Source organism: Heterocephalus glaber, unplaced genomic scaffold (assembly GCF_053883595.1).
Source record: "Heterocephalus glaber isolate CG9 unplaced genomic scaffold, H.glaber_assembly_v1.0 deba00000347, whole genome shotgun sequence".
NCBI classification, from domain to species: Eukaryota; Metazoa; Chordata; class Mammalia; order Rodentia; family Bathyergidae; genus Heterocephalus; species Heterocephalus glaber.
Genome location: NW_028258143.1, coordinates 37,530,835 through 37,675,013, shown reverse-complemented (window position 1 = coordinate 37,675,013; position 144,179 = coordinate 37,530,835). Strand labels below are relative to the sequence as shown.

The window sequence follows — 144,179 nt, the reverse complement described above, 5'->3', positions numbered from 1 at the left end:
TAACATCTATATTTGATTCAAAAGTCAAAAAGTTCATGTAAGTGTTTAGCAAAAAATAAGTTTCCCTTCACTCCTATTTCCCAGCCACTCAGTTTCCTTCTTGGTAAAAGAATCTTTTCAGAGATTTTCTATGAGTGTATTTATGTATGTCATTTCTACCAAATATATTATCATAACAAATACCATCCCCTGTACCTAACTCTTTAACTTAATATAGATCAGTTTGCATAAGTTATTTATTTTCTTGATTATGAGGAATTCCCTTATATAGTTAGAGTCTAACGTTTTGTGTGTGTGTGTGTGGTGCTGAGGATTGGACCCAGGATCTGTACATTCTGGGTGTACATGCTTTACCACTGAGTTACACTTGTAGCCCATAGTATGATTTATTTAATTTATTAAACATTAATCTCTTATTAAGTTGTTTCCTGTTTTTGCTATCAAAATAAAGTGCATATCTTTATAATACACTATTTCAAGGTGATGTGTAGCATCATTTTTATTTTACTTTTTTTCATTAAGTTTATTGGTACATTTTAGGTATACAATACAGTTACATTCATCATTGGGATCTTGTACCTTTATATGATGTATCTTGGTTCTTATTTTTTCCCCATTCCCCTGCCCTCCCTTCACCCCACCACTCTTCCCTATTTACAAAGACTTTGTTTCCATTTTTTCTTTTCCCTTCTTTCCTTTCCCCTACCTCTCCCACTTCCCCTACCCCTTTAGACCTTTTCTACCTATTTCACATTATCAATTATACATTTCAATCCTTATTTACATGTTTAATTTCTCACACCAAAGAAACTATTTGGTATTTACACGTGTGTCCTATTTATTTCACTTAAGAGTATCGCCTCAATGTGCATCCATTTAGTTATAAATGTCTCTAGTTTCTCATTCTTTATGGCTGAGTAGTACTCCATTTTATAAAAAAACAAACAAACACATCTTTATGCAGTCTCCAGTTGATGGGCAATTGGGCTGTTTCCAAGTTTTAGCTATTACAAATTCTGCCGCAATAAAGATGGGTGCACATATATTACTATGGTATGATTCTTTTAATTCTTTTGGGAAGAAGAGGTCAAATGGGACCTCTAATCTTAGTTTTTTTAGGTATCTCCATATTGATTTCCACAGTGGTTACACCAGTCTGCACTCCCACAAACAAGGAAGAAGGGTTCCTTTTTCCCCACCACCCCACCAGCATTTGTTATTGGTTCATTTCTTGATAACAGTCATTCTTTCTGGGGTGAGGTGGAATCTCAGCATTGTTTTCATCTGCGTCTCTCAAATGACCAATGATGTTGAAGGTTTTTTCATATATTTATTTGCTGCTTTTATTTCCTTGTCTGAAAAATGTTCGTTTCAGATGCCCATTTTTGAATTGGGTCTTTAAATTTGGGGGATCTGATTTTTTGAGTTCTTTACATATTCTACAAAGTAGACCTTTGTCTGAGGAACAGTCGACAAAATTTTATTTCCACATTGTAGGTTGTCTCTTAGCTCTGTTGATGGTTTCTCTTGCAGTGCAGAAGCTTTTTAATAAAATGAGATCCCAATTGTTGATTCTTTGTGCTAGTTCCCATGTAGCATCATTTTAAAATGTGGACTTTCTTGATCAAAATGTGAAATTTTATTTTGGAAAATTTCAAGTTTTAAACCTCTTGCAAAAGGGAGATTATAGCAATACATTCTCCTATCACCAATGACTACATGTATAAGGGAATATTTTCCCTCCCTCCAATTATATAACAGTTTCTCTCTCCCCCTCATTTCTCTCCCTCTTCCTCCTTTTCTCTCTTAATACAGCCAAACTGGTATGTGAGGAGGAGGGTACTTCATTCTGATTTTGCTTTCATATTTTTAAATTATCAATGAGACTGAACAATAGTTTGTGAACCATCTGTGTTACATTTTCTACTCATATTTATCTTCCATTTCTTTCAATTTAATTCTTGGTCTTTACTTACTAAGCTAGGTGTACTTTTCACATGTAAAGTTGCCTGAGTTTTACTAATAATATTAGTTACAAATCCACCCCCTGGCCAAAATTTGTCACTTGGATATTTGGTCATATATACAAAGAAAATTTTAAATTTTTGTGTAAAATCTGTTAACTATATTTAGTAGTTGATGAGTTTTATTTGTTCTTGTTTTAAATCACTTGATCTTCTTATTTCTTCTATGGCTTATTTTCTCTTCACATCTAAATCTCATATTGATCTAAAAGTTACTTCATTTATTTTTCTATATAATGTTTCAAATTTATTTATTTGCTTTAACATTCAAATTATGACAGAAACCCCTAACATCCTAGATTTGAGGACATCAGCCATTCTATTACTCTCCTTCAAACAAACTTTGGATTCTGCTATTTATAGCTGTCGTACTTCAGAAAATGTCAGTGGATGCTGGAGGCCCTGATGGTGGTAATGCCTTCATGGTAAGGTTGCTGTGAGGATTAAATAATTTGACATATTTCAAGTGGGTAATGTTAGCTGTCATCATAATCATCATTATCATGATTAATATTATTATTGTTGTTATTGCTAAAGCCAGTAGATTGACATTAAGATAGCATCCTCTGTTGATCTGGAGAGGAACCCAATGAAGCCAGCTGTGCACTTAATGGGAATGTCATTGTCTAACATGTTATCTTTAGGCATGTTATACTCCCAAAGTCACAAAATTCTAGTCTGGATTATGTTAAAGTGGGCCTAGGATCTATTCTCCATTTGTGCACTGTACATTGTCATTTGGCCCTGATGATTCCTGTTTATGCTGTGTCCACTAAACTTTTTGAGAAGCTTGCAGACTCATGTTATCTAATTATGGGATTCAAATCCAGGACAGCAGGGCTGGTATAGAAAGTAAAGTGAGAGTATATTTATAATCCTGAATTGGGTTATACCTTCCTAGGAAGTCATAGAATTTAGAAGTCATAAAGGAAAGTATCAATACATTATAATATTTATTATTTATTTATTTATTTATTTATTTATTTATTTTTTGTTACTAGGGATGGAACTCAGGACCTTGTGCTTGTGAGGCAGGTGGTGGCACCACTGAGCTAAAGCCCCTGGCCAGATTGTAATATTTAAAAGATCAGAATTTCTGTGTATTAGATGTCAAAAAACAAAGTTAAAGGGTCATTGTTAATCTGGTAAAAAACTTTTGTAATGTATGGACATAAAAGATAATCTTGATATCTAAAGATTTCATGAAATTTAAGAAGGAAAAGACAACCTAGTAGAAATTTAAAGAATTACAAATAGCTAGTGAAAACGTGAAAAATGTCCAAATGCAAATTGAAAGATATATTTTTGGTTAAATAAGCAAAAATTTATAACAACTAAGAGCATGGAAAGTTGGGTATTCATTTACACTGTAAGTAGAATAAAATTGGGAGTATAGTAAAAATTATAACATCTATATATACAATTTGAACTGGTAAATACTATTTCTAGATATTTCTTCTACATATTGACATGTGTACACTAAGCTATATGGTTAAGGGAATTAATGGCAATGGCATAAAGAAATGGAAGCAATCTAAGTATTCATGAATAGAGTAGTGGTTTTTATGGAATATTTTATAGTGGTTACAAATCATGTGGTAAATTCATTTCCAAAACATATTATTATATGAAAAAGTAAGCTACAGACCAAAACTCATAGTGTGATTTTATAAGTGATGAAAAATTCTCTAGACAAAAGCAACTATTGTTTACATAACTATGGATAATAGTGTCTGGAAAAATGTGTACCTAAGTGTTAATATAGAGTGCTTCTGATGGGGGACCCATAGGGGAAAGAGGGCAGGCAGCAGGGAGGTAAAAGAGAGAGCATGAGAGACTTTCACTTTTTTCTCTGCATCTCTTTGTTGTTTAAAATGTTTATAGTTAGAATGTATTCATGTGAACTTATGTAACTAAAACTTGAAAAGAAAACCCACAGTAACATGGTTATCCTTACATAATGCTACTTGCTGTGCAGTGTAATGGAGTGATTATTTCTAAAGTCCTGCCTGAGATAATTCAGTTTTTCAAAATACAATTGGAGAACCACAACATATTTGTGATCACAAATATCTGAGGCATAAAAGAGGATTGTTCACAAACCACCACATATAAGAACAGCCCCGCTATAGCACATATTTTAGATAATGCCTAGGTCCTCATTAGAGTAGGAGCAGGTAATAGTGAGGTGCTTTTGCTGACAAACTGCTAGCTCCTTCATACTAAATTCTGTAGCACACCAAAGTTTGTCATGTTTTGGGGTAGACTTTCCTTCTCTGCTGAAATCCTATTGAACTTTTGCCCTTTAACATATAAGGAAAGCAGGGGCAAAATGAAGCCTCTCTGGCTTCATTAATTGTGAAACTGACTTATAGTTGTGTGGCAAAGCTGTTGCACAAAGACATCATTAATCTTCTTTCTTGAAATTTCATGAGAAAGAGATTAATACTTCAGTATCACTGAATTTTCTTCCTTTAAGACTGGCCTTTTCAGTCTGTCATTTGTTTTTCTGCTTTTGACAACTATTGTATAGCAAAACAACACTGAAAACACAATGGTAAACATTAGTGAAATTAATCTGCAGTGTTAGGGAGGCACCAGGGAATGGGAAAGACTGTGACAAGAGTGCATGCCCATCCAAAGAAGGTGGTTCTGTTTAGCTCCAGCTGATTGCTACCATGTTGGAAGGGAGGCCCAGTATTGTAAGTTTTCAAATGTTTCAAGAGGAGCAAAATTCCAGTTTTATGTGATTTTTCCTTTCAATTTTTAAATATTGGGAAATATAAATATAAATATAAAATATAAGCATCACTTAGGCAATTCTATAAAATTTGTGTAACAGCCATATTTAGCATATAGCTATTTGTATTTTATGTCAATTTTTTGGTCCCAAATGCTCTGTCTTGTATATTCTGAAAGCTAGCAGTGCCTAAGATCAACCTATAGAAGTTAATAACAATATAAACTATTAGGTCTTAGTCATATGTAATAAATTGAAAACTATATTTTATAAGCTCCTCCACTGACTGTATACAGTTAATTCAACAACAGCTTCTGGCTAGCTGCCAATTAGCTATAATTGGAATGGCAGATGCAATCTGTCTTAAATGCAAATTCTAATCCATTAATGGTGGCTGCCTGGAACACTGATTTGAGGATTGTCAGACTGTGACTAGGTTTTGTGGGAAATGATTGGAAATCTCTTTGTGATGCATATTTTGGCTATAGGAAAATGGAGACGTGGTACATGTACAGTTTCTTTTTTGATAAGCTATGCTTTAAAAAATAATATTTACAAAGACTTTGTTTCCATTTTTCCTATACATAAAATGTTTCAATAAACTTTATGAATAAAAAAGTAATAATATTTAAATCCTTCTATGATACGGCCCTACCTTCTCCCCTAAGAAATTTATGTGCTTTTTTTGGAGAGAGAGGTGCAGGGGGGGAGAGAGAAAGAGAGAGGTATTAGGGAGAGAGAGAGAGAGAGAAAGAAAGAAGTATGTGAGTATGTTTGGAATCAGGACTCAGAACTATTAGTTCTAGGCTTCTAAGCTTTATTTCTAGAAAGTCTTTAAGAATTGATTAACTTTTTTTCAGTAGACACTGGTCTAATTTAAGTCTTTGGCTAGAAAGCACAATACTTTCTCTGGGCTATCTATTCTATTCCTAAGAAGTCCTATTTATTCTGATCCATCCACTGGCTATTCTACATCCCTTATTCAGGCTCTCTTGTTGGTCACAACTTTGGGGAGGATTGGCATGTGTGTGGAGAGCTAGTTGAAAATAGGTCACTATTACTTACAACAGCTACAATGATTTTGGTGGAAAGTAAGCAGTTTAAATCATATAATCATATGTTCTCATTATCAGGAAAACAGAAGTAAGCAGTCTCCATGTTGGTTTGGATCAACATTGTCATAAAGAACCAAAGTTCTTCTCTTCCTTTTGCTCTACCATACTCAGTGGATCAACAGTGTCATTTCTTATGGTTTCAGATGACTTCTCAGCTCCACCCATGACATCTCACTTGAGAGTTTCCTAGCAAGAGGGGAGAGAGTAAGGGAAAGGGAAACCTTTCTCCTTGAGTATTGTTCTCATATCAGAGAGGACTATTTTCCAAAGTTCCAGATGCTTTCTTTGTATTTCATTGGGAAGAACTGACATAAGCCCATCACTAGACCAATCATTGGTAGAGGAGAATGACCTAACCATGGCAATTTATCTCACTGGGCTAGATACATTGCAATCAGCAAATCAGAAAGATGATGGTACTGAGTGATGGGGAAGTAACCAAAATCATGTGCTGTATCATGTGCTAGAAATCAATACAAAGAACAAGTTTCAGTGCTAGAATAATGAGTGCCACCTCACATCAAGGATAGCATTACTAAGGATGACAGATTCATGTTCATGAATAACTTGGAGTATTGGTAGTGTGTACACACAATAACTATGCATTTAGTGTAGTGATAAGAAGTGTTCTCTTTAAAGACTACTCTAATATCTGCACCCAGATAAAATGCATTTTGGAAAACTTCCATTATTTCAAGCCAGTAACTGGTGTTAGTTAATAAAGAGGTTTTAGTTAAATAAATAGGGTGGGCATTATACCAAGATAATTTCTAGTTGATCTCAAATCTATGATTCTGAATCATGTAGGCTTTAAAAATTTCAAGGGCCTTTGGGAAAGATGAAGAGTATTGATGTAAAAAATGAAATGAGGAAAAAAAATGAAATGGGCCAGATATTTGTAATTTGAATGATTAAAAAGCTTAGAAACATTTTAGTGACCTATAGATCTTAGAGTAACAATGTATAAAATCAACATACCTGCCCTGAGAACAGTATTCTTATGGTGAGTGAGGTATAGTCAGATGTGAATAGAAACCTTGATTTTAAAAAAATGGAGCAAAGCAACTTGTATTTGCCTCTATCCAGTGATTTTTAACCTTCTGGGCTTAAGGGCCTCATTGAGAATCTGAACAAGGTTATGGAATTCTTCCCAGAGAGGCACATTTGCATATTCACATGATGTTTTGAATATTAATAACTCCACTGTAATGTTCTTGGTCCTATTAGAAAAACTAAAGCAGCATAACTAATAAGTAACAATAGACATCATTAATTGAGTCCTCATCAGTTTTCCAGGTTCCATTGAGATCTACTAAACTAGAAGCTTCAGGGGCTCAAAAATACACTATTTTATAAAGTTTCTTCATTGTTTCTGATGAAAGTAATTGGGTCCTTCCTGACTAACCAGAGAAGCAACTGCTTCAGAGTCAGACAAATGAGTTAAAACTCAAAACTCACTAAATAACATTCAGTGAACAACAGCAAGTCATTTAAACCTCTAAGCCTTAGTTTACATCCTCTGTAAATCGGCAAGGGTAAATGTCCTCCCAAGAGTGCAGCAGAGATTAAAGAACATAATGTATGATTGCATCAGAGCATGTCCCAGCACATAGTATGCCCTATAAATATTTATTCTTTTTTGTAGGTACTCATATGGGGCTGGTTTACTTGCAGTGGGAATATTGTTTAAATATGAAATAATTACTTGAACTAAGAAATTCTTGGTTGTAAAATTTACATTAAATGTTAAAAGCAGAAATTATGATGTGGAAACAAAGAGAAAATAGCAATGATATGATCTGTAGATTGGTTTTGTTTGAGCCACATATTGCACAAACACATTAGCAAACCAAACTTCAGAAACAAAGCTTACTAACCCTAGATTCATCTTCTCTCTAACCCTAATTTTACAAGGTTTTTGGAAGATTTCCAATTCCTAAAGCTTTTAAACTTTCATGTCAATACAGTAGATTTTTGGTTGTATGAAAAGAGGTTCTTTTAAGTACCCAAAGTGATTCTGAATTGGGTAAAGAAGAAATCATGTTGTATGTCTAGCAACAAACAAAAAAGAATCTTTGAACATGATGCAATAAACACTGTAGGGATAAGTAAATATTTGCTCTGATTGGTCAACCCAAAAGAATATCCTTATTGCAAATACCAAACTTTAAAGGACAAAAGGGGGTGTATGAGTTAGGGAAAAGAAAAGAGACTAGAGGCACAGGTTAACATAACTCAAGGAATAGAAAAGAGAGTAGCCAAAAACGGGAAGCAGAGGTGACTGTCAACATTTTAAAAATATTTTTTGGTAGCTTAGTAGCTTTCCTGGGAGTTTTCTATCATTTCTACTGTTCCTATATTTTTGACTCTATCAAGAATCTTTGGGGTGAGTCAGGAGCATTAAAGTCAACAGTGGATAGAACAGAAATAGAATCAGGTCAATAAAATCTTGGTGACATTTTATTATCCAGGAGATAACTATTTTTTTTATAGAAACAACCTAAAAAATAAATATGTACTCTGAGCTCACCAATGTCCTATCCAAAGTGAGAGCAAGGAGCCGTGGCTGTGAGCCAACACCTTCGTAAAGTGCAGAGCAAATTTATGTTTGTCTCTTTCCCATGGTCTTTACATTTTTGTTCTTGGAAATTATCTTCCTAGAGGAATGGCTTATATTTACATACAAACGCAGTGTTTTGTGGATTGATCACCCTTTCTTTAACATGCTTTGTCATGTGCAGAAATGCAAATGACACAAGTAATAGCTAGCCAAGCTAGCTTCTATGAATTATTAATTAATTAACCCACTAAGTAATAGCTTCTATTCAGTCCTTACTGCATTAAAGACATTGTGATAAGGCCCTTCATCTTCATTAATTTAATCCTTACTTCTACCTTATGAGGTCTACAATGTTACCAACTTCATTTATACATAAGAAAACTAGAGGTTAGTGAAGGTAAATTGCTTTACCATAGCTGTAAAAGTACTAAGTGGAAGAGCCAGAAATCAAACTGAGGTCTGTTTGAAGCCAGACCATAAATGCTTTTAAGCAGTCTCTTGGAATATTACTCTTATACTGCTAATGTTTTTAAGAAATCTACACTTAAGATCTCATATTCCAACCGGGGTTTAAAAGGCTTTGTGCACCACCTGCATTTTTATACTATGGTGTGCATAAGTGTGTGCATGTGTGTGTGTGCGTGCATGTGTGTGCATGCAATGGCTGTGTTCTTTTTTGGGGGGCATAGCTTTCCAGATTCCCTTAGAAGTTTCCAAATGAAACCTTAAACAGCTACTCCACATTTTAGCTCTGGATTAAGTTACGCCATCACAGAGACACATTCTTTGGTCACTCCATCTTCCTTTCACTTTTCTTATCTAGCAGAATTTCTGTTATTAAGCTGTTTTTTGGAATTAAATTTAAATTTTGAACTAAGAAATACTACTAGAAATAGTCATGCAAAATCTACTACTGCTTTTACTTTAGGGACATGTTTGAGAATATTTTCTAATATATATTTTAAATATACTCTAAACAAGATCCTAAGCAATAACTTACTCTTAAATAAAAGAAAATATTTTCCTTATGTATAGTAAAGAATATAATGGTGCTTCAGTTTATTTAACTGCAGTAATTTCAGACTCAAATCTGCAGTCCAACTTTAGTACTTATGTAGGAGTCTTTGGCCTACATATTCACTTTTTAACTTTCCCCTCACTAATAGCTCTCTACTCCAATGTATTTTCCTTCATTCCGAATATATATTGAGAAATATCATTTCATGCATTTTTATAGGCATCTCAAATACTTTGTGAAACAAAGAAGAATATAAGTTAAAATTTAACTGGTTCTCCTTCTTCTACCACTCCATGCTTTAAAAGAGATAGAGCTTTGAATCTTAGCAGAGGTTTGTGTAACTTCTTACCTTTCAAAGATACAAGAAAATGATCCCAAGTTAGGGCTGTGAGTAGAATAAAATAGCATTGAAATCTTCAATGACAAACACTTGTCTTATTGACTATTTAGTTTAACAAAGGATGATACCTGTCTTCTTTCTCCATTCACAAATGATTATCTCAGACAAAAATGGATTTCTCACATCCATGGCTGGATTTTCTAGGAAGTAGCTGTATTGTGGAGATTTTGTGTTGAGCATTAGAATGAAAGCCATGCGGCTTAATCTTCAGATTTTTTTAATTGATTAAGTTTATTGGTACATTTTAGATATATATATAATGATCACATTCATCATAGAAAATGAACTTAATGAAAGAAATAAAAGATGTGTACTCTGAAAATTACAGCAGTTTGAAAAAAGAGATTGAAGAAGATATCAGAAAATGCCCTGCTCCTGGGCAGGAAGAACCAATATAGTGAAAATGGCCATGCTTCCAAAACTGCTATATAGATTCAAAGAAATCCCAATTAAATTCCAACAGCACTTCACAGACCTTGAGAAAACAATCCAAAAATCATTTGGAACCAGAAGAGACCTAGAATAGCAAAAGCAATTCTAGGCAACAAAGACAAGGTAGGAGGTATCTCAATCCCCAACTTGAAAGCATACTACAAAGCTACTGTGATAAAAACAGCTTGGTACTGGCAAAGAAACAGACCTGAGGATTAGTGGTACCAATTAGAAGATGCAGAAACAACTCCAGGTATACTCAGCCACTTCTTCTTTGACAAAGGAGCCAAACACCATCACTAGAGGAAAGATAACCTCTTTAATAAATGATGCTGGAAAAACTGGATTTCAACCTGCCAAAGCTTAAAACTAGACCTATACCTCTCACCATGCACTAAAGTAAAATCAAAGTGAATTAAAGATCTAAATATGTTTTTCCACTAAGTTTATTGATACATTTTAGGTGTGCAATACAGTTACATCCATCACTGGGATGTTGTACCTTTACATGATGTATCATGGCTCTTATTTTTTCGCCATTCCCCTGCCCTCCCTTAACCCCCTCCACCCTTCCAGAGTTTGTTTCCATTTTTTCCTTTTCTCATATTTTTTCTTTTCCCATCTTTCCTTTCCCCTACCCCTCCCAGTTCCCCTAAGGCCTTAAGAGTATGGCCTCTATGTGTATAAAGATCTAAGTATTAAAAAGAAACAATACATGCACGCGCGCACACACACACACACACACGAAACACTAAGCTGGCTGGAAGACAGTTTAGGCAGAACTCTTGAAGACATTGGCATAGGAAAAGATTTTCATGAACAAAACCTCAGTTGCATGTGAACTAGCACAAAGAATCAACAACTGGGATCTCATCTTATTGAAAAGTTCTGCACTTCAAGAGAAACCACCAACAGAGCTAAGAGACAACCCACAATGTGGAAAAAAGGTTTACCAGCTGTTCCTCAGACAAAGGTCTACTATCTAGAATATATAAAGAACTTAAAAAAATCATATCCCCTAAATTCAAAAGACCAAATTAAAAATGGGCATCTGAAATGAACAGACATTTCTCATGCAAAGAAGTGGAAATGGCAAATAAACATATGAAAAAATGTTCAACATCACTGATCATTCCAGAGATGCACATTAAAACAAAGGTGAGATTTCACTTCACCCCAGAAAAAATGGCTGGTATCAAGAAATCAACCAATAACAAATACTGGTGGGGTTGTGGGGAAAAAGAACCCTTCTCCATTGTTGGTGGGAATGCAGACTGGTGCAGCTACTGTGGAAATCAATATGGAGATAAGTGGAAAAACTAGGAGTAGAGGTTCTGTCTGACCTAGCTATTCCCCTGCTGAGTATTTTCCCAAAAGAATTAAAAGGATCATACCACAGCCATATATGTGCACTCATGTTCATAGCATAGCAGCATGGTTTGTAATAGCTTAAACATGGAAACAGCCCAATTAGCCATCAACTGGAGACTGGATAAAGAAAATGAGGTATTTAAGAAAATAAAATGGAGTACTACTCAGCCATAAAGAAGAAGAAACTAGAGACATTTGTAGCTAAATGGATGCACATTGAGGCGATACTCTTAAGTGAAATAAATAGGACACACATGTAAATACTGAACAGTTTGTCTGGTGTGAGAAACTGAAAGTGTAAATAGAGATAAAAATGTATAATAAATAATGTGAAGTAGGAAGAAAAGGTCCAAAGGGGAAGGTGAAGCAGGAGGGGTAGGGGAAGGAAAGAAGAGAAAGGAATAAATATGAGAAAAGGCAAAAATAGAAACAAAGTCTTTGTATATAGGGACGAATGAAGGGGTTGAAGGGATGCCAGGGGAATGGGGAAAAAAAGAACCAAGATACATCATGTAAAGGTACAAATTCCCAATAGTGAATGTCTGCATATTGTATACCTAAAATGTGCCAATAAAATTAATGAATCTATTAATTGTTTACCTATTCATTGTTTGATGAACATTTGGGGTGTTTCCAAGATTTAAGGTGTGCATGGGTGTGCATATATCACTGTGGTAAGATGCTTTTAATTCTTTCAAGAAGATACCAAGAAGGGGAATAGCTGGGTCACATGGAATCTCTAGTTTTAGTTTTTTGAGGAATCTCCACACAGATTTCCATGGTAGTTTACCAGACTACACTCCTACCAACAGTGGAGAAGAGTTCCTTTTCCCCCACAGCATTTGTTATTGGTTGATTTCTTGATAATAGCCAGTTTTTCTAGAGTGAGAAGAAATCTCAGCACTGTTTTAATTTGCATCTCTCGAATGACCAGTGATATTGAATATTTTTTCTTATATTTATTTGCAATTTGTATGTCTTCATCTGAGAAGTGTGTATTCATTTCAGTTGCCCATTTTTGGACTGGGTCTTTGGTTGTATGATTTTTTGAGTTCTTCATATATTCCAGAGATTAGTCCTTTGTCTGACAAACAGCTGACAATTTTTTTTCCACTCTGTGGGTTGTCTCTTCACCCTGTTGTTGATTTCTTCTGCTGCTAAAAAACTTTTTAATATGATGAAATCCAAGTTGTTGATTCTTTGCAATATTTCTTGTGTGATTGGGGTTTTGTTCATAAAGTCTTTGCTTATACCTATGCCTTCAAGAGTTCTACCCATTCTCTTTTCCAGCAGATTTAGTATTTCTGTTTTAATATTTAGACAATTGGTCCATTTTGATTTTAGTTTAGTGCATGGTATGAGCCACTGGTCTTTTTAGTCTTCAGCATATGGAAATCCAGTTTTTCCAGCACCATTTATTAAAGAGGCTATCTTTCTTCCAGTGAAGGTGTTTGGCCCCTTTGTCAAAGATAAGATGACTTAGAGTGTTTGGAGTTGTTTCTGCATCTTCTAATCTGTTCCATTGATTTTCAGACCACTCCTTTTCAATATAGATCTGGAAACATTAGCCAGAGCAATTATTCAAGAGAAAGAAATACAAGGAAGAAAGTTAGGAAAGGAAGAAATTAAATTATCATTATTTGCAAATGATATGTTACTCTACATTGAAGACCCCTAAAACTCACCAAGACTTCTAGATTTAATAATCCAATTCAGTCATGTAGCTGGATAGAAAGTCAACACTCAAAAAATCAATAGCATTCCTGTACACAAATCACAAACTTACTGAGAGAGAAATTAAGCAAATCACAACAGCATAAAAAAAGAAATACTTAGAAGTCAATCTATCAAAGAAAGTAAAAAGATCATTACATTGACAACTACAGTACTATGAAAAAGGAGATTAAAGAGGATCTCAGAAAATGGAAAGATATCCCTTGCTCTTAGGTAGGAAGAACCAAGGTAGTGGAAATGGTCATATTCCCAAAGTTGTTATACAGATTTAATGCAATTCTGATCAAGATACCAATAGCGTATCTCACAGAATTAGAGAAAACAATGCTAAAATTCATTTGGAACCAGAAGAGACCTAGAATAGCAAAAACAATTCTGAGGAACAAAGGCAAAGCAGGGGGTATCACAGTCCCTGACTTGAAATTATACTACAAAGCTACTGTGATAAAAACTGCATGGTCCTAGCAAAACATTTCTAGGTTTGATAGGACAAAATTTGAATGAATTTAAAGTCCATTTCAGCTAAAAGATTGACATATGATCACAAATTCTGGCCAACATAGTGGTATCTACACATGGAATCAACATTTTTCTCAGGAAATAACCTTGGACTTTCTTAGGTAGTTACATTAAGTAATCAGTGAAGAGTGTAAAGCTTGGTACCATATATGAGTCTTCAAAATATTGTTAAGTCATGTTAAACTAATGACTGGGAGACTAAAAAATGTCAAAGAAAGGCATAACACAGTTTAATTGAATGTTTGGTCTCAAAACACAAAGCCAGAAAATCTTACCCATAGTTTTGGCTCTGCCTCCCTTATATAAGATATTTCTCAAACATTTGCTTTCTGCCAATGCTGATCCTCTCACCTTAGACCTATACATGCAACTGCTGAATCCTTAGTTCTACTTGAGTAACCACAGCCCTTTCAAATTCAGGATCCACAGTGGAACTGGTACGCATCCAACATGACCTTTCTCAGTGTTTCCACTGTGAGTCAATGGCAGCTTTGTCCACCAAATATAGATATCAGAACCCTGTGGGATACCATGAATCTTCCATTCCATTCCCTCCTCCTGCCTCAATACAATACTCTTGCCTGTCTTTGCCAAAACCAGTGCCTACCAGCATCCTTTTTACCCAGCACATTTCTCCCAGCTAGTGTTCAAGATTTCACTCTTGCTTGGACACAGCCCATTCTCCACACTAGAAGCTATAGTGGCAATTTAATATTTTTATCTAATTACAGCATTGCTTTGCTTGAAATTCTTCAATGTTTCTATTACTTTAACCGTACTAGAAACCAAATTCTTAATGTGGTTGTAAAGGCATCTTCTTCAGAGTAATCTCTAAAGCTTTCTATATCTTGCAACACTGGTCTTACTCAGCTGCTTATAAAATTAGCTACCTTTTTGAGTCCTACACACACACACACACACACATATGCATGCACATGCACACACACACTTAACCAATTTATGTTGTAGTCTTTAGTTTTACTTAACACTTTCTAAGAAAAACCTTCCTTGTCAACTCTAACAGATTAATTTTATTATAATTTTTATATTACCGTACATTGACCCTTTTAAAGCTTATCATAACTTAATTAATTGTGTAACTACTTGTTTAAGACCTTTCTCTTTGGTTTGACATGAAATGACATGAATAGTGAATGGTGTCTTTTTTTTCACCTTCTATACCAAGTATTTGGCATTGTGTGTTGCACATATTAGGTGTTGAATGAATTAACAAATGAATTACTTAACAAGTGATAAGCCATCTGAATAGGTTAGAAAATTAGATTGTAAATAGATATATGGTTTTACGTTGTGGATTTATTAAAAATCAATTTTACTAACTATTCTAATTTAATATTGGGAAAATCCGTTGTAACCACAAATTATAGTAAAAACTAGGAAACAGTATGGGCACTTAAATTTATTTAATGCTTGCAATGTAAAATGCCTTTAAATCATTCAAGTAAAATTAATTCTAATGTACAAGGGGTAATCAAGATATATGGTGAATGTTAAATTAAAAATATTTATTATAATAAAATACACATTGCCATTAACCTTCCTCAAAATACTCCCCCTTGTTTCAAACACAATTATCCTAGTGGTCTTGCCATTTCCTGAAGTGGTTCTAGAAATCCTCTTTTGTGAGTGTCTTTATATGATGTGATCAACAATATGGTGAATGCTGCTACCAAGTACCATTCAAGGGAAGGCAGGCTCATAAAAAACATTACAGCATGTCCTCATCCACTTATTCACTGGATTGGGCATCATGAAATTTCTGACTCTTTCCCATAGTCAACATGTCCATGAAGAGTAAATGTTTTGAATGGATTCAGTACAGGGAGGCAGCTATGACAGCTCAACTAAAGATGTGAAAGAAGACTTCCAGAACTGCTTCAGAAAGTGGAAATAATGATGAGGTAAGTGTGTTTGAAACAATGGGGGCTATTTTGAATGGGAATAATGTCGATGTAACTTTTAGTGTAATAAAATTTTAAAAATTTATTATTCACTGTATTTTTCAGTATACATCATAAATCTCTCAATTACCCAGTGGAATGGAGAGAGAGCCAAGGATTCATTTGGCCACTCAATAGTTATCACATTGTAGAGATAGTAATAATTCAATGGTTTTAGAAAAATAGGTTCCTCTCTTTTCAAAGGCAAAATTTATCTTCTTGCATATTATAGAGCTATAACCTGTCCAAATGGTAGCATTTAACAAACATTTCTGAAGAATGATGTTCATTTACTCAGTTTTTTTTTTTAACAAAAGAAGATGCTAGGACCTAATTTGTTTGATCCACGTGTCAAGAAATCATTCTCACAACATAGTGATGTTTCTCCATTTATGGAATAAATAAAGAAAAGAAAGATATTAGCACTAGTGCTTTGATATACTCTGAAGATGTATTAATAGCCTTGAAAAACTTACAACTTATGTAAGCTTGGGGGGCTCTGTGGAATTGTCTTGGTGAAATCAAGGTAGGAAGTAGCAAATTTTCCACGTATTTCTATATGATGAACTGTAAGATAGTTGCTTCTCTGAGGTTTATGAAAGAGTATGAAGAATCCTCATTCTCAATTCTTTTTTCCTAAGGACATATGAACTTAGCTGATGTGCCTGTGCCCTAGCATGACCTTGAAGAAGCAAATGACAATGGCTTATCTTCTTCTTTGCTCCACCTTATTTGCTGGACTTAGCCTCTGAGGAGACCAGTGCAGCAGGACAATGGAGCAGGTCACTCTGTAGGAGAAACTTATAGACTTTCCTTTCGGTCATTTGCAGAGTGATAAATCTGGTGCTGCAATGAAATGTGGGGAGCTGAGGCGTGTTTGTGTGTGTATGAGGGGGTGTGGACCTGTGCCTCCTTTTGTGTTTTTTCCCTTGTATTCTGATTTTCCTGTGAAGTGGTTAGGGTGGGTGGGAGAAAGGAAAGAGCTATCTATTCCTGGAGTCAGTCATGTGCTGGAGAGAATTCTTAGAAAAGATGAAGATTTAGAAAGTGGGCTTTCAAAAGGCAAGAGGAGGTGCCTGCCTCTCTCTGGTGTCAGCCTCCCCACCTGTTAGGAAAATGGGCCTGGAGTTAGGGGGAGGAAGTGCCTCTTTAGGAGAATACAAGGTAAAATATGAGAAAATTATGTTTAATGACCAATATTGCCTGGTTTTATGTTCCTTTCTTGTTTTGGTTTCCTTTTTATTATCTCCAAGGTTTAGATAGTATTTGTTTAAATGTCTCAGCACTGTGCCATCACCACACTGGGAATTTAGAGAACAGATGTGCTCCATATCTGAATTATTAGAGACGAACATTTTCTTTTTTTCATTTTTCATTTTCTTTTATTTGTGGTCCTTCATGGCCCCACTGTCTAGGCCTATGTGATAATAGGAGAATTGATTACTGAGAAATGTATCCATCCATTTGTACTCCATGGGACAGTGTGTCCTCCACTAAAACTTCAGAAGAATTTAGCCTTGATTAAGGCAATGCCAGTCTCCTTGTAGGAATACCTATAGCATTCTTGACAGTGAAATTTCAAACTTCTCCATAGTCTTCAAATTTCTCTCTAATGAGATTGTTGTTTTCTGAAATTCTTTTGAGACCAAATTTTCTTCCTTCAAAAGTTCACAGATGCAAATACAAATACTTGAGTATAGTATTAACCCAATAGACTCTTGCTCATTCTGAAATACAACTGGTCAAAAATAAACATACAATTTCAGAGCCTTTCTTATTTGAAAAGGAGTAGTAGGTGGAAGACTAGAAAGTAGATAAAAGTAGGAGAAAAGAGAGGCTGCAAATACCAAAGATAAGCTAGGACTACTTAACTTTTTTCCTTTGGGCAAAGTATATTGCCTTTCAACTGAATGTGGGCCAGTGAGCTCTGTTCCAAATCCTTTGGCCCCATGCAACTCAGGGATGGGTGTGGGGTGTGGGAATAAACTATGAGCCAACTTGGCTTTGAGTGATAGTACGAGCTTTGGGTGATGTTTTCCTCAAACTGCAGCAGAGTTTCGTAAGGATATGACTCCCAGAGAATTTCTAACTTGAGGTAGCATTGTATTTTACTTCTCTACACAATAAAAAGAAAGGGAGTAACAAGAAAATAATATATCATATCTTCCAAAACTTCCTAGATTGCTGTATAGTTAATAAAATTATTGCAAGAGTCCCCTAAAAGGAAATGGGCAGTTTGACAATGAATATGATGAATCACTAAGAGCAGAACCACATTTTAGGGCCCTTATTAGATAAAAAAAAGTACCATACTTTGTAGCGGAATAGAAAAAACTACAATATTGGGTTGCATGCACTCTCAAAAAATAACTGACTTTAGATTTTGAGATCTCTCAGCATCTTTCCTATCATTCTCAAATTTGCACCTCTGCAAGCTCAGGCAGTAGTGTTTACTGTCAAGATTCTTTTCTTTTCCATTTCTTTTTCTGCTAGATTCCAGAAGAACCACTGATTCCCAAGTTTTGAGACAAATTTGCTGTCTTGGAGGGGACAGAAACTGATATTTTTGACAAATATTTTAAGGTTATTTATCACTTGTAATCTTCTATATTTTTAATATTTTGTTTTGAAAAATATGCACAATGAAACCCCTACCAGACTCTGGCATCCCAATAAGAAGGCAAGTAAAAGAACAAATGTTATCATATGATCTATCAATGTGTTGCTCATGGAAACTTGTACTTGTACATAAACAAACTTCACTTATCACGTGATGGTTCATTCATGTCCCCCAAATTTCATGTGATGGAATCTGAATCCTTAATGGTATGTGAAAGGTGTCATGATGTTCTTGGTTGTGTTATTTCCAAGTCTGGCTCTCAAGCCATTCAATTTGAGGAAAATCCATTGCCATAGAAATCCCCAGCTCTGTCTGAGCTATGGAGAAGCTATGGTCTACTTAATAGCTTTCAATAAATTTAATTTGTTTTAACTCATGAAGGTGGTTTTATTTGTTTGCAACTAAAAATCTTGAGTGATGCAGAACAAATTTTTTTAAACAGGATAACTTAACCCCCAAGACTGATAATTCCTTTAATGGATGATATCTGGTCACTTTTGAGGTGTTTTTCACTGTTGGCTTCACTATTCTCTCTCACTTTTTGTCCGTCTTTACCAAAATTTGTAACTCAAGTTTGGCAGTGTGGATACAGAGTAAATCTTTAGCTATAAAAATGCTTCTGTTGTTGAGTTTACTTATTTATTCAACACATATAGCATTGATGTGTAATGAGTGAAAGTTTGTGCCAATATGGGTAATGGTCCTAAATGTCATTTACTCATTCATTCAACAAATATTTATCAAGTACTTATTATGTGTGGCATTTGTTCATCTTTTGTTGCTGTAACAAAATATTTGAACCTGACTACTTTAAAAAGAAAAAAATATTTATTGAGCTCATAGTTTTGGAGGCTGAAAGTCCAAAATCAGGCAGTTTCATTGGTAAATGCTGAATGGTGGATGGCATCACAGCGGCCAGAGTGCACATGATGGGGAGAGATCACTTGGTAAGTCAGAGAGCAGGCTAGCTCTTTTATAAAAAACTCACTCTCTCAAGGACTAAGTCAAAATTCCATGAGAATCATGTTAATCCCTTCTGAAGACAGTGCCCCTGATAATCTAGTCATCTTGCAATGTGTCCTACCTCTTATAAGTGCTACTGACTCACAAAATTATCACACTGAGGGTCAAGCTTCTAACCCATGAGCCCTTAGTGAACAAATCATATCCAAACCATGGCATGAGTCAACTGATTTCAGATGCCAAAAAAAGAAAATGAAGAAGACATAATTCCAGACTGGAGGCTTATGGACTAAGGAGGGTGACAAGTGAAGAGACAGGGTTGTAATACATTGTGACAAGTGACATAATCGACACTACAGGAAGGAGCACGTAACTCAAAATTTTTTGAGGAGGCATGAAAAGAGGGTAAATTTCTTGAGATAGTGGCTTCTATGCTGAAAACTGATGTTTCCTGGCCAGTAATTCACCAAAAAAGGCTCAGAATTTAACCTGAAGGTAAGGTCAAGCCACGGAGAGTTTTTAAATTGGTGTACAGTGGCATTGAGATTATAAACATCACCCTCATAATCTAACACACTAATGTTTATTGATGCTTACTGTGTTCCAGACAGTCCTTGGTATTTCTGTGCTAATGTCATTTAATACAGCAAGTAGGAGAGAGAATTATAAATATTACCTTCACTTGTCAGATAAGGTAACTGGAATTTGAAGAAGTTGAATGATAAATAACTCCAGTGTTAGATCTAGCATTATGCCTTAGGTAAATTTTAGTGACAATGATCACAGTGCAATAACAACTCTCCTGTGGTTAATGGAGTCCAGAATGGATAAGGAGGTAGTGAGTCTCCAAAAAGGGAAATCAATTACGAGGCTTTTATTACATTTCAAATACAATAAGGTAGTGATATGAGTGAAGCTGGTGGCAGTTCATTGGAAAGAAGGGAACAAATTGGTGAGTTCTTTAAAAATAAAATTAGATTCCATAGAAATTGCTGGTAAACTAGATATGAAGGATGGAAAAGAGGAAAGAGATGAGGCACAACAACAACAACAGCAACAACAACAAACATCAAGGACTCTGGCTTGAGTGGTGATAGTTACTGAGACAAGGGAACCAAGAGGACAAGCAAGCTTGGAAGGAATATTCTGTTTTATGTTGGCTTTGGCTACCTTTGGCATATGTAGGTAGAGATGGCAGTAAATTATACAAACTTTGACTTCAGAAATGCAATAAGGGCTACAGACATATTTGGGAAACTTGAGAACTGAAGGAAGCCCTGGGGTTGCTCAGGAACTTTTCTGATCCACAAGAGAAAATTACTTCTACAAATAATACAAACATGTTATTTGCCTCTTGTATTCTCAGTCTCACACAAGTGTACACTAGTTTTTCAAAGGTTGTAAGATGTGTAATGATGTCATTTCTCTGAAGGTTGATGGAATGTGTCCTTGCAGATTCTTGTGCTTGGAGAATTTCTCAATTTTGATTTCCTATGTAGTAAATATTGACAGATATAACTTATTGGGGTCCTCAAAATTTTTGAAGAATGTAAAAGGGTCATGGTATGAAAAATTTTGAGAGCCTTCATGCTGGAGAATTTAGCTTTGATTCTTTATGCAAGGTGGTCAGTGAAGATTGGAGGTGAAGGGAGAACAAAATTAGACACATGCTAACAGGAAGCTGCTTTGATAGCAGCCTTGAGGATGCATTAAGATGTGGAAACATAAAGTTACAGGGATGATTTAATTGGTAATTATGACAACTCAGGTATGAAATTATTAGGGACTCAGATTATAGAAATAACAGCTGGGATGAAAATGGACAAAGCAAAAGAAACATAAATGTGACTTGATTATTGACTAAATATGTATTACTATTGAAGGATGAAAGAAGTGAAAGATAACTGGAGTTGGAAGAAGGTGACTGCAAGGAAGGTCTTGCTTTTTCTATATTTCCAGCATAGGGAAAGTGACCTTTGATAGCCAACATCCTAGAGAATTTAGCCTTGACTGCTTAGGCAAGGGTGGTCACTGAAGATTTGAGGACAGAGGAGAACAAAATCAGTCATGTTAATAGGATGCTCCTCTGATTGCAGCCTTGGGGATGCATTAACAGGGGGATAACATAAAGTTAATGTTATTCATTAATGTTGTTCATTAATGTTCATCTTATGAATATTGATTGGATCCAGTATTATCCAGTTGAAATATGAGGACCACAAATGTTTAATATTTTTTAGTTAGCTGTATTAAGAAGTAAAAATGTGAAACTAGTTTTAATAATATATTTAATCTAGTATATAAAACAATTATCATTTCAACATGTAATTAATATAAAATTATTAGATACTTTAAAAATCCTTTTATTTATTTGTTTGTTTTTTGATGTTAGATCTCTAAAATCTGGTGTATATTTCACATATAAAGTACACATCAAATCTGAGCAGTTACATTTTTTTTTTGGTACCAGGGATCGAACTTGGGCCTTTGGGATTGTGCAGCAGGTGGTGAAGCCACTGAGCTAAATCCCTGGCCCTTGAGCAGTTACATTTTAAGTACTTAGTAGCCACAAGTGGCTAGTGGCTGCCACATTTTTAAATGAGCAGTTTTAACTACTCATTTACTTTAGCCAAAATAATCAGAATTCTAATGCTTCTGTCCAGAGTTTTAAATAATTCTGTCATTTTTGATCTATTTTCCAGGAAGTGATGGGTCTGTCCTGAGTCATCTAAGTCTCTTACCATTTGTGGCCTCACTCAAGTAGGATGTAATTATTGGTCCATCCTAAGGAAATGATCGGGCTGGTGTTGGCTTGCTTAACCGTAACTGCCTCTCTGACCTGCCTGTTCTAGGGCTGTACTGAATGTACCTAATCACCCAGCACATTGATGCTGTTCAGAGAAAGGGAAAACAAAGCTTGAACTGTATGAAAAGACTATATCAATAGTATTAAAAGGATAGGAACTTCAGTGAAGGAGTATAGCCATTTTACCACTTAGGGAAAACAGAAAATGTAAGCTCTGAAAATAAACTTGAAGCTCATGGCAGTTGAACTGTTTGACATCCCCCTCATTCTCCATGACCATAGAGGGATTGGTCATTATTTTTCTTCTTCATGAAACCTGTACTGTCCCAGGAGGTAGATTTACTGAGGGTACAAGTTGTAGAAGCTCAGTAAGTTCCTAAAACACATGGATATTTTTAGGAAATGTAAATTAATAATAAAAAGAAGAAGTAGAAGTGAAACCAAGTTTTCCCAATGGAAAGATTTCTGGGAATCAAGAGATGGAAGGAGTGAAGATGAGTAAAGGGACGATGTGAGTTTAGAGAAAGAAAAGTGCAGTAAAACAAGAGAAGATTCAATCTTGGTAGTGCTGAGCAAATTATTGTAGTATGCCTCCTCACCATATGCTCATTCCAAGATGAAATGAGAAATTAAGATGCAGAACACTGGGGCTTCTCAAAGGGATAATAGAAAAGAAATCTGTATCATAAAAATTCTTGAACAACTACATCCAACAAATAGTCTTTATCAAAGTTCAGTTATTACACACATTTATCTGCCTTATTTATTTGGAATGATTGTCTTCAAATGTATCAAATCTTTACAGTTTAATATCCTTACACTTGCTTCTCTTGCTTACGTAAGGTTTACTTGCACAAAGTCTGTTTTGCTGAGGGGTTATGAATGCCTCGGATTATTTGTTGTCGTTTTCTTTTGGCTATGAGAATCTAAGAATCATGATGTAGTGTTGCGATGTAATGCATATATACAACTAGATCATTAAGAAGAGGATGTTAAATCTTGAGACACACATTTGGATGTAAATTTTTTTCTAGTGAAATTAAAAAATTTGCATGTAATTTTTTTTTATGTACAAAAGTGTGAAATACATGTTATATCACAGTTTGAGTGATGTATTTGTATGTTTATATTGAATAACAGGAGCAGCTTAATATGTTACAAAGAGTATTTTCTTAATAATAGCCATAGATTCAGACTGGATTCATTTCTATAAAGGTGTGTGTATGTGTGTGTGTGTGTGTGTGTGTGTGCATGTGTGTGGGTCAATCAAGTTTACACTGAGACATATTATTAAGAGAAAGTTATTAAAAGGAAGAGTGCCACGAAGGTGACATTAAAGACTGAAGTATATAACAGATATTTATAATTGCCAAATTCATAATTTGCTAGTTTGGGGGATTTAGTACATTGTGAGTGTTTAATGCCTTACTTTAAAAATGTTCACAGTATTGACATTAGAACATGCACAATTACATGAGGAATATGGCATGTGAAGACCTCATTTAAAACACTCTCACAAATAAAAAACTTAATTTTTGACATATTAGCTTCTTTGTTTTGTCTCAAAATTTTGCAACAAGAATTTGAAAGATACTGGTTCCTTCCTTGGCTGACCATATATTGATGGCAAGGCACCTACTACTTTCTTTTTATTAGTACCTGTGTGTAGTACATAATGTTTACATTCTTTGCAGGGAGTTGGTACATGTGCATAACACATATTAATTCTTTTTCAAAATCTCTTTCCCTCCCCTCCTTCCATCTCTTGATCCCTTTCCTCTTTGAAAATAATCTCTGTCTCTACTTTCTCTTCTCTATTTTTTATTTTGCTATATTCTGGGTTTCTCATGAGAAATCATGTGATATTTAAACTCATGTATCTGCTTTATTTCATTATACTCTCATTTATTTAACATTATGCTCTCAAGATGCAGTGATTTTCCTCCAAATGACTCCAGTTTATCTTTTTTTAATGGCAGACTTGTACTTCATTGTGTGTAAATACCATATTTTTTTTAACCATTTATCTGTTTATAGACATATAAGTGACTTCCAGGATTTAGCTGTTATGAATTGTGCTGGTATAAAAATGGGTAGGTATGTGTCATTGTAATATAATGTCTTTAACTCTTTGTATCTTTGTATATTTTGTGTCTCTATCTCTTTCTATCTCTATTCTGTAAGTTTTTGATTTTTACAATTTGTTTGTTCTACTTTTCAAAGATTTTTATTAAAAATTAAGGTACAAGGCGTACACAGGGTCATGATCATCAGTGTCACTGTCCTCCACCTCCAGATCTTGTTCCTCTGGGAGGTCCTCAGGGGCAACAACAGGTATGCAGCTGTCATCTTCCAAGATAACAGTGCTGCCTTCTGAAATTCCGCTTGACCTGGCTGAAGCTGCTTAACAGTTAACCTATGTAGTACACTTTAAAGATAAAAAGTGTAATACAGTAAATGCTGCATAGCCAGTAACAGTTGTTTATCATTATCTAGTATTATGAACTGTACATAACTGTGTGTGCTACACTTTTATATGACTGGCAATGAAGCAGGTTTGTTTACACTAGCTTTACCATAAATATCATGAATAATGTGTTGTGCTATAATTTTATGATGGCTATGCTGTTACTAGGCAATAGGAATTTTGCAGCTCCATTATAATCATATAGGATCACTGTTTTATATGAAGACCATTATAGAGACATCACACAACTGTACTTTGTTTAATCTAATCTGTCTCAAATATTATCACTTCAACTTTTGAGTAATGTAAAAGTTATTAATAATGTATTGTACATTATTGTTTTTGTACTAAGCATTTTGTAAATCTAGCAGGTATTTTATATCTACAATACATGTCAGTTTGGTCTGGGCACATTTCAAGCGCTCAATATCCACATGTGGTTAATGGATACCATATTGACAATGTGCCATTAGACTAAGAGGAAAGTATTGTTTGTTTAGAATATTGAAGTTATTCAACGTTAGACTTCTTGGGATAGTAACCTTATTTCATTAGAAAAATAAGAGTTTTACAATTTGGAAGAGATGTTGTTTACTGTATTTGAGATAAAATAAATATTCAGAGAGGAGATTCCTGACAGTAGCTTAGTGACTATGGTTTAACAGTGCTTCTCACACACTACATTTTTTGAGCCAGTTGTAGTGATAAGAAATAGGAATTAAGTTCCATTTATTTTTAAGGAAGCAGAACCACAGAATATACTAAATTCTGCAAAAGCTCAAGCTCCCTTCTCATGATCCACCTGCTGATTCCAATCCAAGGTACAGTTACCAAATAATGAGCAAGCCAAATCAGACAAAATATAATGTGTCCCCGCATTTTCTTGCCTTTTTAAAGCATCTGTTTTGTGGGTGTCTGGAAGGGCTCAGTCTTGTCCCACATCTCTATTTTTTTTGTTTGTTTGGATCCAGGATAAAATGGGACCAAACTTTTTATACATAAGAATATTTTGATTCATCCAAGGTTATGGAGGAAGACAGCCTGGGGCTGTCACCTTCATGCCTCAGAGCCTAACAACCATCCTGCCTCAAATATTGTGATCCATTGACAGGATGGTAATTTATACACACCATCTTACAATAGGCCTTTCACAGACCGCGGAAAGAACTCCCTCCTCATGTAGTGCTGAGCTAGATGAAGAAGTGTGTGGTCCTTTTCTCTAAAGCAATTACTAATCATCTTTCAGGGACTCAGTCATCTTCCAGGGAATCTTCTAACTGCAGTCATAGCACTAGTTTCGTGTTCTGTTTTTTTTTTTCTTTAATGTTGTTCAGGTGAAAATAACACCATTCACTCTTATGCCCTTATGTTTTGAATTACTAGGCAATATAGACGGGAACCATGCCGACTTGAAAATAAGCTTGTAGAGATTCAGACGATACTTAAGCAAGTTTCTAATATATTATTTAGTTAAAACGATTCTTCCCCTTCCCTTAATCATACCCTGTGAGCCCCTCCATCCATCCTCCTATTGCTGAAATTGTAACAACCTTCGAGAGATCACTCAGAGGTCAGATCTTTTAACTCCTTTACACACTGCAGATGGCCACATCACCTGGTGCAGGTAGACCAGTCTTGGCCGCCATTCTTGGAACAGAGGTTTCTAGGAGGCATCAGAGATCAAGTTTGTTGCCCCAAAACTGTAGGTGCCAAAGGCAGTTGGACAATCGGTCATTTCCAGGGATGGACAGAGAGGGCGCACTTCCACAGACCCTTGCTGAGCCTGGATGTGGCGGTGGGACGAGTCCGCGGGAATGCGGGAGCTATTCTCACTGCACAGCCCGGTTAGATGTAGGGACACTGGATGAATAAAGGAACATCAAGAGACCGAAGGGTTGATGTTCTGGAGGACACTGTAGAGCAGATCCCCAGAAAGCAACTGCGGCAGAGTTTGAAGTTTCCCTAAAGTCTCAGGGGGGCTTTCCCTTCCCTCCAGACCCGAGTATCTCCGCCTGCGGGCTCCGAGCCGCCCGACCCGGCGATCGCCGGCCCCGCAGCCCGGCCGGGCGGCCCAGAGGGCGGCGGGCGGAGACTGCAAGGCGGGCTCCGCGGGCTCCCCCGCCCCCTCCCCGCGGCTGCGGGGCCAGTGGCAGGAGCGAGGCTCCCGGCGCGGGGGGCGTGGGATGGGGAGGCGGAGAGCGGGGCGCCCGCTGACTAGAGCCGGCGCTCCCTTCCGCAGGGTGTCGGGCTGCGCGCCTCCCGCGCCCCGGGAACTTCAAAGCGGCCCGTGCCGTCGGGGTCCCGGCCCGGCGCCCGCCTGGTGGCCATGGCCCCCGCGCTCCGCCCGGCGCTGCTGCTGCTGGCCGTGGGCGCCGAGCTCTCGGCAGGTACGGGGTGGGAGCGGGGAGCGGTGCGGGTAAGAGGGCGTCCCGAGGCACGGCCGTCTGCAGGACGCGGGGAAAGCGCAGGTGGGCCGAGGGGCGCGGGCTGAGGCGCGCGTGGGCACCCGACGTCTGGCAGCCCGGGGTAGACAGGTGCGACGTGGACGGAGCCCGGGCCGGAGGGAGAAAGAGGAGCGTGGGGTGTGGGTAGCAGCGGAGGGTGGCTGACTGAGCTGGGGGCAGTTGGCCCCGGAGGGAGTAGGCGAGTCTTGGGCGGTGCGTGCCTGCCTGGCAGCGGGGTGGCACCGTGAGCTGACTCCCGGAGGCTCGCGGGGCTGCAGGTACGCTCCGGGGCGCTGGGTGCCGAGCCGAGCTGGGCTAGAATGGTGGCGCGGTGGTGGTGGGATGGCGATTTAGGGTGAGTTCTAGTGCGTGAAGGATAGCCCAGGAGCCTCTTGTGCCAGGCTAGGGAGGCAGGAGTACGAGCTTAAATCTGCGTGGGTTGCAACGCATATTGCTTTCGAGGTACGATTTTTCCTCAGAGTTTCAGGGGAAAAAATTCTGACAGGCGCCCTAGCGTTTATAACAGACAGGTCTGTGCCTTGATAGGTTAAATAGAGCCCCTGACCCAAGCTAGAATCCTGACGTTTCTTCACAGGGTTTACTAGAAAGTGGGGCACATGCATGTTTGGTAAAATCAGTCAGCTGTGACCAAAGACCTTTCGTCTCGGAAACTATTTTCATTACATTGTTCTGGATTTTATAGACCGGGAACAGATTCCCTGCTAACTCGTTCTTTAAACATTTCAATCAGAGATTAAAGACATTTGCACATAAAAACCTGGTGTTTTTCCATAGAGCTGTACTTTGTCCGAAGCTGATTTTAATTCATTTTTGTTTTCCCAAATGACAATCTGTTTGACATTAATAACTGGGTAGTTTTCCTCATAGTGACATGTGCAGGAGAATGTTTTGAATAGTATGATTGCTGTCATGTAGAAGATTTTAGTGTTTCATATGGCCTGGGAGAAGCACTAAATACAACATCCATGTAAAAAATTGATCACTAGAAAGGACTAATTGATGATATCTGAGAATTAAAGCATTCTAGTTGTCTTTTAGGAAATCAGAATTAACCTTGAGCTTGTCAGGAACACTGTGGGACAGGGAGGCATACGTGCATTTCGAGTTAGGAAGAAAAGTGACCACGGGAAAGCCTGTATAAGAAACGGGTGAAAACGCTATCTTGAGAGTCTGAATGTGCTCTTGACTAACAGAATTTACCCCCCAAACCACAAAAACCCAAACACAGTCTTTCAGTTATCACACCTTTGACTGGGCACATATGAAATTACTCCTATAGACTGACTTTTTATGTACAGGAGCTAATCACTGGGCTACAGGCATTTTAAAAAACAGAACCAGTTGTTTTTTTAAATCTAGACTGGAAATGTGTATTTTGTTGTGTGACAGAATCTACAGAAAGTTTCAGAGACCCTGAGAATACTGTACCAACATAATAACATGCCTTATTATGTTCTTGACAAGGCATGGAAACTTTTGACATTGAAATGTGGAAAAATGAAAAAATATAGATCTTCCATTCATGTTTGATTGTTTCCTCAAAATTGGAAATCTAAGAGAAAATGTTCAATACAGAGCTAATGTGTCAATATAGTAGACAAGTAGCTATTAAAGTTGAACCTTACAACAACCTTTCCTCTACAATGCAGTTGTTCTTAAATTATTTTAGGAAACTTTTACTTCTTTTGTGTCCCACATAAATAATGTCTATTGTTATCTACATTATTAATTCTAAATTTTCAGAAAAGTCTGGTTATATGGTAAAGGAATTCATGGTAGCTTTAAAAAAAATAATCTTTTAAATTGGTTTTCTTATATGGTTGCCTCCCTCACTTTTGACCTGGCCACTTTTATAAATTACAGTGTTAATCATACTGGCCATTTAGGAACATGTATTCGCCAGTGGTGGAATTTATATGAGCAGCTGTTCTTGACATGATGACACAGTAACACTTTGAAACAGAAACCTCCAACTTCATTTTGACCCGGCTGAGCATACAGTCTAAGACTGTAAATATCTGAAAACATGATAACCAAGAAACTTTTTTGTGTTGGCTGCTCTTCCCTAGTCTCTGTCCCTTTAAAGGTGCCATGTTGAGAATCATAGAGGGTAAAAGCTTGGTAGAAATTTACAGACTATTTATTGGTCTGGACTAGATTTAAAAAAAAAAAACTAGGTTACTCTGCTTATCTAGGTTTTAGATTCCTTGAAGTTTGATAAGAGTGACCTGGAATCACCTCACAATAATCATTATTTGTACCAAACAAAGAATTGGTAAAAGTGTCCAGGAGATCTAGACCTTGAAGTTGTAATGTGGATATGATGTGGATTTACTCTTTGTGCACACTCTTCCAATTTCAGGAAACTTCTTTATTGTCTGGTGAGGAAAGATTTTTTGGGAGTCTACAGAGCTATTTGTTGGAAAAAAAGTGGAAAGATAGGTGTTCCCTTTTATAACCTGGGTAGAAGTAGGGTTTTCAGTTGGTGGTGAGTAAGCTCCTACTCCAAACAACAATTAGCAGTTGTCACAAAAAATTGTCAGTAATGTTTCTGGAAGTGAAAGTGAAAGTCCAGGGCCGAGTTTATAAGTGCAGAAGATATTGGTACCTTTGCCCTTCTTTTAGCACAGTTATTTATGGGTTGATTGGCATAAATGTGGCAGGGGACTCCCTAGGAAGAAATGGGCAGATGGCCCTTGGGGCTGATTTTACATTGACCATACTGCCTAAGCCCATTATTCTGCTACAGACTTATAGGCATGGAAAGTAAAGAGTTCCTTTGCATTGCTAAAATCACGCAAAAAGTGAAGGATTTAAGGTGGGAGAAACTTTTTCACTTTGAAGAACTAAGGATACTATTACATTTTTGACCCAAGCAATAGAAGAATGGATTCTTAACGGGGGGTGGGGGTTGTTGTGGGGAGAGAAAGGGGCTGGCGACAGATAGTAGGGGATCAGTTGGGAATATGTTGTAGGTAAAATGCTGTTAGACTCTGAAGCAGATCCAGGTAAGCAATTTTGTGGCTCCAGAGTTCAGGAGATATGTCTGGAATAAAGGTAAAGAATTTTGAGCCAAGATCATTTACAGATAATTTTGGAAAATGTGTTAATAGGCTCTCAGATTTAGCAAAAACAGCCCAGAACACCCAGTTAAATTGAATTTCAGATAAAGAGTGATTTTTAAAAATATAAATGAGTCATGGGGCATATGTATATTAGAAACTAATAGCTGTTTATATTCCAGATTAACTGGGTAGTCTGTTCTTTTATCTGGCAACTTAACATGAAATAATACTGTGATGAGATGAATTGTTCCTGATGCATATAACTCCTGGCTTTTTCATTAAAAAAGAGAGAAAGGCAGACCTATTTTCTCTATTTTGTCTCTGAGAACTTGTCTTCTAGCTCTGCTAATGTCCCCATGTGTATGTCAGGATGTGTCACTCCCAGCTCTTTGAATTCAAGTGTTACTGCTTCTTTGTGAACTGGAGGAGTACTTAGCCCTTCCAGTTGGACATAATTATCTCAACATGGAGGTTTGTGTGGAAGAGATAAGGATAACTCTCTAGACTGTCTGGAAGTGATTGTTATATAAAAAGAGTTGGTTTTTCCCAAATTTTCTGTCTTTTGAAAGTGATTGTTATTTACAGATGCACTTTTAGAGCATATTGCTTTTCAGCAAACTTTCATGTGTTTCTTTTTTAGGGAAAATGCTTGCCAGGAGTAAAAATCTAATTGGTTATACTTTTTCTTGGTATGTTTGCATCTCATTATAAATAAGAAAGTCAAGAGTAGAGGAAACTGGACAGAGTTGGGGTTAGGGAGGCTATACAATTTGTGGTTGTTTTGGAGCCTGTTTTTAAAAAAGTGATTTCAAGTCCTTACGGAAAGGGGCCAGGATGCATAAATACCAGCCAAAGGCTGTTGAGTTCCTGCCAAGTCTCCACCTGCAACTATAACTGCCAACTGATTAGTATTGTCCTTATTTTAAGGTTTGTAGTTTAGAGTGACCTACAAATGAACAACTGTAAGCATAGACAACTTTAACAAATATGTTTACATGTATATAAAGTTTATTTTAATAAATGATAAGAGAATCGATTTCCAAATATAAATAATAAACAGAAAGGAAAAATTCTAAGCACAAGGAATGTGTATCTTAGTATATGTGCTGTTGAAGGTAGCACATGTATGATATATCTTCTTTTATCATTTACATCTGGATTTTCCATTGCTTTGACCTTCTAGATTTTGAATTTTTCATTGTCAATAGTCACAATCTTGAAATTTATCATTACATTATTTAAGAATCTAGGAAATCTTCATGATATAGAAATGACACTTTTACTAGACGAACCTTAGAATACCTGTATTGTCTTGACTTAGGTGCATCCCCTCAGTCAAGAGGGGATATCTAGAAAACATGGTAAAGCAAGGCTGTTGTCCCCTTGTGCTTTGGCCCCTAATTACATGAGAGAACTCCAATACATTCCTTTTTTCAAAACTCTTAGCAACTAAGTAGTCTAAGGATAAAGAAAGAGGGATTGTCATAAATCAGAACCTTAGATCCTGACACTATGATTCCATCTTTTTTTTTATTTTTAAATTTTTTTCCCCATTAACTTTATTGGTACATTTTAGGTATAAAATATAGTTACATTCATCATTGAGATCTTGTACCATTACATGAGTCTCTTGGTTCTTATTTTTTTTCCCCTTCCCTTGCCCTCCCTTCACCCCTCCACCCTTCCCTATTTGCAAAGACCTTGTTTCCATTTCTTTCCTCTTCTCATATTTTTTCCTCTCCCTTTTTTCCCCTTCCCTACCCCTCCCAATTTCCCTGCTCTTTTAGACCTTTTCTTCCTGTTACACAATATGAGTTATACATTTTAAAATTACAATATTAAGATCTAAGAGACATTACCACAGATTTTACAGAATTTAAAAGGATATAGAAAGCATATTACAAAAATCTTTTTTGAAATAAATTTGACAACTTCTAAGAAGCAACTTGGAAGACAAATTAATGAAACTAACTCTGGAGGAAATATAAAATTTGAATAGCACCTATTAAAGAAAGTCTATTCCTAGCTTGAAAACCTACCTATATGACAACAGCAGGCTCATAAACATTTTAACTGATAAATTATATCAAATATTTAAAGCAGAAAAAAGAAGGAACACTTCTCCCCTCATTTTAGGAACTCAACATTGTGCTAATCCTAAAACTGGATAAAGACAATAGAAGAAAAATGTATGAACATAGATAGAAATTTGTTTAACAAAACAAACTCTTAGAAGTCAGATCTGACAGGAAGTAGAAAGTGGTTTTATTATAGGGATGACAGTGTTGGTTCAGCATTGGAAGATCTACCCCCAAAAGTCATCATTTTAACAGAGGAAAGGAGAAAGCCATATGATCCTGTCACTAGTTGGAGAAAGAGTATTGGACTAAATTCTACAGCTGTTCATGGTCAAAACTATCAGGAGACTAGAAGTAGAACAGAACCTTCTCAACAGATTAAAGACATGTACTCCATACTTCCAGCAAAAACCCCTTATGTGAATGGAGAAGATACAATGCTTTCTCCTTAAGGTGGGGAACAAGGGCAGATATGCTTACTCTTTATCTGTCCATTAAACTTTGAAACCTAGTCCCCACCAAAATAGTCTGGGAATAAAATGACACAACTAGGATAGGACTGGCATGGCAGAAGCAAAATCTTTATATGTAGATGAAATGATCATCTACAGAGAAAATACTAAGAAATCTCTAGGAGCCCCTAGAACTTGTACTTGAATTTAGCAGGGTTAGAAAACACAAGGTATATATAAAAATTCAGGTCTGTACATACCTGCTATAAATGAAGAACTGGATATTGAAATTTAAAAGTTATGTAGGAGTACAAAGAACCTAGAAAAGTTAAAAACAAAAACAAAAACAAAAACAGTGTTGGAAGACGTTTAGTACCTAATTTTAAGACTTCTTCTAAAGCTACAGTAATCAAGGCAGTGTTGGTGTAAGGAAAGACACATAGATCATTGGAATAAAACAGAGAATCTAGAAATAGAACCACACATATATAGTCCACTGAGTTTTGAAAGATTATTTAACATTAGCATTTTATAGAATATAAACTCAATTCAAGAGCCGAGGAAGAGATAGTGTTTTCAACAAATGGCACTAGAACACCTCGTATCCGTATATAAAAAATTAACCTCAACTCTTTTTTTCCATACATGAAAATAACTTGAAGGGATCTATGAAGCTAAATAAGAAAGCCTAAAAGTATAAAACTTGAAGAAGAAATTATAAGGGAAAATATTTATGAATTCAGGGTAGGCAAGAACTACCTAGGACACAAAAACCATGATGTATAAAAGAAAAAAATTGATAAATGAGATTCCATCAAAATTTAGAACTTTAAATGACATTATTAAAATAAAAAGTAGTTCTTAAACAGACCATATTTACAATGCATATAACCTATGAGCAGAATATGTAAAGAATTCTTAGAGCTCATTAATAGACAGCCCAATTAAAATGTAGACATAAGAAGATGATAAATAGCCAGTATAGCACAAGGAATGGTGTGCAACTCTAGAATCAGAAAAATACTAATCAGTACAATAATAGGATTGAATTATACACTCATTAGGAAGATGAAGTTCAAAGTTTTAAAAGCCTTGTCATGACTTTTTCTTTTTGTTGGATTCTCCCCCTTTGGGTTTAATTTTTCACGCCCAATGGATTCATTCTGCTGGGTTTCCTGGGGTTGTGATCCTCATTGTCTTTTCCTAGGGTATTGTCTAAAATTTTTGGAGTGCTGGTTTGGTATTCATGAAGTTCCTGAGGTACTCTTTATCATCAAAGCATCTTATTTTTCCATCAATTTTGAAAGATAGTTTTGCAGGGCACATCAATCTGGGTTGGAGGCTGTTTTCCTTTAGGGCTTGAAATACATCACTCCAAGCTCTTCTTGTCTTGAGGGTTTGCATTGAGAAGTCAGTCTGCTGTGATTCTGATGGGCTTTCCTTTGTATGTGATTTGTTTCTTTTCTCTCACTGCTTGTAGAATTTTGTTCTTCTGTTGGATTTCTGGAATCCTAACTATTATATGCCTATGTGTAGATTTTTTTTGATTAAGGCTAGCTGGAGTCCTATGTGCCTCACTTATCTTTATGTCAAGTTCTTTTCCCCTCCTTGGGAAGTTTTCTGCCATCACTTCTGTGAAGAGATTTTTATGTCATCTGCACACTCTCTCCTCTTTCTTCATTGACTCCAGTCAGTCTTATGTTATTCTTCTTTGCATCATCTAGCAGCTGCTGGATTGATTTCTCATGTTCCCTTACAATTTTGAAGCAACTTTTCTTTTCCTGGTCACTAATTGCAATCTTATGTTCTATATCTGAAATTCTATCCTCACATTGGTTCATTCTGCTGTGCAGACTTTCAATGGAGCTTTTAATCTCTTGGAAATCTGTTTGTATCTGTTTTATGGATTCCATTTGTTTCTTATGTTGGGATTCCATCATGTTCCTCAGAGCCTCTATTTTTTTATCTGTGTCCTCTCTAGATTTATTAATCATGTCTTGCACCATGAGCACAATTTTTGCTGTTATCTGAGTAATTATTTCTGATTTCATTTTTCCCAGATCCTCTTTTGTTGCCAGTTCAGAGAGTCCAGGTGGTTGAGTACCAGAGTTTTCCATCTCGTTTCCCTTTGGGGTTGCTGTAGGTGATCTGGAAGTCTGTTTTTGAGGCTTGTTTATGTGTTTTCTCATTTCCACGGCGGGTGGGGGGGGTGCTTCTGGTACCCACACAACTCAGCTTCTCTGTCCTAGGAGCTTGGGATGTCAGCGGGGGAGCTTTCTTCCGGGTTCTGGGACCAGCTCAGCTTCTCTGCCTTAGGAGCTTGGGATGGTAGTGGGGGAGCTTCCTTCTGGGTGCTGGGACTGGCTGAGCTTCTCTGCCCTATGATTCCATCTTGAAAGACCATCCAATGTGTGACAAAATGGAGTGAGAGAGGTGGCAGAACTAAAGATCTGTACTTCCAGCATCTCACATCAGTCCAGTTCTTGTGGAAACTCTGGTAGGATTCCAGGCAGTAATATCAGGTGACTGAGTGAGGACAAGGCAGAGCCTGTGGAGAGAAGTGCCTGGGTCTCTCACACGATGAAGCAGATCTTACCTTCTCACATTTACTGTGAAACAAAGGGAGAAGGCAAGGTCATTACCAAGAACCTCCTGCATTTCTTGTTCTTTGAAAGCTAAAGTATGTGAAACATTTGATCCCCTGAAATCTGAACATTATACATCATTATTCCTTTCACTTAAGGATCCAGTGCTAAGTAAAAGGAAGGGGTGAGTAGGAGTGTGAAACAGACAAGGAAATCTTTATTTCCACAGGAGCCAACACTTTGAAATTCACTTGCTGTGATTTGGCCAGCCAGGCTAACATGGTTCAGCTCTGTTCTGATTCTTCACTTTTTTGTCTCCAGAATAACTTCCTTTTTCTGTTGTTCTCATCTATTCTTTAGAGGGTAGGCATGTGAAGATACTGCTTCTTTGGAACTGTTTTAAATTAATTCCCTCAAGAATGCAGAGGTGAATCATTCAGTATGACTCAAGAGCTTGCTTATTATTTTTTTGAACAATTTAAATTTGCAATGACTTAAACATCCCAAATTAGATCAATCTACTTTTTCATTAAACTTTTCACTTCAAGAAAATCATTAGGATGCTCAAAATTTGAAAGTAAAACATGCATTTTTTTCCCCAATCTATTTTGTCATCCTTACCGCATGATAAGGTACAAGGACAGTAATAGATGCCACATAGATTCATTATAATTTTTTTGTGTGAAACTTTTTGATTGACTGAAATAAAGACTGGTCAAAACTGCATTACAAAAATCCAGTTTGAACCTGAACAATGATAATTTTTTTTTTGTATTAAATTCTTTTATTGGTACATTGTAGGTATACAACACAATTACATTTCTCATTGGGAATTGTACCTTTATATAATGCATCTTGGTTCTTATTTTTTCCCCATTCCTAGCCCTCCCTTCACCCCCTCCACCCTTCCCGATTTACAAAGACTTTATTTCCATTTTTTCCATTTCTCATCATTTTTTCCTTTCCCTTCTTTCCTTTCCCCTGTGCCTCCCACTACCCCCACCCTTTTGGACCTTTTATTCCTATTTTACATTATTGATTATTCAGTCTAATAATTGGTACATTTTAGGTATACAATATAATGACATTCATCATTGGAAATTTGCACCTTTACATAGTCTCTCTTGGTTGTTTTTCACCCTTGCCCAGCCCTCCCTTCAACCCCTCCAGCCCTCCCTATTTACAAAGATTTTGTTCCTATTTTTCCATTTTCTCATATTAATCCCATTCCCTTCTATCCTTTCCCTTAGCCCTCCTACTTCCTTCCCCTTTGCCCCTTTTCTTCCTATTTCACATGACCTATTATACATTTAGTCCTTATTTACACTTTCAGTTTCTCACACCAGAGAAACTATTAGGAATTTACACATGTGTGTCCTATTTATTTCACTTAAGAGTATTGCCTCAATGTGTATCCACTTAGCTATAAATGTCTCTAATTTCTCATTTTTTATGTCTGAGTAGTACTCCATTTTATAAAAAAACCACATTTTCGTTATCCAGTCTCCACTCGATGGGCATTTGGGCTGTTTCCAAGTTTTAGCTATGACAAACTTTGCTGCTATGAACATGGGTGCACATATATCACTGGGGTATGTTTCTTTTAATTCTTTGGGGAAGATCCCCAGCAGTGGAATAGCGGGGTCAAATGGGATTTCCAGTCCTAGTTCTTTGAGGTATCTCCATACTGATTTCCATAGTGGTTGCACCAGTCTACACTCCCACCAGCAGTGGAGCAGGGTTCCTCTTTCCCCACAGCCCGGCCAGCATTTGTTATTGGTTGATTTCATGATAGCAGCCATTCTTTCTGGAGTGAAGTGGAATCTCAGTGTTGTTTTCATTTGCATCCCTCGAATGACCAGTGATGTTGAACATTTTTTCATGTATTTATTTGCTATTTCTACTTCTTTGTCTGAGAAATGTCTGTTCATTTCAGATGCCCATTTTTGGATTGGGTCTTTAAATTTGGGAGGTCTGATCTTTTTAAGTTCTTTATAGATTCGAGATAGTAGACCTTTGTCTGAGGAAGAGCAGGTGAAGACTTTTTCCCACGTTGTGGATTATCTCTTCACACTGCTGGTGGTTTCTCTTTCTGTGCAGAAGCTTTTTAATAAGAAGGATCCCATTTGTTGATTGTTTGTGCTAGTTCATGGGCAACTGAGGTTTTGTTCATAAAATCTTTTCCTACACCAATGTCTTCAAGGGTTCTATCTAACCTCTGTTCCAACTGGTTCAGAGTTTCTATTTTAATATTTAAGTCTTTAATTCATTTTGATTTTAGTTTAGTGCATGGTGAGAGATACAGGTCTAGTTTTAATCTTTGGCAAGTTGAAGCCCAATTTTTCCAGCACTATTTATTAAAGAGGCTATCTTTCCTCCAGTGAGGGTGTTTGGCTCCTTTGTCAAAGATGAGATGGCTAAGTGTGTCTGGCATTGTTTCTGCATCTTCTAATCTGTTCCACTGGTCCTCAAGTCTGTTTCTTTGCCAGTACTATGCTATGTTTATCACAGTAGCTTTGTAGTATAGTTTCAGGTTGGGGATTGTGATACCCCCTGCCATGTCTCTGTTACCTAGAATTGCTTTTGCTATTCTGGGTCTCTTCTTGCTCCAAATGAATTTTTGGATTTTTTTCTTGAGGTCTATGAAGTATGCTGCTGGGATCTCAATTGGAATTGCATTAAATCTATATAGCAGTTTTGGAAGTATGGCCATTTTCACTATATTAATCCTTCCTACCCAGGAGCAGGGGATGTCTGTCCATTTTCTGATATCATCTTCAATCTCTCTTTTCAGAGTGTCATAGTTTTCAGAGAAGAGGTCTTTGATTTCATTTGTTAGGATGATTCCTAGGTATTTCAGTTTTTTGATGCTATTGTGAAAGGAATTATTTGCCCTATTTCTCTCTCAGTGAGTCTGTCATTGGTGTAGAGGAAAGCTATTGATTTTTGTGTGTTGACCTTGTAACCAGCTACTTGACTGAATTTGGTTATTAAGTCTAGAAGACTTTTGGTGGGTTCTTGGGGTCTTCTATATAGAGTATCATGTCATCTGCAAATAATGACAATTTGACTTCTTCATTTCCTATCTTTATTCCTTTTATTTCTTTCTCTTGTCTAATTGCCATGGCTAATGTTTCCAAAACTATATTGAACAAGAGTGGAGGTAGTGGACATCCTTGTCTTGTTCCTGATTTGAGTGTGAAGGATTTCAGTTTTTGACCATTTAGTATGATATTGGCTGTTGGTTTTTCATAGATGGCTTCTATCAGTTTGAGGTAGAGACCATCTATTCCAATTTTTTGTAGGGTTTTTATCATAAATGCATGTTGGATTTTGTCAAATGCTTTTTCTGATTCTATGGAGATAATCAAATGGTTTTTGTCCTTGGCTCTATTGATATAGTGTATTACATTAATTGATTTTCGTATATTGAACCATCCCTGCATCCCTGGGATGAATCCCACTTGATCAGAGTGTATGATCTTCTTGATGATCTTCTGCATTCTGTTTGCCAGTATCTTATTAAGGATTTTTACATCTATGTTCATGAGTGAGATTGGCCTATAGTTCTTTTATTCAGTTGAGTCTTTCTCTGCTTTGGGGATCAAGGTGATGCTTGCTTCCAGGAATGAATTTGGGAGTACTGCTTCCCTTTCAATTTCATTGAAGAGTTTAAACAGTAGTGGCAGCAGTTCCTCTCTAAATGTCTTGTAGAATTCAGCAGTGAAGCCATCAGGGCCTGGAATTTTCTTAGGTGATAAGTTTTTAATTACATTTTCAATTTTGTTGGTTGATATTGGGTTGTTCAGAATTTTTAGGTCTTCTTCATTCAACTTTGGTAATTCATATGTATCTAGGAATCTGTCCATTTCTTCTGTGTTGTCCATCTTATTGGCGTATAGGTTCTGGAAGTAGGTATTGATGATCATCTCAATTTCTGCTGGGTCTGTTGTAGTTTCACCCTTTTCATTCCTAATTGCATGGATTTGGGCCTTTTCTTTCCTTTTTCTGATGAGGTTGGCTAAAGGTTTATCAATTTTATTGATTCTTTCAAAGAACCAACTCTTGGCTTCATTGATTTTTTGTATCATTCTCTTAGTTTCCATTGCATTGATTTCTCCTCTGATCTTTATAATTTCTTCCCTTGTATGAGCTTTGGGGTTGTCCTGCTCTTCTTTTTCTAGAAGCTTGAGGTTCAGCATCAGGTTGTTTAATTGGGCTTGTTCTGTTTTCCTAATATGCATATTCACTGCTATGAATTTCCCTCATAAGACTGCTTTCATTGTGTCCCATAGATTCTGATATGTTGTATTGTCATTGTCATTTAATTGAAGGGACTGTCTGATTTCTTCTTTAATTTCCTCTGTGACCCATTGGTTATTCAGAAGTGTGTTGTTCAATTTCCACGTGTTTATGAAATTTTTTGAGTTTCTGTTGCTATGGATCTCCCAATTTCATCGCACTATGGTCTGATAATATACAGGGGATAACTTCAGTTCCTTTGCACTTACTTAAACATGTTCTATGTGTGAGTATGTGGTCTCTTTTTGAGAATGACCCATGTACAGCTGAGAAGAATGTGTATTCTGATTTTGTGGAGTGGAAGACTCTGTAAACATCTGTTCAGTTCATTTGTTCAAGAGTTCGACTGAGTTCTAGTATTTCATTACTTATTTTTTGTCTAGTTGATCTATCTATTTGTGACAGTGGGGTGTTGAGGTCCCCCACTACAATTGTATTAGTGCATATATGGCTTTCCATGTCCGTTAGTATTTGTTTTATATAGTTGGGTGCACTAGTGTTTGGTGCATAGATATTTATGATTGTCATCTCTTCCTCTTGGATTGTTCCCTTTAGAAGAATGTAGTGTCCTTCTTCATCTCTCTTCATTAGTTTTGGTTTGAAATCTACTTGATCTGCCAAGAGGATAGCTACTCCTGCTTTTTTTCAGGTTCCTGTCACATGCAGTATTGTTTTCCACCCTTTAATTTCCAGTCTATGAGTTTCCTTTTGAATTAAGTGTGTTTCTTGTATGCAGCATATTGTTGGATTTTGCTTCTTGACCCATTCTGCCAGTCTATTTCTTTTGATTGGTGAATTGAGACCATTAACATGGATGGTTATAACTGAAATGTATTGACTTGTCATTGCCATGACTTTTTCTTTTTGTTGGCTTCTCCCCCTTTACATTTAATTTCTTGTGGTGCCAGATGGGTTCATTCTGCTTTGCTTCCTGGGGTTGTGATCCTCAATATCTGTTCCTAGGATATTGTGTAAAATTCTTTGGAGTGCTGGTTTGGTATTCACGAAGTTCCTAATGTGCTCTTTGTCATGAAAGTATCTTATTTCTCCATCCATTTTGAAAGATAGTTTTGCAGGGTACATCAATCTGGGTTGGAGGCTGTTTTCTTTTAGGGCTTGGAATATGTCACTCCAAGCTCTTCTTGCCTTGTTGGTTTGTGTTGAGAAGTCTGCTGTGATTCTGATGGGCTTTCCTTTGTATGTGATTTGTTTCTTTTCTCTGACTGCTTGGAGAACTTTGTTCTTCTGTTGTCTTTCTGAAATCTTAACAATTATATGCCTATGTGTAGATTTTTTTTGATCAAGGCTATTTGGAATCCTATATGCCTCACTTATCTGTATGTCCAGCTCTTCTCCCCTGCTTAGGAAGTTTTCTGCCATTATTTCTGGGAAGAGATTTTTTATGTCATCTGCACTCTCTCCTGTTTCTTCATTGAGCCCAACCAGTCTTATGTTATTCTTTTTTGCATCATCTAGCAGCTGCTGGATTGATTTCTCATGTTCCCTTATAATTTTGAAGCAATTTTTCTTTTCCTGGTCACTAATTGCAATCTTATCTTCTATATGTGAAATTCTGTCCTCACATTGGCTCATTCTGTTGTGTAGACTTTCAATGGAGTTTTTCATGTCCTGGAAATCTATTTACATCTGTTTTATGGATTCCATTTGTTTCTTCTGTTGGGATTCCATCATGTTCTTCAGGTCCTCTCTAGATTTATTAATCCTGTCTTGCACTAAGGGCACAATTTCTCCTGTTATCTGAGAAATTATTTCTGATTTCATTTTTTCCAGATCCCCTTTTGTTGCCAGTTCAGTGGGTCCGGGTGGCTGAGTGTCAGAGTGTTCCATCTCATTTCCCTTTGGGGTTGCTGTAGGTGATCTCGAAGTCTGGTTTTGAGACTTATTTATGTGTTTTCTCATTTCGACTGGGGTGGGGGGCTGTCAGTGCCTGCATGGTTTACCTCCTCTGAGCTGGGTGAGGTGGGACGGGCGGTGAGCAGCGGTAGGGATGGTGAGCCAAAAGCCCTTTCCTGTGGGCTCGGAGCAGCGGGAGGGATGGTGGCCGGGAAACCCCTTCCTCTGGACCAGGAACAGTGGGATGCTGGCCCCAAAGCCCTTTCTTCTGGGCTGGGAGCAGCGGTAGGGATGGTGACCAGGAAGCCCCTTCCTCTGGACCAGGAGCAGTGGGACGACAGCTCAGAAGCCCCTACCTCTGGGCCGGGAACAGTGGGACTCAGTACCTTGGTCTGGTGGTCCGGTGTCCTCTGCACCTTGGTAATGTGGAATCAGGTGGCTGCCTGTCTGCAGTGGGGTGATTCGGTGTCTTCCGCGTGACTCAGGACCTCGGTAGGGCATGCACAGACCTGCCTGTCTGCAGCGGGCTGATTCGGCGTCTTTTGCGTGACTCAGGACCTCGGTAGGGCGTGCACAGACCTGCCTGTCTGCCCAATGATAATTTTAATACATGCATGCTTATCTAAAAGGTCTTAACTCATCAGAGAGTGGTAATCCAGATTAACACATGCTTTAAAGAAAGCGTTTGTTTTAGAACAGAGCCAGAATAAATGAAGGAATATTAATTCATCACACATCACAATTTTACCTGATGACATTATTCTGGCTTGTTCTCCTAGAAGTGCATGATTTTTTCTTTTCTACCATTCCATTATTGCTCTCCAAGAGTGAAAATTCTACTCTGTGAACATTTGCCTGCTCTGATAGTCATAGTGAGGTTGCAGTCTCGCTTAAATTCCACATAGAGTCTGCAGTGTGTATTTCCAGGAAATAGACAACAAACTAAACTTGAAAGGCTGACTGAAGAATAATTACAATTAGCAGAAGTTTCATTACAGAATAATAAATGTGTAATTGAATGAAACTCTCTTTTTAAAAACCTTTCTTTTTTTTTTACAACTGTTCTCTAGGTAAATCATATTAAAAGAGATTGCTTTTTGTTCAGTGAAGAAAGTTGGCTTTAAAAGGACTGAGAGTTTTGCCAAATCAAGATGGAGATGCTCTTATACAATTCCTTTTACTAAATTGTCCTTTTGGAAATTGCCATTACCATTGAGTTTTTTATATTTCTTTGCTTTTATAAAATATTTATAGGGTTTGTAGTGATGTCCCAATTATGTTTCTGACATGGGGAATTTGAATTTTCACTCTTTTTACTTTGATCATTCTAATTAGAGGTTTATTAATTTTTTTTCCTTTCAAATAAATAGCTATTGGCTTTATTGACTTGTTTTTGCTTATTTTCTACCTTTTCATTATTTTATTTACTTACTTTGGGTTTAATTTATTCATATTTGTTCTGTCTTTTTAGATTTGGTGTTTGCAATGCTTCCCTAAAGGATATAATAGTATATGTTTTAGGTTGGATGGTCATACAGTCTTTGTTGCAACTACTTAATTCTGCTTTTGTAGTGTGAAAGCAGCCATAGGCAATATACAAACAGATAGGTGTTGCTACATTTCATTAAAACTATTTACAAATTGCCCAGCCAATGGGCCATAGTTTGCTGACCTTTTCTTAAATTGTTCATTTAAGACCTTTATTCTTTTTTAATATAAGCATTTAAAATTCTAAATTTTCCTCTGGGTAACTGCTTTTGTTCATCCATACATTGAGATTTATTGTTTTTTATTTTCACTGAGTTTAAAATATTTTCAAATTTTCTTGCTATTTAGATGTCTGTTGTTTACTAAATATTGTAAAAAATTTCTGATTTGTTATTCGATTCTAAATTAAATTCATTAGTGGTGAAGTAATATAATCTGTACAATTTCAGTCCTTTTGAATTCATTGTATTTGTTTTATAGACTAGCATGTATCTGAAGTAGCGAATTGAATACGTGGAAAATAGTGTGTATTCTACTTCTGAAGGTGTAGTTAGTATTCTATAAATCTCAGGTCAAGTTGCTTAACAGTGTTATTCAAATCTTACATATCTTTATTGATTTTGTCTTCTTTTATCCATTAATGAAGGAGAACTGTTGTCATCTCTAACTTGTGAATTTGTCTAGTATCTTTTTAACTTTTCCAATTTTTCTTTATGTATTGAAAATTTTGTTATTGGGTACATATACATATAGGATTGTTACATCCTCTCATTACTTTTTTTTTTTTTTGGTACCGAGGATTGAACGTGGGACCTTGTGCTTCTCTCATTACATATTTATCATTAGGATATCTTCTGCTAATTATTGGGATGTGTCTCTCTTCACCACTGGTAATAATATTGTTTTCCTTGAAGTTTACTCTGTCAATATTATATAGTCATGATAGATTTCTTATACTTAATATTTTTATTTTTACTTTTAAACCACTAACATAGCTATTCTAGCTTCTTTGGTCTAAATGTCTGCATTTTATAGATTTTTCCATCCTCTTATTCATAACTAATATGTGTCTGTATTTAAATTGGGATTTTTGGAAAGAGCAAATAAGTTGAGTCCCACTTCTCAGGGAGTCTTACATATTTGTCTTAAACTGGAGTGTATAGAACACATGCATTAAAAAAAAAAAGAACACGCATTTAATTTATTTGTCAATACATTTGGGATTAAAATGTATCATCTTGTTATCCTTATATCTTTTTTATTTTCTCCACTTTTGTCCTCATTTGGTTTAATTGACAAAATATTAATATTACATATTATTTCCCTTACTAGAACATAATCTACCACTTTGTTCTATTTTTAGTGATTTTTCAAAAATTTATAATATCCATTTTAAATTATCATAATTGATTTAAGAACTTTGTCATTATATACTTCCAGTTCCTTCCTTTTGTCCTTCGTGCCATTAACCTCATCCATTCTACTTTATACATTGAAATACATTTTATTAGTTTTGCTTTACATGTTTGATTATATTTAAACAAATGAATGCAAGAGCTTCATTTGCCTATTTTTATTTCCTGTGAACTTTATTACTTTGTATAGATGGAATTTATATCAGCTTAATTTTTTCCTTCATCATTTTATGTAGTTCAGTTCTGATGGCCAATAATTCTATTGTTTTTGGAAAGTTTTTATTTCAATTTTATTTGACAAAATTTATTATTAGAATTTTCAATACATCAGCATTTTAATACATCAAAATTGAAAGAATTTTACAGTTACTACTGTATCCTTACCAATAAGATTATACAAAGTGTTATTTTATTATGTTTGCCTTATCAAATGTATTTCTATTTATCCATGCTTCTACCCATTAATATATATTATTTTTGATGCATTTTAAGTAAATTACATCTAGCAGTATACTTCCTGCCAAATACTTCAGCATGTATATTATTATGCAGAGTTAAATATTTGCTAACATTTTCCTCTTTTGATCAAATATTTACATATGATATTCACAAGTCTTGTGTACTTATTCACTGAATTTTAAAAAATGAATTCACTTAATCTTTTTCAAGACATTAAAGAGTAACATCACCACTGAGTTGTCTCTTGGCCTTCTCTAGTCACTCCTCAATGCTCTATTCCCAAAGCCATCTGTTGTTTTCATTTTTTCCCCCACAGAATACTTGTGGCTGTTTAAGAGTATTGTTTTATAAATGTCAATTAGGTAAAATTTGTTGATGGCACTGTTCAGATTGTCTACATTTTTACTCAGAGTGTATGATGGTTAAGCTGAATTGTCAACTTGACATGTCAGAGAGAGAAATTCTGGGTATCTCTGCCTGGGTTATGGAGGTGTGACCTTGGGGTGTATATCTGGCCCCCAACCCCTTCCTCTCTGGCACTGTGCCTTGCTCTTCCCTGCTACTATGAACTTATAGGCAGCTTTATTACACCATGCTCTTCAATTATGATATTTCTGCCTTGGAAACAGCCTACCATGGGGTGAATTCTGTGAAACTATGAGTCAAATAAACCACTCCGCTTTTAAATCGGAGGTGTTGGGTATTTGGTCTCAGCACTGGGAAAGCTGAACAGTACTGAAAATTGGTACCAGAGAAGTGAGATCATTGCTGTGACTGTACCTGGCCATGTTGTATTTCAGAAGCCTTTGGAATGGTTTGAGGGAAAAGTTTGAAAAGGTTGAAGATACAGGGTAGAGAAGTACTAGAATACTGTAAACAGAGCCTGATAGGTGATTCTTATCAGGGCTCCGAAGATTAGAATTCTGATTGATTATGGAGACTCAAGGCCAGGCTTATGAGATTTGAGTTGAGAATGAGGACTCCGTTGGCAATTGGACTAGAGACCATGAATGTTACATTCCGGCAAAGAACTTCTATATATTTTGCCTATGTTCTGAGACATTTGGAGAAGGCTGAATTCAAGGACTATAAACTAAGAGAGCCAGGCACGGTGGCACACACCTGTGATCCTAGCACTTAGGAGGCTGAGGCAGGAGGGTTGCTGTGAGTTCAAGGGCAGCCTGGGCTACATATTGAGTTCAAGTCCAACTTGAACTACATAGAGAGACCCTGTCTCAAAAAAAAAAAAAGGATTTTAAAAATTAATTTCATTGGTACATTTAAGGTATACAATATAATGACATTCATCATTGGATATTTGCACCTTTACATAATCCATCTTGGTTCTTATTTTTTCCCCCTTCCTCTGCCCTCCCTTCAACCTCTCCACCCCTCCCTATCTATAAAGACTTTGTTTCCCTTTTTTCTTTTTCTCATATTAATTTCATTCTCTTCTCCTCCTCCTCTTCCTCCTCCTCCTCCTCCTCCTCCTCCTTCTCCTTCTTTTTCTTTTTTTGGTACCAGGGATAGAACTCGGGTCCTTGAACTTGCACAGCAGGTGGTGAAACCACTGAGCTAAATCCCCTGCCATTCCCTTCTTTTTTTTCCCCTGCCCCTCCCAATTCCCCTTCCCCTTTGCACCTTTTCTTCCTATTTCACATTATCGATTATACCTTTTAGTCCTTATTTACACTTTCGGTTTTTCACACTAAAGAAGCTATTTGGTATTTACACATGTGTGTCCTATTTATTTCACTTAAGAGTATCGCCTCAATGTGCATCCATTTAGCCATAAGTGTCTCTAGTTTCTAGTTCTTTATGGCTGAGTAGTACTCCATTTTATTTTTTTAAAAAACACATTTTCTTTATCCAGTTTCCAGTTGATGGGCAATTGGGGTGTTTCCAAGCTTTAGCTATCACGAATTGTGCAGCTATGAACATGGGTGCACATATATCACTGTGGTATGATTCTTTTAATTCTTTGGGGAAAATACCCAGCAGGAGAATAGCTAACTCAAATGGGACTTCCAGTTCTAGTTCTTTGAGGTATCTCCATCGTGATTTCCACAGTGGTTACATCAGTCTACACTCCCACCAGCAGTGGTACAGTGTTCCTCTTTCCCCACAGCCCCACCAGCATTTGTTATTGGTTGATTTCATGATAGCAGCCTTTCTTTCTGGAGTGAGGTGGAATGTCAGTGTTCTTTTCATTTGCATCTCTCGAATGGCTAGTGATGTTGAACATTTCTTCATGTGTTTCTTTGCTCTTTCTACTTCTTTGTCTGAGAAATGTCTGTTCATTTCACATGCCCGTTTTTGAATTGGGTCTTTAAATTTGGGAGGTCTGATTTTTTAAAGTTCTTTATAGATTTTAGATAGTAGACTTTTGTCTGAGGGACAGTTGGTGAAAATTTTTTCCCACATTGTGGGTTGTCTCTTCACACTGTCGGTGGTTTCTCTTGCTGGCCAGAAGCTTTTTAATAAGAAGAGATCCCACTTGTTGACTGTATTTCTAGTTCATTGGCAACTGAGCTTTTCCTCATAAAATCTTTTCCTACACCAATGTCTTGACAAGTTCTACCTAACCTCTGATCCAGCCGGTTCAGAGTTTCTGTTTTAATATTTAGATCTGTAATCCATTTTGATTTCAGTTTAGTGCATGGTGAGAGATAGAGGTCTAGTTTTAATCTTTGACAAGTTGAAACCCAGTTTTTGCAGCACCATTTATTAAAGAGGCTATCTTTCCTCCAGTGAGGGTGTTTGGCTCCTTTGCCAAAGATGAGGTGGCTGAGTGTATCTGGAGTTGTTTCGTCATCTTCTAATCTGTTCCACTGGTCCTCAGGTCTGTTTCTTTGCCAGTACCATGCTGTTTTTCTTTCAATCACAGTAGCTTTGTAATATGGTTTCAAGTTGGGAATTGTGATAGCCCCTGCCATGTCTCTGTTGCCTCGAATTGCTTTTGCTATTATAGGTCTCTTCTTCCAAATGAATTTTTGGATTGTTTTTTCTCGGTCTGTGAAGTATGCTGCTGGAATTTCTATTGAGACTGCATTGAATCTATATAGCAGTTTTGGAAGTATGGCCATTTTCACTATGTTAATTCTTCCTACCCAGGAGCAAGGGATGTGTTTCCATTTTTTGATATCCTCTTCAATTTCTTTTTTCAGAGGGCTATAGTTTTCAGAGTAGAGGTTTTTGATTTCTTTTGTTAGGTTGATTCCTAAGTATTTTAATGTTTTGGATACTATTGTGAAAGGGATTTTTTCCCCATTAACTTTATTGGTACATTTTAGGTATAAAATACAGTTACATTCATCATTGGGATCTTGTACCATTACATGAGTCTCTTGGTTCTTATTTTTTTTCCCCTTCCCTTGCCCTCCCTTCACCCCCTCCACCCTTCGCTATTTGCAAAGACCTTGTTTCCATTTTTTTCCTCTTCTCATATTTTTTCCTTTCCCTTTTTTCCCTTCCCCTACCCCTCCCAATTTCCCTGCTCTTTTAGACCTTTTCTTCCTGTTACACAATATCAGTTATACATTTTTTAAATTACAATATTAAGATCTAGGAGACATTACCACAGATTTTACAGAATTTAAAAGGATATAGAAAGCACATTACAAAAATCTTTTTTGAAATAAATTTGACAACTTCTAAGAAGTAACTTAGAAGACAAATTAATGATACTAACTCTGGAGGAAATATAAAATTTGAATAGCACCTATTAAAGAAAGTCTATTCCTAGCTTGAAAACCTACCTATATGACAACAGCAGGCTCATAAACATTTTAACTGATAAATTATATCAAATATTTAAAGCAGAAAAAAGAAGGAACACTTCTCTCATTTTAGGAAATCAACATTGTGCTAATCTTAAAACTGGATAAAGATAATAGAAGAAAAAATTATGAATATAGATGGAAATTTGTTTAACAAAACAAACTATTGGAAGTCAGATCTGGCAGTATGTAGAAAGTGGTTTTGTTATAGGGATGGCAGTGTTGGTTCAGCATTGGAAGATCCACCCCCAAAAGTCATCATTTTAACAGAGGAAAGGAGAAAGTCATATGATCCTGTCACTCGTTGGAGAAAGAGTATTGGACTAAATTCTACAGCTGTTCATGGTAAAAGCTATCAGGAGACTAGAAGTAGAACAGAACCTTCTCAACAGATCAAAGACATGTACTCCATACTTCCAACAAAAACTCTTTCTATGAATGGAAACTATGCAATGCTTTCTCCCTAAAGTGGGGAACAAGGGCATATATGCCTACTCTTCATCTGTCCATTAGACTTTGAAACATAGGTCTAAAGCAAAATAGTTTGGCAATAAAATGACACAACTAGGATAGGACTGGCACGGCAGAAGCAAAATCTTTATATGTAGATGAAATGATCATCTACAGAGAAAATACTAAGAAATCTCTAGGAGCCCCTAGAACTTGTACTTGAATTTAGCAGGATTAGAAAACACAAGGTATATATAAAACTTCAGGTCTGTGTATACTTGCTATAAATGGAGAACTGGATATTGAAATTTAAAAGTTATGTAGGAGTACAAAGGACCCAGAAAAGCCAAAAACAAAAACAAATCCAGTGTTGGAAGACGTTTAGGACCTAATTTTAAGACTTCTTCTAAAGCTACAGTAATCAAGGCAGTGTTGGTGTAAGGAAAGACATATAGATCACTTGAATAAAACAGAGAATCTAGAAATAGAACAACACATATAGAGTCCACTGAGTTTTGAAAGATTATTTAACATTAGCATTTTATACAATATAAACTCGATTCAAGAGCCGAGGAAGAGAAAGTGTCTTCAGCAAACAGCACTAGAACACCTGGTATCCGTATATAAAAAAATTAACCTCAACCTTTTTTTTCCATACATGAAAATAACTTGAAGGGATCTATGAAGCTAAATAAGAAAGCCTAAAAGTATAAAACTTTAAGAAGAAATTATAAGGGAAAATATTTATGAATTCAGGGTAGGCAAGAACTACCTAGGATACAAAAACCATGATGTATAAAAGAAAAAAATTGATAAATGAGGTTCCATCAAAATTTAGAACTTTAAATGACATCATTAAAATGAATAGTAGTCCTTAAACAGACCATATTTACAATGCATATAGCCTATGAGCAGAATATATAAAGAATTCTTAGAGCTCATTAATAGACAACCCAATTAAAATGTAGACATAAGAAGATGATAAATAGCCAGAATAGCACAAGGAAAGGTGTGGAACTCTAGAATCAGAAAAATACTAATCAGTGCAATAATAAGATTGAATTGTACACTCATTAGGGAGATGAAGTCAAAAGTTTTAAAAGCCTTGTCATGACTTTTTCTTTTTGTTGGATTCTCTCCCTTTGCGTTTTATTTGTCACACCCAATGGATTCATTCTTCTGGGTTTCCTGGGGTTGTGATCCTCATTGCCTTTTCCTAGGGTATTGTCTAAAATTTTTGGAGTGCTGGTTTGGTATTCATGAAGTTCCTCAGGTGCTCTTTATCATCAAAGCATCTTATTTTTCCATCAATTTTGAAAGATAGTTTTGCAGGGTACATCAATCTGGGTTGGAGGCTGTTTTCCTTTAGGGCTTGAAATACATCACTCCAAGCTCTTCTTGTCTTGAGGGTTTGCATTGAGAAGTCAGTCTGCTGTGATTCTGATGGGCTTTCCTTTGTATGTGATTTGTTTCTTTTTCTCTCACTGCTTGTAGAATTTTGTTCTTCTGCTGGATTTCTGGAATCCTAACTATTATATGCCTATGTGTAGATTTTTTTTGATTAAGGCTAGCTGGAGTCCTATATGCCTCACTTATCTGTATGTCAAGTTCTTTTCCCCTCCTTGGGAAATTTTCTGCCATCACTTCTGTGAAGAGTTTTTTTATGTCATCTGCACTCTCTCCTCTTTCTTCATTGACTCCAATCAGTCTTATGTTACTCTTTTTTGCATCGTCTAGCAGCTGCTGGACTGATTTCTCATGTTCTCTTACAATTTTAAAGCAATTTTTCTTTTCCTGGTCACTAATTGCAATCTTATCTTCTATGTGCGAAATTCTATCCTCATATTGGTTCATTCTGCTGCACAGACTTTTGATGGAGTTTTTAATCTCTTGGAAATCTGTTTGTATCTGTTTTATGGATTCCATTTGTTTCCTATGTTGGGATTCCATCATGTTCCTCAGATCCTCTATTTTTTTATCTGCGTCCTCTCTAGATTTATTAATCATGTCTTGCACCATGAGTAAAATCTTTGTTGTTATCTGAGTAAGTATTTTTGATTTCATTTTTCCCAGATCCTCTTTTGTTGCCAGTTCAATGAGTCCAGGTGGTTGAGTATCAGGGTGTTCCATCTCATTTCCCTTTGGGGTTGTTGTACGTGATCTGGAAGTCTGTTTTTGAGGCTTGTTTATGTGTCTTCTCATTTCCACGGGGCGGCGGGGTGTGTGTGTGTGTGTGTGTGTGCTTCTGGTGCCCATGCGGCTCACCTTCTCTGCCTTAGGAGCTTGGGATGGCAGCAGGGGAGCTTCCTTCTGGGTGCTGGGACCAGCTAAGCTTCACTGCCCTAGGAGCCTGGGATGGAGGTGGGGAGCTTCCTTCCAGGTGCTGGGACCGGCTCACCTTCTTGGCCCTAGGAGTCTGGGATGGCAGCCGGGGAGCTTCCTTCTGGGTGCTGGGATTTCATCAATTCTTAGATGCACATTTTCTCACATTTAACTTCTCTGCAACCTGCACATCCTTTCTAAATCACTGCTTCAAAGTCCGGAAGGGCATGATCTATGAGGCGCAGCTCACTGCCATGATGTCCCAGCACGAAAGGAATTTTTTTTAAAAGGATTTTTGCTAAGGAAATTTCAAGGCACCCAAAATTCAAGGGGTAACATAGGTACTGCTGGGTGCTTTTGCCAGATTTATATTGAAAATCTAGAACAAACAAGCGGAGCAGAAAAATTTGAAGAATTTACAGTTTTTCCAGAAAAGAAAGACATAAAGTTGTGGCCAAAGGAGGTGTGATTGCTGCAGAGATTAGTGCTGTTAAAAAGACACCCATGTACTTTGAACTGTGACAAGAAGAAAGATGCTTTGAGAGGATTTCAAGAATCAACAAGACTCTACCTATCATAGTCTCAAATGTGCAAAAGTATAAAACTTTCATTAGAGAATAGATTCCCCAGACTGGTTCTGCAGGATTCTTTTCATGGTACGTAGCCATCCAGACAGTTAAAAGCCACTGGAGCTATAGTCCAAATAGACCTGGCTCCTGCTTGTGCTGTTGAAATACCTTGGTATTGCCCAAATGATGTTGGGCTTTCAGGCATGCAGAATAAAAGAGTTTTAGGATTATGAAGGCTTCCACCCATACTTTAGGGAAAGGCCTGGGAGGCCAGGCAATGTTCCCCTGAGATGGTGTTGTCTGAAGCTGTGGGAATGAAGTCAAAGGTATAGGGGAGACCCTAGGAAGTCACAGGTATCAGAACTTGGAGCATCTGCTGAGGAAAGCTGCAGGTGGTGGGTGGATCCAGCCTGAGGGATAGGATGTGTGGGCTGCAACAGGCAAAGCCATAGAGGTGGAGCCACCTAAGCTCTCTAGTACTCATGTACCTCAGATGCTGGACATGGAGTTAGAGGACTTAATATTTGCCCTGCTGAGTTTTTTTCTTGCCTCAATCCTACTCTTTTGTATTCCATTTTTCCTAATTCTCTTTTTTGGAATGAAAGTATTTATCCTGTGCAATAGAATCTTGGGATTATTTAACTTGCTTTTTGATTTTTACAGGGGCTTACAGCTAAGAATTGTCTTTAATCTCAGAAGAGACTTTGGACTTGGACTTTTTAACAATATTGGGAGTGTTGAGACCTTGAGGGAATGGAATGTTGCATTTTGGTTGTATGGAGGATGGAATTGTAACCTTTGTTTATTTGGAAATTAAGTATAGTTTAAGGAGAGGTTTGAGTGTCAAGTTGACAAAGATTAGAATGTTATAGTTAAACTTAACTGTCAACTTGATTGGCTTGGGAGCTTCCCAGAGGATTAATAAAGCACTCTTCTGGGTATATCCTGTTAAGTCATGGAGGTGTAACCTTGGGTTCTATATCTGATCTCTTGCTCCTTCCTCTCTAGTGGACCTATCACTGCTCTGTTATCTCAGCAGCTGTGAACTAAGCAGTTTTACTGTACCACACCCTTTCATCATAATGTCACAGTGTTGGAGCCAGCTGATCATGGCCTAAATCCTCTAAAACCATGAGCCAAATAAACCTCTTTTCCTTTAAGTTGCAGGTGTCAGATATTTGATCTCAGAAATTGGAAAATTGACCAATACAGAGGGGTGTGTTAAAATCTCCAACTATGTTTGTGGGTTTGTCAATTTTTTCCTTTGTTTCTTTCAGTTTTTATGTCATTTATTTTGAAACTGTTTTATTTAGGCACAGACACATTTACAATTTTCATGTCATTCTAATACAATGATTATTTTATTGTTATAAGATGTCCCTCTTTATCTCAGTAATACTTTTGGCTTGAAATTCATTCTGTGTAAAATTAATGTGACTAGGTTTACTTTTGATTAGTATTTATATATATATATTTTTTTCTAAATACCTTTACTTAAAACTTATCTATTTCTTTATATTGAAGCTACAACTTTTGTATATGACATATAGTTGGTTCTTGGATTTTATACTTTAATATGACAGTATCTGCTTTGAGTGTTTAGACTATTTACATTTAGTGTACAATTAGTATGGTTGTAAGCAAATTGTCTTGGTATTTGTCTCACTTTTTATTTTTCCTGTTTATTCTTCTTTTCCCCCCTTTTGACCTTTTAAAAGTCATTTTTCAGTATTTCATTTTATTTCCCTTATTAATTTCTTAATTCTACCTTTTATTTACTTTTAATGGCTGATCTCAGCCTAACTATATCCTTTGTTAACTTGATGTTCATCTTGAGTCATCCTGTAGTATTTTATACTTTACTCTTTGCATTTAACACTTTAACCTTTCTATTTCACACATCCCCCTTTACTTTGACATATCCCACTTTAAGCATAAAAACCTTATGAGAGTATGAATAAATTTATAAACAGTATGTTTAACCAAAAATTATGAGACACATACAATTATGCAGGAATGTGATGGTTCATAAGAAAAAAAGAAAACGTGTAAGAAAATGTTATATGGAAATATTAGTTATGAAAAACAAGACATAAAAATACCCTTGATGCATTTGTCAGGAGACCTGATACAGCTAGAAAAAGAATCATGAATTTGAAAATGGATCAATTGAGATTACTTTATAATTGTGTAATCATACCATTGTAAAGTCATATTTATACTACAGTGAGAAGTGTCAGGAGATAGTGATAGAAGACCAAAAAGAAGTAAAGGAGCACAGAGGTGATGTGGGACAATATCACATGGAATAATATATGCATAAATTGAATTCTGTACAGGGATGAAAGAGAGTGGGGTAGAAAAATACTTGAAGAAATACTGGTTAGTAATTTTCAAAACATAATGAAAGACTTCTAATTACCAATCATGGAAGCTCAGAGAAACAAACAGAATAGTTACCTCTCCTAAACTCCACACCATTGGAAAAATCATATTCAAATTGATGAGATCCACAGATCAAGGGACAATTTTTAGTGGGAGGACAGCTGAATAAAATAGACCTATTACATAAAGGAACACTTTCTCTTCTTTTTCTTTTTCTGTGCTGGAGATTGAACCTAGGTGAACATAGGGCCTCACACAAACTGGACAAACTCTCTATCACTGAGGTACATCCTCAGCCTTTTAATTTTAAATTTTTGAGACAGTCTTGTTAAGTTGCCAAGACTTAACCCAAACTTGAAAATCCTTCTGTCACCACCTCCTTAGTAGCTGGGATTACAAGCTTGTGTCACTGTGCCCACTTAGAGGAACAATTTTAAGAATTATAGCATACTGTAATAATAAACTATGCAAAACAAAATAATGAAGTGGCAACTTTAAGATGTAGCAAGTTGACACAATATTCCAAACCATATGATATCTTTTAAAATAAAGGTGCAATAAAGATATTTTTGGACAACCAAAACCTGCAAGAATTCCTTATCTATAGACCTACACTATAAGCAATTAAAGGAAAATTGTAAGACAAAGTAAATAATGTACAATTCCAACTACCAACCACGTTATATGCATTATTTTATGGTATGCATAGAATGCTAGCCAAAATAGATCATATTGTGGACCACAGAGCAAATTAACAAATTTTAAAACAGTTTAAAGTATATATATATATTTTCTCTCTGAATATAATAGAAATAAACTAGAGATCAAAAACAGTGGTTTATCTGGAAAATCCTCAGATATTTGGAGATTAAGTAACAAAATTCTGAATACCCATAGGTCAAAATGGAAGGCAAAAGAAAATATAAAATATTTTTGAATTGAATGAAAATTAAAATACCAGAAACTGTGGCATGTAACTAAACCAATGCTTATATTTAGAGTAAAAATTTTAGGAATATCAAATAAAGTCAAATCAAACCAAAGGAAAGAAATAGTAAAGGTCAGAAGAGAATACCATGAAGTTGAAAATAGAAAGACATTAAAGACAATCATAGAAACTAAAAGCTGTTTTTAAAAAGATTAGCACAATTGATCCACCTCTGGCTAGATTTACCAAGCAAAAAGAGAAAATACACAAATACTAGCCAGAAATAAAAGAGGGAACACCACTATACACCCTGTGGACAGAAAAACAAAAAAGGGAATACTGAAGAATTTTTATATTCACAGTTAAAAAATTTCGGTAAAATGTACTAATTCCTTGAAAGAGTCAAATTACCAAAGACCACTGGAGAAATAACAGGTACCTTGAACGTGAATATGACATTTCATAGTTCACTGCCCCAAAACTTTAACAAATAAGATCTCTTTACTAGTGTATTTTATCAAAAATTTTGGGAAGAAATAATGTCTATTCTACAAAGACTCTTCTAGAATATGGAAGTGGAGAGAATATCTTTCTGTGCACCTTCTAAGACTATGATTAATCATAATAAATGAAAACTATAAACCAATATTTCCTATAAAAATGTAGAATCCTCAACAGAATTTTACCAGGTTAAAGCATAATGAAAAGATAGTACAATATAATCAAGTGGAATTGGCAATGCAAGACTCATTCCACATTTAAAAATTTAATATTGTAATTCACCATTTTAGCAGACTAAAGGAGAAAAATTGTATGACAATATCAGTAAACACCTAAAATCCAGACGACAACCCCTAAGTACAAAGCACAGTTGAAAGAATTTAAAGAAGATTTGAATAAATGGAATCATGTTTTGTATTCACACAGAGGCTCAATGTTGTTAATGTTAGTTATCCTCAAATTAGGCTATATATTTAATTTAATCCCAACCAGAATCCCAACAAAAATACTAGCAGAGTTTTTGCAAAACTCACCAAACCAACTCTAAAATTTCCATAACAAAGCAAAGGAATTAGACTAACCAAATAAATTTTGGAAAAAGAGTATAGTTGAAATTCTGGCAGTACCCGATTTGAAGATTTATAAATCTACAATAACTGAAGCAGTATTGGAAAAGGAGAGGCACGTTGATCAATGGCATAGAATGGAGAAACCAGAAATAGACCCACACATATATGTCAGCTGATTTTGAGGCAGGAATAAAGGCAATTTTGTGGAGAAAGGGTATTTTTTTTTTTGTTTTGGTCAAATGTTGCTGGAAAAATTGGACATCAGCAAGCAGACAAAGTGAAACAAAACCATCAAAACATACTTTGCATGTCTACAAGTTATAACTCAGAATGGCTTATGGATCTAAAAATAAAATTTAAAACTACAAAAAAATTTAAAAAGAAAACAGTCTTAATTTTAAGAAAGGGATTATTTTCTAAGATGAGCTACAAAATACTACCTATAAAAGAAAATACTAACCTTAGATTATGAAAACTAAAAAAACAACCAAAAAAACTTTTGTTCTTTGAAGAATGCTGCTAAAAAATGAAAGACAAGCCACAGGATGGGAGATAACATCTACAAATATAAAGCTAATAAAATGCTTATATTTCAAATATAGAAGAAATTCTTTGAATTCAATAATAAAGAAACAACCAAATGAGAAATTTGCAAATGATATAGCTGGAGTTCTCATGCAGTACCAGAGGGAAAGTCCAGTGATACAAACACTTGGAAAACATTTTGGCAATTTTGATAAAATTAAACAAACGTTTTCTGTTTTTGTTTTTTTTTTGGTACTGGGGATCAAACTTGGGACTTTGCGCTTGTGAGGCAGGTGACGGTACCACTGAGCTACAATCTCCAGCCCAACATACATTTTCTACACAATATGGCAATCTTATTCCTAGATAATTAGCAAAGATAAAGGAAACTTACTACACATAAAGACCTGTATAATAATATTTAATAAAGGTTTATTCCTTATCTGTAAAAACAAAGAAAAAGCCAAATGTTCTTTAGTGAATGGATAAACAAATCATGCATTTATTAAAAAAAAAGCTACTGAGAACTGCAAAAACATGAATAAAATGCCTTAAGCCAAATGACAGAAGCCAAACTTACATATCTACATTCAGTTGACATTCTGGAGAAGGTAAAAGTATAGGAGCCAAAAACATCATTGCTTGCCAGCAGCTGGGTGGGGAGAGGAGTTGTTTAAAAAGGAGGAAACCTAAGGGGAGTGATGATTGAGCTGCAATTGTCAAATCTCATAAAAATGTACACTAAAAGAGATGAATGTTCCAAATGTAAATTACAACTCAATAAACTTGACTCTCCTTTTCAAATTGACGGGTGTGTATATAAACTTAAATGTATTCTGTAAGTCAGGAAATTAGCAGATAGTGTTTCAGATTTGTTAGTCAAGAACAGTAGCATATTTTAAAAGTTATTTTCCTAAGACAATGTCCTAAAGAATAACAACAAAAAATCGTTAAAAATGAGTGCCCTTGGGAAATGAGACTGGTGATATGTGGGTCACTAGGCAGATACCTTTCATTTTAATTCCCGATACACTATTTTTTGCCGTGTGGATTTATGACATTGGTTAAGCAAATGAAATATTTGAAAAATTACAAATAATTGACTTAATTTGTTGGATAACTTCTTTGTAAGTATAGAATTCCTGTTCATATGGAAATATTTTTTGTTTGTATTGTCTTTATTCTGTAAAATGACACGAAGCAGGTAGAAATGAAATCAAATTAGGACACAGTAAGTCATGTTTAATTCATTAGCATGGAATAGTGAGCTCTTCTCTTAGCAAAGGAAATAACAACTCAGGGACATTATATGTAGATAAAGCTCATTGTAAATGGAACACTGCTCACTCTTTCAAAGGTGAAAGCATGGTTCAACTTGAAAGGTCATTTATCTCAAGGAAACATGTATGAGCTACTTGGTTTCCTTTTCTCAGTTTACTATAGCATTAAGCTTACTTATGGAACATTTTGCTTGCATCTGCAGTCTCTACACAGCCTCATTACTGTGTTAACAAATCTCACTTTGCTGAGTCAGATTAGAGGTACCTCTTATTCAATATAGTACCATGCACACAGTGGGCAGTCAGCACTTTCTTGATTATCTTTTACAGTCAGAGAAAGTCACCAGGTGTAATCTAACCCTGTTGCAAGACAGGTAAAAAGTGAGGGGAAAAGTTATGGAAAGAGCATCAGGCTAGGCTAGTCTGATCCTTTATGTCCCAGAGATCAGATACATTTCAGTATAGAATGAGAATCATTTTGTGTTGATATTTCTGTTTTCAGGGATATCCTTGCTTTTCAATATGCTAGCCTATTTTAAAGACCACAACTTCCAGTTTCTGGACTGGAGAACAGAATTGTGGTTGCTGTGATGTAGCATAGCAGTTAGGCTTGTGGATGTTCACCTAGATGTAATCATCAGTGTTAAAGAACTTTGCCAAACAGTTGACTGATGATTCTTACAGTGTCATCAACCACTCCCTGTGAACTAAATATTTTGACAAAGCAAGGAATGACTTTTAAAAAATAATGTTCAATTCTGATTATAGCATTAATACATGTTCATTATAGGAATTAGGGAAAAGTTTTGAAAAATGTGCGTAAATTTACTCCCACACCTCAGAGATAACCACCATTAATACTTTAATGTATTTCCTTTTAGTCTTTATTTTAACACACACACACACAAATAAATTGTTTCTACTTTTCATTTACTATTTACAGTGAGCAAACTCCACTCTGATTAATTTTATGAGACTGACACGCTGCCTGCTGAACTAAGAAGGCACCGCTGTAATTAACTTTAAACACAGGATATTATACAATCCTATATAATCCTATATTAAAACTTACATACATATTCAGATTCGGGAATATTAATCATGTTTCCATTTTTTACCATTGTGAAAAATAGCTATAACAGGTTTTAAATAAAACTTTGTTTTGTGATTATTTCATCTACCAGAAGTGAGAATACAACCACAAAGACAATAAACATTCTTATGCCTCTGAAATACTTTTGACTTAAAAAAATTTTTTTTCATTCATTAATTTTATTGATTATTTTTTATTATTCTTTTAAATTTTTACCAATGGATTCTCAACTATGTATAAAGATGAAATTTCATTGATTGCCCCATCCCCACCATTTCTGGGTGCTGCAATTTATAAAATCTTTTCAAATTTGGCAAATGAAAATTATGTCTATTTTCTGTTTTGAATACTAATGAGATTAAAGTTTTTCATATTTATTGGTAGTTTTGCTTTCTGTGTTCATCTACTTGTTTTCTATTGAAATATTTGTCTGATACAAGGGGTAATTGATGGAGAACGGAAAAATATTAGGATAGTAACTAATATGAGATTTAATGAACCAGATACTCTTTTATTATGCTCAGATGTCACTATTTTTAAAACATTTATCTTGTTTTGGAGCTGATGATTTTATTACCTTAGTGTGGCAGTGTGGTACTACCAAACAAAAAGTTAATTAAAGCCAGAAAGAATTGTCAGAAACACAGAAAGATATTTTTAAGGAGTGTTGTTTGAGCCTTGAATGTAGTGCTCTGAATATCTCATAACTAGGGATAGCAAGAACTAAAGTTTTAGGTTTTCGTTTTTTTAAAAACGTTTTTTGTGTGTCAAATGTGTTATCTAAAATCTGTTTAAATCTGTATGACACTCTTCGAGATAGCTATCATCCCTTCCCCAGCAAGTAGACAGATTGAGAGAGGTACAGTTCCCTCCCAGGCCACATGGCTATGCTAGGAGTGGCTGAGGATTTCAACTAGGATCTTTTTACTGCACTTTGCTAAATAATGATAATGTTAAACTCCAATGAACACAGCTAACAAACATAAATTCTTTGTTTCTTTGCTGTAGCTTTGTTTTGTTTTATACTGGCTTATCACAAGAGAAGGAGCAAAACTTGGGACCAGCTGCCTTAGACTTTCCTTTTGTTCTGGCCAATATAAATTCTTTGAAATTTCCTAATTTTTTTGGTTATATTTCTTCACTTTCTTATCTTGACATATATTTGCAGAGCTGTAAAACGGAGAGTTATTCTGTTTATTAATACTTTAAGAGACAAAAGAACCATGTAACCAATCTACTAAAGTAGCTATGATAATCCTTAGGAGTCAGAATTATATTTAAAATGTTTTAAATTATGGATTTAAAAAATTCATCTCCCACTCATCAGCTCCCACTCCCACCCAGCCTCTTTGAAGACAGGAGTAGGTGATGCTGCCCGTTATGAATTCTTATTACCCAGGGTAAATCTTTGAGCCTTGGGGTCAGTGCTGGAAAGGCCCATATCTAAGATTAATCTTTTAAAAAGAGGAAAAGAAAAGAACAACACCAAAAAAACCAGACCCTTCCTCCTTAATCACTTGCCCTTTTTTCTTCTTTCAGCTCCTCATTTGAAACTCTATTTTTAGCTATGTATATCAACTTCTTACTTTGGATAGTTCCCTTTTATTTCTAGGTTGAAAGTCATCTATTCTTTACCATATCTGATCATATAAATGTGTAACTGTAGATTGTGATAAAAAATTTTGACAAGTGAGCTGCTAAAAACTCTTGAGGACTTTAACTTTAAAATTTTTTTGATGCTTTCACTCTAGACTGAAGACAGTTTTGTCTTTCTCAGTGTATTCTTTTAGCCCTATGGTTTGGCCAACTGTTAATGATGGATTTACTTACTCTTTTCTTTACTATTTTAAATTTCTTTTTTTTAAAAAAAACAAATCAGAGATTTTTTAGATTTTGAAATTTTGACATTTTTGTCATTAGCATTTAGTATTTCATGCTCTCTTTCTGATACGGTTTTAATATGCTTCAGGCTCCTGTTCTTCCACCACTAAACTCTGAGATCCTCTTCCAAATGGTTTTGACTTCCTCTACTTCAGTGGAATTGAAAATAAAAACTAGACTTCCATGACTTAATGGAGCACCAAAATGTGCACTCTGATTGTTCACTTTAGCTTTCATCAGAGTCGATTCTTCTTTGGAACACACTTCCTCCTGAACTGTGATTCCAGGACTGCAACTTTGTGATTCTCTGTTATGCAGTCACTCAGTCTGCCCTTCCTGCATGGTGTCCATTGGTGTGTTCCTCTGTTAGGGTCATAGGTCTTTAGAACTGAAAGGGACACAATATGTCATCTAATTGAATTATTTTTGGGCAAATTAGTTGAAGATACAAGCTTCAAAAACCACATTCCTAGCACTAGGATTAGAACCCTTAACTTGGCCCCTAAATGCCCTGAATGGATCAGGACTCTTGCATTGTTTTGTCTTTTTTACACATTTTTCCATACAACAATTCAGCAATTCCTGATTATAGCAAGATGTTTCTAAAAATTATATCCTTCAGGAATTTGTTCTGATAGATAATTACTTTTCATGGAAATAATGTTTAAGTCATATGGTGTATTCCTGATCAAGAGTTTGTCATCAATTAAGTCAGATATGATGAACAATATATTGAACATAAGTCTGTGATAAACTAAAAAATGGTTTCTTAGTTGGGATAGTGGTGTGTGCCTCTAGTCCCAGTTACTCAGCAGTCAGAGGCAGCAGGCTTTCAAGTTGGAGGCCTTTCCTATTAGCACAGTGAGACTCCATCTCAAAAATAAAAATAAAATTTAAAAATGTATACTATTGTCTAAGTCCTATAAAATAGACTCCAAATGTGCAGGTTGATAAATACACTATTAAAATGTGTCCCGGTTCTGATGGAGGCATTTCCAGGTCACTTTTGGGCAGGTGAACATCTGCACAGAGTGAGCTCATTGTCTCAGGAATATCTAGCAGCCCTGTTCCTTGAGCAAGGAAGTCCCTTGTTAGCTGACAGTGGTCTGCCACTACTAACTTTCTTTGCAATTTAGAACAGGTAATTTATTATTCAGCTTTTCTCAGTTCTCCAAAATATTCCATACTGGTTAAAAATGACCCTTTATAAGGTTGTCACTTCCATGAGACAACATTCTTATGTGGAATATACCCATTGATTATGACACAAAACATAGATCGGAACAAAGAAAGAGCCAATACCCAAGCTCCACTTTTCAACACACAGCCAACCCCCAGCTTAACAATTTCTATTAGAAAAAAGACAAAAGAAACATAACATCCTAAAATATACTTATGTTTTTCAGCATTTGAATTTTTTTTTTTTTTTGTACTGGGGATCAAACTCAGGACCTTGCACTTTCGAGTCAGGCAAGGTGCCACTGAGCTAAATCCCCAGCCCAGAATTTGAAATTTTAGAAAGATATCCTTTACCTTAGTAAAACCAGTTCTCGATTCTGAGATATATGGCCTGCCTTACCTTGTTGGCATTATAATGCTTGCCCTTTCTCTTCTTCCTCCTTTTGTTCTTTTTTCTTTCTTCCTTCCTTTCTTACTTTCACTTCCTTCTTTCTTTTCTTTTGAGCTCTTTTATTTTTCATTTTTAAAGTTAATATTTTAAACTGACAAATCATAATTGTATATATGTGTGGGGTACAATGTGGCGTTTTGACTTATGGGTACAAAGTGGAACAATTACATAGTCACATATTTTTTTTAAGTGATGACCCCCGCTGTTAACATAAATACAGGAAGCATACTACCAATAGGACCTAAATGAATACTCAAATTGAATATGTAATTCAAGGTTTAATTCACAGGTTTCGTTTTCTTCTTATAATTTGGAAAGACTTTATTAGCAATATTTGGGAATATTTTGGTGCAATTAAGGGATTTCTCTTAAATACCCATCCAGCAAGAAAACCTTTCAAAGCTATTGTCCTGAGGCTAGAGCTGCGATCTTCAAGGGGATTAGAGCAGTGAGTTACTTTTTCAGATGAAAAAGCACATTTAAATCCTCATTGTATTGGTAGGTTTCTAGACATTGTTATTTTGAAATTTCAAGTAAGTAAAAGTTGAAGATGTAAGATCCTACTGTTTATTTTAAGGAGATATCGAGTTTTAAGATGCTTAAGAGATGCTAATGTGACGGGAGGTCATTCTGTAAAAAGCAGCCTGCGTCCTTCCTCAGCTGCCACTAGATGGTCCCCAGGTGGTCGGGGAGCGTCCCAGGAGCGCACCCCACGCCCAAGCCCAGCTGACAGCCTGTGCGCCCGGTGACCCCAGACGACTCAGGCAGAAGGAGGTGGGAGTACTGGCTTTCAGGGAGTCAGGGAGGCTCAGAGCCCCGAGCTGCAAGTCCAGGGAAGGAGGGAGACTGAACCTTCCCGGTTGGCCTCACAGTCTAGGCCCCCCACCCCCACCCCCACCCCGCAACCCAGTTCGGTGCTTGTGGGGTTGGGGACTGGCGATGAACTGCTAGAGGGAAAGTGTGACCCAGGCTTTTGACAAAGTGGAGGCAGGGTAGTGTCCCCCTCACCCCCTTTCAGCCTCACATAGGAGATTTCCACACTGCCTGGACGGGGAGGACTCCCGCGCCTTCCCCAGGGCGGTGGATGGTTTGGAGAACTATGAACAAGCCGGGGTGCCGAGGAGCAGGTGTGTCCTCAAGATGCGCCTCAAAGCCTTCCCACCCCACCCACTCGGTGTCCTGCACCGGCCAGGTTGCTACCACACCATCCTAACATCTATTTTTACGTCCGGGGATCGAACTCGGGACCTTGAGCTTGCGAGGCAAGCGGCAAAACCACTGAGCTAAATCTCCGGCCCCATTCTGATATCTTTAATCTCCTCCACAAAGGTCCTTTTATCACGTCTTCTCTCTCCCTGCTTTCTTTTAATTTGTATTTGCCACACAGCAGAATACTCTAATTAAAAAAAAACAAACCTTTGTAACATTTGAAGACTTACTGTAAAGTAATTCATTTAAGAGCTGTCAAAGAGATTTGAGTATTGCCCATAATTTGAATAATCCATATCCAAATTTCATTTAAACTTAAGGTTTAAGTGTCTGAAAGCAATCAAATCATATGAGATGTGATAAAAAATATAGTGAATGTTTAAATAAAAAATTATTACAGTAAAAAACCATTGTCTTTAATCATCCTGAAGATACTCCCCCTTTGTTTGGAACACACTTATTCTGTTGTTCATATCACTTTCTGAAGCAGTTCCAGAGGTCTTCTTTTATAGGTTTCTTTAGTTGCACTGTGGTGGCTGCCTCAATTTCCTGAGGCGATTAAAAATATTTACCTTTCATAGTTATTTTGACTTTGGGGAAGAGTCAGAAGTCACATGGTGCCAACCTGTTGCTCACTGATGTCTGACTTTCAAAGGTAGGAAGGTGAAGGCTGTCATTTACCCCTCTAAACATACTCTTGCATTTTCCTTCTCTGAAAGAAATTAAGAGCGCCCACACAAATAATTTTGTCACCAACTGTTTTAGATTAGGTTGCAACCTTTTATGGTTGAATCATATTTATACAATATTGTAGGAGCTGAGAGACCAAAGCTGTTAATAGTAATTTTGGGAAAGACATTTGAAAAGTGGCCTTTTCAGCTAATAACTATGCTGATGATCAAACATTCAATTGATAATTTTTCTCTGTTAAATAATTTTTAAATTTCACTAAAAGCTTCACGACAGTATGTCTTCATACCTACCCTTTCTGTACTTTGTCACAATGTACAGACTATAAATAAATAAATAAACCACCTCATTCTAGCTGGTTTTAAACTATTTTTTCCATCCTTTCAGATGTCATTGGGAGATGTTTTTATTTCTACTAATAGAGTGCAGAGTAATCAGACATCTAAAGAGTGGTGTTGTTTTGCATGGCTTTTAGTCCTGTGTACTGTTTCTGTGATGGGGTATACACTGTGATTAAAGGATTAGGCAGTGGTCTAACATAAACCACAGACTCAGTACTCCGTTACTTTCTCTCCATTTCTCCAAAATTTCACGATAGTGGAAAGACTGTTACATTCTTATATGATAAATACAGGACAAGACAAATAAGATTTAATACTGACTGGAGGACATCTGCTGAATTGTAAACCAGTGTGATTCACTTACCAAGTGAAATCATTAGTATGTGAATTTGAAGGTACAAACCTATCCTGTGGGTGCTCACGTTTCCAACCCTAGAAATTACCTTAGAAAGGGAAGGCGGGCCTTTGATGTCTTTGACTGTCTGTCCTTCAGACTCGCTGATGCCAGCTTCTTCACATCAGCACACTGATGAGCTTAAGTTGTTCCAGTTGGTAAAGTCTACAAGTAATGAAAAGATATTTTTAGCAGGTAGACACTTTTTCAATTAAAAAAACCTATTTTGTGTTTTAGATAGCCTAGTCTAAAATTAGAAAAACTGAATAGAACAGATAAATGTTTGGGAAAGAAGAAAGGGCAATTATTAGATACTTGTGTTAACCTTGGTCAGTAGATTAGCAAATAGGCTCATAATAATATAGGAAACAGGTAATGTGAAACCAACTTATTGAAAATAGTATTTAGCTCAAAACTACTACTACTTGCCAAACAAGTATTTGGCTTTTAAACCAAAATAGTACATAAATACAAATCAATAAATTTGGTTCTTTTTTTGTACGCTGATGGTTTTTACACTTCTGTACACCAGAAGTGTGAGGGATGTGCTACCCATCATATTTAAATATGGAAGAAAATTTATTTTCTGGTTGATTAGAAATGTGCACATCCTTTGGTAGATGTGGGTAACAGATGTCTTGTGAGTAACAGATGTCTTGGCTTTTACAGACTAATTGGCAAAGAGGGAGAGAAAGGGAGATAATTAAAGGGGTGGAGGAGACACAAGAAAAGTGCAATCTTCCTTGTGGGGAAAAATCTAATACACTTCCTTATTATGGGTAATTGCCTCTTTCTTCAACCTCATTTGCTATCCCTTTCCATATGAGTCGAGTACATTGTAATGAGGAACTATAAGATAAAGAATCATAAGACAGAACTACTGTCTGCTAACAACCAGATTTAGCCTGTCATAGAATATTCTAGCGTAATTGACCAACATCAGGTTTTTACAAAACAAACTTTGAAAGCCCAAGTCTAATCACTAATGGCAACCTATATTTTAATTGGCAGCACAAAGACTTTGCGTTGAGGATGGCTGGTATAAATATAATTTAGTCGTATACAAATGTGATCATATAGTGGACTAGACAGAAATGAAAAACGAGAGACTGAATATGCCATGTATTACTTATACATTGTAAGTCCCATTTAGTGCTGCTGTTTGTTCTCTGTCAGTGCATCAGTACTGCCAATTGACCTAGAATAAATGGAAACATTTAGCAGATGTTTGAAGCCATTATCATTAACAAATCCTCAATTTTGTCAGTGCTTTCCATTGTGTAAGTTTTAAAGTATGGTGTCATTTTCTATGTCTTTTTCACCTAGGTCTATATTATTCTTGTTGGTGTTTTTCACTTTAAACTGAAGGGAATTTTTATAACCTATTAAACGTTTAATGAGTATCCACATTATTTGTTGATCAGAACTATTATGTAATCATTTTCTAAGGAGCCAGTAGAGCTAGGAAAAGAAAGTACTGGGATAGGTACTTAGAGGCTTACTTAGTGCAGAATTCAGATAAGCTGAAAGGTGGGATTGTTTATGCTAGAGGCAAGACACATGGTACCGACTTTTATCTGACCACCTTGCTGAAAAATAGAATATGTTTAAAAATATGATTGAGTTTTTAAAATATTTAAATAATACATCATACTCTTGTCAATTATTCATTTCTGTTTCACTAGAATTATATTTTATTCACAGTTGGTAGAAACTGGTGGAGTAGGAGAATTTGTTTTTTTAAATTGCAGCATTAGTGGGACAGACACAACATTGTGTGCATAGTCTAGAGGCTGTTACATTAAGTTAATCACTTGATCTTCTTGAGGCTCATTTCATATCTGTAAAATGGAGATCATGGGAAATAACTCCCACAGCTGCACTGGGAATTATATGCCACAACAAAAGCACATGAAACTAACATTTGTTTAATAGTTGCCTACTTTATGGTTATCTTCACTCAGTGGATCCATATTCCTTAGTTAGTTGCCTTGATTTCCTGGCTAAGCTTCTCTTCAAAATGGAAAATTCAAGGAGACTGATGAGTCTAGGGACAAATAATTTAAGGTTGTGTGTCAGAAGGATTACTTTACTTCCCACCTTCAGCCCCTTAAAAATGAGAGTGGAGAGTAACCATAGAAGAGCAAGTTTCTCCCTTGCCAACTGTTTTCCATATTTGGTATTAGCAGATTTCCATAAGTTGTAATTTTAAAGTCATAAAATGTTGGTGGTATATGAGACTTCAAGGTTTCTGGAATCACCGCCCCTATCCTGTGTCATTATCCACTTTCAGGGGAAAACCCTGAGGCTCTGTAAAGTTACATGCTATCTCTAAAATCAACAGCAAATGAATGACAAAGTAGGGCTGAGACTTTTGTCCTTTCCTGAATTCTTTGTCTCCATTATCATCAGACACCACCTGCTGTGCGACTGTCTTAGATCTAGTATGTACCATCAAAAGAATGAGAGTATTCAACTTGTCCTTGGTCCTTGGCAGAGCACAAAGAGATGCATTTCTTTCTTATGCCACTTAAATGGTTTCTGCACTCCAATTCATTCAGCTATTCATATATGGATTACAAACACATTTCAATTACTTATATAAGGCAATTAGCTTTACCCTCTTCAGTAGTAGGATAGTTATTATTGTTTATAGAGTAATTTCTGTGTGACAGAAGTCGTCTAAGAGCTTCACATAGATTGACTAATTTACTCTCTTCAACAATACATTTTATTACCTTTCATATAAAAATATGGAATCCCAGAGGGACCAGGTACTGTCTAAGATTACAAAGGTAGTATAACCAGGATTTGAAAGTCTTTGTCAAATCCGAATAAAAAATACTAGAGATTCCACTGCAAGAGGATACCTGGGTTAATGAATATTCCTTTTATGAACTCTGCAAGGAAGTGCCTTAACTAAATTATTAGATTTTATATGAGTTATACAGGGTGTGATTACAAAATATGGTGAATATTTAAAAAAGATTACAGGAGAAGACAGGTTGCCATTAATTCCCTTCAAAATACTTGCATTCACTTCCAACACACTTAACCCATCATTCCTGCCACTTTCTGAAGCAGTTCTGGAAGTCATCTTAGTGACTTTAGTTGTGCTAAAAGGGTTGCCTGAGTGTCCTGAATAAATTAAAAACATTTACCTTTCATGACTATTTTGACTTTGGGAAAGAGCCAGGAGATACATGGTGCCAGATCTAGTAAATAAGGTGGATGAGAACACACCATAATGTTTTTAAAAGCTTGGCTTTTCATTTGGATGGTACTCAGTAACATTCATCATATTTTTTTTTTTATCACAAACTTGAAAAGACACTCATGAAAGAGGACTTTTGAGTAAAAGTTGAGTAAAAAAGTTTTCACCGATAGAACACATATCTTAGGAGGATTCAATAAGTTTTCATTTGAACAATTTAAAGTCTAATTTTATTAACACTGATTCTATGATAAATCTTTGGACAGTCTACTGATTCTGAAGGGGGCAGTTATGAGTTTTCAAATCTTCTTTAAAATAATAATACAAAAATCTTACTTAATATTTTACTATTTAGAAATAATATATTTAAATAAAAATTGAATAAGTTAGAACCACATGACTCTTTATGCTGACAAATATTTTACATCAAGAAATATTTTACTGAACCACTTTGAAGTGTGAGTGTGTGTGTGTGTGTGTGTGTGTAGTAAATGGAGGATATTGTGGTGACATGTGGTAGCAAACAGATTAATTCAGCAGGGTCATTTTTGAAGGTCTTAGTGTTACAGAAATATATTAAACTATATTTTTGATATGCTTGTTTTATGAAATACATGTGTGCTTTAGAGAAGATTGCCCAAAGGTCATGGTCTATGTTCAAATGATTCTCATTTTAAAATGTATTCCTTAGTGAAGAGGGGAAAGAATAATGGTTCATCAATGCCTTATAAAGCTGCTGTGACAATAACAATAATTCTTAAATACCACTGAATATGAAGAATCGCAATTATTTTTAGAGCTGTAAATTTCAATGGTTAGTATTGTGTTTAGAAAATTTATTTAACAAGTTAAAGGAAAAAGACAAGGGAACAGGACACACTAGATTGTTTGGTTACACAGCTGCCATAACACACTTTAATGTTTTACAAATGATGCTGGACAGCACCTCTTGGTTGCTGTGATACTGTTTCCTGGCTTTTCATAGGAGCTATTGATTTAGGAATAAACTGAGTTTAAGAAGAGTTTAGAAATAAAAAAAGAAGAGTTTAGAACACAGATGAGGGAAATATATTAAAACAGTAGGAATTGAATAAAATCACAAAAATGTTAATGATGACAAAAGGTAATTAGGCAGCTTATTTAATAAAACACAAGACTGAGAGTGTAAAAGTATAGTGTGTAAAGTATTGTTTACTTAAATCCTTCCTCAAATTTCATTAAGGTTGAGTTTCTATTCTCAAGTACTGCAAAATAATTTTCCATTATATCTTTTGCATTTTAAAGCTTTTTGTCTTACTCTTCCAGGATTGAAGTGTGTATGTCTTTTGTGTGACTCTTCAAATTTTACCTGCCAAACAGAAGGAGCATGTTGGGCCTCGGTCATGCTAACCAATGGAAAGGAACAGGTGATCAAATCCTGTGTATCTGTCCCAGAATTACGTGCTCAAGTCTTCTGCCATAGTTCCAACAATGTTACCAAAACTGAATGCTGCTTCACAGATTTTTGCAACAACATAACACTGCACCTGCCAACAGGTAAGGGGTTTATCTTTGTTCATTCCAAATTTAATTTTACTCTTGAAAAACTCTAAACATGATAGAAATCAAACTGTCTCATGTTTCTTAAGAAAATCTGTTTTATAGTACTTTTGCTTTTGACTGGCAAAATTCTCTAGAGTCTACTGAGGTTGATTTTTAAAAAATATTGCATATCATTGTCAAAACATTGACAGTAGCATAACAATAGGAAGAAAGTTGTCCGCATGACTTGTATTATTTGAAGTGATTAATGAACCTAAAGTTAACTGTAAATTTTTTATGGATTCTTTTAAAGGGAAAGAATTGAGATGAATACCAAGGAGGAAAAGGGGGAGAAAATGAGCAAAAATCTAATCTACAGTGATAGAAAGTCCAGGCTTGGTGGAAGTGGGGATGAGTTGAGAATGAGTTGAGGTAATGGAAATCCAGTGGTGGTTACATGGTCATATGTATATATCAAAATTCATCAGCTATACATTTAAGACATGTATATTTTATTACATTGAAATTATACTTCATTAAATTTGATTTTTTTTTTTTTTTTTGGTACCAGGGATTGAACTCAGGTCCTTGTGCTTGCGAGGCAAGCGGCAGAAGCACTGAGCTAAATCCCCAGACCTAAATTTGATTTTTAAGGAAGAAACACTGGTGCCTACTTTATTTGAGAGTAGAACACTGTCTTCTATGTATTTAAGCAAAGTTCAGAGTTGGACTGGGAGGGCCCTACTTTCTAGCTACACTAAGTACCTGTGATTTTCACCACTGCATATGAAGCTTCCTGTCCCTTAAGACATTTCTTTGTAGTCTGAGTACTGTTTTTTACTCATACTGACAGAACCATGGTCTGATGAACAGTTCATTATTGAGAAGACACATTAAAGAGGCCATTGCCACAGCTAATGAGATTTCTGTCCTCATCCCCTTAATCTTTTATATTTGGTCATGTATGAAATATAAAGAGCTTTCATTTTAGGGTGTCTCTTGTCCACAGATAAACTCAGGAAGAAAATGTTCACAAAGAAAAATGTCCATAATAAATCTCAGATCACCACCAAATCAAGGAAGTCTATAGAATATAAGTCAGAGAATAAGGGTGACCTAAAAAACAAGAATGCAAGTGGCTTTAGGGGAAGAAATGGACCAACTATAACTTTTGAGTTTGCAATATACAAGATAATGCTGTATAATAGTGTTTCCTAAGGGGAGACACAAGTACCAGTGGCAGTACATGGAAGAATATTAGTGGTTTTTAAGATGAATTAGGGTTGCAAGCATGATACTGGATTGGATCAATGCATGATGTGTATGTATATTGAACAGTCATGCTGGACCCCGTTAGCATGTATAATTAATTCATGTTGATAAATGTAAAAAAACATGATAGTAAATCGCATTGAATTATTACATATTGACTTCTCTTAATTTTTCTGATTTTGTATCTTATTTGCTGCTAGTGTGTCTATAACATTTCATTCTTCTCTCTTAAAGAGAAAACATAACATACTTAACTGGAATGCAATAACATTGTTTTTCTGCATAGTTATCTTCTATTTATAAAAAGTGAACTAGGGCTGGGGATTTAGCTCAGTGGTTCCACTGCCTGCCTTGCAAGCACAAGGTCCCGAGTTCGATTCCCGGTACCAAAAAAAAAAAGGTGAACTAGCTTTTAATTTGTGCTAGTGATACTTTCTGTATGAAGTAAATATTTTTCAGTTAAAAGGGTTGGGTATAAAAATTATTGATATCTGATCTATTTTATACCACTGTGGATTAGGTGTTTTCTCTGAGTTTCATATGAAAGGAGTAATACAGAACATAATTTTGGGGGATTTAGATTGCTTTACTCAGCATAATATTTCTGAGTTTCATTCATGTTGTTGGGTATATCAGTACCTAATTTTATTGCTCAATAATATCCCATTGTATGGATATTCTATAATTTTTAAAATCTCTTCATGTGTTGGCAGGCATTCAGGGATTTCCAGTTGGGGCTACTATTAAAAACCTTCTGAACATTCATATACAAGTTTTTGCAATGTTTTCATTTCTCTTGAAAAATAACCTAGAAGTAGAACACAGCATCATTTGATAAGAATATGTTTAGCTTTAAAGATAGTTTTCAAACGGCTCATAGCATTTTACATCCCCAACAGAAATACGTAAGCAATTAGTCCATAATTTTGCCAATACTTGGTGTAAACAGTTCTTTTGATTTTAGCCATTCACATAGTTGTCTAGTGGTATTTTCTTGGGGTTTCAGTTTGCCTTTACCTGACCACTTGTGATGTTAAATTATTTTTTATGTCCATATTGTTCATTTATGTATCTTCATTTATAAAGTGCCTATTCAGTTGTCTACTAAAATTGGGTTATTTATTTTTGTTCTTTTTCAGAATTGATTTGACTGTTATTAAACCTTGGCATTTTCATTTAAATTTTACAATCAGCTTGAATATTTACATAACACATAATGAGTTTTTTTTATGATTGAGTTGAACACAGATTAATTTGGAAAGAATAGTCATGTTAACAATGTTGGATCTTTTGATACTTAAATATAGTATGTTTCCCCATCTATTTAGTCCTTTTTCAGTTACTTTTAGTGGTGTTTTGTAGTTATCAGAGAACTGATCTTATTCATATTTCATTGAATTTATCATGCTTTTGGAAGCAGTTGTGAATGATATTTTTAATATTCCAATTTCTAAATGTTAAATTGCAATTGTATGAAAAATTAATTTTATATATTGATCTCACATCCTACATGATTGAGAAAATGACATTAGTTTTAGTAGTTTTTAAAAAATTCTGTAGAGCTTTCTACATATACAAATATCCTATATGTGAATCCAGACAATTTTTTATGTCTATTCTTTTTTTTTTGTATTAAATTCATTTATTGGTACATTGTAGGTATACAACACAATTACATTTCTCATTGGGAATTGTACCTTTATATAATGCATCTTGGTTCTTCTTTTTTCCCCATCCTAGCCCTCCCTTCATCCCCTCTACCCTTCCCTATTTACAAAGACTTTATTTCCATTTTTTCCATTTCTCAGCATTTTTTCCTTTCCTTTCTTTTCTTTCCCCTGCCTCTCCCACTACCCCTACCCTTTTGGACCTTTTCTTCCTATTTTACATTATCAATTATTCATTCTAATCATTGGTACATTTTAGGTATACAATATAATGACATTCATCATTGGAAATTTGCACCTTTACATAGTCTCTCTTGGTTCTTATTATTCACCCTTGCCCAGCCTTCCCTTCAACCCCTCCAGTCCTCCCTATTTACAAAGATTTTGTTCCTATTTTTCCATTTTCTCCTATTAATCCCATTCCCTTCTATCCTTTCCCTTAACACTCCAACTTCCTTCCCCTTTGCCACTTTTCTTCCTATTTCACATTACCTATTATACCTTTAGTTCTTATTTACACTTTCAGTTTCTCACACCAGAGAAACTATTTGGTATTTACACATGTGTGTCCTATTTATTTCACTTAAGAGTATTGCCTCAATGTGCATCCACTTAGTTATAAATGTCTCTAATTTCTCACTTTTTATGGCTGAGTAGTACTCCATTTTATAAAAATACCACATTTTCTTTATCCAGTCTCCAATTGATGGGCATTTGGGCTGTTTCCAAGTTTTAGCTATTACAAACTGCGCTGCTATGAACATGGGTGCACATATATCACTGTGGTATGATTCTTTTAATTCTTTGGGGAAGGTCCCCAGCAGTGGAATAGCAAGATCAAATGGGACTTCCAGTCCTAGTTCTTTGAGGTATCTCCATACTGATTTCCACAGTGCTTGCACCAGTCTACACTCCCACCAGCAGTGGAGCAGGGTTCCTCTTTCCCCACAGCCATGCCAGCATTTGTTATTGGCTGATTTCATGATAGCAGCCATTCTTTCTGGAGTGAAGTGGAATCTCTGTTTTCATTTGCATCTCTCGAATGACCAGTGATGCTGAACATTTTTTCATGTATTTATTTGCTATTTCTACTTCTTTGTCTGAGAAATGTCTGTTCATTTCAGATGCCCACTTTCAGATTGGATCTTTAAATTTGGGAGGTCTGATCTTTTTAAATTCTTTATAGATTCGAGATAGTAGACCCTTGTCTGAGGAAGAGCAGGTGAAGATTTTTTCCCACGTTGTGGATTGTCTCTTCACACTGCTGGTGGTTTCTCTTTCTGTGCAGAAGCTTTTTAATAAGAAGGATCCCATTTGTTGATTGTTTGTGCTAGTTCACGGGCAACTGAGGTTTTGTTCATAAAATCTTTTCCTACACAGATGTCTTCAAGGGTTCTACCTAACTTCTGTTCCAACTGGTTCAGAGTTTCTATTTTAATATTTAGATCTTTAATCCATTTTGATTTTAGTTTAGTGCATAGTGAGAGATATAGGTCTAGTTTTAATCTTTGGCAAGTTGAAGCCCAATTTTTCCAGCACCATTTATTAAAGAGGCTATCTTTCCTCCAGTGAGGGTGTTTGGCTCCTGTATTGAAGATGAGATGGCTGAGTGTGTCTGGCGTTGTTTCTGCATCTTCTAATCTGTTCCACTGGTCCTCAAGTCTGTTTCTTTGCCAGTACCATGCTGTGTTTATCACAGTAGCTTTGTAGTATAGTTGCAGGTTGGGGATTGTGATACCCCCTGCCATGTCTCTGTTACCTAGAATTGCTTTTGTTATTCTGGGTCTCTTCTTCTTCCAAATGAATTTTTGGATTGTTTTCTCAAGGTCTATGAAGTATGCTGCTGGGATCTCAATTGGAATTGCATTAAATCTATATAGCAGTTTTGGAAGTATGGCCATTTTCACTATATTAATCCTTCCTACCCAGGAGCAGGGGATGTCTGTCCATTTCCTGATATCATCTTCAATCTCTCTTTTCAGAGTGCCATAGTTTTCAGAGAAGAGGTCTTTGATTTCATTTGTTAGGATGATTCCTAGGTATTTCAGTTTTTTGGATGCTATTGTGAAAGGAATTCTTTGCCCTATTTCTCTCTCAGTGAGTCTGTCATTGGTGTAGAGGAAAGCTATTGATTTTTGTGTGTTGACCTTGTAACCAGCTACTTGACTGAATTTGGTTATTAAGTCTAGAAGACTTTTGGAGGTGTTCTTGGGGTCTTCTATATAGAGTATCATGTCATCTGCAAATAATAACAATTTGACTTCTTCTTTACCTATCTTTATTCCTTTTATTTCTTTCTCTTGTCTAATTGCCGTGGCTAATGTTTCCAGAACTATATTGAACAAAGAGCGGGGTTAGTGGACATCCTTGTCTTGTTCCTGATTTGAGTGTGAAGGATTTCAGTTTTTGACCATTTAGTATGATATTGGCTGTTGGTTTTTCATAGATGGCTTCTATCAGTTTGAGGTAGAGACCATCTATTCCAATGTTTTGTAGGGTTTTTATCATAAATGCATGTTGGATTTTGTCAAATGCTTTTTCTGTTTTTATGGAGATAATCAAATGGTTTTTGTCCTTGGCTCTATTGATATAGTGTATTACATTGATTGATTTTCGTATATTGAGCCATCCCTGCATCCCTGGGATGAATCCCACTTGATCAGGGTGTATGATCTTCTTGATGATCTTCTGCATTCTGTTTGCCAGTATCTTATTAAGGATTTTTGCATCTATGTTCATGAGTGAGATTGGCCTATAGTTCTCTTTTTCAGTTGAGTCTTTCTCTGCTTTGGGGATCAAGGTGATACTTGTTTCCAGGAATGAATTTGGGAGTATTGCTTCCCTTTCAATTTCATTGACGAGTTTAAACAATAGTGGCAGCAGTTCCTCTCTAAATGTCTTGTAGAATTCAGCAGTGAAGCCATCAGGGCCCAGAATTTTCTTAGTTGATAAGTTTTTAATTACATTTTCAATTTCATTGGTTGATATTGGGTTGTTCAGAATTTTTAGGTCTTCTTCATTCAACTTTGATAATTCATATGTATCTAGGAATCTGTCCATTTCTTCTGTGTTGTCCATCTTATTGGCGTATAGGTTCTGGAAGTAGGTATTGATGATCATCTCGATTTCTGCTGGGTCTGTTGTAATTTCACCCTTTTCATTCCTAATTGCATGGATTTGGGCCTTTTCTTTCCTTTTTCTGATGAGGTTGGCTAAGGCTTTGTCAATTTTGTTTATTCTTTTGAAGAACCAACTCTTGGCTTCATTGATTTTTTGTATCATTCTCTTAGTCTCCATTGCTTTGATTTCTGCTCTGATCTTTATAATTTCCTCCCTTGTATGAGCTTTGGGTTTGTCCTGCTCTTCTTTTTCTAGAAGCTTGAGGTTCAGCATCAGGTTGTTTAATTGGGCTTGTTCTGTTTTCCTAATATGTGTATTCACTGCTATGAATTTCCCTCGTAAGACTGCTTTCATTGTGTCCCATAGATTCCGATATGTTGTATTGTCATTGTCATTTAATTGAAGGGACTGTCTGATTTCTTCTTTAATTTCCTCTGTGACCCATGGGTTATTCAGAAGTGTGTTGTTCAATTTCCATGTGTGTATGAAATGTTTTGAGTTTCTTTTGCTGTGGATGTCCAATTTCATCGCACTGTGGTCTGATAATATACAGGGGATAACTTCAATTCCTTTGCACTTACTTAAACATGTTCTATGTGTGAATATGTGGTCTCTTTTTGAGAATGACCCATGTGCAGCTGAGAAGAATGTGTATTCTGATTTTGTGGGGTGGAAGACTCTGTAAACATCTGTTAAGTTCATTTGTTCAAGAGTTCGATTGAGTTCTAGTATTTCATTACTTATTTTTAGTCTAGTTGATCTATCTATTTGTGACAGTGGGGTGTTGAGGTCCCCCACTACAATTGTATTAGTGCATATATGACTTTTCACGTCTGTTAGTATTTGTTTTATATAGTTGGGTGCACTAGTGTTTGGTGCATAGATATTTATGATTGTCATCTCTTCCTCTTGGATTCTTCCCTTTACAAGGATGTAGTGTCCTTCTTCGTCTCTCTTAATCAGTGTTGGTTTGAAATCTACTTGATCTGCAAACAGGATAGCTAGTTCTGGTTTTTTTGGGGGTTCCCGTCACATCGAGTATTGTTTTCCACCCTTTAACCAGTTTTTCCTGGTCTTAAGAAGAAGGTATTCTGTCTCTTCCTTTTACATGTGGTGTTAACTGTAGGCTGTAGATGCCTGTTATCAATTGAAGAAATTTGCTTTTATTTCTAATTTGGTGATATTTTAAAAACATCTTGATGGAAATTAATCTTTTTCAAGCATCTTCATAAATTTCCTGAGGTTATCTATATAATGTTTCTTCTTTAGGTTCTCAATGTAATGGATTACATTAATTGGTGTAGTAGTCAGCTTTTCTGTTGCTGGGACAAAAATACCTGACACATGCCATTAACAGGAGAGGACGTTTACTTTTGGCTCACAGTTTTAGCCCATGGTTGGCAAGGCTTGACATGGCAAAGGAAAGCTGCTTAACTCATGGTAGCCAGGAAGGGGGGGGGAGAGAGAGAAAGAGAGAGAGAGAGAGATTGGCAACAAGAATATCCCCTTCCTGTCACACCCCCAGTGACTCACGGCTATTAAGGCCCCACTTCATACAGCACAGTCAAATGGGAACCAGTGATAGATGAATCCACAGATGAACATGCTGTCCCCACCACCCAGTCTTTTGCCCAAAGCCCCACCTCTGAACACATGACACTTTTGGGAGATACTCTTGAACCAAGCCATAATAATTGAACTTGAAACATTACAACAGGGAAGGTATATGTTGCCTAGCCACGAATTAATATGCCTACATTTAATGCTACATGATGTTTCATTGAATTCGAACTTCTTTACTTAAGCTAAGAACTTTTTCTTTCAATGTCATCATATAGTAAGTGGATATTAAATTGAAAAAGAGACCATGTGGTACATGCGGTGCAGTCATCTTGTGTGGGATTGTTCTCTCTGTGAGGTAGCATTACATGATTATTAGCTGTATTTGGAACAGCAGCTGTTTAGAGAAGAGATGAGAACTTCCAAGCTTAGCACCCACACAATACTGGCCAACCACTCTGCTGTTTCTGTGTCATCTGTAAGTGCATTTGATATCCCCTGCTCTTCCTAGAAGGGATCTGTCAACTTAAAATGTAATCATAAGCACACACTCACACACACACACACACACACACACACAGGAAAGCACTCTGAGAACTAGGTAGTAACATTGCTGCAGTACTTAATAGTTGGTGTGATGTTCAAGGGCAGAGCAGTAGAAGAAGGTCATGCAGTGACCAGAAGAGGTTGGGTAAAATCTGGGACTTCCCTTGGGGGCCCAGGTGGAAGTCCAGTAGATCCTTGGCTGTGTCTCTTTCATCCCTCATCCTGGACCAGCAGGGACAATTCTGGTTAGTGGACTCAATCAGGTTCAGAGCCTCCTCAGTCTTGGCATGTTTCAGCTGGCCCTCTTCTATGCTTAGATCCTGTATGTAATGATTAGACTTTGGCTTTGTTTCTTTGTGACAAAATTTCTGCCTTGAATGCAGCAGGTGCCTCTGGTGCCCCATCCCCTTGCTGCTGGTACCTTAGTAACTCAATAATTGGAGAATGGCTGGCACTTACTCTTGCCCTGCTGAAAATCCTCTTAGTGTACGATGCTAATTCTTAAAATGTTAGTGGCTTTCATACAGGTTTCTATTGTGGCAAACAGTAAGAAATGCATTTTACATAATTCCTGCACATGTACAAAAACTGAAACAAGAATTTTACCAAGCATACTCACCCTTAAAACACATAAGGTAGTTTGATCTTTGCTGTTTCATTAAATATAAATGCAGGTCAGGTCTCCCTAGTAGGTTTGTTTGCAGTTTAAGAAACTCTAATTGATATCTAAAATGTAGTGTTTTCAAATGGAGCAAGGACACATTATTTTAATTCACTAGTACAAAAAGACTTTTTAAAATTTTAGTTACTGTTTGAATTTTATATGTTTCTTTTTAAGTGGCCTTTATAAAACCTTCCTAGCTCTTTATTTTAAATATTAAAATAGATTGAAATCAAATGAATTCAAATCATTATGAGAAAAATTTAATTTAAATCACATTAAATTCAATCATTTGCCCCTTAAAAATACCTCTTTTTTTTTTTTGGTGCCGGGGATCGAACTCAGATCCTTCCACTTGTGCAGCAGGCGGTGAAACTACTGAGCTAAATCCCCGGCCCAAAAATACCTCTTTATTTGATATTTCACTGGGTTCAATTTTTAGGAGCTAATTGCTTAACTTGATAGAAGCTATTTTATGTTTGTTAGAAATATAATATTAGAAAACTTGACCTCTTTCTCAAAGCCTTATTAAAATATATATCTTTGATGCCGTTAGAGAAGTAATCTTAATCTTTGTTTTTTTCTGGTACCGGAGATTGAACTCAGGACCTCACACTTACGAGGCAGGCACAGTGCCATGGGCTACACCCCCAGCCCAGGAGAAGGAATCTTCCAACTTGAACTGGTTCTCATAAATACTTTTTTAAATATTATATTAAACTCAGAAGACAATACACATTTTCCAAATTTGCAATTTACTGAAACAGTACTTGGAGTTTATGTCTTTATAAACAACAAATATGTTATTATTGTCATAGAACAAGCGTAGTATTGGATATTTTAAAATTGAATATAGACTATACAAATCAGATAAAGAATGGAAACATATATTTAACTGAGCTCACCCTATTTCTTCTTATTTATTTTTAGACCAGATCACAACTTCCTTCGATTTCAATATTGTTTGCCCCCCTTCCTGTGTGCTGCAGTTCTTGCTCAGACTCTAGTGTCCTTTGATCTGTTTCTTCCAGATTTTATTAGATTTCCGAATGGTCACAGTGAGTGCAAGATAGTCCACTCTCAGCCTCCTCTGAGATGAAAAGAGAAGCTATTTTTCTGGGAAAGACTCATCTTCAGAAGTAAATGATTTAACCTTTACCTTCCAAGAATATTTCCATTTCAGAAAGAAAAGCATTATGGGCACAATTAGTATGCACTGAAGGGAAGATCCCAGCAGGGTAAATGAATAGGTGAAAAAGTTCCATACTCAGTGGAAGTTTGGGTGTTTGTTCCTACAGTGTTTTCTGACTGGAAGTCCTGTAACCCATTCCTCTCAGTACTTCTAACAATTCCTTTACTTATTTGGTATAAATTGAGCCTTCTCTCTCTATTTTCTGTATCTCCTGAACTCTTGTTCTTTATTTTTTAATCTTTGACTCTTTGATAAGTTCAATATCTATGGATTCTGTGGGTTTGATTCTACTGACTTTTGCTCCTGCAGACTCATATTCTTGGTGGCTTCTTGTGCGGTTTGAGTTTTTGATTGTAAGTTCTCATTTTTGGGAATTTTGTATGGAGGAAATTTGAAGCGTGTATTTAACACTAGTTCCTTCAGAAAAGATTTACATTAGTTTTTGTCAGGTGATTGGGTGTGCTACCAACCCAGGTCTGTCCAGTGTTTTGATCAGGTCTTTGGGGCCAGCATATAGGGTGAGTTGTGACTGTAAACCCGCTGTAGGGGTACACACTCCCCATGAGGAACTCTCACAGAGAAATGATTTTTCTTCTCTATCCAAAGCCAGGGTTGACACACAGGAGTATGTACCCTGTCTCCCCGTATGAAACATTTTTTGTTTTGTTTTGTTTTGTTTCCAAGGTAATATAATTTATCCACAGTTACCTGGATTAGGTAAGGAACTCTGCTCTGCCCTTCTGCTGTTTCAGGAGCCATATTTTATCTCCTGACTCTGGAAACCAAGCACTTGGCCAGCATGGACTGGCAGACACCTCCAGGTAAATGGCATTGCCAATGCTTGGATGCCTCTGTGGATTTAAACCATATTTTTGGCCGCTAAGTAATTCATTTGTTCTTCTAACAGTCTAACCACAAAAGAGAAAACATTTTTTTCAATTATATTTCATTTAACATTTTCATGTGTACTATACCAAAAAGGGTTTCCGTGAGCCTCTATAGTGCAACTTGGCAAAAATGGAAATTCAGGGATGGTTTATTTTGGAAATGATACTGGCATAATTATCTATCCATCTGGAAGAAAACAGGATTGTACCACAGTGTCATACCATATACAAAAATAAATTACAGCTTGATTAAATATCTAATTGTGACATATAAAACAATTTAAATGTCAGAGGAAAATTTAGAAAAAAGATTTTCAGGACTTTATAGTATGAAAGCTGTTCTTAAGTAAGACAGGAAACTCAGCTGCTATTAAAGGAAAAGAGATATAATTGACTCCATGAAAACTAAAATAAAAAATGAATTATAAAAGAGAATATGAATAAGACCAAAAGATAAATAAAATGTTGGATATAAATATTTGCAGAATATATTACTGGAAAAAATATCTGTTTAAAAGATGAAGAGCATGTGCATGTGTGTGCATGTGTGTATGTGTGTGTGTGACAAAAGAAGGATTGGAGGAGGTGAAAGAGAGAAGGAGGTGCTAAATGAAAAAATGAGCAAAGGACACCAACAGAAATTTTACAGAAGAGAAAATCCAAAGTGAGTAAAACACTGTTAAACTTCACTGGTAGCTGGAGAGATGTAAATTGAAATAACATATTTTCCACCCATTCCATTGACAGAAGTTTAAAAAAGTGATGTGTCCATCAAGATGTTTCCAAATAAAAGTATTAGAAAATTAGATAATGATACCTTAAATGAAAGAATTCACTGACTCACATGATAAGAAATCTGGAAGTAGCCTGGTTCTATGTATTCTTAATAAAGAGACTGAACAATGTCAGCAGCCTACTTCAGGCTTCCTGTTTGTCAGTTAGTGAGCGTCCAGATTGCTCACGGCATTACTAACTTCCTGATATGTTTTATCTTGTACTCTTTTCTTGATGGAATCTACTTTTACTAATGAAGCAAGAATTGGTTTTTTGTTGTTGTTCCTTAAGGACCTTAAGTTTCAAGAAAGACAAAAGTCAAGAAACAAGTTTTGCCCAAGTTAGTTAATCTAGTAGAAAACCCTTATGTTTAGCTGAGATATCAAAAATGTTATTCTTTGTTGCAAATTTAAACTGATTATAAATTCAACTCTTTCTAAGGTAGGAGGGCTGGGTTTATTATTAAGCAGAACAGGAAAACAAACAAACAAACAAACATATGAACAAATAATAGCTTGTTCCCGAGAAGCTGTGAATGTGTGTTGAGTGTCACGCAGACTTCAGGGTGGAGTCCCACTGCCCAATGGTGTGGGGCTCTCCAGACAAACACTTCCTTTAATTTAAGATCTTCTTATTGGTGAGCTCAGTTGCCTGCCAGAAGAAAGTCACTCTGGAGGAAGGTCCTTTAATATTGGGCCTCAAAAAAACACGATAAATGTGCTGCGAAGGACATGACCAGGACACAGTGCGGAATAACTGAGCACATGGGCATGCAAGACAGCACGAGGGAGAGTCAGGAAAGCACACACGTCAACAGTAAACGGTGGCAGTTACCAGACAATAATTATAGGCTAAATATTTTTCTATGTTTAAAGGAACAAAAGGCAAGTTTGAATATATTTTTAGAGCATAAGAAACCATACCAAGTTGATCTAGCAGATATGAATAATAACAAAGAAAATGTTTTAAAATTAAAAATACAATAACTAAAATTAAAAACTGAAGGAATAGGTTTAACGACAACTAGTGTGACAACAATTGAAGAGAGAATTAAAAATCTGAAATATAGCCAGAAAAATTATGTGCAGTATGTAAATATGAAGAGGATGACAAAATAGAGGAAAATGAAAGATTTAGCATGTGCTCTTACACAGTGGTCCAAAAGAGAAGAGAGGAAAAAATGAACCAAATTAGTATCTGCAGATCTCATAATTTTCCAAAATTTATGAAGGACAACAGTTCATAAATCTCAGAAATTCAATGAATATCAAAAAGATAACCACAGAGAAACTCAGCCAGGCTTGATGGTGCCTGCTGTCATCTCAACTGTCTGGGAGGCTGAGGCAGATGGTTTGCAAGTTCAAGTAGCCTGGGTGACTTAATGAGACCCTGTCCCAGAACAAAAAATAAAAATGCTAGAGTGCTGGGGTTGAAGCTTGGTGTGAATGTGCTAGGATTGATCCCCAGAAACACAAACACACACACATGTGTGTGTGTGCATGCATGTACACACAAATTTCTGAGATGAAAGTTTATAGAAATATTGAAATTAAAGAAAAAGAAAAGAAATAGTGAAACTTGTGATGGGAAAAATACAGTATACCTTATACATCAAACAAACAAATATTTTGGTTTACTTATATTAATAGAAGGCAAGATAAACTTGAGTTCAGGGAATCTTATTTGTGTTAAAGGGCCTGATTTGTGGCTTGGTGGTAAAGCACATGCTTAGCATGCATGAGGCCCTGTGTGCCATCTCCGGCACCAAGAAAAATGTATGTATACTTATGAGGAGAGACTAAAAATAAAGAGCATACAGCTTTACAGTTCTATAAGGAGAAGTAGAGAAGTCCATAATCTCAGAGAGAGATTTTAATATAGCACTGTTTTGGTAATCGGTAGATAAATTTCTAGAAAATTATAATTTACTAAACCCAAACAGTCTAATGACGTTAAAGAACTTGAGCCAGTGATCCTAAACAAGCAGTACAAAAACATTTCCTTTAAGAATATTTCAGAGCCTAAGAGGATCAACCAGAAAATTCTGCTAAATTTCCAGAACAGATAATTCTTACATAAACTCTTCCAAAACATACAGTAGAAAATACTCCACATCTCACATATGTATAACATTGATAATAAAAACCCAACAAAGACAGTTGGAAAAAAAAAAGAAAATTGTGTCGTGATCACTCAGGTTTGCAAATATCAGAAATTTGACCTGGAACCAGAATGGAAATGAGATTCTGGGAACCATAGTTCAAATTTACTCAGGTTGGTGACCAAATGATAAAAGAATGATGAAATGACTTTTTATTAAAGGAAGGAAATAATTATTCCTCAAATGAAGATAATGGTTTCCCTGGAAGGCTACCATACGGCCTTGCAGGAAGGAGGAGGTTGTGATAATATCAGGATCTTTCAGAGCAGGGGTGGAGGGAAGAGTGGGTTATCCACGGGAGTGTGTAATTACAGTAGTATTTAGAGATCATCATTCATCAGTTCCAGAAGGTGTAGAAGTACCAAAAGTGATGAGTACCGAACCAATTGCTTGGGCTGGAAGGAGTAGCAAGTCACCAAGCAATTGACACTGATGAGTTCTCACTGTAAAGTTTGTGAGCTGAGAAATGATGGGTCCCCAGACAATATTTTCATGTCAAAATGAGTGGAGAACCAAATTGGATGAGTTTCAAAGTGGCTGAGTTACCCAGGTCTGATGGTGTGTGTTATATTCTATCTATGTATTATGTTCACTTTTCTGTATATCCATTAAATTGCACAACAAAAGAGAAACATCAAGTTTTAACATTATGCTTGCTTATCAGTAAATTTGTGGAAGGTTACACATTCTGTTGACATCTGGATTTGGGGATGGAGAGAACTCACAGAGGACATAATTTAACTCTTTCTTTGTAAATTCCTATACTATCTGGCTTTTTTCTTTCCTTAATGACCCAAGCTTAAAACAAATGACTTCCCAATAAATATTTCAAAGACAGCTGTTTTCTTTCAGTGACTATTTTGTAGAATTTAGACTTGTAGTCAGTCAGTCTTTTGACTATCTACCTAACAGACAATATTTTCAGTTGTTCTTGCAGCTAAATGTGGCCATCTGACTGAGTTATTTTAATAAGGTGAGTGGTGGTCATTTGGAGAGCTTCAGAGAAAGTTCACTAAAACAGAATTGGCAGGTCACTATACCATCTTCTTCCGTGCTGTCTGGATGTAATGGCTGGAGTTTCAGCAGCTGCCCTGGATCGTGAGGATTTCTGCTACACCGTAGGGATGGCAGCAGGGGAACCTGCTCTGAAAACTTCATAGAGACACCCTGCTGACTGATGTACCCATTTGCCAATGTCTTTTACATAGGAGAGGATAAGAAACTTGTATTTGATTTCCTTTGTCATCTATAGTTCAATCTAGTTTTAATTAACATGAACACAGCAAAGCAACTCATCCAGCGTTTGATCTGACTGTGGGTTGTAGCGAGCCAACAGACAGGTTTCATGTGATCTGTATAGTTTCTGGAAAATAGAAATGCATTTGTTTATAAAGTTGAAAAATTTAAGAGTCAGCTGTGGTATAAATATTTGTGTAGCACTGAAATTCGTCGGTGAAATCCTCCGCCAAGGTGATAAAGTTGGAGGTGGAGCCATGGGGGAAGTTGGTTAAGTCATGAGGGTGGAGTTCCCATGAATGGGACCAATGCCCTTATGGAAGAGACCTCTTGGAACTTCTTCTACCATGAGGACAAAGTGATAAGGGGCCACTTAGGAGCACGCAAGTGGGCCCGCACCAAGTGTGGGTGTTGCTGATGCTTGACCTTGGACTTCCCAGCCAGGACTGTGATAAATACATTTATATTGTTTGTAAGTTACCCAGCTTATGGTATTTTGTTATAGCAGCTGAATGGACTAGGACCAAGTCTCAGCATAAAAGCCAAGATTCCTAGCTTGTCTTGAAAAATCAGAAGATTTAGCATTCCTGAGCTCTCCCTCAGGCTTTCAGCTGGTTGAAGCTGCACAGTGACTAGCTTTTCTTTATTGGCCATAGGCTTTTCCTATTCATTTCTTTCATTCAATATATATATGGAGCTTTATATCCACTGTCCTAGAGTTCCCATTATCACTAGTTAGGATATTTTAATACAGTTGAGTTGTTCTGTTTAACATAATTTTATATTTTACTTTTCTTCCTTAATATTAAAAATATATGTCTATACAGAGGCAGGAGGGGCCTGAGGCAGGAGGATCACAAGTCCGAACCTAGCCTGGAAAACTTGGTGATTAGTGAGACCTTGTCTCAAAATACAAATAAAAAGGGTTGGGGATGTAGCTCAGTGCAAAGGCCCTGGATTTAATCCTTACACTATACACACAAAAAAAGTCTTTCTATGTGAAGGAAACAGATTTTGTTGCTTCTTTTATGGGTGGGTTCCATTGTTGTTTACAACAAATAATTTTTGGTAATTCTAGGTCATACCAGAGATGTGCTTAGAGAAATAGCTGCAATATGAAATAATATCTAAAGCATTCTGAAATTGTCTACAAGTTCATTTAGCAATAGGCCAGAAAGCCTAGGCCACTGGTGATGAACCTATGGTACATGTGCTGCACTGGGGTGTTTGTATCATTGAAAGCTCTAAAAGGTTCGCCATTACCTGCCTAGGCTATAGAATCTATTTTGAATATTTATGCTAATTACAACCCTTCATATGGAAATAGACTGTTCAACAAAATCTTTAAGTTTCAGTTATCTTTGTTCTCATTTTGCTATCAAAAACACACAATACTTGAAAGGCTAAGTATAGTAATAATTTCTGATTTTCCCTTCCAGGTTTCAAAACACCATTTTAGTAACACTAGTATATTTTTACTAAATTAAGTAATTAATTTTAGTAAAGAAAATAGAGGCACAATGTTAAAATATGGATTTTTGTTGATTTTAGTATAGTCATTACTTTCTTGATCTGTTCCCAAGTGTGTATGGGAAAAAAGGTTGATTATTTATATAATTTATGTTAGGTATACTATGCCTAATAATGTCTAATGCAAGGTAAATGTCTGCATGAGACTTTAAATTGAAACAAAGATTTCCATCTGAAGAAGATAAACTGCCAAAATAGAGTGAAATTTGTCAAAAATCAGTCATTTTAAATCATGATATAATTTAAAAAAATGAAGACTCAGGAAGTGAGAGTTATTCTTTTGGAGGTTTAAGTCTTACTGTCTTCATTCCATTTTTAAAAGTATCCATTGTTTTTTAAAGTTCTTATGCTTTTCTACTTGAGACAAACCGCTGTCATGAGGACCAGGTGACATGTGCATGCTGAGAGATACTCATGAGACCCCTTGTGGAAATGTTCTGTCATCACATGAACAAATCCATTTATAGCTGGCACTCTGAGATTCAGTGAACACCTGGCAGGTGTGCCAGACAGACTTTTTACCCCACAAAGTGAAAGATGCTCTGACTTTTTCAAAACTGCTCTGAAATCTAAGCATTCAAAGAAATCAAACTTGTGTTGTAAAAATTTAATGTAGGAAGCATTTCTTGTTTCCAGAAATAAGTACACTGATTTAAATTATGAAAAATTTTATAGAGATGCAATAGGAAACTGAAAATAAAATTTGTATCTAACTGAATATTTTACCTTATATAAGATTCTCCTCTCTCAGTCATGTAAATACTATTGTGTTTTTACTCAGATATATTTGGGTGATTATACTATGGAGGACATAGAGGTAGGTCAAAGTGTGATTATACCACATCAGTCTTTTCCAGGTGAGCAGCTGCTTTGTGTGAATATATTAACTGTGGGAGAAGTTACAGTGGCATAGACTATAGAGCAGAGAAGTTTGACTTTCTCCTTGTTGTCAGTATTTCAAGTACTTTCATTGCACATGGCTCTCTGCTGTGAGCTGGGGACACAGAGGTATGAGACGTGAATACTACTCTGAAGGAACTTTCATTTTTCCCACACAAAGGGCTGATTTAGGGGAAAACCCCAATATTCCTCAAGTTATTACTATCTAATTTATTTACAAACATATCATTTGAGAATAATGTGTTTAATGACAGAGATAAAATGACTATAATTTCTACTGCCTTGAAATTAAAGAAAATTAATTGTGAAATCCATTTAAATTCTCCTACCAACATTTTATTAATTTCACCTCTTCTTGAGTGAAACTTCTTCATACCCCTTGTTTCAATGATTATATTCTTCAATCCAATAGTCTTATGTCCATAAAACACACACATTTCTGGGCATGGTGGCACATGCCTCTAATCCTAGCAGGAGGGAGGCTGAGGCAGGAGGATAGCCATGAGTTCAAGGCTAACCCGAACTACATAGCAAGACCCTGTGTCAAAAAACAAAGAAACAAAGAAACAAAGAAACAAGCAAACGACCCCCACACAAACGCATCATTCTTAAATTCAGATTCTAAAGGCTAAAATATTTACAGCCTTTGGGTGTTTCTCATATACTCAGAGAAAACCAGCAGCAAGCACAAAGTGAAACTGTGCAAGAAATACCTCTCTGTGTGATTCACCCTGCATGCTGTAAAATGACAACACCAAGACAGATGAAGACAGTGTATGTAAATAGCTGTTTACACATTGACCACCACACAGTGGAATGGGCTGTCATCACCACAGCCAATTGGATGTGCTATTACTCCTGTCCCTGCTATGGCTCAGTGGAATCCCTCCCTACCTTAGAAAGTCTTCTGCCCTTGTTTCACATGCACAGTTCATGTTGAGCCCAACACGTTTGACATGGTTATTGTTAGTGTGCTGTGCAGGAGAAAACTATTTGCTACCCCTTGCTGTGGAGCCGGTGGGAGAAATCTAACCAAATTAACTTGTAACTGGATTGTTCCTGGCAAATCTTAGAGTGGTCAGTGTGAAGAATTGGTAGGCTAGGACAAGCAGGAGGTAAGAGAGTGGGTTGGGTTGTCCGCCTACAGTCAATGAGTACAAAATTACATGAGAGTGTCACATAAAACCAGTGCTCGTGACTAGCTCCTTAGACCCTTCAACTTCATGTTCTGGTCAAGTGCAGTTACAACTTCTCTTATATTGGACTGTTTCATCAGAAACTGAATATCTTGGGTTTTTTTCTTTTATTTATTTATTTATTTATTTATTTATTTATTCCCCATTAACTTTATTGGTACATTTTAGGTATAAAATACAGTTACATTCATCATTGGGATCTTGTACCTTTACATGAGTCTCTTGGTTCTTTTTTTTTTTCCCCTTCCCTTGCCCTCCCTTCACCCCCTTCACCCTTCCCTATTTGCAAAGACCTTGTTTCCATTTTTTTCCCTCTTTTCATGTTTTTTCCTTTCCCTTTTTTCCCTTCCCCTACCCCTCCTAATTCCCCTGCTCTTTTAGACCTTTTCTTCCTGTTACACAATATCAATTATACATTTTTAAATTACAATATTAAGATCTAGGAGACATTACCACAGATTTTACAGAATTTCAAAGGATATAGAAAGCGTATTACAAAAGTCTTTTTTGAAATAAATTTGACAACTTCTAAGAAGTAACTTGGAAGACAAATTAATGAAACTAACTCTGGAGGAAATATAAAATTTGAATAGCACCTATTAAAGAAAGTCTATTCCTAGCTTGAAAACCTACCTATATGACAACAGCAGGCTCATATACATTTTAACTGATAAATTATATCAAACAATTAAAGCAGAAAAAAGAAGGAACACTTCTGCCCTCATTTTAGGAACTGAACATTGTGCTAATCCTAAAACTGGATAAAGATAATAGAAGAAAAAAGTATGAACATAGATAGAAATTTGTTTAACAAAACAAACCCTTAGAAGTCAGATCTGGCAGGATGTAGAAGGTGGTTTTGTTATAGGGATGGCAGTGTTGGTTCAGCGTTGGAAGATCCACCCCCCAATTAAGAACTGCCAAGCAAGCATTTGAAACAATGGTACCCACATTTAAGGCTGCTTTGAAGGGGCAGATGAAAGGAGGCTCATCAAGAAGGTTTGGAAGACCGCTCAGCGCTCAACATGGCACTGTTTTCTGACAAAAGAAGTTATTTCTGTTGAACTAATTCATGAGGTAGCTTTCAGTGTCTTTTTTTTTGGTACGGGGAATCGAAGCTTTCAGTGTCTTAACAGTGATTAACTCGCTTCTCAGTTTCGGCCGTATGTATGTATGTATTGTTTGTACTTTTCATAACGGGAACTGCAAAGTAAACAAATGCCCTTTTCCTGAAGTCAGAAGCCTGTGTCTTAGGTTTGTGGGGAAGTTGAATGGACAGGACATCCCCTTGTCATTCAGTTGCCCATGGTGGGATTGCTCTAGGTGTCAGAACAGGAGCGGACCAATCAGAAAACATCTTTAGCTATTCTTCTGAGGTTGATTTATTACTTGAGAACATTTCAAAGCCACAAGCTGGGGAAAAACACTACATTTTGAGGAGTAAATTGGGATAAGAAGGCAAGTGAAGACTTGGTATTTATACATTCATGGACTCAACCTTGCAAAAGGGTATCTTTTAACTTAGGGAAATGTTTTAATAAAAGGAGGAAGAGTGGTATTCACTAGTACTAAATGGTCTCTTTAGGGATGTTTTGGGGCCATTTAAGTTTCTGTAACTTCTTGATATAACTATTACAATGGAAGCATGAACCTTGAAAAGCTTCACAAAATGCACTTTGGATGAAGACCTCTGTTTTATTTACCTGAATTTGTTTTTAAACAGCTATGGCTGTCTAGCCAGTACATATCTCTTTAGTTCCTCTGTTCTCAAAGCTTTTCTATAATTGCTCCACTTTAATGCCATACCTGGCATTCAAAAATGGTGGGAAAATGTGTATGTAAATTGATTTTTTTTTTTTTTTGCAGTGCTAGGGATTGTACCCAGGGCTTAGGCACATGCTAGTTAAGTGGGCCACCACAGAGCTGTGCCCAGCCCCTGAATGTAGCTTTTATAGGAAGCAATTTTTCAAGTCAATAACAAATATGAATTATTTGAAGCAATCTTCTCCTGAGAGTATATAGGAGGAGAAATATAAATTAAGTTGAGGTCATGTAAATCTCATAAACATCAACTTCTTTGCCTCCTTGATAAGGAAAGACAAGAGGTCAGCAGAGAGTTATACCCACATTTTCTCATCTTTTTCTTCTCATCTCATGAGTTTGCTTCCCTAAACCACAAAATAAAATTCTGAGGAGGTAATGGGAATATTCAACCCTCCAGCAAGAAAATGTGGCATCTGCACTAGTTCTGGACTTCACCTGGGCAGTGGCTGCCATTGCCGACTTTCACCACCACCAGATTCACTCAGGTCTCTAGGGAATGTTACAGAATCCACAATGAAAAAATGTTCCTTCCTTCTTTCTTTCCTTCGTTCCTTCCCTCTACTTTGCTAATCAGCCCTCCAAATCCATGAGCTCATGAATCCATGAATTCAATCAGCCACAGATTGAAAATACATTGTTCAGAAAAAGTTGCATCTATAATACATCACTATAGACTTTTTTCCTTGTCACGATTCCCTAAACAATACAAATACTACACAGCATTTATATTATATTAAGCATTTAAGTAATCTAGGGGTGAATTAAAGTCTATAGTAGGTCGAGTGTAGGTCATATACAAATACTATACCACTGCTGTATAAGGGACTTAAGCATCTGTAAATTTTGTGTCTTTCCACCATGTCCCACCAAGGGATGACTGTACTTTCTTCCTTTTATTACTTGATTGAATGTATTCTGGAGTTTATACATGGGGAGATATTTGTGAGCTAGACTGTCACACATCTGCTAATGCCTTTCTCTCCTTTTCTCTATCCTCTTCTATTTAATTTGCTAGGGAGTGAAATAACTTATATTATATTATTATATTTTTATATATAGTATATTATTATATTTTTAGGATTTAACATATTCCCTCATGGGGCTGCTTATTTCATGGAGAGTGCATCTCAGAGGGCATAGAAAATCCCCAAATTAGAAATTTTCAAATAATAAGAGTTCTTTGATCAAACATGTCAAGCTTGCTTAGAAAAATTATGTCCCTTAAAGGTAACTATTATTAAAATGTGTCCCTAGCTACATTATTGTTTTCTACCATGATTCATATAGTGTGTAGTGTGTAGACTATATATTTTTAAATTTCTCTCTGATAAAAATTACAATCAACATTCGGTTTCAAGCATTGTTTTCTAAATGTTTGCTTTTAAAATTGCTCAGTGTTTAAGGAGTTCGTTCTGGATGATGTTGCTAACCTTTTTCTAGCTGAGTAATCTGTTTTTTTCTTACTAACTCACATGAGTAAATTTGTGCACAAACATGGAAACATCACCCATCTGTAATGAACGTCCCGAGAGCAGTACCCATCACTAGAGCAGAGCACTTTTATGGAGATTACTCTATTTTCAGGGTTTCTGACCTTTTGCCTCTTTATTAGTTGCCATAGTGACAATCTGAGCTCTGCTTAAGAGAGCTTTACTAAAATGAGGACAATCAATGAGCTTTTTAAGGCTAGTTTTTATATAGGCAGTTCCTAATAACGCATATCAAAGTAAAATTTAGCCATGTAAATGTATCCAATGTGGAATTTTATCTTTAAAAATAAGTTTAGATAGATGTTTTAAAAGTAAAATGAATCCAGTTGTTTAAGTACATTTTGTGACTTTCTTAGAGAACCTAGGTTGATATCTTTGTGATGATGTAGAAATATGGATATGTTTTGAAAGATCATTTGAAATAGACAATAAAATTCTTTTATAACAACAAAGTCTAGCAGTTTCAAGAACCATGGTTAATGATTTTCAAGGCAAAGCCATCAGCAACTCTATTGGTACCTGCCAAAGAACATTCAAGGCCAAGATCCCCTCCTATGCACCTGTACAACTTCTAATAATTCCAGAGAATCCTGAAACTTTAGAGAAAGAAAGTTGATTGGTCAAAATTCACAAGGCAGAGCAAAAGACCTTGAATTATGTTTCCAAAGTTAATGCAATGTTAAATATTTTGCTTACTGATAAAACATTTTAGGATTATGGTGAGACTTCTCCTTTTGCATTTTTTGACACATTGTAAGTTAATACAATAAGCTCTCTAGCTTTGTCAATGAAAAGGAAGCCTGAGGAATGGCACAATTCACAATGTCTGTTGTCATAGTCACCTAAGGTACAAGTGTTATGCTACTGCTTCCCAGGTATGTTCTCTAACACAATTCCTGAACTTCATAGAGTTGGTGGTGAAGTTTCCACAAGGTTCAAAGGTAGAAGGAGGCAGCTCACAACTGGGCTTTTGTCTCTCCAGAGCCCATATTCTTTTCCTTGATGTTTGAGAACCTATGTTTCCTCAATTCTATTCTCAATCCTATCAATTACTTCTTAAGGCTTATTTTAAAAAACCAACACCCCTGGTGGTAGGACCTGGAGATAAAATTAAATTGATACTGAAGGTTTCTTTAGTGAATGGAAAGGAAATGATCAATGTACCAGAGCCAAGTGTCAAAATAACTTCAAGAAACAGGAAATACCTTTCATCAGAGATTTTTTCATGTATCAAACTCTGGTCCTTGCGCTTGGAGGGCAGGCGGCGGCACCACTGAACTAAATCCTGGGCCCAGTGTATCATTTTTTTTTCTAAATAAAAAAATATTTCTTAAGTGGAAGATGAGAATTAAGGAAAACATTTCACTATATAAAATGTTTTAAAATTTGTGTCAGTTTTATTCTTATTCTTATTTGATTTCAACAGTCTCACTTATTTTTCTAAGACAAAAGTCTCATCCTTTACTTGTTAGGAACAAAAGTAGAGTTTTTAGTGATTTTGCCCTTTAAGAACTATTTCCTGATCATCTATTATGTGAACAAGCAGGCAAACTCTTTCTTTTCTTTCACAAAGCTTACGTTCTTTGGAGAAAATCAGATAATAAATAACTGAGTATATACTGCACTCAGTGATGTGATGACCCAGGAATTAAAATGAAGTAGGGCAAGGTGTCTACAGAGTGGGGGGAATAAGAAGAAAGTGCTATTTCTGGTGGGGTTGTCAGCTAAGATGATTGCCTCTCATCTGGTTGGTCTCTTTGTTGTTATTCTTAGTTTTCTGTTGTCCATGCAAACACCAACACTAAGAGTAAATGTAGATCATATCTGTCCTTGCTCAAAACTTAGTGTTTTTTTTTTTTTGCCCGGAATAAAATTCATAGTCCTTCTCTTTGCTTGCAAGACTCCACTTTGTGTTTCCCTTTCTTGGCTCCTTGACTCATTCCCTGTGTCTTTGGTTTGTTTATCACACTTTGGGCACCAGATGATTCTGCTCCTGCCTCAAGGCCCTCAGGCCCTTTTCCCTGGCTTTTCTGGGCTGGAAGCTCATCCCTATCTAGGAGCCTGCGGTGGTTGCTACATTTTTTTTTAGTACACGTTTGTAATGCATAGTAATTACATTCATGCTGGGGGAACTTGTACATACCCATACTTCATCATTCTACTCTTTCTTTTCCTCCCCTCTCCCTCATTCCCAGATCCTCTTTCCATGCCCACAGTCTACCTTCCTGTTTCATACCATCTCTCTTTTAGTTTGCTTTTTAAATTATATTTTAGATGTCTCATATTAGAGAAACCATGTGATATTCAACTTGTGTCTAATTTATCAAGACCCACCCATTTTTCCTACACAAATGACTCAAACCTATCTTTCTTATGGCTGAGTAGTACTCAGTTTATATATGTTTATACCAAATTTCTTTATCCATTCACCTGTTGTTGTTGGTGGACCTAGAGACCACTTCCATAATTTAGCTATCATGAGTTATGTTGCTATAAACATGGATATATATGCATGTATTACTGTAATATGACTTTAACTCTTTTTTTTTTTAGGCAGAGTAAACAAGTTTATTATTACCTCTTCTTATTCCTCAAAACTCACAATTATAAATGATATCATTTGTCATAAAAAACAAGAGCACAAGCATCCAAAGTTTAAAAGGACCCAAATTCTGGGCTGGAAGAAAACACGTATTTATCCTGAGTGAAAAAATTTGTTACATCAGCAAGGCAAATTTTGACACAGAAAAAAATACTTGTTTAATTTTAGAAACAAAATGGAGAGGCAGAAGGGAAAAACTAACAGCAGCTGAGAGAGAGAGAGAGAAGACTGCTTCCATACCATATTCATTAAATAGAATATCTTGTTATTTTCACAGACAATAAATTTTTTTGACATCTTTTTCAGTCTCAGGCTACAGAAGTATGACTTTAACTCTTTCAGGAAGATACTCAGAAGAGGTACAAAAGGACAAAATAGAATTTCTATTTTTAAGTTTTTGAGGAACCTACATACAGACTTCCATAGTGGTTATATGAGTTTACATTCCCATAAACAATGTAGAAGGGTTCCTTTTTCCCCAATACCTTGCCAACAATTGTTTGCTGCTTTTTTTTTTTTTTTTGGTACCAGAGATTGAATTTGGGTCCTCGCTCTTGTGAGGCATGTGGTGGCACCACTGAGCTAAATCCTTGGCCCTGTTTGTTTTTTTACCATGGCCACCTGGAGTAAGGTGGAATCTCAGTGGTTTTTTTTTTTTTGAATTGCATTTCTCTAATGCTCAACGATGCTGAAATTTTTTTCTTGTACTTGTTGGCCATTTGTACTTCTTTTGAGAAGTGTCTATTCATATCAATTTTTCATTTTTTGATGGGAGATTTAGTTTTCTAATTTTTTTTCCTTAAGTTCTTTTATTGGTACATTTTAGGTATATAAAACATTTACATGTATCATTGGGAACTTACACCTCTACATGATGTATCTTGATTCTTATTTTTTCCCCATTCCCTGTGCTCCCTTCACCCCCTCAACCCCTCCCTATTTACAGAGATTTTGTTTCCATTTTTTCCTTTTCTCATAATTTTTCCTTTCCCTTCTTTCCTTTCCTCTACACCTCCCACTTCCCTTACCCCTTTGGACCTTTTCTTCCTATTTCACATGGTCAGTTATTCATTTTAATTATTTTAATCCTTATTCACACTTTCAGATTCTCACCCCAGAGAAACTATTCAGTATTTACACATGTGTGTCCTATTTATTTCACTTAAGAGTATTGTCTCAATGTGCATCCATTTAGCTATAAATGTCTTTAGTTTCTCCTTTACGGTTGAGTATACCCAATTTTATTAAAAAAACCACATCTTCTTTATCCAATCTCCAGTTGATGGGCAATTGGGCTGTTTCCAAGCTTTAGCTATTACAAACTGTGACGCTATAAACATGGGTGCACATATATCACTGTGGTATGATTCTTCTAATTCTTTTGGGTAGATACCCAGGAGAGGAATAGGTGGGTCAAATGAGACCTCTAGTCCTAGTTCTTTGAGTTACCTCCATAGTGATTTCCACAGTGGTTGCACCAGTCTGCACTCCCACCAACAATGGAGAAGGGTTTCTTTCTCCCCACATCCCCACCAGCGTTTGTTATTGGCTGATTTCCTGATAGTAGCCATTCTTTCTGGGGTGAGGTGGAATCTCAGTGTCGTTTTCATCTGAATCTCTTGAATGACTAGTGATGTTGAATATTCTTTTCATATATTTATCTGCTGCTTTTACTTTTTTGTCTGAGAAATGTCTGTTCATTTCAGATGCCCATTTTTGAATTGGGTCTTTAAGTTTGTGGGGGGGGTCTGATTTTTTAAGTTCTTTATATATTCTAGATAGTAGTTCTTTGTCTGTGGTACAACTGCTAAAATTTTTTTCCCACATTGTAGGTTGTCTCTTAGCTCTGTTGGTGGTTTCTCTTGCAGTGGAGACACTTTTTAATATGATGAGATCTCATTTGTTGATTCTTTGCGCTAGTTCCCCTGCCACTGAGGATTTGTTCATAAAGTCTTTTCCTATGCCAATGTCTTCAAGAGTTCTACCTAACTTATCTTCCAACAAGTTTAGTGTTTCTGTTTTAATATTTAAGTCTTTAATCCACTTTGATCTTAGTTAAGTGCATGGTGATAGATATGGGTCTATTGGCATGATGAAATCCAGTTTTTCCAACACCATTTATTAAAGAGGCTATCTTTCCTCCAATGAGGATGGTTGGCTCCTTTGTCAAAGATGAGATGGCTGACTTTGTCTGGGATTGCTTCTGCATCCTTCAATCTATTCCACTGATCCTCGGGTCTGTTTCTTTGCCAGTACCATGCTATTTTTATCATATCTTTGTAGTATAGTTTCAAGTTGGGGATTATGATACCCCCTGCCATGTCTCTGTTGCACAGAATTGCTTTTGCTATTCTAGGTCTCTTCTTGTTCCAAATGAATTTTTGTGTTGTTTTCTCTAGCTCTGTGAAATATATTGTTGGGATTTCAATTGGCATTGCATTAAATCTATATAGCAGTTTTGGAAGTATGGCCATTTTCTCTCTATTGGCTCTTCCTACCCAGGAACAAGGGATGTCTTTCCATTTTTTTTATATCCTCTTTGATCTCTTTTTTCAGAGTGCTTCAGTTTTCAGTGTAGAGGTCTTTTGCTTCCTTTGTTAGATTGATTCCTAGATATTTCATTTTTTTAGATGCTATTGAGAAAGGAATTGTTTCCCCAATTTCTCTCTTAGTGCGTCTGTTATTTGTGTACAAGAAGGCTTTTGTTTTTTGAGTGTTGACCTTGTATCCAGCTACTCTACCGAATCTGTCAATTAAATCTAGAAGCTTTTTGGCAGAGTTTTTTGGGTCTTCTATGTACAGTATCATATCATCAGCAAATAATTACAGTTTAACTTCTTCCTTTCCTATCTTTATTCCTTTTATTTCTTTCTCTTTTTTGATTGCTGTGGCCAATGTTTCTAGAACTATATTGAACAGGAGTGGTGATAGTGGACATCCTTGTCTTGTTCCTGATTTTTGCATGAAAGTTTTCAGTTTTTGACCATTTAGTATGATGTTGGCTGTTGGTTTTTCATAGATAGCCTTAATCAGGTTGAGATAAAGACCTTCTATTCCAATTTTCTGTAGGTTTTTTCTTTTATCATGAATGAATGTTGGATTTTGCTGAATGCTTTTTCTGCATCTATTGAGAGGATCATATGGTTTTGGTCCTTGGCTCTGTTAATATAGTGCATTACATTTATTTATTTATGTATGTTGAACCATCCTTGCATCCCTGGGATAAATCTGACTTCGTTGGGGTGTATGATCTTCTTGATTACCCTCTGTATTCTGTTTGCCAGTATCTTGTTGAGGATTTTTGCATCTATGTTCATTAAGGAGATTGGCCTATAGTTCTCTTTTTTGGTTGGGTCTTTCCCTGGTTTTGGAATCAAAGCAACACTTGCTTCCAGGAAAGAGTATGAAAGTATTGTTTTCATTTCAATTTCATTGAAGAGTTTAAACAGTAGTGGCAGTTGTTCCTCTCTAAATGTGTTGTAGAATTCATCAGTGAAGCCATCAGGACCTGGGCTTTTCTTTGTTGGTAAATTTTTAATTACGTTTTCAATTTCACTGATTGTAACTGGAGTGTTTAGAATTTTTATATCTTCTTTGTTTAACTTTGGCAATTCATATGTACCTAGGAATCTGTCCATTTCTTTCATGTCTTCCATTTTATTAGAGTACAGGTTCTCGAAGTAGGTATTGATGATCCTCTGGATTTCTGCTGGATATGTTGTGACTTCACTTTCTTCATTCTTAATTGCATGGATTTGAGCCTTTCCTTTCCTTTTTTTGATAAGGTTGGCTAACGGTTTATCGATTTTATTTATTCTTTCAAAAAACAAACTTTTTGATTCAATGATTTTTTTATATCCTTCTCAGTCTCCATTGCATTGACTTCTGCTCTGATCTTTATAATTTCCTCTCTTTCATGAGCTTTGGATTTATCATGCTCTTCTTTTTCTAGGAGCTTGAGGTTCAGCATTAGGTTGTTTATTTGGGCTCTCTCTGTTTCCTAATATGGGCATTCACTGCTATGGATCTCCCTCATAGAACTACTTTCATTGTGTCCCATATCTTCCTGTATGTTGTACTGGTATTATCATTTACTCATAGAAACTGTTTAATTTCTTCTTTAATTTCCTCTGTGATTCATTGGTTGTTTAAGAGAGTGTTATTCAATTTCCATGTGTTTGTGGGGGTTTTGCGGTTTCTTGTGCTGTTGATCTCCAATTTTATTGTATTATTGTCTGATAATACACAGGGGGTAACTTCAAGTCTTTTGCATTTACTTAAACCTGTCCTATGAGCTAGCATGTGGTGTATTTTGGGGAATGACCCATGTGCAGCCGAAAAGAATGTATATTTTGATTTTGTGGGGTGGAACACTCTGTAGACATCTATTAAGTCCATTAGTTCAAAAGCTTGGTTCAGTTCTAGAATTTTGTTATTGACTTTTTGTCTAGATGATCTGTCTATTTGTGATAGTGGGGTATTGAGGTCCCCCACTACAGTTATATTGGTGCTTGTTTGGTTTTTCATGTCTATTAATATTTGTTTTGTGTAGTTGGGAGCATTTGTCTTTGGTGCATATTTATTTATGATTGTCATCTCTTCCTCTTGGACTCTTCCCTTCACAAGGGTGTAGTGACCATCTTTGTCTCTCTTAATTAGTTTTGGTTTCAAATCTACTTTTTCTGCAAATAAGATTGCTATCCCTGCTTTTTTCCAGGTTCCTATGACATGGGGAACTGTTTTCCATCCTTTTACTTTCAGTCTATGAATTTCTTTTTGATTTAGGTGTGTTTCTTGTATACAGCATATTGTTGGATTTTACTTCTTAATCCATTCTGCCAGTCTATTTCTTTTGATTGGTGAATTGAGGCCATTAGCATTGATGGTATAATTGATAAATATTGACTCATCCTTGTCATGATGTTTTATTGTTGTTGAATCTTTTATTTTTTGTTTTCCCCCCTTTCCCTTTAGTTTCTTGCCTTGCCTGATGGCTTCATTCTGTTGCACCTTATGGAGTTGTGATCTTCATTGTCTTTTTCTAGGATATTGTTTAGAATTGTTTGGAGTGCTAGTTTGGTATTCCTGAAGTTTCTCAGTTGTTCTTTGTCACGGAAGTATCTAATTTCCCCATCAATTTTGAAAGATAATTTTGCAGTCTAGGTTGGAAGTTATTTTCTTTTAGGGCTTGAAATACTACACTCCAGGCTCTCCATGACTTGAAGGTTTGTGTTGAGAAATCTGCTGTGATTCTGATGGCCTTCCCTTTGTAGGTGATTTCTTTAACTGCTTTGTCGGATTTTGTTCTTCTATTGGATTTCTGGGATCTTGACTAGTATATGTCTAGGTGTAGATTTTTTTGATCATGGCTAGTTGGAGTTCTATATGCCTCACTTATCTGTATGTCCAATTCTCTACCTCTGTCTGGGAAGTTTTCTACTATTACTTCTGTGAACAGTTTTTTTTTAAATGTCATTTGTACTTTCTCCTGCTTTTTCATGGACTCCTATCTGTCTTATGTTTTTCTACTTTGCATCATCTAGCAGCTGCTGGATTGATTTCTTGTGGTCCCTTACTATTTTTAAGAAACCTCTGTTTTCATGGTCACTAATTTGAATCCTGTCTTCTATATCTGATATTCTATCTTCACATTTGCTCAATCTGCTGTGAATATTTTCAATGGAGTTTTTTAATCTCCTGTATATCTGTTTGAATCTGTTTCATGGATTCCATTTCTTTCCTATGTTGGGCATTCATGATTTCCATTTCTTTCTTATGCTGGGCATTCATGGCTTCCAGCATTGTCCTGAGCTCATCTATTTTTTTATCTGTTTCTGTTCTAGAGTCTCTAATCATGTCTTTCATTCTGCTCACCATCTCTGTAATTATGTGTGAAATTATTTGTTTTGTATTTTTCTAGAGCCTCATTCATCTGTTTTGTTACTTCCTGTGCTAGCAGTTCAGGGTGTCCGGGTGGTTGATTAACATATTTTTCCACCTCATTTTCCCCAGAATTTGCTTTTGGTAAGCTGGAAGTCTGTGTTTGTGTCCTGCAAAGGTGTTTTCTCATTTTTAATTCTGTTGTCAGTGCTGTTTTTTGCTTTAATTCCTGGGCTGATACTCCAATATTTCCTATTTTGAATATCTTTATTACTGGTGTTTAGAGCCCCTATGGAGTGACTGCTTCTCAGAGATATCTTCCAGGTATAGCTGGACTTTTTAGGCTTTGAGTCTCTAATGACTCTTAGGCAATCTCATTTTCAGTATACCAAAGAGGATGACTAATTAGATCAATCATGGCACCTTAGCCCAATTGACACAATGAGTATCAACAATAACATCAAACACAGCTTAGAAAATGACAATTTGTGGTAGCAGTTAATCTATCCCCTTTAACCACATGAGGTAGATCAAAATCTAGGGCCAATCCAAAATACCTTTGTAGTAAGTAAATCTTTCAATATGGCAAATTTTCCCTTTGGGGTAAGGATTTAGAAGGGGGTGGAGAGGGAGGGATAGAGAGATAGAGGGAGAGGGAAAGGTTAGAGGTGAGGACACGGGAAGATCCGGCAAATTGTGGAATCTGTTGAAGACAGGAGGAAAAGACAGCAAAAGAACAGAGACAATTACAGAACAAATTGACAACAATAGGGAAGCTAGAAATTGTATTCACCTTCCTATAACAATGACAGTCAAGAGGATAGAGAGAGAGAAACAATTCAAAATGGGACAGGAACAGGAACAAAGAAGGAGAGAAATATAGAGCCAGGAGGGAGAGAGAGAGAGAAAAGAAAAGAAAAGAAAAAAATATATATATACAAAACAAAAAAAGTTATCCCTCAGGGTATGTCTCTGCTGTCCTGGTAGACAATGTGCAGTAGTGTGCAGATCCAAGTTGATTAGTCTCAGCAAGCCAGCTGTAGTCTACTGAGATTCAGGCTGATTTCTGGCTGCAGGTCCAAGTTGAGGTGGCTGACTTCCTTCAGGATTAAACTCTGCAAGGTTCTACTGCAGGTTCCAGCTGCCCTCCCTCTAAGTGAGTCTGGGTTTCTATGGGAGGTGCTGATCTCACCAACTTACCAACTATGGTGGTCCAATGTGCTTTAATTGAAGAGATTTTCTTCACTTTCCCAGTGGGCTTCAATTTTCATTGAGGAGCCTCAGAGTAGCCCTCTCTGTTGTTCACTTCTGCTCTATCTTCTGGGGCTCATAACTGTGGTCTTTATTTCCCTCCTGACACCTCTGCTGAGCAGTGTGGTCCAGCATGGGCGGCAGCTGCTGGCATCTGCCTAATTTTCTAATTCTTTCTTCCTTTTTTTTTTGAGACAGAGTCTCACTTTGTAGTTCAGGCTGGGCGTGGGCTCACTATGTAGTTCAGGCTGGCCTTGAACTCATGGTGACCCTTCTGCCTCAGACTCCCAAGTGCTGGATCCCATGCCTAGCTCTAATTTCTTTATATATTCTAAATGTTAGTCCTCTGTCTGAAGAATAGCTGAAAAAATTTTTTTTCATTCTGTAGGTTGTCCCTTTACTAGGCTGTTTGCTTTGCTGTGCCAAAGCTTTTCAATTTGCTCTATTTCCTTTTGTTAATTATGTTATTTCTTGTGCAATTGGGGTCCTGTTCAGAAAGTCCTTGCCTATGTCTTCAAGAGTTTTACCACCTAAAGCTTTAATTAATTCTTATTCTCCTTTTCATATATACAAATACCTTCTATCTACCAGATGAAATAAGAAAAAAGAGAGATAGAAAAACAACCACACACACACAAACACAAAACGAGAGCCCTCTCAAATTTATCTTTCTTTATGGCTGAGCAGGTCCTAGTTGCACCACATTCATGATTTGATGAGTGTGCCTTCCCCCCTATATTCACAAATGGAAAACTTTGACTTGGAGCAGCTGGGGGCTGAGTTTCAGTCCTCTGCGGGTGAGTCCAGGAGGTTGGCTGTGTCCACTAGCGCTGGAGCTGGTCCCTCTGTTGTAGCTTGCTCTTTTGTCTGCCATGGAGTGAATGAGCTTGATGGGCACCAAGCCTGTTCTACTTCCTTCTGCAGGTGGCCTCTGCTTGCGGTCCATCCTGCTCCTGTAGGTGTGGCTAGCTGAGGATTTCCCTCTGTCCTAGGATTCCATACCTTCAATTGTGTCAGAGGCGGGTGGGTGCAGTGTGGCTGCTCAAGTTCCCAGCCTTCCTCTGATTTCCAAAGGGCCTTCTTGATCTCAGCCCTTGTGCTTCCACCATAAACCCTGAAGCTGCATTTGTCTGTTCTTTCTGTGTCACTCTGGGTGAGCGCAAAGCACTCTAGCTAGCTATGTTGCTCCTCCCCAGCCCTCCATCTGCCCCAAATTCCTTGCACCTCCCAGATTCACTATCTAGCTTGTGAGCTTGGGCAGTGGGACAGTTCCCATGTACTGCATCTGAGTGGCAGGAGATGGGCAGGATATCCTGCAGGCACAGACCTGTGGGTGTTTGGGGAGAGATGAGATGGACCACCTTGACACCACTAGTGTGCTTTCTCCTCCCCTGAATCACAGTGGCAGCAATGCAGTGGTTGCTACTTTGTTTTATTGCATCTCTGCCTCCACAGTGCCCTTTGTGACCACTAAATCTCAAGTGGCTTCTTGCTGCCACTCCTCCTTCATCTCTGTTGCCCTTATTGTCTTTACCTTTGTGTTACATGTCTGTCTGCTCCACTGTGTGTATGAGAACATATGTCCTCAAAGTACTTATCTCACCATTGCTTCTCCAGTACCTGAGATAGTGCCTCACATTGCAAGAGCCCAATAATTACTTGTGGCATGAATGAATGAATGAATGTGTTGGTCTAAGATGGGCTGCTGAATAAGCAGTGAGAAAACAAGATAAGTAAAAGTGTCTAATACTTTGAAGGCTTACACAAATATTTTATATGTTAGTGTTTTTTCATGATCCTAATTATGTCTCCCATCTTTACCAACATAAACATTCCTCACTGAAAACTATTCTCAACTCTCCCCATCTTTGCTTATTATATCTCAGCATCTTTGCTAATGAGCTAGGGCATACTATGTAGCTGGATATTCTAGTTGTGAAATCTTGGTGATTGCCTTTTTGGTCTCTAAAATAATTAAGATGGATTGAATTATGGTTTTTCCTTTCTTTTCTTTTTGACTGCAGCCTCACCAGATAGCCCCAAACTCAGATCCCTGGAGCTGACCATTGTCATCACTGTGCCTGTCTGCCTCCTGTCCATAGTTGCCATGCTGACAGTGTGGACATGCCAAAGCCGACAGTGCACCTACCGAAGGCCAAAGAGGCACAACATTGAGGAACCACTCTCTGAATGCAACCTGGTAAATGCTGGAAAAACCCTTAAAGATCTGATTTATGATGTAACCGCCTCTGGCTCTGGCTCTGGTATGTGTTCATTGTCCAAATGAGAAAACTCATTTAAAAATAAACAAAAATGTTTGTTAACAAAACGGTGCCTATATATTATGAATTTCATCATTTAAAATGCTTGGTAAGGTACATAGTAAGCTCTGGTATAGAAATTTCATTTAGGATTACATGGAGAGAAAAAAAACTATTATGATCTACAAGTCTTCTCATTTGGCTTTTATAGCTTTTGTGTTCAGGTTCTCAGTTTTATATTCCCACAAAATTTATTTTTATTTTTGAAGCAAGAAATCAGCCCTGCCCCCCCATATAGTTAGTAATGATCACAGGTTTTTTTTGTTATTATTTTATGGGCACAAAAGAGAGTTAATGTATTGAAGACAGTGAGTTCTGGGGGAAAGACATTAAATGTGCAGAGTAGTGCTTGGGAGTGCTCTCATTTATGGTTACAAAGGTCATCAGGATCTATAGGTACCCTTGGGCATGTTTGTGGTTATAACAGGGAGCTGACCTGGAATTGACAGCAAGGCCTGAAAGCACAGTAAGAAGATTTGAGAAAGCAGCTTAGCACTCCTGCACTGGCTTTTGCTGCTTAAGATTATATGATAACTCCCTTCTTCTTTGGTGGATGGTAGAACCCCTGGTAAAGCAATTCAGAAGGCCAGGCTGTATTTTGGCCTAAATGAGCCTCTCTTGCAGTACTAAAAATTTGACAGTGACAGAAATAACAAACTCTCTAAAATGGTAAGCCATTCCCTTCTCTCTTTATATCCAGAAATCCTGCCAACCCTTGGCTTTGCAGAAATATGCTCAAGGGTAAAAGTCCAGAAGAGCCAGTACAGCAGCACCCTGCATACTTTCTTGCTTTGGAAAGATCATTAATATTATTAACCAAACAAATTTTGAGGAACTCTCCTGCCAATGCCTTTAGGAGCTTCCAGCCAGGCAGAGAACAGAAAGAGGCAGGTGACAGAGTGGTGATCACATTACTATGAACATCTGCATTTAAGACAAAGCAGTTTGGATTCATCAAAAGAAAGGATGATGATCATGGAGGCCAGAGAGTCAGGATATTGGACTGCTCATGGGGGCTAGATTACCTTCCTTTGCCTAGCTAACATCTAATACCTAATTAGGTAGTCTGTTTTCAAAAGCGGAAATCTAGAAAGAAAATCTTGAAATTGCAAAGTTTATAAAACTGGAATCCCAATTAAACTATTGGATAGAAGGCTAGCAATCTTTCTTTAAAAGTAATACTTGTTAGGATTCAATACTCTTTCATTCTTTCATTATTATATTTTGCAGTTCACTGTGCCCTAATTTTCTGAGCACTGACAACATTCTAGTGACAGAGAAAACTCTGATTTGTATTTAATTTCCTGAAAACTTTTATACTTAGTTTATAAAGGTCAATAACCATTGATTTAATCCCCACTAAAACATTCTAGTTTATCTGAAGAAGTTAGATAGGAATGTGCATTTTGGAGCTACTCTTTAAACATATTCAGGAAATTGTTTCCCTTTCAAATAAAAATAATACAGATTTAAAAACTAAATATTGCATATGTACTTAGTAAGAAGGTAGTCATGAGGTAGGGTATAAAATTTAAAAATTCACGTTAAAGTTTTTTTAATATTTTGTGTATCTTTAAACCTGAATTTGAATTTATTAATGTCTAGATTCTATAGATTATCCTAAAGATCTTATATAGGAATAAATAAACATGTACAAGTATAAATTATTTCTTTAAAGAGTGATTTAAATATATTTTAGGTATTCTCATGTAGGAGAAACCATGCAATATTTAAGCCTGTGTGTTTGACTTAAACATAGCAAAATAATTTCAAATGGAATGGGGAACAAGAGACAGAGCAGGGAAGGGAGGGAAAGAAAAGAATTGAAGGGGAAAAAACAGAAACCAAGCTTTTGCAAATGCAAAGGGGACAGAGAGTTGGAGGGAGAGGGGAGCTAAGAGAGGGACAGGGGACGAAAAAATTGAAATGTGTTATGTACATGTACCAACTCCCCAAGATAAATGTGCTGCAAACATGTGCTAATAAAAAATGAAAAATAAAATAAATGTGTTTTAGACATTTTTTTTCTTTTTTGCAAAAGCTGATGGCATATGCCTGACAGTGACCACTGGCTAAAATGTAGCTTAAGGTGTCTCTGCCTTTGATACTGAGAGAATGGGTTTATCTCAGTGAAAAGCTCACAGGAGGGGAGGAACCTGGATGCTTCTGCTTCCATACTGCTCTTCATAATTGGTTAGTGACCTTAGATGTGAGGCTGCCTTGTGAGATGTTGAGAAACAAAAATTTTGAAGCTTATCCCTGACCTGGTCAGGGACATGTTTCAAAGAGATATAGTGCCCGTTGAGAGAAAAAACATGTTTTATTCATGTGTCTTTGGGTGTAGATTGTGCCTCAGGGTACATCTATGAGACTTGGTAGCTTGGTTCTTTCTCTCCTGGTAAACAATTCTGATGGATGGTAACAAGAGACAGGCATTGGCTTCTGTGATGCCTTGGTGAAAAGATTAAAATGAAGTCTGTGTATCTTCAATTGAAGTGTCTAGATTTATAACACAAGAACTACTCAGATTCATTTTTGGTGGTTTTGTTGAAAGATACTAAAGCAACGTTTTTTTTTTTTACCATCTGAACTTAAATGCTTTTCTGAGTTTCTTAGCTTTATTGTCTCTCAGTGTCTCTCATCTATACCATTGACCATTTGTTTGAGCAATTGCAATTTGAGAACACTAATTTATCCATTTTCTATCCATTTGTCATTGTGTTGTTGGTAGTGATGTATATTTCAGTGTCTGTGAGTGGATATAGGGGAAGGAGAGTCTGTCATTGAAATTTGGCCTAATAATTGTTATTTTCACTCTTAATAGGTGGTCAAATAGGAAAATTGACCATATCCTACAAAAATAGTCCTTAGTATTTGATGGGAGGTCTTTCTAAAGGGGAGGGTTATAGTCACATCCACTGAAGGGTGAGAGAGCAGAGTTTGAGCAAGAGTGTTTTGGTTCTGGGCTGGTCTCCTGGCAGCACCATAGTCCTGGACAAGGCTTTGATAGCTGTTGGGCCCCAGTTTTCTCATCTTTAAATGATAAGTCTGAACCAGATGATTACTTATTTTTTCTATCTTACATAAATTTTATTTTTCTTTAGAAATGAACTACCTATAGTAATTAAAAAGTTTAAAGAAGTATATACAAGGATAGATGTCAAACATTCCAAATTCAACTAATTTCCTCTCATTGGCTGGAGAAAGGACTCTTAGTCCTTTCAAAAATGGAGAAAGAGTCTTATTATTCACATTGGTAACACTTGAGATTTTGGCTAAGTAAGGAGCTCCGAGAGTCCATGATGTGGTAACATGGTTTTCCAGGGAGTCAGTTTGAACAACACATACTCAGGTGAACCAGATGATTTCAAAAGAACCTCTGATTTAGGGCTTTGTGACTAATCATTGAGACCCCACACGTCGAATTTCTAATCTGTGCCTATTTAGTGACAGTGGGTGGCTCTCATGAAAGGTGAAAACATCTAAATAAAGTGGCTCATATTTGGAGCAGGGGCCAAGGCCCCCAGGAGATGCAGAGCTGTCGCTATTCATGTAAGTACAGTGACAATAACTACACTGACTTTCTAGAATGATTTATCTCAGAGCCTCTTTATTTATAAGACTAATAATACACATTGTGGAGATTATGAAAATATAGAATATTATAAAGAAGAATATCACAATTCACTAGGATTCCACCAAATAGAAATAACTGCCATAGTATTTAGGATATTTCCTCTTCAGTCTCTCTCTGTGCATTTTGAGAAGCTAGATACACTTATTTGTACTTATTTGTATGGATACAATTTTTATGAGGTTTTTTTCATTTAATACTATAGCAAAACTAACTTCCCATATCATTAAGAATACCTCTTTATAAGCAGAATAATTATTATTAGCTCTAAGTAATCCACGGTAAGGTTAATATAATATTAGAGGGCTAACCAATATTAAACATATAATGTCAGAGGATATGCTATGTGCTTAACATGCTTATTAATTCTTATGTTATCCTCACGAGATAGGAAATTTCAATATCCTCTCCTTTTCAGAGAAGGAATTTAAAGTTCAGAGAGGTGAAATAATTTGCTTATGGTTATCAGATGACATAGCTAAAATATACACCTAGGACTTTTTAATTTGTGTTTGTAAGATTCCACAGTTTTTCATCACTTGACACTTTTACTTATTGTTTCTTATAAATAATAAAATATATTCAGTATTTTGACATCTTTTCTACATTTTGAATTAAATCTTTAGCATAGACTCCTAGAGGTAGACTTATTGACTCAAAGACTATAATTGTTATACATAAACTTGGAATATGTTTTATTGATTTTTTTATTCCATAGAAAATATGTTTTTAGGGTAACATCATTACCTGACTCCATCATTTTTGATTTTTTACTTTTAAATTTTAATTTGGTTTGAAAAAACTCAGAAAGAATTCTTTTGCCTTCCCAGTTGTATCAGGAACCATACATTTTATTTTAGATGTTGACAAGATATTTTTTTCCTTTGTATATTTATTAATATGTCTACCAATGATGAAAAATTCAGGGAAATTTACAATTCTTTGAAATCTGATAAATACAGCAGCAGAGTATCTTCAGAAAATTTTCGTAAATAGAATGGAAATTCATGTTCATAACTTAGAATATTTTTCCTTGGCCTGATTTGACAGTGAATTTTGCTATAATGGTGCTTATTTCTTCAAAATTGATAAAATTGTTAAAATGTTTAATTTTTTTTTTTTTTATGTGTGAGGAATGGTCATCATGACAGTTCTTTTCTGACATTTACTTTTAATTCCACCTTTTCTCTGGTTAGGTCTGCCTCTGCTGGTTCAGAGAACAATTGCAAGGACAATTGTACTTCAAGAAATAGTAGGAAAAGGTAGATTTGGTGAGGTGTGGCATGGAAGATGGTGTGGGGAAGACGTGGCTGTAAAAATATTCTCCTCCAGAGATGAAAGATCTTGGTTTCGTGAAGCAGAAATTTATCAGACGGTTATGCTTCGACATGAAAATATCCTTGGTTTCATTGCTGCTGACAACAAAGGTATTTACATCAAATTGGGCTTAATAAGCAAAGCATTGCATCTCTTACCGATGAGAATAAATAATCTCTTTGTTTTAACAAAAACTACATAAAATAATTTCTTTATTGAGGACAGAAAATCCTTATTTTCCACAAATAAATATACATAATCATACAATAAAGCAGGACACATGAATGACATGATGATACAATAGCCAGCCTGATGTTTAAAATGTTTGATAGCTGCTGTGGGTAGGACACAACCAACTAATGCAGAAGCCCCAACTGGAGCCCAGTGCTAGAAATCCCTGCCTTGCTAAATTCATTTACTTAGTTGCTGCTGGGTTGTGGGATGATCTAGAGACATACTAGAAGGCAGGAGCACTCTGTTGTCCCAGGACAAGGGAATGTGATTATGAGTTTTGAGTAGCAGCTACACAACAACTGGGATGCAAATATTTCAGTATTTTAATAGCATGTATAGACATATTAATGAATGCTAGCTGAATAGTCACTTTTGCTAGGACTGGATTTTTTTATCTATGTAACAGGCTTTGTCCTCCAGACTCAAGTTTTCAATGCATGTTATCTGTAGATTACAGTAGAATTATAGTAAGCAAAACAATTTCAGTAACGTTTTCTACCAGTGTTACTTTGAACGTGATTTACATTGTGAAGTTTAACATTAATAAGTGAAAAACCAGTGTTTTTTTTTTTTAGTTCACTTTAACAAAACAAAGCATCAGATTTCTAGTGCTTAAAAATTAGTACTCCTAGAATATTGTATATATGTTTGAGTAATCAAGGACTGGATATAAAGTCTATGGATTTACTATGAGCTCTCTCATTTCCTTTCAAAGCTTTTATTCATTTAAGTGAATGCAAATGAGGAACAAGAGTGAACAAAACTTGATCCCATCATTTTTAAAATTATAACTCTATTCAGTAGTACCCATGAAAAACTTTGCACAGCTATAACCTCATCCAAAATAAGGGATAAAACAAATTATTTGTGGATGTCAGATATCTACCTTTGCCTGTGAAAATTAAAAAACTATGGTTATTTAGATCCATATTAATATGAAAGTATTCATTACTGACTATTCAGCTAAAGAGAGAGGTTCAGTATTGTAAATTTTGGCCATAATTATGCTTGCTGATGATTTGTCATTTCTGATTTGCTAGGGTAAAATAGATTAAAGCCCACATGAGATAAAAAATATAATTTCCAAATTAAAAATTATTCTCAAGCTTCTGAAAAATGAGACATTTTCATTCAGCTATGAAGAACTTTATTTCCCCCCTCCTAATCTTGAGCCAAGCTACATACTGGTTAGATTAATTAGCAATACAGCCAATTTGGTGAATGTAGCTATATGATTCATGTTTCTGGGATAATTCAAAATGATGTTTATTGCATTATAGAATAATATGCAAAAAAGAGATCATCCTTGGTTTTCTCTTCTACCTCTGTCATATTATTTCTTGTCATCACTCTGTGCATAATACCAAATGGCCTCTAATCTCACTTGCATCTCCATGAATTCCTATACTTTTGCAACATTTACAGCTTTACATTTTAGTCAGTTGTCTGACAAAGGCATTAGTGGTAGAGGGCAAAGATACCCACTGATGTGAACAGGAAGAGAGTGTGAGTGAGGGTAGTTGTGTATAGGACCAATTAAAAAAGTGAATTTTATCATGTAGTACCAACCTGTATTCCTAGGAAATTTTATCACTACCTAGGTTTGGAAATTAAATATTTGGACAACAAGCAGCTTCTGTACATAAAGCATCTGGCAGCAGAGTCTGTCAAGTGTTCATTATAGATTTCTTTCTTGGAATATCAAAACTAGTCAGGATTCTCCAGGTTATTGTAGGCAACTTTTTTAGATTAATACCTAACAAAACATTATGCAACATTCTATTCTGCTAATTTTAAAAAAATGTTCTGGATTCACTTTTGGATAAATGAAGTAAATTATTCAAAAATACCTACCAATTGTATTTAGCTTTTTATATAAGCCTCTGAGGAAATCATTAACTTCATATTTTGAAAGATAAATAATATTCTTAGAGTGTTAGGACCTTTATGATAACAATAATACTTTGTCTAAATTTGTTGTATTTCTGGTAGTTGTATGTATGATCTTTCTTAAAAGCTTAGAGTAATTTATAATACAACATGCAGCCTGAACGTGTTTCTCAGTAGTGTCTCATATAATGTGTTCATTGCCAGCAGGCATTGATTAGAGGGAATAAGAAAGAAGTTTTCTAGTTGTTAGAATCACAGCCTCACAACTTCTTATTTCTACAGTGCGGTCTAAAATATCAACTTCTTCTGTAATTTTCTGAAAATTTTTTTACTTTACTAAGTCTGTAAGTGCCCCTACTGAAGGAAATAACTTTGCTTTGTTAACAACACAGATTAAATATTGACATTATTAAAAGCTTTTGGCTTCTTTTTCAATATATATTTTCAGTAATAAGGTATGTTTTCCTGTTAGACAATGGAACTTGGACTCAGCTTTGGCTCGTATCTGAGTATCATGAACAAGGCTCCCTATATGACTATCTGAATAGAAACATAGTCACAGCAGCTGGAATGATCAAACTAGCACTTTCAATAGCTAGTGGTCTGGCACACCTGCATATGGAGATTGTTGGTACACAAGGTATGTACTTCAATTTGTTTTTCTTGATGAATGCAAAGATAGCAATTACTCATTTGCATTTCAGTTCTTTACAATGATCAAATATAAAGAAACAATAAAAGTACTTTATAAAGCTGAAGGTTTTATGATACAGCCAGCTTTCACATAGTACTTATCCTTTTGTATATTATTCGTAATATGTTTTTTCCTAGTTGTTCCATCTTTGACATTTAGCCTATATTCTTAGTTCTATAACTAAAAACTGTAACTAAATTCTGTAACTAAAAAATAATTGGGAAGGATAATGTGACCATAAAAAACATTTGCACATTATGTATCTGAAGCCCTATAATACTGTTTTTTAAATTTACTTATTTAATAGAGAATTGACTCTAGAAAATCATAAACAAGGTAGTGGGTCTCAAATTGTAACTCATGATCCATTTATATGTTCAAAAATTGAGAACCCTGAAAGTTTTTTTAAAAATATAGGTAATGTTAATATTTATATTAAAATTAAGAGATTAAAAATAGTTGCTTAAAGTATTAGAAGGTAAAAGTTAACATAGATAACAGCTTTTTAAAGTGTCATTGTTTTCTAATGCAAAAACCTATCTAGTGAAAATAACTTTTATTTTAGATATTTGCAAATCTCTAACTTTGGCTTAATGTCTCGATTTTCATATCTAGTCTTCATTCAATCTGTTCCAACATGTTTTAGTTGAACTGAAGAAAAGGGGCCATTAGATAGATAAATCATTAGAAAATAGTCTCTAGGTTCCCCCAATCTAGGATAGTAAAAATTTGAAACTTGTTTTGTAAGAAAATATTTTCCATGTTCTATGAGTACATAGTCATGGTGATTCATCCACAATTTGTTCAAAAAATATTTATTAGTGCCTATAAATGTCACTTAGTGTTCTAAACATTGGAGGCTGGTGATGAACAAGACAAAATCACTGCCCTCATTCAGCTAACAGTTTGGTTGAAACAGATGGTTAAGCATACACATGAATAAGCCAGATAATATAGATAGTAATATGAGCTCTGAAAACATCAAAATGGGATGCTTTATTGGAGAATGACTTGGAACGCAGAGTGGGTGGTCTAAGTAACATTTGAGTTAAATCTTCAGATTCAGTCTTTGGTAAAGAAAAAGATGAATATGCTTTTTTTAATGCTTCATAGGTAAACCTGCTATTGCTCATCGAGACATAAAATCAAAGAATATCTTAGTGAAAAAATGTGAAACTTGTGCCATAGCAGATTTAGGATTGGCTGTGAAACATGATTCCATTCTGAACACTATAGATATACCTCAGAATCCTAAAGTGGGAACCAAGAGGTAAGATGACTTACTTTGGTAGCGTATTAAGACCTATGATTGACTGAGAAAAACAAAAGTTCATGATATATGCATAGAAAGCTCTGGACCAAATGAAAAAATGCTGGCCCCAAGAAAAGAAGAAGTCTTTTCTGAGTCATTGAGAAATCAGTGGGCATGATGACTGTAAAATAGGAGAGTTGGTATTCTTGGCCAAATAGAAACCATTTGGCTGCAGAGTCCAGTGAAGAAGAATAGTGGAAGAGATAATGATGTATTATTTTTAATGGTCACCAGAGAATGCATTTTTGGATGGATAAAAAACTATTATTGATTTGTGTATCTTAAACCATCCTTGCATCACTGGGTTGAAGCATACTTGATCATGATGTTTGATCTTTTTAATGATTTTTGTTGGATTCTGATTGCTAGTATCTCATTGAGGATTTTTGCATCTGTATTCACTAAAAAGATTGGCCTGTATTTCTCTTTTGGATCTTCTCTGGTTTTGGAACCAAGATAATGCTAGCATCCAGTAATGATTTTGAGAGTACTCCTTCCCTTTTGATTTCATTAAATAGTTTGAGGAGTACTGACATTAGATCTTCTCTGAAGTTCTTGTAGAATTTGACAGTAAATCCATCAGGACCTGGGCTTTTCCTACTTGGTAGATTTTTAATACTGCTTTAATTTCATTTCCTGTTACTGTATTATTTAGGGTTTTTATATCTTCTTGGTTCAGTTTTGGTAATTCATATTTCTAGGAATCTATATATTTCTTCTGAATTTTCTGATTTATTGTCACCGTATCAAATTAAAAAGTGTTTGTGCAGCAAAGGCAATGATCAAAAGAGTGAAGAGACAGTCTACAGAATGGAAGAAAAAGTTACCAGCTATTCCTCAAACAGAGGACTAATATCTAGAATATAAAGAACTTAAAAAAATTAGACTCCTCAAAATAAAAGACCCAATCAAAAATGAGCAAGTGAAATAAATAGACACTTCTCAAAAGAAGTACAAATAGCCGATTAATACATGACAAAATGTTCAAGATCACTGACCATTAGAGAAATGCAAATTAAAACAACACTGGAACTCCACCTTAGTTCAAAAAGAATGGCTATCATAAAAAATTCAAAAAATAACAAATGCTAGTGAGGCTGTGGCAGAAAAAGAAGCACTCTGACATTGTGGGTGGGAGTATAAACTAGTACAACTACTATGGAAATCATTATGTAGATTTCTAAGAAACTAAAACTAGATATTCCATTTAACTTAGCTATTTCCAAAAGAGTTAAAGACATTATATTACAGTGATACATACATACTTATGTTTATAGTAGCACAAATCATGATAGCTAAATTTTGGAAGTGGCTTATATGTCCATCAGCAGATGAATGGGTAAAGAAAATGTGGTACTAACAAACCATTGAGTACTACTCTACATAAAAAAGGATAAGCTTGAGTCATTTGTAGGTAAATTGATACACCCTGAGACCATAATGTTAAGTGAAATAAGTCAAGCACCCAGACTTAAATATCACATGGTTAAATATCACCCAAAATAGAAATAAAGAACTAGTAAAGGATAATAGGAAATAGGGAGGTAGATTTTTTTGAGCTGGGAAGGGGATCAAGAGATGGTGCTAGGGAGGGAAAGGGGATGAAAAAAAAAATTAAGATGTATTATGTACTTGTACCAACTTCCCATGAAGAATGTAATCATTATGTAATGCAAAAATTTACAAACAAAAAATAAAAATTGAAAGAAAAGAAAAGAAAAAAGCACTCAGCAATGTATAGCTCTTCCAAAGCCTTTATACCTCATAAATGGTCTGAAACTCTGCTTGCTACTACATGTTCAGGTTCTAAACAGCAGACAGAGAATAAATATATTGGAATAAACAGGTGAGGAACTCTAACAAATATATTTATGTGCTACTATAGTCTTTCAATATTTAAAGACTAGGCTGAGCTGTCTCAGCCCCTGAGCTCCTGGAAGGCTGTCCGAGGATGTGCTTGCAGTTCCCTCTCAGTTCCTCTACATTGTCCTGCTTTTCCCAGTTCATTACAGAAATGCATACATGCAGAAGAGGAGGCTTCTGGGTCGACATGCCACCACTCTCAGTGCAGAGTAGGAGGCTTCCGGGCTAATGTATGACTGCTCCCAACACAGAGGAGGTGAGCTGCACAGGTACCAGCAGCAGGCCCCACAACCCCTGTTGAAAAGAGTAGACATGTAAACAAGCCTCAAAACCAGACTTCCAGATCAGCTATAACAACCCCAAAGGGAAATGAGATGGAACACTCTGATACTATAACACCTGGACTTGCTGAACTGGCAACAAAAGAGGATCTGGAAAAAATGAAATCAGAAATAATTTCTCAGATAACAGCAGAGATTGTGCCCATAGTGCAAGACAAGATTAATAAATCTAGAGAGGACACAGATAAAAAAAGAGAGGATCTGAGGAACATGATGGAATCCCAACATAGGAAACAAATGGAATCCATAAAACAGATGCAAACAGATTTCCAGGAGATTAAAAACTCCATTGAAAGTCTACACAGCAAAATGAGCCAATGTGAGGACAGAATTTCAGATATAGAAGATAAGATTGCAATTAGTGACCAGGAAAAGAAACATTTCTTTAAAATAGTAAGGGACCACAATAAATCAATCCAGCAGCTGCTAGATGATGTGAAAAAGAACAAAAGAATGATTGGAGACAATGAAGAAACAGGAGAGAGTGCAGATGACATAAAAAAAAAAAAACTGTTCACAGAAATGATGGCAGAAAACTTCCCAAGCAGAGGAAAAGAACTTGACTTACAGATAAGCGAGGCATATAGGACTCCAGTGAGCCTTGATCAAAAAAATCTACACATAGGGATATAATTGTTAAGATTCCAGAAACCTAACAGAAGAACAAAGTTCTACAAGCAGTTAGAGAAAAGAAACAAATTACATACAAAGGAAAGCCCATTAGAATCACAGCAGACTTCTTAACACAAACAATCAAGGCAAGAAGAGCTTGGAGTGACACTGCAAGCCCTAAAGAAAAACAGTCTCCAACCCAGACTGATGTACCCGGCAAAACTATCTTTCAAAATTGATGGTGAAATAAGATACTTTCATGACAAAGAGGATGGTAGGAACCAAAGAAGAATGCCAAAAGTTTTTAAACAGTATCCTAGGAAAAGACAATGAGGATCACAACCCCAGTAAGCCCAGAAGAATGAACAAATCAGGCACGACAAGAAATTAAACACAAAGGGGTAGAATCCAACAAAAAGAAAAAGTCATGACAATGATAAGTCAACATGTATCACTTATAACCATCAATGTTACTGGTCTCAACTCGTCAATCAAGAGAAATAGACTGGCAGAATGGGTCAAGAAGCAAGATCCAACAATATGCTGCATACAAGAAACACACTTAATTCAAAAGGAAACTCATAGACTGAAAGTTAAAGGGTGGAAAACAATACTCCATGTGATAGGAACCCCCCAAAAAGCAGGAGTAGCTATGCTCTTTGCAGATCAAGTAGATTTCAAACCAACACTGATTAAGAGAGACAAAGAAGGACACTACATCTTTGTAAAAGGAACAATCCAAGAGGAAGAGGTGACAATCATTAATATATATACACCAAACACTACTGCACCCAACTATATAAAACAAATACTAATGGACATGAAAAATCATATAAACACTAATACAATAGTAGTGGGGGGCCTCAATACCCCACTGTCACAAATAGATCAAATAGACAAAAAATAAGTAATGAACTACTAGAACTCAATCGATCTCATGAACAAATGAACTGAACTGATGTTTACAGAGTGTTCCACCCCACAAAACCAGAGTACACATTCTTCTCAGCTGCACCCAGGTCATTCTCCAAAATAGACCACATATTCGCTCATAGAACATGTTTAAGTGAGTGCAAAGGAATTGAAGTTATCCCCTGTATATTATCAGACCATGGTATGATGAAATTGGAGATCAATAGCAAAAGAAACTGCAAGAATTTCCTAAACACATGGAAATTGAACAACACACTTTGGAATAACCAATGGGTCACAGCAAAATTAAAGAAGAAATCAGACAGTTCCTTCAATTAAATGAAAATGACAATAAAACATATCGAAATCTATGGGCCACAATGAAAGCAGTCTTAGGAGGAAAATTCATAGCAGTGAATACTCATACTAGGAAAACAGAGGGAGCCCAATTAAACAAGCTGATGCTGAACCTCAAGCTCCTAGAAGAACAAGAGCAAGAGAAAGCCAAAGCTCATACAAGGGAGGAAATTGTAACTATCAGAGCAGAAATCAATTCAATGGAGACTAAGAGAACAATACAAAAAAATCAATGAAGCCAAGAGTTGGTTCTTTGAAAGAATAAACAAAATTGACAAGCCCTTAGCCAGTCTTATCAGAAAAGGCCCAAATCCATGCAATTAGGAATGAAAAGGATGAAATTACAATGAACCCAGCAGAAATCCAGAGGATCATCAATACCTACTTCCAGAATCTATATGTCAATAATATGGAAAACACAGAAGAAATGGACAGATACGTAGATATGTATGAATTACCAAAGTTGAATGTAGAAGACCTAAAACATTCTAAACAACCCAATATCAATCAATGAAATTGAAAACGTAATTAAAAATTTTTTTTTTTGTTTTTTTGGTACTGGAACCAATGAGCTAAATCCCCGGCCCAAAAACTTACCAACTAAGAAAAGCCCGGGTCCTGATGGTTTCACTGTCGAATTCTACAAGACTATTAGAGTGGAACTACTGCCACTACTGCTTACACTCTTCAGTGAAATTGAAAGAGAAGCAATATTCCCGAATTCATTCCTGGAAGCAAGCATAACCTTGATGCCCAAACCAGAGAAAGACCCAACTGAAAAAGAGAATTATAGGCCAAACTCACTAATGAACATAGATGCAAAAATCCTTAATAAGATACTGACAAATAGAATGCAGAAGATCATCAAGATCATCATACACCCTGACCAAATGAGATTCATCCCAGGGATGCAGGGATGGTTCAACATATGTAATTCAAGAAATGTAATACACTACATTATTAGAGCCAAGGACAAAACCAGATGATCATCACAATAGATGCAGAAAAAGCATTCAACAAAATCCAACACAAATCTATGATAAAAACCCTACATAAAATTGGAATAGACAGTCTCTACCTCAATTTGATAAAAGCCATCTATGAAAAACCAACAGCCAACGTCATACCAAATGGTCACAAACTGAAATCCTTCACACTAAAATCAGGAACAAGACAAGGCTGTCCACTATTACTACTCCTGTTCAATGTAGTTTTGGAAACATTAACCACGGCAATTAGACAAGAGAAAGAAATAAAAGGAATAAAGATAGGAAATGAAGAAGTCAAATTGTCATTATTTGCAGATGACATGATACTCTATATAGAAGACCCCTAGAACTCCACCAAAAGTCTTCTAGACTTAATAACCAAATTCAGTCAAGTAGCTGGTTACAAGGTCAACACACAAAAATCAATAGCTTTCCTGTACATGAACAACAGACTCACTGAGAGAGAAATAGGGCAAACAATTCCTTTCACAATGGCTTCCAAAAAACTGAAATACCTAGGAATCAACCTAATGAAAAAAATCAAAGACCTCTTCTCTGAAAACTATAGCAACCTGAAAAGAGAGATTGAAGATTATATAAGAAAATGGAAAGACATCCCTTGCTCCTGGGTAGGAATGATCAACATAGTGAAAATGGCCTTACTTCCAAAGCTGCTATATAGATTCAATGCAATCCCAATTGAAATTCCAGCAGCATACTGCATGGACCTTGAGAAAACAGTCCAAAAATTCATTTGGAACAAGAAGAGACCCAGAATAGCAAAAGCAATTCTAGGTAACAGTGACATGACAAGGTGTATTACAACCCCTAAATTGAAACTATACTACAAATCTACTGTGATAAAAACAGCATGGTACTGGCAAAGAAACAGTCCTGAGGATTAGTGCAACCAAATAGAAGATGCAGAAACAACTCCAGACATACTCAACCACCTCATCTTAGACAAAGGACCCAAATACCCTCACTGAAGGAAAGATAGCCTCTTTAATAAATGGTGCTGGAAAAATTGGGTTTCAACTTGCCAAAGACTAAAACTATACCTGTATCTCTCACCATGCACTAAACTAAAATCTAAATGGATTAAAGACCTAAATATTAAAACAGAAACACTAAACTGGCTGGAAGAGAGTTTAGGAAGAATTGTTGAAGACATTGGTGTAGGAAAAGATTTTATGAAAAAAACCTCAGTTGCGTGTGAACTAGCACAAACCATCAACAAGTGGGATCTCTTCTTACTAAAAATCATCTGCACAGCAAGAGAAACCACCAACAGTGTGAAGAGACAACCCACAATGTGGGTAAAAATTTTACCATTTGTCTCTTAGACAAAGGTCTACTATCTAGAATCTATAAAGAACTGAAAATATTAGACCTCCCAAATTTAAAGACCCAATCCAAAAACGGGCATCTGAAGTGAACAGACATTTCTCAGACAAAGAAGTAGAAATAGCACAGAAACTTATTAAAAAATATTCAACATCATTGGTCATTCAAGAGATGCAAATGCAAACAAAGCTGAGATTCCACCTTACCCCAGTAAGAATGGCTGCTATCATGAAATCAACCAATAACAAATGTTGGCGGGGCTGTGGGGAAAGAGGGATACTGCTCCACCATTGGTGGGAGTGTAGACTGGTGAAACCACTGTGGAAATCAGGATGGAAATACCTCAAAGAACTAGGACTGGAAGTCCCATTTGACCCAGCTATTCCCCTGCTGGGCATATTTCCCAAAGAATTAAAAGAATCATACCACAGTGATATACGTACACCCATGTTAATTGCAGCTCAGTTTGTAATAGCTAAAACTTGGAAACAGCCCAAATGCCCATCAACTGGAGACTGGATACAGAAAATGGTTTTTTAAAATAAAATGGAGTAATACTCAGCCATAAAAATCTGGAAATTAGAGACATTTATAGCTAAATGGATGCACATTGAGGCGATACTCTTAAGTGAAATAAATAGGACACACATGTGTAAACACCGAATAGTTTCTCTGGTGTGAGAAAATGAAAGTATAAATAAGGACTAATAGGTATAATAGATAATGTGAAGTAGGAAGAAAAGGGGCAAAGGGGAGGCGTAAATGGGAGGGGTAGGGGAAAAGAAAGAAGGGAATGGTTTCAATATGAGAAAATGAAAAAATGGATACAAAGGTTTTGTATATAGGAATGGAGTGGTTGAAGGGAGGGCAGGGGAATGGGGAAGAGATAAGAACCAAGAGAGATTATGTAAAGGTGAAAATTTCCAGTGATGAATGTCATTGTATTGTATAACTAAAATGTACCAATACAATTAATTTTAAAAATATTTAAAGACTATGTAAAATTTGTTGGATCTCCCATACTTGTACATATCCTTAAATATCTCAAAGTGATGGATATTAAGATAATAAGAGTTTGAATATAACTCCCACTTTCAAAGACAGAGTCTCTGAAAGTGAAGAATAAGCATGATAAAATGGAGAATCATGCACAGGTATTAGGACAGACTCCTTAATAATGTTACTTGTGGTGTTTTTCTTGTTACAGCCAGCAGGTGGCCACATGGTCAGACTGCTTCCATTTCTTTATTTGGAGTTGCAGGTTCTATAGGACTTTGGCATAATCCCAAGGTTTTCAACCTTGAGATCAACAACAACCAATAGCTTTTCCTGAAATTGTTAAAGGCCCTTCAGAGCAGAGGATTTCTAAACTGTTACAACTGGCCTGTAAACCAAATTTGAGACTTCAGGACTGTGCCTATATGTCCTTCACTTGGTTCCTTGGGACTTTAATGAGGTTACAGGAACATTTCAGGGCAGTTTATTCATCCTGGGCAGCCCTAAGGGACCTTTATTTTTGTCCCAGTAAAAACAAATCTTACCTTGTTCACCTTCCTCTTCCATCATGAACCTTAAGGGAAGGCTTGGATGCTGGATTTTTTCAGAGGAGTTACTGCTTTTCAAAGAGCTTGGAGGGTGTTGCATCCTCATTTCTGTATTCTGAGAAATCTCCCAAATCTTCCTAGGACATCCAGCCTCAGTCAGGTCTAGGGGATTATGGATCTCTTCCATTTAGTACTGTTCAAACAAGGCTATAATTTTCTTGGCACAATGTGTACTACAACAATTCTTTCTGGAGTGAGTTTCAATCTCAGCATTGTTTTAATTTATATCTCTTGAATGACAAGCGATGTTCAACATTTTTTCATATATTCATTTGCCATTTGTACTTTCTCATCTGAGAAGTATGTATTGATCTCAGATGCTCATTTTTAGATTGGGGGGTCCTGATTTTTAAAATGTTCTAGATATTATAGGTGGATATTAAAGATATATGTTATAGATATTAGTCCTTTGTCTGAGGACCAATTGGCTAAGAGATTTTCCTACTCTGGGTTGTCTTTTCACTCTGTTGGTGATTTCTTTTGCTGTGCAAAAGCTTTTTATGAAGATTATCCCAGTTGTTGATGCTTTGTAGTATTTCCCATGTGCAGGATTTTGCTCATGAAGTCTTTGTCTACACCTATGTCTTCAAGAGTTCTATTTCTGTTTTAATATTTAGATCTTCAATCCATTTTGATTTTAGTTTAGTGCATGGTGAGAGACATGGGTCTAGCTTTAGTCTTCCACATGTGGAAAGTCAGTTTTTCCAGCACCATTTATTAAAGAGGCTATCTTTCTTCCAGTGAAGGTATTTCGCCTCTTTGTCAAACATAAGGTGTCTGATAAGGTGTTTGGAGTTGTATCTGTATCTTTTAATCTGTTCCATCTCACTCCACAAACAATGGCTATGATGAAGAAATCAACCAATAACAAATGCTGGTGAGACTGTGGGGGAAAAGGAATCCTTCTCCACTGTTGGTGGAAATGCAGACTGGTGCAACCACTGTAGAAATCAGTATGGAGATTCTTCAAAAAACTAGGACTAGAGGTTCCATTTGACCCAGCTCTCCCCCTTCTTAGTATCTTCCTGAAAGAATTAAAAGCATAATATCATAGTGATATATGCACAACCATGTTCATAGCAGCACAGTTTGTAATAGCTAAATCTTGGAAACAATCCAAATGTGCATCAACCGATGAATGGATAAAAAGATGTGGGTTTTTTTTATACAGTGGAGAACTACTCAGACATAAAGAAGGATAAACTTGAGACATTTATAGCTAAATGGAAGCACCATACTCATAGTGAAACAAATTAAACACACGTGTTCTCTCATGTGAGAAACTGAAAGGATAAAAAAGGACCAAGATGTATGATAGATATTGTGAAATAGGAAGAAAGAGTTCAAATGGCAAGGGCCACTAGGGAGGGGGGAGGGAGAAAGGAAGGAAGGGAAAAGGGAAAAAAATGAGAAAAGAAAAATAAAATACAAACAAAGCTTTTGTAAATAAGTAGGGGACAGAGGGTTGAAGGGAGGGTAGGGGAATGAGGAAAAAAAAAAGAATTAAGGTATATCATGTACAGGTATAAGTTCCATATGATGAATGTGATCATTACATATATCTAAATAGTACCAATAAACTTATTACAATTAAATTATTATGTATTATGATATATTTGCACAAAAAGATAGTAAAGTGCTATAAAATGTTAATATATTTACCTATAAAAATAAAATAAAATAGTTCCTTCACAGAAGGAATTCATGGAATGCTACCTACCACTGTGTTGGAAGGTTGACCTGATATGATGAGCAAAGCACAATCTGCCCTCAAGGAGCTTTCCACAGCAACACATTTTGCTGGAGATTGAATTTCATTTCTCTTGTTGAATGCTTCAATTTCCTTCCATCTTGTAGTTTCCAAGTATGGGGCTTGTCTTACACCTGCACTGAATGGAATGACCTCTAGTTACATTTAAAATATTTTTAAAATTGGTGGGTGAGTCAATAACTACTGTATATTATTTGTATATTATTTAATTTTATTCTACTATTGTGTCCTAGGTCTACCTTTAAAATTGATGAAAACTATCTTAATTTATATTTTATATATTTAAATATTTTTATATTTATTTATTAATATTGTGTTTTATTGGACTGGTATAAAGTTACATAGAGAATCTGAGGTGTGCATGCTTTTGAAGGTACATGGCTCCTGAAATGCTTGATGATTCAATGAATGTGAATATCTTTGAATCCTTCAAACGAGCTGACATCTATTCTGTTGGTCTGGTTTACTGGGAAATAGCCCGAAGGTGTTCAATTGGAGGTAAGATTTTGGAATTACCATTTGTATATATCTTGGGTTGCTATTCTGAATACAAGATGTGATTTTCTTTTTTTTTCTGAGAACAATATTGAATCATTGAATTCAATATTGAATTCTAAATACCTAGGAAAATACCTTTTGATGGTATGTTTCTAGTGGCAAAAATGGAACATTCTAAATATAATGGAGTTTTTATAATGTCTTTTTTAGATGAGTGACAGCTCTGATAATTCTGATTTCAATACTGATGCTTTGGAAGGCACTTTTATTTGAGTTTTTGTGCAGTTAGTTTGTATCTTTATATCCTGAAGAAGTTAATCTGGGGATAGGGGGATATGGCAGAGAAGGGAGGGAAAGGGGAAGTAAAAAGGATCAAGATGTGATATGTATGTGTACCAATTCCCCAGAGGGAGTGTATTTGTTCTGTATCGCAAGAATATACTAGTAAAAAAAAGGGAAAAAGAAAAAAAAAGAGAGAAGTCAAAAGACTTACCAAAGCCACAGAACTTGAAATCTTCTGTTTCTTGGGCTGTTGCGTTCTTTTTTCCCCCTGATAAATGTAGAGGGATAAAGTAGAGAGAAGAGGGGAACAAAGACACTCTTTCTGTCTCCACTCCTCTCAGGAGTTTAGAAATTAGTAATGACACAAGAAATTGAGAGGACAAAGCTCTGCAAATACAATCTTATGAAAGTACTTCATCAGTGGAGAAAAAGTTAAAGACTGGTAGGAAATGGTTTAGAATTTCCACTTTCAAGTGAGACAGACTCAAGATGAAGCCTTCGATTAGCAATGCCTTGAATGAGATTGTTAGCAACTGAAATCTCAGTTCCTCACCTTTAAAATAAAGAAATTAAGATGTGTTAAATTCATGTACCAGGTCCACACAAGGAATGTAAACATTATGTTCTGTGTACAGGTACTAGAAAAGAAAGAGGATCAAGAACTGGATGGAGGGAGGAGGGAGGGAATGAAAAGCAAATGAAAAATGAAGTAATATGTGTTATGTATGTACTAGCAAAACATTTCAATAATAAAATAAAAATAATAATGAAACTGACCCTTTGGGCTTTGAATATTTGATTACCTAATTTATGTGAATTTTTCAGTACAGTGCCTGCTAATGGTGAACCTTCAATAAAAACTCATTACGCCATTTTTTCTTTTTGCATGTTGTATTACATCAATCTCATTCTTTAAAACCTTGCACATTTAAAAAAACTTATATGATTAAATGATACTTGAATTAGAAACCATGCTTTTGTTCTTTTATTCATTGGTGAGATAGTAAAGCATTCAGGAATGTGAAGTCCTAGTGCAAAACACAAACACTGCAGTCTCTGAACCTGGGTTTAAATTCAGACCTGCGGTGTGTTCTTCAGCACACTCATGACACTCCTTGTCACAGGTCCTCACCTGGAAACTGGAGATGATATGGTTCACATTTTAGTCAGTGGTTTTGAGGAATAAGTTAAAGTGCATAAAGGGCTTAAGGCAATGCTTGGGGCATACCAAGATTTCTTACACCTTTGTAAAACTTTCATATTGATACTCTCAGTCTAGATTTGCTTTGAGGTTTTCGTCCTTAGATATTTTAATTAAAAGGACTATAGTTAATTAAAAAAACTTAAAAGGAAGTCCTTGGAATTCAAGTAATATTGTGAAATTTAATCTTGCCTTTGTCTTTGGATTTGAGACTGAAAATTTTAACCAACATGTTGAATTGTCCATGTTCAATTGCCTCTTGGCTGATGCTCCTGGAAATTCTCAGATATAGCTTTAAAATCTAAATGTGAGAAATTCATGTTTTAAAAAACTGCTTTAAGTTTTGCTTTAAAAAATTATTTGTTGGAGAAACATATTTCATTCAAGAACAATGAGGTTGTGCTATAAATTTGATAATTAGAATTTAGCTATTATTATTATTTTTTCACATCTAACAACTAATTTTATTCAGTTGAATGTTAGGATATGAACAGTGATGAATTTAAAATTAAAAAATAGACTTTAAAGTAAGTGATAATTGAACATTAACTGTAATTTCAAATAATAAAATGTTTGAGCTTATTGCTGCATTAATAGAGCAATTAGAAAATGGAGTATACTAAATAAAAATAATTAATTTGAAACGAAAACATCAACACTTGCACTCAAGAATGTGCTATAAAACTTTTGAATTTTTTTCTTTTCTTATGGTACTGGGGATTGAACCTCTGCACTGAGCTTTTGTTTTCACTAAGCCACATCCTCATCCATTTTTTATTTTCAGATAGGGCCTTGCTAAGTAAATTAATTTAGTGCAATAAAGAAGATATATTAGTATAAAGTACTAAAGGAATTGTAGCTAAGGACTGAAAAGGAAGACACAAATACTAATGGTTTGGAAGCATCATATACAGAAAGGGCTAAAGTTAATGAATATGCTTCCTAGAAATCAAACTTGTGATCCTTCTGCCTCAGCTTCCCAGAGAGCTGGGATTTCAGGAGTATTCACCATGCCTAGCTGCATTTCCCACTTTTTATATCTTGTTTAATGCTTCATAAACATCAGTATTTGAGCCTTTCTTTTCAATCCTTAGTTATAGCTCAATTTAGTACTTTATAATAATATCTTCTTTTATTGCACCAAGTGAAGTTATTTGAGGCCTATAATTTATAAAATTCTTTATCAATCCTCACTCTTAGCACTCTAATCTTCCAATAATTTATTGAACAGAATAGGTATTCAGAAATATGACTGAATTCTATGTTGCTCACTGACTTTTCCAAATATAAATATTGAATTTAATATTTGAGTTAAAAAGCATGGTTCTTATCATTGTGATTATTCCATAGTCTTTAAGGCACCACACACTTTCTGAATTAAATGCTATTTTAAAAAATACATATGTTTTTGATATATGTACTAGTTTCCTCAGGCTGCAGTAATAAAGCCAAAACTGAGGTGACTTAAAGGAGTGGAAATACAAAATATCCTCTCACCTCTTCCAGAGGCTAGGGTCAAGGTGTCAGGGAGGCAGAGCTCGCTCTGAGGCTCTGGGAAAAACAAGGTTCACGGGTATCTTAGTTTCTGGTGGCTGCTGGCAACTGGCTTCTGGACTTGAAGCTCTATGACTCCACCTCTGCCTCTTGTCACATGGGTTTCTTCCATGTGTGTCCCCCTCTTCTTGTAAGAACACAAGTAATACTAGATTTAGGACCCTAATCCTAATCTGGTATGGCCTCAATTCACTACATCTGCAAAGATCTTACTTCCTATATAGTACATTACTTTTTTCTTTTTTTTTGGTACCAAAGATCGAACTCGGGACCTTGTGCTTGTGAGGCAGGCAGTGGCACCACTGAGCTAAATTCTCGGCCCAGTACATTACTTTTTTTCTTTTTTTCCTTTTCTCATATTTTTTCTTTTCCTTTTTTCCTTTCCCCTACCCCTCCCACTTCCCCTGCTCCTTTAGACATTTTCTTCCTATTACACAATATCAAGTATACATTTTTAAAATAACAATATCAAGATCTAGGAGACATTACCACAGATTTTACAGAATTTAAAAGTATATGGAAAGCATATTACAAAAATCTTTTTTGAAATAAATTTGACAATTTCTAAGAAGTACCTTGGAAGACAAATTAATGAAACTAACTCTGGAGGAAATAAAAAATTTGAATAGCACCTATTAAAGAAAGTCTATTCCTAGCTTGAAAACCTACCTATATGACAACAGCAGGCTCATATACATTATAACTGATAAATTATATCAAACAACTAAAGGAGAAAAAAGAAGGAACACTTCGCCCCTCATTTTAGGAACTCAACATTGTGCTAATCCTAAAACTGGATAAAGATAACAGAAGAAAAAGTATGAACATAGATAGAAATTTGTTTAACAAAACAAACTATTAGAAGTCAGATCTGGCAGTATGTAGAAAGTGGTTTTGTTATAGGGATGGCAGTGTTGGTTCAGCATTGGAAGATCCACCCCCAAAAGTCATAATTTTAACAGAGGAAAGGAAAAAGCCGTATGATCCTGTCACTAGTTGGAGAAAAAGTATTGGACTAAATTCCACAGCTGTTCATGGTAAAAGCTATCAGGAGATTAGAAGTAGAACAGAACCTTCTCAAAAGATTAAAGACATGTACTCCATACTTCCAGCAAGAATGCCTTATATGAATGCAGAAGATACAATGCTTTCTCCTTAAGGTGGGGAACAAAGGCAGATATGCTTACTCTTTATCTGTCCATTAAACTTTGAAACCTAGGCCCAACCAAAATAGTCTGGCAATAAAATGACACAATTAGGATAGGATTGGCAAGGTAGAAGCAAAATCTTTATATGTAGATGAAATGATCATCTACAGAGAAGATACTAAGAAATCTCTAGGAGCCCCTAGAACTTGTACTTGAATTTAGCAGGATTAGAAAACACAAGGTATGTATAAAAATTCAGGTCTGTGTATACTTGCTATGAATGAAGAAGTGGATATTGAAATTTAAAAGTTATGTAGGAGTACAAAGAACCTAGAAAAGTTAAAAACAAAAACAAAAACAGTGTTGGAAGACGTTTAGTACCTAATTTTAAGACTTCTTCTAAAGCTACAGTAATCAAGGCAGTGTTGGTGTAAGGAAAGACATATAGATCATTTGAATAAAACAGAGAATCTAGAAATAGAACCACACATATATCGTCCACTGAGTTTTGAAAGATTATTTAACATTAGCATTTTATAGAATATAAACTCAATTCAAGAGCCGAGGAAGAGACAGTGTTTTCAACAAATGGCACTAGAACACCTGGTATCCGTATATAAAAAATTAACCTCAACTCTTTATTTCCATACATGAAAATAACTTGAAGAAATCTATGAACCTAAATAAGAAAGCCTAAAAGTATAAAACTTTAAGAAGAAATTATAAGGGAAAATGTTTATGAATTCAGGGTAGGCGAGAACTACATAGGGTAAAAAAGACATGTATAAAAGAAAAAAATTGATAAATGAGATTCCATCAAAATTTAGAACTTTAAATGACATCATTAAAATGAAAAGTAGTCCTTAAACAGACCATATTTACAATGCATATAACCTATGACCAGAATATATAAAGGACTCTTACAGCTCATTAATAGACAACCCAATTAAAAAGTAGACACAAGAAGATGATAAATAGCCAGTACAGCGCAAGGAAAGGTGTGCAACTCTAGAATCAGAAAAATACTAATCAGTACAAAACAAGATTGAATTATACACTCACTAGGGAGATGAAGTTAAACATTTTAAAAGCCTTGTCATGACTTTTTCTTTTTGTTGGATTCTCCCCCTTTGTGTTTAATTTGTCATGCCCACTGGATTCATTCTGCTGAGTTTCCTGGGGTTGTGATCCTCATTGTCTTTTCCTAGGGTACTGTCTAAAATTTTTTGGAGTTTTGGTTTGGTATTCATAAAGTTCCTCAGGTGCTCTTTATCATGAAAGTATCTTATTTCTCCCTCAGTTTTGAAAGATAGTTTTCCAGGGTACATCAATCTGGGTTGGAGGCTGTTTTCCTTTAGGGCTTGAAATACATCACTCTAGGCTCTTCTTGCCTTGAGGGTTTGCATTGAGAAGTCTGCTGTGATTCTGATGGGCTTTCCTTTGTATATGATTTGTTTCTTTTCTCTCACTGCTTGTAGAATTTTGTTCTTCTGCTGGATTTCTGGAATCCAAACTATTATATGCCTATGTGTAGATTTTTTTTGATCAAGGCTAGCTGGAGTCCTATATGCGTCCCTTATCTGTATGTCAAGTTCTTTTCCCCTGCTTGGGAAATTTTCTGCCATTATTTCTGTGAAGAGATTTTTTATTCTCATCTCCACTCTCTCCTGTTTCTTCATTGAGCCCAATCAGTCTTATGTTATTCTTCTTTGCATTATCTAGCAGCTGCTGGATTGATTTCTCATGTTCCCTTATAATTTTGAAGTAATTTTTCTCTTCCTGGTCACTAATTGCAATCTTATCTTCTTTATCTGAAACTCTGTCCTCACATTGGCTCATTCTTCTGTGTAGGCTTTCAATGGAGTTTTTCATGTCCTGGAAATCTATTTGCATCTGTTTTATGGATTCCATTTGTTTCTTATGTTGGGATTTCATCATGTTCCTTGAATCCTCTCTGGATTTATTAATCATGTCTTGCATGAGGGGCACAATTTCTCCTGTTATCTGAGTAATTATTTCTGATTTCATTTTTTCCAGATCCCTTTTTGTTGCCAGTTCAGTGGGTCCAGGTGGTTGAGTATCAGAGTGTTCCATCTCATTTCCCTTTGAGGTTGCTGTAGGTTGTCTGGAAGTCTGGTTTTGAGACTTATTTATGTGTTTTCTCATTTCAACTGGGGCGGGGGGCTGTTGGTGCCTGCACGGATTACCTCCTCTGAGCTGGGAGAGGTGGGACAGGGGCCAGGAGCAGCAGTAGGGATGGTGAGCCAAAAGCCCTTTCCTGTGGGCTGGCAGCAGCGGGAGGGATGGTGGCTGTGAAGCCCCTTCCTCTGGACCAAGAGCAGTGGAATGGTGGCTCAGAAGCCCCTACCTCTGAGCCGGGAGCGGTGGGAGGGATGGTGGCCCAGAAGCCCCTTTCTCTGGCCCAGGAGCAGTGGGACAGAATGTGGCCCAAAAGCCCTTTCCTCTGGTCTGGGAGCAGCGGGAGGGATGGTGACCGGGAAGCCCCTTCCTCTGGACCAGGAGCAGTGGGACGGCGGCTCAGAAGCCCCTCAAAAGCCCTTTCCTCTGGGCTGGGAGCAGCGGGAGGGATGGTGACCGGGAAGCCCCTTCCTCTGGACCAGGAGCAGTGGGACGGCGGCTCAGAAGCCCCTACCACTGGGTCAGGAGCAGCGGGACTCAGTACCTTGGTCTGGTGGTCTTGTGTCCTCTGCATCTTTGTAGTGTGGAACCAGGTGGCTGTCTTTCTGCAGTGGGGTGATTCGGCATCTTCCATGCAACTCTGGACCTTGGTAGGGCGTGCACAGACCTGCTTGTCTGCAGCGGGCTGATTCGGCATGTTTTGTGCCACTCTGGACCTCGGTAGGGCGTGGGCAAACCTGCCTCTCTGCAGCGGGCTGATTCGGCATGTTCCGCATGACTTGGGACCTTGGTAGGGCATGCACAGACCTGCCTGTCTGCAACGGGCTGATTTGTCAGGTTCCGTGCCACCCAGAAGTCTGTTTTTGAGGCTTGTTTATGTGTCTTCTCATTTCCAAGGGGGTGGGGGGTGCTTCTGGCACCTGCGTGGCTCACTTTCTCTGCCCTAGGAGCTTGGGATGGTGGTGGGGGAGCTTCCTTCCGGGTGCTGGGACCGGCTCACCTTCCAGTACATTACTTTTTCATTGGCTTGGTCCAGATCCCCAGGCTGGAGCTGGGTCCTTGAGAATGCAGAGGCACTGGCGTGAGCAGACCACCAAGCTTGGCTCAAGGGAGGCTTGGGGATGGTAACTTGGAGCTGCAGAGCTCTGTGGGAAAGGATGCCATACAGGCCGGGCTCGAGGGGCACGCATCGGCCACCAGGACCTGCCGGTTGCAGCCGGAGGTTTCCTACTGTTGGCTGCTACGGGCCTGCTTCATCAGCGCCCACCCGTTGATTAAAAACGCCACCTTCAGAGTGTCGCTCGAGAATCTGGCCCTAATGAAGCTTGTGGAAGAGGTCTCTTGGCTCAAAAGGTCAGCAAACCAGCAGGTTGGCTTTCTTCTACTCAGCCGCCGCGTCGTGGGCAGGAGCTCTCTGCTCTCCCCGGGCCGGCAGGGCTGTGGGTCGGGAGGGCCCGCCTCAGGCTGCCAGCGCGCCCAGCCTGCCGTCTCTGTGGCTCCCCAGCTATTATTTTTGAATTATAAAGTTGAATTTTATGTAAGTAAAAATTTATATAATTTTTATAGTAGAAAAGATATAATTTTGGGAAATGATAAAAATTATATAAATTTTGTATAACATTGTGTATGCTATTACATCGATTTTTATATTTTCACAATGTAAAATTTCATAACTTTACATAACTAGTCTTTTGAGTGTTTTTAATTGAATTCTTGGTCTTTATAGTACCGCATTACTTTAATGAACCTTACTTCCCAGAGTATCACTTGTGCCTAAATGATATTTTTAGGTGGACATCTTTGTTCATTATTTATACAGGGATACTTATTATGCAAATTTCTTACAGGAATTGTTGAGGAGTACCAGTTGCCTTATTATGATATGGTGCCCTCAGATCCCTCGATAGAGGAAATGAGGAAAGTTGTTTGTGACCAGAAGTTTCGACCAAGCATCCCAAACCAGTGGCAAAGCTGTGAAGTAAGGCTTCCTGGCTTTTGTTTTGTGTTTGTGTTTGCTTTTGTTTGCAGTCCTAAGCTATGTTCCTATGGGTGTTCTTTCCATCTGTTATATTTTTCACATGAGTATCAGGGAGAATTTTGAGAGACCATGCAATACTTTTTTAACCATCCCATTCATTCCATATATGTCATCAGAATTATTTTATTTTCTTTAGCAGTATGTATCCATAGCAAACGCTCCCTAAAGTCCTGGTGAATTTATACAACAAGGCTTCCTATCTCACTTACATTGAATCCTCTATAGATGGGCAACTTTCCACTATAGGTAGACCTCTGTTCACACTGAGGAAGCTCACTGATCCTTGGTGTGTGTCTCCCTGCACAGTTCCCAGGTCTCAAGGTCAGAAGAGAGGGGACTGAGGATGACACACTGGCTCCATAATGCTTTGGCACGGGACATATTTCCATTTGTGCTTCAGACCAGAACCAGTCACATGGTCCCAGCAAGGAAGGGATCCCAAGTTGTCATGGCAAACTCAGTGGATGGTCGATGTTTATGCCAATACACAATCCCAATTCTAGTTTTCATCATCCTTATAATCTATAGATTATTCCTAATCCTAACCTATTGAAGTTTGAACTCAATTTCCCTCATCAGAAAAGGTCCCTCACAGCAGAGACCAGTGCTATTTTTTTGTTGTTGTTATCCCAGAACTGGAACTACTGTTTTATATCAGTGCCTTTTCCCCTTTTTCCTAATCTTTTTCCTCTTTTCTATTTCTAAACTTTTTATATGAGGTAAATCTTTGTATTTTTATGTTTTGTACTTATCTTACCTAGTGGGTATCTTTATTTTCCTCCTTAAAACTTTTAACTTTTCACTTTTGAGTATGATATATGATATATATCAGTGTATATATATGTGTGTATATATATTTTTATATATACATATAATTCATTTCAAAATTTAATTTGTTGTAAACAATTAGATTAAATAAAACTTGAGGTTTGGTTTTAATAAAGGCTTGGTCCCTGTTGATAAGGTGATATCATGTCACTTCTGGTTTAGTTTTTTTTAAATCAGTTTGGTACATGATACAGATTGGTTTTGAAGTTTTTAATGAACTGAAATAGAAACTTCTAAATACAGCAGTGTCTGCCTGTGCATTAAATATCTATAAAGTAAAATAAAGTGTAATTGTCACTTATCTGGGTAGGAACTGGTTGCCACACATTAATGTCAACACATGTAGGAAATTTTGTGGAAATAAGTGGAAGCTTCTGTAATTTTGAGCACTTCTCTAACAGCAAAACCATGTGAAGTTAGACTTTGCAAGTCTATTGTGCTCTTGCAACAGAATTCACAGCCTCTTTTCTTTTGTTCCTTCCTTTTACCAATGTGTCTTGAGCCATTAATAATTTTTGAGTTTTTTTTTTTTTTTTTGGTACTGGGGATTGAACTTGAGTCCTTGCACTTGTGCAGCAGGCAACAAAACCACTGAGCTAAATCCCCAGCCCCTGATTTTTGAGTTTTAAACCAGAAGGCATATTAGAAAACTTTTCAGATTTTTCATCTGATTTGTTTATGCTGATGTAGTTCTGCTTTAGCTTTTTAAAGGAATGAATTGCATTTATAGACTACCACTGTTAAACCAATATGCATTTCTAGCATACACCCCATATAGTCTTCTGTGTGATCAATTTTGCATATTGTTGATACATGCAATTTTGTAACTATTTATATCTTGTTTTAGGTTAATCCTTTATATTAGATATTATCATTTTCTTGGCTTACTATTTCTTCTTTCAGGGCTTTCTTCTAAAATCATTTTCTGACTTCCTGATATCCTTTAAAAGTTTTTCTTTTCTCCCTAGGTGATGACGTAGTGGTTTTAAGTTCTTCCAGTTTGGCTTGTCCAAAAATGTCTCAATTTTGTCCTCAATCTTGAACTAATTTAGGCATACAAATTTTGAGTAACAGTTGTTTTCTATAAATACCTTAAAGTTTCTATTCCACTGTCATCTGACTTCCATTATTGCTGTTGAGATGTCAGAAAATTACCAATTTGTGTTTATTTTTATGTTTTATTTCAGACTACTCTTTAGAACTTCTCTGTGTCTTTAGTGTTCAGCAGTTTCTCTGTGATATTTCTTAGTTAATCTTGAGTGGATTTTATAACCTTCTTAATTCTAAGAATTTGTGTTATTTCTCAGTTCTGAAATATTCTATTTAAATACTTTCTTTTCTCATTGTCTCTAATGCTTATTTTTTGACAATGCATTGGATTCACATTAACCTTTCATTATACTTAGCTAGTTTTTTATTTGCTCATATTTGTGTATTTATGCTTTATCTCTCAGAATTATCATCCAGTTCTTTAACTGTCTTCAGATTTATCTAATCTGCTATTTGACCCATCCATTGAGTACTTTGTTATATTTTTCATATCAAGAAATTTTATTGGTACTTTAAAAATACTTTTGGTTTTTACTCATATTTGGAATTTTTCTTTTTCAAACCATATTTTATATTCTTACTTTATATCATTTAATTATGTATTTGACTTATGGATCTATTTTATTGGTTATTGTTTCAATTGGCTCTGTTTATAGTAGCTTGTTTTCTCAGATATTTGTGGACTTTCACTATGAGCTCAGCTTTACTGCAATGTTTAGAATTATGGGCTTGATTTTTTTCTTCACCAAAAGCCAAGACTTCAGCAATTTCTCTTACAAACTTCCTTTCTAGGTTAGACTCATCCTAAAATTTGGGGCTTTAAGCATCTTTGACATTTTCTGTTTGCTTTAGGCTGAGTTTCCTGTCTTTCACACATGTGCCACCAGTTCTGAAATTCTAATATAGACCACAAAATCAGCAGATGCTACCAAAGCAGCTACCTGCTTCAGAGATGCCTGTCACTCTCTTTTTCATGTGTTCATGTTGTTTCCCCCTAAGTATTTATCTTCTTTTTTTGTCAATATTTTTATGATGACTTAAAATGAGTATTTTTGATATTTATGCTTGGAGCACTGTTATTATTGTGATATAGTTTACATATAGTAAAAAGCATAAACCTTAGTCGAGAGTGTGATGCACCTTTTTCATATATAACCACATGTACTTACCACTCAGGTCAAGACACAGGGAATTTCTCAACCCTTTCTATGTTCCTTCATGTTTTTCATGTCTTTTCTTGGAGAATTTTTAAAAAGCTATTCTGCCACAATCTCAGACAACAATGAGTTGAATTTTCAATTAAGTTGGTCTCTATGAAGTTAATAGTTTGGAGTTTTAAGAGAATTTTTGGAGTTTGATCTCAATCTCTTTGTATTGTTTCAAATCTATGGTTTTTTCATCAAGCTTAGAATTAATCACTGGGTTTGTGATTTTGCTTCTTTTGTACTTTGTCTGTGTAAGTAGCTAATTGTTTGATTTTTTTTCCTCTCTTAAAGGCACTCCGAGTCATGGGGAGGATAATGCGCGAGTGTTGGTATGCCAATGGGGCAGCACGCTTAACTGCTCTTCGGATTAAGAAGACCATTTCTCAACTCTGTGTCATAGAGGACTGCAAAGCTTGATGATAATCCTGTCAAAAAGAAATCTCTTACAGCTTTCTTTCCCATTTTCCCTCTTTATTTGAATGTTTTTGCTATTTCCTTTTTTCTTTTGGTTCTACCTCAAAGATAATGCAGTACAGTATTTAAGTGCCCAAAGGCAGTGTGAAAAGATAGCTCTAAAGTTAAGCATGGACAGGAGCTGACTTTATCCAGCCTTCTTGTTCTCTTTATGTTTATTTTGAAAAGCAACACATGAACTCATCATTTTATTTAATGAGAAAAATATTATAATACTATAGAATAAGCTATTTAAAAATAAGTCATTAAGCTTTTGTTTTACTTGAACCAACAGCACATGAATGAATAGAAACAATGTAAAAATATATGTTTCCTCAGATTAAAAACATTCATAAAAATGTGAACTGGAGAATATTATAGCTAAACATCTCTTTACATCATGCAATTTGTGATTTCCCCTGTTAAAATTAGTGATATTCATTTAAAAACAAACAGTGCTCTGAATTTTAATATATAAAACATTTGGTAATGATGAAGCTGCTCAGTGAAACATGGCACTGAGGTCAGAGTCCCACTTGGTTGGTGTCTCCTCTCCATTCCCCTGTTCTTCATAACCCACTACCATAACAGTCCGTAATGCAAATAATTTGAAAGCCACTAAACTTATTACTTCCTCTCATTTACAGAAGAGACACCTGATATCTTGAAATACTAAGGAAAGTACTGAAGTCATACAGCTAATGGCACAGTTGGCAATAGCCCAGATCTGTGACAGCCAACACTGAAGAGTTAGCCAGCCTCCTGCTTTTTCTTGATTCCCGAAGTACTTTTCTCCTTATACAGAAACATCTTTCAGTATGCTATTTATAGTTTAGTCATATAGAAAGTATATTGAATTATTTTACAGAATTATAATTGACCTGCATGAAGTGTTAGAAGCATATCTAATAGATATGACATTTTCCTCATAGAAATGTAATAGTTACCCTGTTTGTTAATGACTATGTTTTTTGTACATGTCCAAAGATTAACCAAACATAAGTATCCATTGTCTGAAGATGTCTTAAGATGCCATTCACAAGTCGTATTACTTTTGTACATACAAAGTTGGAAGAAAAGGATAGAAAAAGGAGAGGAAGCAAAGAAATATTTTGAGAGAAGTTTAAAAAGCTCTTCAAAATCTGTAATAACCAGACCCTGCAGAGTATCAGACACAGTGAGCAGATATTTCCCTAACCTTTCAACATGAGCAGATGGGTGCAGAGCAATGCTCATGATAGCTTTCCTTCATTGTACTTTTTGTGGCAACAGAGTGATGAATATTTAGCGGATGCTAAATATTTCCATCAAGTAAAGGAGATTTGGTGAAGGAAATTTCACATACTGTCGTTTATTTTTCCAAAATGTTGCTTCTCAAACTTTCTTCATTAGAAAATTCTTCTGCTGAGGTGATCCACAACCAAAAATATTTTTCGATAGAGAGTGATACTGAACACCAGCATATCATGTGCTTGAAGAAGTCTAGCATTTAAAAAATATTACTTGAATATTTTAAAAAACTGGATTCGTCAAATTTTTTTGCCACAGTGGAACCTCTTTATTAAGGGAAGAGGAAACATTTTACTATCTCACATGTAAGGGTTCTACAGAGTACAGATTGGGTGATAGCGTTATGTATTTTCACATAGAGAACAATTTAGTAATTATACTTCATTTCACTGTGGAAATACGTCACTGAATCCATCTTCATTTGATTCAGTTGAGATAGGAAAGATAAAAAGCTGACAGTTGTGGGGATACTTTCTTTCTTAGTCATGCATTCCTCCATTTATTAAATAACCACGGAGCACCCCATATCTTGCCTGCCACAATATTGGGCACAAGGGGGAATAAAAAGATAGATAGGTCCTGCCCTCAGGGATTTGAAAATCTAACTTGGGAATGGGAAAATTGATGTGAGTGTGTGGGAAAGAAGTAAATTGACAGATAAAATACAAAGTGGGATGTCTTGAGGTTTGTATGACAGTGGGTTTCAAGAATAGGTGTGAAAATCACTTTTAATTTACAACACATTTAGAAAGTGTGTTTATTTGGATATTACAGCCTAAATATATCACCAGTTTTAAAAAGGGATTTTAAAAAGAACATATGTGATGTGAAGGGGTAATCTTGTTTGTACTTATTACTTTATTTCTCATAGACTGTTTTTGCATATAAGAGAATGAAATTATTTATTTACTATAGTCTTACTTTAGTCTGAAACAAGAATAATGTTTCTTGTTTTATTTATGTATGTTGGGCAAAGATACTTATTGAATTTTTAAGAGGATATTTTAATGTCTTTTATTTCTCATGATGTTTTATAATTTGAGAGTATATAAATATGATTCTATATTTTACTGATCTACCTTTCACTCTTGATAAATCAATACATTGGTACATTTTGACATACAGTATTTTTTTTCTTTTGTTAGTTAGCAGTGACTTCTAACTGAATCATCTTATGCTTCAATTATGAAATACATCTTTTAATGAAAGGGATGTAGCAACAGATATGATAAGGAAAACATTAAAAGTTATAATTTTTCCTTAACTCTCAACATAACTGTACAAAAAGAGTGTTCACTTATAAAAATAGGATAAAGTTTAGAGCATCAGGCAGATTTTCTGTATATATCTATGCTGTTAAATTTTATATGATTTGTTCTTAATGGTGTTCCATCGTGTAATATTTGTTACTTTTCAAATTTGTTATTAGGAAAGAAATTCTTCATAGGTTAGGGTCAGAGTATCAGTGATCTTTTGCTCCTTTTAGTTATTTTGACTTTGGGGTATGATACAAAGATTGGGGAAATATGACTATGAATTTTCAGTACTGTATAAAGAGGTAATGGGATTATATGCAGCATCACTCTCTGAAAATATGAGAAACATTCCTTGTTGTCAACATTCAAGCATGGACTTATTGCCTTATAAGTTAAGTGTTTAAGTTTGTAATTGGTACAGATTCTGTTGTATGCATTCTTGTATGTCTAAAATATTTGGCATGTCACACCTAGAATTCTTAATTGTGTTCTGACTTGAGAGTTAAGTGAAACATGACTGTCGTGCACTATTTTAGGCATAGAACTTGCTTTTCATCTTTATACTTTCAATTAACTTTGCATTTTAAATTTCCATGATTGTATGAAAATAGTAACCTGGGTGCAGTGTCTGAAGAATTCAAAATCAGCTTTTATTTTAAAATGAAACTCTACAGTGGATTCCTTAGGTTAGAAGTTCCATAGTAATTTATTATTTTATAACTTCTACTATCGTAGAATTATTAAACAGAAGGAAAAAAACCCTACTTTCTTGGAATTTTGCCACCATGTGACTTATTGGGGGAGAATGAACTCAGGGCTATCTTGGAGACTACACCTAAGTACCAGGGACCTGTCAGCCAATCACTTGAAATCAGGGAGCTGGCTGACCTTTGTCATCATGCAGTGTTCAACTTATAATTACCTGTCAGGGAATAGTTTCTGATTGATTATTTGGTTAAACGAATTTATTTAAAATCTGGAAATTTTATTTGCCATTAAGAAATAAAGTAAAAGTAGCAAATGAATAAAAGTTGGCAGTTGATATCTTCAATAATTTTTCCTTTATGTAAGTTTATAATTAAAACATTATAAGTTACTTAGAAATGTTTAGTATTACTATCTTAAAATGGAGTTGTGTGTTTTTTTGTTTAACTATTTTTTTTTTTGGTACTGGGGATCAAACTCGGGTGCTTGCGCTTGCAAGACAGGCGGCAGAACCACTGAGCTAAATCCCCAGCCCCAAAGAGAGATTTCTGAGGGCATCTTTTTGTTTTTTTGTTTTTTTTGGTACCGGGGATCAAACTCGGGTCCTTGCGCTTGCACAGCAGGCAGGGAAACTACTGAGCTAAATCCCCGGCTTGTGTGTTTTTTTTTTGATATCCTTAATCTTTTTGCGTGTGTCAGACCTTTCTTTGTTTGATAATACTTTGTTCTATCCATATGCTAATACCTACTTGGACTTTATTCACTATTTTAGTGAAGACAGTAAACCTTCTGATTGAGGGGTTTTTTTAAGGGCTTTTAAACAGAAAAAATACCAACAGAAATATAAAACTTTCATTAAAATTTTAATATTAGGAATTTCTATAATGTAGGCAGTTTTCCAAAGCATTTTAATGCAAATATTCAGATATTTAACTTTCTTTTTTTCCCTCTAGCTTTGTTTCATTATTTTCTCACTTCCTTTTAAAAATATGTCCTCATTAATCTTCAAAATTATCATTATTTCTAATTGTAATCCATAACAGTTATTTACTTAATTATTCTGAAATTTTAGGCTTTTTATCAAAGGGGATCTTCAATTGGTCTAAATTGTTTCACATTTGTCATAGCTAAAAATGAAAACCAGAATTTTTAGGAATTAGAATCTAAGAGATTTTGTAACTTGATTCCAATATTATACAGAAACCAGAGGTGGGACATTAAATGACTACTATTTATTTCAGAAATCCAGTGGTGATACCTAAAACTGTGTCTTGCCCAATTTCTACTAATTAAAAAGTTAGTTAAATGCATCTGAACCTACATTGATTATGCACTGACATAAATATGCCACTTAATGATGATGATGAAATTCTACTGTTCTCTATGTTTCTACTAAAATAATTTGTTTGGGATAAAATAATTTGCTTAGTGAGAAAAACTAAAATAGACAAAGGATGAACTTTGAAATGGTTGCCATGCTAGACAGGCAGCCATTGGAGTGCCAACAAAGCTGATGGGTACAATTGAAGGCTGAGGAGAGGACAGAAGTTCAGTGCAAGTAATGACTAGATAAGCTTGCCCACTCCCCTTTCTCTAAGGATTGTCTAGTCTTTATGAGCTGGATGGGTTGAAAAGTGATTTGGTAGATGAATTTGAGACTATGTCTAGTGACATATTATTTGACTTTTTCTCTTTTTCTCTTCTCAGTTTTATTTTCAGTATACATTTTCTTTCAGCACACTAAGAAATCTTTACTGGATTCCATCAACTCTAAATCACTTCACAATTCTTGTCTCTCTTCAATTGTACTCTAACCCTGTCCAGATTTTTACACATTTGACTTCTTAAGAAGATTTTAATTTTCCTACTCATGTATGAGAGGTTTTGCCTCATAACTTCACCAGTAATTATTCTCTTGGCACTATAAAAAGGGTTCTGTTAATAGCAGAGATGACTTTCTTTTAAACTTTACAAAGACTAGTTATATTCTAGCTTTAGCTAACATATAAAGAATGTCTACTTTTGCTTTAATGCTAAATTCCAGTTGACTTGGAAAGAGAATGTTAAATGTACATCTCATAACATGACTACTAAAATTACTTCTGCTATGTTTACTACCATTTTTTGTTTTTCTTTTGCCATCTTTAAAAACTAAACCATTATGCCTTATAGTTCGGAATATAATATTATATTGAAATTAAGTAACAATCCCTTTTAAAAATTCATCTATTAAAGGAACTGGCTGGATACTTCCCTATTTCAGTTGTAGATGAATACACCATTTGGGAAAATATGGGTTCTATTGCATCCTAATTTTAATATTGTCACATATGACCACATTTTCTGATTAATTGCTCCATGTTATACTACCAGAAGATTTTCCACTCATATCTAGCAATTTTAACTGCAAGATTTTTACCCTGAACTTTATGAAATCTGATTGTTAGTATAGTCACTAAGGACCTGATTACAGTAGGAAATTAAATTTATTTCCACTGTAACATGATGAAGTTGGGGCATTTGTGCTACACGAAAGTACTCCCAGCTACAGGGCAGGTGGGAGCTGAAATATCTGAAATTAGCTCTTCAACCCAAACAAGTTTTTAATTGGTAAAAAAGCACCTTATATACTTATATATCTTCAAAAATGGCTCTGCTTATAAATCTCCAGAAAATTGGGATTTAAAATTCAAAATGACTCTTAACATCTGCCAATTGAACACAAGAGCTTAGAAGAAAAAATTGCTTTGGCTTTTCTTCCTAGCATTCTAAGAGAACAAGTGAATTTAGATGTTTTTCTTGCTGTTTTAAATTTTCAACCTTGACAACTTGGAGAAAATCACGTGGACCCTGATTTTGATGTCTTCATTGAGTTTTCATTCATATTGTAGCTATTCATTGACTTGTAAAACAAGATTGTGTGCCTAAAATTGTCAAAAAAATATAAAATGAGAGTTATCAGAATTTCTGTTTTCTCCATAGCCTAAGTAATAACATTTAAGCAATTTTAAAAATCCAATACTTTTCTTCTCTATAAAACGTGGGTATCTGAATCAAAATATTAAATTCTATTTCATTTCCACAATGACTAGTGTCAAGCTTATGTACTCTTCTGATCCTAGACTGAATAAAATTATTCAAACTTGATGTGTGTTTCAGGTTTTAAAATGCCCGAGAAACAAAAAATTAGACTTAGATCTCAAAAAAAAAAAAGGAATTTTCGATTGACTTTCAAAGTACTAATACTAATTATACTTTTTTTGGTAGTGTGACTCTTCTTATACCTAAGAACATATTACAAATGTCAAAACCATTGCATTTTGACATTGCAAAACATGCCTTGAACTCTTGAACTACTGTGAAAAGAATCACTGTTGTAAAGACTTTGTAAGCTAGTTGCTATTCTTAAGTATGTAAAAAGGTATTGCCTTCCAACAGAGAGGCCCAAATAAATGTATGTAAAGAATATGAAAAAATAAATAAGGTTTTAAAATGAGAACTGGGAAATAAATTGTATCAAAAATATGCAGATGGGGATTTTAGTACATAGCTGCAATTTAATTGTTGAAGGTAAAAGAGTTCCAAATTCCAAAGAGAAATGAATGATATTTGAATGTTTATTAATTGCTAGTCTGTGAAAATATGCATTTTATAGCAACATATATACTTATTTTATTTAGAAATTATAAAGTATTTGAGTTTATTAAGAACTCTGTGATAAACTTAATACCAAAATGTATAACTTTGCCAACAGCAAGTCATAAAAATATTTATTTTAAAGCATTTTAATATTACTGCATAACTTTCAGCTGCCTCCAGATGTAAATACTTATCTGCCTAAATGTTATATTTTTATGTATGCATTTTCTGAAAATGTATTGTTTTGTAAAGTGGAAAAGATAGTAAATTAAGCATTCCTTGCACTTGTTACAGTGAAGCATATAGAGCTCTATTTTAAATAAAAGAAAATGTGTCATAATTTGGTTTCCACACAGTTATAGTTTTTTTTCTTCTTGTGTTACAGGGGATTGACTCCAGACTCTTCACACTGAGCTACTTCTCCAACCTGTTCTTATTAGTTTTTATTTTGAGACAGGGTCATATTGAGTCACTGAATTGTCCAGTCTAAGCTGGAACTTGCAGTCCTCTTGCCTAGCCTCCCAGAGTTCTGAGATTACAGGCAGCATCACCCTGAGCCAGTTATGGTCCATTATTTCAAAATTGTGTTTATATTTGTGTGCAGAGTAAGGAGAGAGTGATGGAAACTAAAAAGGGGCTCAATAGCACTGGAATTTTGCTTCCTTCTTTCCTGCTAGTGAGTTGTAGCATTCTAGAATTTTAGAGCTGGAAAAGACACTTATTTAACATGTTTGTCTAGATGGCTCTAAGGACAATAAATTTGTAAAATTTTTACAGTATTTTTTACTTTTTCAAACATTTATTGAAAGACTACTCAATTGACCTGCTCTTAAGTCTAAAATAGCTTCTATCACTTTAAATAAAGTCAAGTACACATGTGGTCTACAGGCTTTTTCAAGATGCAGAACAACATTTCTGCCTTTATTTCTGGTGTCTGCCAGCTCCATCCCCAGCTTTTCTCCAATCTCTTGCTTCTTGATGTTCCTTGAATTTATTAAACAAATGCCTGTCCCAGTGGCCTTGCCTTGACTGGATGCTCTGTGTGGAATATTCTATCTCTAAATATTTATATAGTGTAGGTGTCCAGTAGAATGTCATCTTTTCTAAAGTAGTACCCTTTGTCATTCACTACACACAGCCTATTTTTGTTTTTTATTACACTTAGTATTGGTTTTATGTGATATCCTATATCTGATAATATAGTACTGAAATAACTAAATCGTTGAGCACTAGAATTAGAGGTCATTCTTTTTACACTTGAAGATTTACTTTCAAAACACGAAAAGTAATACATTGCTTTGCACAGAGAGAAGTGCTCTATGAAACTTATTACTCCCCAAATTACTGTAATAAACCTTAAGAGATAGTTATAAACCCAGTCAAAGATAGTTTAGGCTAATCCATGGTGGGTAGGTGTTCCAGAATGACACTATGAGAAGAGGGTATGTTTGGTTTATATCTGTAACCTTACACAATAAATGTTCTCTGGGTCTTAGCTTAAAAGAGGCAGAACACTGTGTTGGTTTAACTTTTGATAAAGGTTTGTAAAGTCTTTTACTTCTGATTCTCCCCCTTCCCCATTTTGAGTACAGGTTTGTTAATAAGCATCCAGACTATCATGCATTTAGTTGGTACTAACCAGATTGAATTTTTTATTAGCAATCATTAAGTCAAGTTTTCAGTTGGCTTCAAGATTAGCTTATTCTTGTGGCTGTAAAGAAAGCTATGTTATTTACTTTATATTATTATCGAATGTGAAACCTATGGATGAA

The 144,179-nt window shown here is 36.0% G+C and overlaps 1 protein-coding gene across 1 annotated transcript; it reads left to right on the top strand.

Annotated features, from left to right (window-relative positions):
• The first annotated feature begins 26,947 nt into the window (after positions 1 to 26,947).
• Acvr1c (activin A receptor type 1C) lies at positions 26,948 to 136,852 on the top strand. The gene is made up of 9 exons (XM_004835920.3): positions 26,948 to 27,117; positions 69,959 to 70,189; positions 103,948 to 104,187; positions 109,075 to 109,305; positions 111,792 to 111,959; positions 113,127 to 113,283; positions 123,495 to 123,619; positions 131,791 to 131,921; positions 135,356 to 136,852. Exons 1-9 carry the CDS (start codon positions 27,057 to 27,059, stop codon positions 135,479 to 135,481), a joined length of 1,470 nt encoding a protein of 489 aa, XP_004835977.2. The 5' UTR covers positions 26,948 to 27,056; the 3' UTR covers positions 135,482 to 136,852.
• The last annotated feature ends 7,327 nt before the right edge of the window (positions 136,853 to 144,179 follow it).

Excerpts from the sequence above, each read along its gene's own strand:
- Acvr1c (XM_004835920.3), top strand. The coding sequence starts at position 27,057 with ATGGCCCCCGCGCTCCGCCCGGCGCTGCTGCTGCTGGCCGTGGGCGCC. Across the intron at positions 113,284-123,494 it reads CCTAAAGTGGGAACCAAGAG|GTACATGGCTCCTGAAATGC; the intron begins GTAAGATGACTT and ends ATGCTTTTGAAG. Across the intron at positions 131,922-135,355 it reads ACCAGTGGCAAAGCTGTGAA|GCACTCCGAGTCATGGGGAG; the intron begins GTAAGGCTTCCT and ends CCTCTCTTAAAG.